We start from the raw sequence: 112,891 nt of genomic DNA, 5'->3' as shown, positions 1-112,891 counted from the left end.
TACCACCCATCATCTGCCTGAGGATCCTTCACCTTTCTCTCTCTGCTTGTTTTCTCCCTGATAAGGCAGAGGGCTGGCCTGGTGTCCCAGTGAGGACCCTTCTGGACCATTTTCCTTGTAGGAGGTCATGGCCACAAATTGCAGAGGGCTGCATCTGTCTGTCTCAGGAGCCTCCATGAAAGCAGGAGCTGTGGGCTTGTGTCCTGAGTGTACAGCAGGTGCATAGTGATGGTTTCTATGGATACTGGGCATCTTGAGGCATTCCTGCTCCTCTAAGGAAATACTCAACAGGACACATGAAGGTCATCCCTGGCAAGTCTCTCTCCACCAAGGCCTGTTGGCTGGCATTCTTTGTCCACATTATATAGTTAGGGGTAGGTCAGGTGGTTCTAGGCGGGCCCCAACAATGCTGGAAACCAACCAATGGGAACAATTTCCCTTCATCTATGAGTATTGCTGCATCTATTCTGACCTGTTCAACCCTTGAAACAATGTTGGGAAGGGAGGGGCTGTGTGTTTCAGAGATGGAGGTGGGGAGGGGATTGGGGCCAGAATCTGAGGAGGTAGTATCTCTCTCACAAGTGAGAGGTTTACAGCCATCAGAGAAACTGCACCCAGGGGCAGTCCTTCTGGAAACCTTCAGCAGAGCCTGTAGGAGAGGTGAAATGGCTTCCCCGGGGTGGCTCTGCAGCAGTTGCATGGAGGACCTGTCAACTGGACAGGGTGGTTTGCTCTGTGTCTTGGAACTAGCCATGTCGGGTTTTGAGGGGGTAAGTGGCTGGAAGTGACCACACACCGTAATGCTGTTTGTTCTGCTTTTATTTCAGACTCAAGTTACAATGTGGCTTTATCTAGACCACTTCTGGGCACTGATGTCAAAAGGTAAGACACAGGTCAAATCAGAGGCATGGAGAGGGATGGTAAGGCTGGTGAGGATCAGGCAAAATCAGACAGAGGGTGCCAGCTACAAACCTGGGCACCACAAAGAGTTTTTGACTCTGGAAACAGGACAATGGTCTCTTGTCATTGCAAGGTTTTTAAACGCCAAGAGACTCAGCATCAGGGCTGGGAAGTGCGGAGTCACGAGGGCTCCTGTGAAAATAGATAATACTGATCCAATGTGTTAAAAGTGTGAGATGGCACTGAGGCAAGTCTCTGCTTTCCAGTCGGTGTTTAAATCCAGCTGTGAGGGTGCCAACAGGTGTGATGGAAACCTGGCGTTGTTTTCACTTAAAACTGCCAGCAACTTAAGCACCTTTCAAATGTCTATTATAAGCCAGGCGGTGGTGGCATATGCCTTTAATCCCAGCACTTAGGAGGCAGATGGAGCTCTGTAAGTTTGAGGCCAGCCTGGTCTACAAAGTGAGTCCAGGACAGCCAAGGGTACACAGAGAAACCCTGTCTTGAAAAACCAAAAACCAAAAACCAAAACAAACAAACAAACAAACAAACAAAAAAACAAACAAACAAAAAAAAAACAAACAAAAAAACCCAAAAAACAAACCAAACCAAAATAAAATAAAATTTCTACTATGGCCTGGAAGTCTCTCAGCTCTCTGCATTGCCTCCTGCCATCCTAAGTAGAGGCTAAGCGTAATTACAGTCACGATCCAGGGAGGAAAGTGAAGTGTTCAGCAAGGCTTTCAAGTAGCCTGTGGGCACGGCTGGGCTCCTAGGATGGCTAGAGTCTGGAATCCTCCAGCCCAGAGGTCACCCTGCTTGGTTGGTCCTCACTCCCAATGGAAGCCGGTGCTGTTAGACTTGAGGGGCTGAAAGCTTCTTGGGGAGATGTTCTTTTGTTCATCTAACAGATACAGGGCTGGACTTGCTTAGCTCAAGGCCCTGGTGTGATGGGCTGAGAGCATCGATCCCACGGCCTCGGGTGGCTGAGTGAGACACAGACACTGCTTCCTTGTGAAACTGCACATGTCATGGGGGAAGTTTAAAAGTTACAACACATGTAAGAGACCCCAGGACACTCAGATATGGCCAGGCACTCAGTCTCCTCCTCACTCATGCTTGGAACTGAACTCCGGCCACTGAGCTATCCACAGCCTCTCTGTGGTCTTTCACCCGGAGGGATGGTGTGCACTGCCTAGCCTTTGATCGCCGTCAGCCTCAGTCTTGTAAGCCCTTCCTCTGCATTGTATTTGTTAAAATACTTAGGAGCATCTGAGAGAGTTGTTCGGAGGCTGAACCATCACCTAATGTTTTGAAATGAACATGCAATTAAAGCAGGAATCGTGGGACATTTCTGTAACCTCAGCACTGGGGAGGTAGAGGCAGGAGGGTCAGGAGATCATCTAAAGGTTACAACCTTGAGGCTAGCATGAACTAAGAACTGTAACCAAGACAAGTGAATCTCCTCCTGCGTGCCTCCAGGTGTCTGCCAGGGCAGGGAGATCACTCTTCCCATAGGACTGTGAAGGTTCCAGCCTTCCAGCAGACCGAGATAGAGTCAGGCTTTAAAGAGGCTCCCCGACCCTAAATCCTCAGGGTCTGACACCTCCTATAATAAACCTGTATCATTCTGGGTACCTTTAGTATGAACCCAATCTCTGTAGTTTTTTTCTACTTAAAAAACAAACAAACAAAATACACAGACACACAATCCCACCCCACAGACAAACAAAACCAAATATGTAAATAAAGCCGGGTGTGGTGGCACACACCTTTAATTCTAGCATCCCAGAGGCAGAAGCAGGTGGATCTGTGTGTCCCAGACCAGAGTGGGACGCAGTCTAGGGAAGCCTGTCTAATTCCTAAGCGAGTCCATCACACAACCTTTAAAACACACTGATAAACCCTGTATATCACCTCCCGAAGCGGCCTGCTGGGCTTTGGGTACTAAAATACTAAGGTGAAGACCAAAGTTTGGTAACTAGAGCGTTAGGAACTAAGCGCAATGAGTCAGTAATCAGAAAAGCCCATTTCACACCTGAAGAGGCTAAGGCTATGCCGGGAGAGCGTTCAGTGGTCAAAGATCCGTACTCAGCGGTCAGATGACCCCCCCTACACACTCCGTGGGCCTCTGAAAGCTCCCCCAGCTGGGGACAGGGGCGCCCCATCGATGCGCTCAGCCGCTCGGCTCCTCATGCCTGGCCCAGCCCTTTGCGCGCATCTTTCTCCTCCCTCTGCTTCCCACTTCCAAGATGGCCGCGGGCGAAGCTGACCAGGTAAGGGGCCCCTGCCGGGCGACAGTGGTGACAGTGTGGACACTCTGACTCTCTCAAGGCTTTCCTCACAGCTCCGCTAGGGCCTGGGAAGAAAAAGGCCCGGGACACAACTTCCGAAACCTAGGGCGGACGCTTGAACAGATCTGAGGAGCAGCGTCAAGTGAGCTGCAGGCTCCAAGCTTAACAGAGGCTCGGCGGGGGGTCGAGAGCCCTGGCGGAAGAGCGGTGGTGGACCGGCAGGGCGTGGTCAGGGAGCGTGAGGGCGTGGTTAGGGAGCGTGGGGCGTGGCAGTAGGTCCCTATCTCCGGGAGTGTGGCTAGTCCGGGTGGATAGCGGGTACGGGAAGAGTGGAGGGCGTGGCTAATGAGCCCTCAGGGGGGCGTGTCTGCGGAGCGCGGGGCGTGGCGATACGCCTGAGGCCCGTAGAGCGGGTGTTGGGTCGTAGAGGTTCAGCGGAAGAGTGGCGGACTTGTGGGGGCGTGGCTATGGAGCGCTGGGCGTGCTGGGGCGGGGCCTGGCGCAAGCCGCTTTTAGCTGCGGGCGACTGGCAGGCACCTGCTGCGGCCGGGCGTCTGCGGTGTCCGGGCCTCAGCACCCTGCGAGTTGCGGGCCCCCACGGGGCCTGGACGGCGGGCCACGGCCTCAGAGATGGCGTTGGAGCTGCGGTAGCTCGGGTACTGAAGGGCTCTACGGGGTCAGGCTGGGAGGTCGAGGAGGGCTGGCGCTTGCCGATGCCACCTGCTGCTGTGTCGGGCTAAGTGGGTCGGCCGCTGAGAGGGCCCGTAGGAGGGTTGGTGTCCTGCTGACGAGCCACTGCCCTGGGTGAGAGCTTGTCCTGGCTTGAGGCTTTTCCAGAACTTGATGAAAAGTTTTCTCCTCAGATGCAGTGCTGTGAGCCTTAGAGGAGTCTGCCCTGCGTGTCCCGAGCCAGCGTCCTCCTCAGACCCGTGTCCTGGTCAGGTCTCTGCCCTTAGTCCTTTTCAGACCCCTGTGGTATTCAGATCTCTGGCCTCCCCAAACCCGCCTCCTGTTGAGATCTCAGTGTTCCTCGGGCCTCCTCAGACCCTTCAGATTTGATCCTCAGACCCTTGGTGTGTCTTGAATTTCTATCCTCATAAGACCCCATTTCCAGAACTTAGTCAAGTTTTCTTAGACCCAAGGCTGCGACTGGCTCATCTGACTTGCACAGGAGTGTGGCCTGTTGAACCGAGTCAGCTCAGAGGGTCACAAGCACGAATCCTTGTCAGATCCCTGACCTGTTCAGACCTCTGTCCTCCTTAGTCCTCCCTCCTCAGTCCTTTGTGATGTGTTCATATCTTCTTCCTCCTCATACCCAGTTCTTCTCAGACTGCCAGAAGTCTTCCTTAACCCTTTTGGCCCACCGGGTCCTCTCCCATCTTGGGCTCCTTACTCTGCAACCTAGGCTGCAGAAGGTCTCGCGATTAGGGACCCTAGCCCCCACTCCCCTCAGACTCCTATTCCTGAGCCATGTCCTCCTCAGATCTTTTACTCTCTGGGTGTAGAATCCGTTTTATCTCTAGAGACCCTCAGTATTGGGCAGATTGGTAGGCTAGAGGAACAACCTGACCTCTGCCCCTAACTCCTACTTGGGATCTTGTCAGCCTTGCAGGGACTTGGCTGGCTTTCCAGAGTGGCTGATGCAGCTCCCCCAGTGAGGTTGGGTATGTCAGAGATACCTCCTGACCAGGCCTAGTGAAACCTGAAACTGCCTCTGTCTTAAAAGTGGCATACCTAGGTGGAACTGGAAGATTCTGTGTGCACTACTGCAGCTTGTCACTTCTGGAGGCCCTGGCTAGTGTTTGATTATTTCATGTTGGCTGGCCGAGGAAGGAGTCCTCGTGTTTGGGGACAGCAGTGTAACTCTCCCCAGCACCCCAGCACCTTGGCAGCTTTTTTGGAGGATGGGTTGCCTATGGCTGCTAGCAGCTCTGCTAAAGGGGCTGGGCTAGGCTTTGTATACGTCTTGGCATACTTCCGTGTCAGTGCCAAGCTTTCAAGTTTGGTACTGTTACTCCCTTCCTCCAGCTCTTTCACTGCTTGCTTTGTTGTATGGGTTTGATGCATTGAGATCTGAGCTCCATGATCCCGATGAGACCCAGCTGTAATGAGAACCTGGCACGCACCTGCTGCTTAGGGTTATTGGGTGTACTCTTCTGGAACATTAAGAGAAGGAGGCGTGACTATAGGAAAGGAGGTGAGGGGGGGGGGGTGGGATGCTGACTGAGGCTGGTGTCTCACAAGACAAGGCTCTGCTCATCCTAATGTCCTCCTTGGCCCCAGCAGGCCCTAGGGTGTGTTTGTTTAGCGCTTTACTTGGCATGAGTTGGGCTTGCTTTTTTTTTTTTTTTTACTCTGCCCTCAGCCCATCTCCTCACATTCAGCATCCTGCCTCCTGGGGGGCTCCTGTCTCTTTAGCATCTTCAGTTAGACTCCTGTTATGCCAGAGAGTGAGTTCCTTATCTCTCATGTCTACTTCCTCTACTATACCAGGACCAGTTCCCTCCTTGTGTAAGCCTCTCTAACATGGCTTCAGGCAGCTTTGTCTTAGAGTCTGACTCCCGATGGGTCGGGGATCCATAGCTTCACGTTCCCAGCCTCAGAGCTGAGCATCTTTGCCACATGATGTGGGGTCTTGAGACCTTGGAGAAGATTTGTCAGTAGGCATTTACATATAAAAGAGTTTAGGAATTGTGTATGTATTGTCTCCTGACATTTGCTTAAGGACTAGATGTAAAGAAAGTGTCTTGGGCCAGGAGTATTGAAACTTTTTAACTGTTGAGCTGGAAAGCTCTCAGGAGTAGGTAAGTTTGGGTAATTTCATTTTTTTCCTTGGGAAAATTGAGGCCCAAGTTCAGTCAGTGCCACACAGCATGTGTGAGGAGAGATGCTAACAGCAGGAAGAAGACTTGTGTACACAGAGTGGCTATGTCTGGGCTTTGTAATGCAAAGGTGTTAAAATAGTGGGCCTGAGTTGGCTGGCCATCTGCCAAGAAGAACACTAGCCTAGATCTAAGGCTTACCTCATTGCCAGGCATGGCTCTAAAGGCATCATGTGGTTTTCCTCCCCTGTCTTGCTAATTGCCTGATGAAGTAGAGGCTACTATTGACTTCATTGTGCAGTGAAACAGAGGCACATGAAGATAAACCAATCCAAGGTCACACAATTGGCTAGTGGAGGAGCTGGGATTTGAATATCCAGGTAGTCTATTGCAGAGTCTGTAGCTCCTCCCATTCTACTTTCTTCAAAACCAATCCTGTAAAATGACATTTAAAAAAAAATTGTGTGTGTGTCAGAGGACAACTGTTAGTCAGTTTTCTCCTTTTACTTGTGGGTCCTATGAATCAAACTCAGATCATTAGGCTTGGCAGCAAGCACCTTTACCAACTGATCCATGTTTATGTGATGTGCATGTGGTTGAGCATGCCCATGCTGCATGTGTGGAGGTTGGGGGACAACTTTTGGAGTCAGTTCTCTTTCTACTTTTATGAGGGTTCTAGGGATGGGATTTAGGTTGCCAGGTATGGGCCACAAGTGCCTCTACTCACTGAACCATCTTATTGGCTCTATTTTAAAAAGTTTTCTGGGCTGGAGAGATGGCTCAGCTTTTATGAGCACTTGCTGCTCTTCCAGAGTGCCCAAGTTCAGTTCTCCACACCTACATGGCAGCCCAACCGTGTAACTCCAGTTCCAGGATATCTGGTGCCCTCATCTGACCTCAGTGGGCACCAATTGCATACCTGGTGCACAGACAAACATGGAGGCAAAATACTCATATAGTTACAATAATTAAAAAAAATTCATCTTATTAAAATCTAACATAGAATAGTAAAAAATGTTAAGTGTTCAGTTTACTAGTTATCACAAAATTAAGGATTTGTATCTTTAAGTACTGTATTTTTCAGACCATAAGATGCACCTTCCCACCCCCCTCCACCCAGGTGTGGGGGGGATTAGGGTGTGCTTTGTGGTCCCATTGTTGTTTTTACTATTTTTCTTGTTTTACTGCTCTAAAAACTGGGTGTGTCTTATGGTCAGGTGCGTCTTATAGTCTGAAAAATACGATATTCCGGCAGGCTGTGTGTTGGGCTCTGATGTCATACCTGGCTTGAATCCATACCTTCCTTTGTGCAACTTTGAGCAAATTGCTTTGTTTCTCTACATCTCAGTGTCTACAGTATACTTAGCATACTTGTGACTAGGTCATGTGGCCCCTCACATGTACAGCACGTGGTGAGTGGTCTCTTCTGTTAAGAATTAAATAGAAGTGCTCTGTTTATTCTGTTAAGAATTAAAAAGAAGTATTCCCACTGCTCTGGTAGTAGAGGCAGGCAGATCTCTTGAGTTTGAAGCCAGCTTGTCTACTTAGCTCCAGGCCAGCTAGGGCTACATAGTAGAAACACCATTTCTCCCAAATAAACAAAGATTTAAAAATTTAAATTATCTTGCTTTTGTGAAATGGTCTGCATATCTCCCTGTTCACAAGTGTCTGCTTAGTCATTAAATGTAACTGAAACATTTGGAGGGGAAGGATTCTGTGTCCTTAATTTAAAGTGTCTCATTTAGGCCTTTTAATCATAACACCTATGGGTGGTGGAAGTTAAGTGTGTGTTCTTTAGAGCTTTGAGGGAGCCTTTGAAACCCTCAACAGTGTAATGCAATGAGCTTTGAAGCCTGGTGTGCTGAAATATGCATGGGTGAAATGGTTCACTCAGAATGTGGGACCTTCCGGTAAGTTGCCATTCCCCCTCCAGAGGAATGTATGAGTTTAGGAAATTGTTTCAGGACTGGTTACACCAAAACCAAAACCAAAACAACAACAACAACAACCGCATCTAAAAAGAAAGGACTTCTAAAATCAACTTCCATTCTGCGCAGTGGCAGTACAGAGGGTGATCATCGGGCTGCTCCCACTCTTGAGTCAGATCCAGGTTAGCCCAGCACGGCTGCTTTCTTAGCCCTGGCCCTTAGTAAATTGTTTTTCCTGGCCCTTAGTCTTGAGCAGAGGTTTGCTAGTGCTCCTCTAAGTAGATGGGTGTGAAGGTTGAGCACCTGGCAGGCGCTTTGTTCCTGGTAGGTGGCTGCTCCTGTGAACCAGTAATGCTGGCACCTGAGACACAGGACTATCCCGATCTCTTTGCCTTCCTGCCATTCAGGACTTAGAGACTGTCCTCCTGGTTAGTTCTTGTGGTGTGCTCTGCAGTGCAGGAGGGGGGTTTCACATAAGTGTAATGTATTTGTGGGTCTCCTTGGGGTTAGGCCTTATTGCTAGCCTCTCCTGAGCTAAAGTTTATCCTGGACCCCCAGTGTTCTGGGCTGAGATGCAGCCTGGTGGATCGACCTACTGCTTTTGTGCGGAAGCCGAAGGCCTCATCAGAACCCTCACTATGAAACATGGGGGACTGCAGGAGGCTTTCTCAAGAATGTTGTGGGTGCTGGATACTGAAGACTGGTGGGGCCTGTTCAGTTTAGAACAGAGCCTGGTCTGTATTACATGGTAGTTTATGGTGCTGCCCAGGTGGGAGGTGTTACAAGTGTGACCCTGCTCTCCTGATGCTGATTCTCATGCATGTGCACTCAGGCGTGGCTGAGTAGAAACAAGCTATGGGTGCTTTGCCCTTGGAGTGAGGACCTAGAAGTCAGGTAGAGCTGGGCTGAAGGGAGGCGTGGCAGCTAAGGTGAGTGTACTGCCCTGTCCTTTGATGGTCAGCTAGAACAGCAGTGTCCCCTTGCCCGTGGTGCCAGGAATCCCCCTTTCCCAGGGACATCCAGAGAGAAGCTGGGTCAGGAAGGGCTGGCTGGGCCCATATCCTTTTTGGGGTGGGGGAGGCAGTCCCCAGGAATGGTGCTGGGGGTTGTTTGTTCTTCTGCAGCCACCAGGGAGGGGATTTTTTCCCTTTCTAAGGACACAACTAAACATTTGCTCTGTGTTTCAAAAATGGTTTCTTTTGTGAAGATTCTGGCCATGCCCTAGGTCTTGGATTTGGGGGAGGAGGAAATCAAGTGATTGCATCTAGATTAGACTGTCGCACACAGCCCTGTCCATATCACTGGCAGAGCCTGGGTCTCTTTTCTTTGTCACTGGCCTTACACAAAGACCAGCCCTATGGGGTGGCATTTGGACTGTTCCAGACCCTCAGGCAGTTTCCTCTTTGCTTCCCACAGAACACATGAAACTCATGTGGTCTTGCTAGGAGGGTTAAAAACAGCCTTCCTCTTATGCCTGCTTCATATCTTGTGTGCTTTTCTCTAGCCCGCAAAGTGATGACTAATCACCGTTCACCCTGTGTTTCGTGCCTCCCATGGCATCACACTCCTTCCTCCTTAGATGGACTCAGCCAGTGCCTGAGTCTGCCGAGGTTATAGTGCCTGCTGCGGGCAGATTGTATTGCTCTGATGTTACTCATGTAGATGTCAGAAAATGAGTGTAAAGAGAGGGATGTTGTTTCCCTTTCCTGACTGTCATTGTAGGTGATGGATCCCACTGTCAGGTCTGCACGGAACCTGCTGTATTGAGTGGATTGCCCAGTTGCTGGGATCTGGTATGTGTACACGTTTCCAGGACTCGGTGGGATTTTCCTACTTGTATTGTCTCTGTTAGTGCTGCCCTTGTTCTTAGACTATAACCTAGATTTCAGTTGAATGTGCATGGATGGGACTGTCTGGGAAAGTTGCCCACTGGAGGACTTGGCTGTTAGTAATTAATTCAGCACATACTTTTAAAAATCCTTAATCCTTGGTAGGCATTTGGCCAGATGCTGAAATCCAGAAATGAGTAGAACTGTTCCTGCCCTGAAGTTTGGGATCTGGTAGGAAGAAACAGGAGAACAGTTGTAGAATCCCATCCTTTTAGGTGGGGTGTGGTAGAAGAACATAGAAAGTGCTGTAAAGCTTCCTGAAGGAGCTGGGAAGGGGTCACTGTGCGGAGGAAGGAGGCGGCTGGCTGGAGCTCCCCATGCTACAAATTGCTGGAGCCCAAAGCCCCTGATGACCTAGCTGGCCAGGAGCTCCTTGCTCCTTACAGTGGCTGCAGTTGAGCTGCCTGTTGAAAGGTGGGGAAGGTAGAGATGATGAGAGGGCCTTTGTGTCTGCTTAGTGTGGGGAATTCGGGCTCAGTCTGTGCTTAGAAAGCATGTGACTTGGAGGCAAGCCACCTACTTTAGGCCAGCTTCCAAAGTTCACCCTACAGCCTTGTCTCAAAAGCACGCGGCTGTTTGTGCAACCTCCCCCTTACTGGGGCACTGGCAGAAGGCGGAGGGCCTGGAGCGTGGCCTCTGGTTTTATGGCACTGGTAGCACTGTGTGGAAGTGCTTGAGGACCAGGTGGCCTTAGCCCTTTGCAGAAGAAGTTGGTTCTAGAGTATTGGTGTATTAGGATCACTACTGCTGAGACAAAAACACCATGACCAAAAAAACAAGTGGAGAAGGAAAGGGTTTATTTTGCTTGCGCTCTGTCTCTCTGTCTCTCTGTCTTTCTGTCTCTCTCTCTCTCTCAGACAGGGTTTCTCTGTATAGCTCTAGCTGTCCTGAAACTTGCTCTGTAGACCAGGCTGGCCTTGAACTCAGTTAAAGGTGTGTACCACCACTGCCCGGCTCAGTCTGCTTTCTTATAAACCCAGGACCACAAGCACTGGGATTGACCCACCCACAATGGGTTGGGCCCTCCCCTGTCAATCACTAATTAAGAAAATGCCTTACAGCTAGATCTTATGGAGGCATTTTTCTTAATTAAGAGTCCCTCCTGCCAGGTGTGGTGCACAGGCTTTTAATCCCAGCACTCAGGAGGCAGAGGTAGGCGAATCACTGTGAGTTCGAGGCCAGCTTGGTCAACAAAGTTTGTCTAGGACAGCCATGGCTACACAGAGAAACCCTGTCTCAAAAAGCAAAAAACAAAACAAAAACCAACAACAACAACAAAAAAAGAGTCCTACCTTTCAGATTTTTAGTTTGTATGTCAAGTTGACATAAGACTAGCCAGCACAACTATGTTGCAAGCCAGAGCACTCTTTCCCTTTTAGGCTTATTTCCTCAAAGACTGACACTCTTCCTGAGGCTTAATGAATCATCAGAGACCTCAGAGTTCTTTTGGCTTTTCCCTGGAAGAGGCCTCAGGGACAGAGAACACCATAGCTCTGGGCTCACAGCCTTACTTTCTTCCCCAATTCTTGATTAGGTTTGGAGGAAAGTCCTTGGCATTAATTCTATGAATGAGATGGTTTCTCACCCCACAGACAGCACTAGGCACCTTGTTTGCCTAGTGCATTCTAGGTGCAGAGTATCTTGCTAACAGTTGAATTGCGCCAGGTGTGGTGGCGCACGCCTTTAATCCCAGCACTCAAGAGGCAGAGGCAGGCAGATCGCTATGAGTTTGAGGCCAGCCTGGTCTACAAAGGGAGTCCAGGACAGCCAAGGCTACACAGAGAAACGCTGTCTCAAACAAAACAAAAACCAAACAAACCCCAAAACCAAACCAAAACGGCTGGAGAGATGGCTCAGTGGTTAAGAGCACTGTCTGTTCTTCCAGAGGTTCTGAGTTCAATTCCCAGCAACCACATGATGGCTCATGACCATCTGTAATGGAATTTGATGCCCTCTTCTGTTATACTTGCAAATAGAACACTCATATAAATAAATATTTAAAAAATCCCAAACAACAGCAACAACAGCACAGTTGAACTGCGTCTCCTGCACGCACTGTGGCCAGATGTGGCTTGAAACCAAGGAGCTGGGTGTGTGGAGCACCTGTGAGGTCAGGTGTTGGGCTTCACCACACCTCCTCCTCTCTTTGTCTTTAGACCAGCCTGTAGGATAGTATTTTTATGGTTCACTGCTGGGGAGGCAGGAAGTTGAGGCTCAGAAAGGTTAAGCACCTCTCCTGAGGTCACCCTAGCTGCTAAGTGGCAGAGCCAGAATTTCTGCTTCACCTGTAAAGATTTCTGACCAAGACCTTGTGCCAGTTTGCTCTGTCTGAAGCTGATGGTGTTTAGATATACAGTAACCTTTGCCTTTGTCAAAGATTAGCTCTTAGCTATGTGATAAACTGTTTCTTACTGTTATCCTTTAATTAAAAAGAGTAAAACCTTCACATTTGTGTGTATTTGAATCTACTTGTATCCTTTTGTGACTGTTGTTTCTTTTTTTTTTTTTTTTAAGTTTTATTTTTATGTATGAGTGCTCTGTCTTCATGCACATCAGAAGAGGGCATCAGATTCCATTACAGATGGTTGTGAGCCACCATGTGGTTGCTGGGACTTGAACTCAGGACCTCTAGAAGAGCAGACAGTGCTGTTAACCACTGAGCCATCTCTCCAGCCCAATGACTGTTGTTTCTTAACATAGCAATTGGTTAGATTTTTCCACAGAGTGAACAGAGGTGGTGTGTGGTATCTTTGATGGGTACATGGCTGCTGGACTCAGAGTAGACATCAGGGTGGTGAGCCATGAAAATTAAAATGTGTTCCACACCTGCTGAAGGGATGCCCAGATCCTTGAGATGAACTGAGTTTTTGTCTGTAAGGTGTTTTGTTTGTTTCTTGGTTTTTTTGAGACAGGGCTTCTTTGTGTAGCCTTGGCTGCCCTGGACTCACTTTGTAGACCAGGTTGGCCTTGAACTCACAGAGATCACCTGTCTCTGCTCCCAGAGTGCTGGGACACCACACCCAGCTGTTGTCTGTAAATTTAAAACTCTTTTCAGCCCTTATATAATTTTTTTCTGTAAAAAAAACCCTAAATTTACCTGTGTTTTTCTTGTGGTGTGGTACACTGTGGTTCTAACTTATAAGAAAAATAGGTTATCAGTCAATACAACTCTGGAGTTAAATGAACCTTACTTTCGTGAATATAGTTTTCTGTGGCTCAGTCTATTTCTGAATTCCGCCGTTCCATTCACTCCCTCCTGTTTCTATTTTTGCTCTTTGCTGCACTGTCTGACTGGCTCCTTCAGTTTCTGGGAGGGGGAGATTACTGCCCTTCCTCTTTTTTGCTTTTAATCAGTTTGTTTCTGCTGCACTGAAGGAGACTGGCTTCCTGAGAGCTGCAGGAGGCTTCTTGTAAAAGCTAGGCTAACCCCTAGCAGGTGAACTGCTATGCCTGCTGTGCCTGAGAGCCTTCAGCTACTTTTTGTTTGATGATAGCAGCTGTTCCTCCTGGGCCAGGTGCCCATTCGTCACTTTCTTTGGTACTTAATTTCCCCAGGGTTGTCTGTAGTGGAGCTGGGTTACAGTCCAGGGATGGCTGGAGTTCTGGTACTTACGTTCTACTCTGTGGTTAGGTTATGGTATACCATCTGATCTCTTTAGTTTTGACATTTCAAAATAAAGCAAGAAGTAACCTTTCACAGGTAAGGCTTGACAGTGTGCTGGTGACTGTGTTCCTCAGACTGGAATTTTCTCTTGGCTTGTGCCTGCCTCTTTGATCAGAGAATTCTGGGCATGGCCTTTGAGGTGTGTATGGCCAGTGCTTTAGAATCTTCTCTCAAGTTCTGGCCTTTGTTCTTCTATGATTAACATATCTCCACTGAACTTGCTTCCTGTCCTGGGTTTAGGGAGCCTGTTCCAAGCCATTTAAAACTAGGCATAGCCTTCCCTCTGACCCCAAATCCTACCTCTCTAGATAAGTCTGGTCTTGACTGTTCTGAGCGCTTGGCTTCTGTTGTGAAGGAAAAGCGTGCCTTGTCTTGGACTTGAGTGAGTATGGTAGTGCCTTGGGAAGGTGTGGCCACTTGGGGTATGCTTGGGCAGTGTGGAGTGCTTGTGAGTGTGTAATTTACTTTACTGTTTTTCTGTCTTAATGAAGGTAGCTTGGTTTTTATGCTGTTTCACAATGACTAGGATTGAACCCATGACTTTGCTCATTCTAGCCAAGTACCTGTACTGAGCAGTAGTCCCAGCCCCTAATTCGTGTTATCTCTGAACCACTGTTACAGAAGGCCTGAGATAAACAGCTTGTAAGAATGAAAGGCTTATTTCAGCTCATTATTTCAAAGATTTCTTTTTCTTTAAGACCGGGTTTCTCTGGGTAGCCTTGGCTGTCCTGGACTCTCTGTAGACCAGTCTGGCCTTGAGCTCATAGCAATCTGCCTTCCAAGTGCTGGGATTAAAGGCGTGTGCCATATTTCAAAGATTCCTTAAGTCCATGGTATTTCAGCCTTGTTGCTTTGGTCCCAGGGAAGCGAAGAATGTCTTGATAGGAGCAGGTGACAAAAGAATCCTGATTACCTCATTGCATCCAGCAAACAAGGTAATCTAACTTCATTCAACCCTTTAAAGGCTCCACCATCCTCTAGATGCACAGCAGTCTTGGGACCCAGCCTTCAACATGTGGGCATACAAGATCCAGAATGTAGGCTATTCCCACAAGAAACTTTTCTTTCCTCCTGGCACAGATCTTTTACCTCCAGGGCTGGCCTGGTTTTCGGAGATGTGACTAGGGTGAAGGAACTGATGATGAAACTCATTGCTTCCTGTAGATGATCTCTGTGGGTTATCGTCTGGCTAGCTCATGTCAGGAGAGGGCATTTAAGCTTTTGCTCTGGGCCTCAATTAGAACTTGAGTGTATAGGACATCTTATTTATTTATTTATTTTTTAATTATTTTGGCTTGGGTATCAGACAGGATGGTCTCAGATTCACAAACTTCTTGCCTCAGTCTCCCAGTGCTGGTTTCATAAGTGTGTGCCACCATGCCCAACTCGTAGGACTCTTTCAAAGGTGCCTGTTTAAGTGGGTAATCCAGCCTTTGGAGCTGTATGTCCAGAGATGCCTGAGGAGTGACATCTTTGGATTTATATATACATTTTAAATTCCCATGTCTGTGTTTCTCTAGTTTCCTCTTGGACCAAGATGACTGATGGAAACCTTTCCACCTCTATGAATGGTGTAGCATTGATGGGCATTCTAGATGGTCGGCCAGGAGACTCCCTTCAGGACCTGCAACACCTGAGTGTCAAGGCTCCCAGATCCCTGTCAGTGCCTGACTATGAACCCACACTAAAACTTGGTGCTTTGGAAGATCGACACAGCCTTCAGTCAGTGGACTCGGGCATTCCTACCCTGGAGATTGGCAACCCAGAGCCTGTTCCCTGCAGTGTGGTCCATGTGAAGAGAAAGCAGTCTGAGTCAGAGATCATCCCCGAGCGGGCCTTCCAGAGCGCATGCCCCCTGCCATCCTGTGCACCCACAGCCCCCACCTGCAGCGAGCAGGAGCAGGTTGTGCGGAAGTCTTCCACATTTCCCAGGACAGGCTATGACTCAGTGAAACTCTACAGCCCCACCTCCAAAGCCTTGAACCGAAGTGATGATGTCTCTGTCTGCAGTGTTTCTAGTCTTGGCACAGAGCTGTCGACGACGTTGTCAGTCAGCAATGAGGACATCTTGGACCTCATGGTCACGAGCAGTTCCAGCGCCATTGTGACCCTAGAGAATGATGATGACCCACAGTTCACTGATGTCACCCTGAGCTCCATCAAGGAAACCAGTGACTTACATCAGCTGGATTGTGTGGCTGAGACTGAGGAGGGGAGGAAATTGAAACTATTGCAACCATTCAGTCACTTCTTCACAAGGTAACAACGCCTTTGCTATTTGGAGCAGCCAGGGCAACAGATGGAGACCTGTTGTTTTGTGCCTCCTTGTCTGACTGTCTGTGTCCTACAGACATTCGTGCCTTTTCCCTGTGCCTTAGAGTACTGTGGAGTAGTGTGTGGCCAGGTTTGCTGCTGACTCAGCCGTTTGGCTTCCCACTCCCGTCTCCTGCTTCTCTGTTCTTGGCTCACTTGAATAGTCGTCATTGCTTCTTGGCCTGCTGCCTTTTGTGGGTGGGGTCACCCAGAGATGGTTATTACCTTTACTTTGTCATTCACTAATCACTTGGGTTTCTTGGGTCAGGCAAAAGGATGCTGTTGAGATTAGTACCAGCATTAGCAACTCTGTTTCTAACACTGCTCCCAGTGGCAGACACTGGGGTGGCATTTCCAAATGCTCCAGTAATGCTGCCAGTACCTGTGTGGTCCTTATCATGTGTTCTGGCCCTGGCCCTGCTGTTGAGGCATGTGCCATGGCTATTGGGGGATGGTCTAATGTATTTTGTTGCTAATTACTGCTTGTTGTCTCTGTGACCCACCTTTTGGTTAATTAAAAAGCCATCCCACATGGGCAGGGCAAAGGAGATAGGTGGGGCTAGGAGAGAGAGGGATTCTGGGAAGAAGAAAGACTGCCACGAGGAGAAAGGAGAGTGATCTGAGGAGAGGAGAGGAAGGCCGCCACGGGTTAGATGGAGGAGAAGCACATGGCTGGTGTGGGTGAAGAATTCCGGCCCATATAAAAAACATTAGCAAGCATTTGAGATTATGGATGAGAGGTAGCTTGATAAAAGTTATTGCAAACAGATGACATGAGATTGAGACAGGGATCCCATGCCTGCCCCACTATGGGAGGTAGTTTAGAAGATTGATATCTGCCTGCCCTAGGTTAACTAAAGCTATTTTAAAATATAACAAGTGTCTGTGTCTTGATTGATTACTAGCTGGGCCTACAGGTAATACAGATAATTAAAAAAAACAATACACAGCCGCCTTGCAGTCACACAGTTCTTGTTGTGTTGATCTTGCCATGTATACTCTTTCTTTGGTGTCTTGTCACCTAGGTCCCCAACAAGCCTACTGGGCTTCCTGTGTGTCCTCGAGCCCCGTTAGGAGAGTTGCTTCCATTTCTTCCTCTTGTTTGTGTTTTATGCTGTTGTTCAGCAAGAGTCTGTCGAAGGCTCTGTTCTAGGCAGGCCAAGTGGGAGTCATAGGGTGATAGACATGATTTTAGGTCACAACGGAAGGTGAGTTTATAATCCGGGGTTGGGATACCCCCACCAGTCAGTCACAGAAGCTGAGGTGCTCTGCAGAAGGGTGTGGAGCTATGAATTACATATTCAGGATCGTAATCTGCCCAGATTTGTTCTTTGGAGGCTTCTGGGCTATGAACTTGGCAGGTGGAAACACATGGCACTTGTTTTAGCAAGTCAGTGTTGGACTTTGCAGTACTTATGTGATGTGCTGCCTAGACTCAGCCAAAGACATCTGGGTCTGGGTACATGTGGCAGCTTATGGTTTCCCAGTTGCTTCGTCAGGCAAATGTGGAGTGTCCCCAGTCAGCCTAAGGGCAGCTCTGAGTGAGATGATCTTCACATGGCATGCAGTCTTCTGGGACAGCTTTTGTTCTTGATGCGCCAACTGGTGGGTACCCTGCACCTCCAGTGGGAATCTTGATCACAGAATTTGTTATTCAGTGATTACCTTCTGGAGACCTTGTGTGTCAGAGTCTTTCTGAGGCCTTCCATGCAGCTCCTATCTGTGTAGCTGGCTTGTCCCTGTTACTTGGACGAGTGTTTGCAGTTTTCCATGTTGCTGAGTACCAGAGTGCCTTATGTGTGACTCCTCAGATCAATCTCAGAGTGGAAGAGCCTGCCTAGGTGACAGGGATTCTTAGCAAACTTGGAAAGTCTTTATTTATTTGTTTGTTTATTTATTTATTTATTTTTGGTTTTTCAAGACAAGGTCTCTCTGTGTAGCCCTGGCTGTTCTGGACTCGCTTTGTAGACCAGGCTGGCCTCAAACTCACAGCGATCCACTTGTCTCTGCCTCCCGAGTGCTGGGATTACAGGCTGTGCCACTACACCTAGCTGGAAACTCTTTTTTAAAACAGAAGTGCCTGAGAAGTAGCATAGTGGGAACAGCTTGGTTTACAGGTCACATCCTAGCTATGCGACCTTCAACATCACTTCCCTTCACTGAGATTTCCAAATCCCTAGCAGAAAAGTACTGAGAAGGGTGCCGCAGCCACTGCTTCGTTCACCTCTGTTGTCCCCATCATCAGGGTGTTTGCTGTCTCAGCTCACTTCCCCCAGAATTGGAGTGAAAAGCCCCTGTTTGTGGTTGTGGAATTAGGGAGCTTATTATGTTGAAGATTTAGTGCAGATATCGACACATGAACCCAGGACCACCAGCCCAGGTGTAGTACCACAATGGGCTTGCCCTTCCCCATCAGTCTTTAGTTAAGAAAATGCTTACAGATGCATATTATGGAGAGGCATTTTCTTAGTTGAGGCTCTCTCCTCTCAGATGACTTTAGCTTATGTCAAGTTGACATAAACCCAGCGCAGATGACTTTACATATCATCTATTTGGGGTGATCATGGCTATTCCCTGCTCTATTGCTTCCTTTTTTTTTTTTTTTTTTTTTTTTTTTTTTTGGTTTTTCAAGACAGGGTTTCTCTGTGTAGCCTTGGCTGTCCTGGACTCACTTTGTATGTAGACCAGGCTGGCCTCGAACTCACAGAGATCTGCCTGCCTCTGCTTCCCAGAGTGCTGGGATTACAGGGGTGCACCACCGTGCCCAGCTCTGAACCTGACTTCTTGATGAGGTGCATACGTGAGACAGGAACAGTAGAGCAGTAATATGGCAGCTGGACCTGACTGTTTCCCCATGGAAGCTGTAGGCGTAGCTGCTGTCTGTTCTTCCTTTGCTTGCTATAACATACCTGTGTATCAGATTACCCTGAGCTGTAAACTGGTTCCTACCTCCTAGACATGATGGTTATCTTGGGAGAGTGGGCACTGCAGTTGGGAACACTGGGTCAAGGCTTAGGTGAGCTAGGTTTATTGTCAGCTCTCCTCCTTAATAACTGACTTTGTGCGTCTTTAATGGGGGAAACGGCTCAAGTAAGATCAAATGGCTAAGGCACCTAGCTTCCTGGGATTACTTAAGTAGTAGCTTTCTTTGCTTTGAACAGAATATATCTTGTTTCTTACTGCTCTGTGAGCTTTTTTTGGCCCCCACACCCCACGTTCTTCAGTTGAACCCACTGCCCAGTAACTTAGAGCAGGACTTCTGTACCAGGCTCTGTTAATGTTTGAGATGGATCCTTCTGTGGGCAGCTGTCCTGTGTGTTGTAACAGTCCTGACCTCTGCCCACTTATTACTGGCACCATCGCCCAACTATGAAGACCAGAAAGTTTCTAGACATTGCCACATGTTGTAGGATGGAGGTGGACGAAGCCTTTCAGATGCGCTGGGCTAACGGATTACAACTGTTGGTACTGACTAGCTTCCTCAAAAGTCCTTCAGAGTGTAATTCGAGCAGCACCCTCATCTTACATGGAAGAGAGCTGGGTTAAGGGATCCTATGGATCCAGCATAGGAGAACCCAGAGAGCAGTGGGAGAGGAATTCAGTACATGCTTGTGGTGTGGCTGTTTTCCTCCAGAAGTGGAGATGGTTTCCACGAAGCCAGGGTTTAATCTGCTAATCCAAATGGGCCAGGGAAGTAATAATTCGCTTTTCCTGCTTCCATCTTCTGTCATCTGGCCTTTTATTAAGCTCTCAGAGGGTCCTTTGTTAAAGAGGTGTTAAATGTCCATTTGAAGGCAAAGCAGACCTTGCTATAGGAAGGTATCGGGTAGAGACAGCCATTGGGGATGCACCTGCCTGTGCTTCCCTGCAGGTCTGGAATGATGGATTTTTCTAGTCTGCTTCCTGACCTGTCAGAGAGCCCTTTGGGGGCACAGTCTAAGTCTAGTTGGCCCTGCTTCTCATTGTAATTCAAATACAGAGTGGGAAGACCATGGGAGTTTGAGAACTGGGGCTTTGGAGCCCCACCAGCTCTGTTATTTTGTGTTGTGTGACCCTGAGGAAGTCATGTAACCTCTGTAGCCTCTAGTGTGTCCTTGGGTGACCTGAGATTAATTGCTCCTCTGATAAAGAGCTATTATGAGAGGGAGAGAGCCATAGCTCAGCATTCTAGCATTTGCCTAGTGTGTGTGAGGTCCTGGGTTCCATCCTTAGCCCTGAAAAAAAATAAATAAATAAAAACCACTCAAGTGAAGAGCTAATAATGCAATGGTTAAATGAGGAAATAGAAGTTAGCTCTCCAGACAGAGCATGCTTGATACACAGGCAGTTTCTGGCCTATGGAGTTTCAAATGATATTTCAGTGTTATTTATTTATTTATTTTTGTTTTGTTTTGTTTTTGTTTTTTGAGACAGGGTTTCTCTGTGTGGCCTTGGCTGTCCTGGACTTGCTTTGTAGACCAGACTGGCCTCGAACTCATAGAGATCCACCTGCCTCTACCTCCCAAGTGCTGGGATTAAAGGCGTGTGCCACCGTGCCCGGCTTTCAGTGTTATTTTTTAAAAAGTCTTGTGTGTAAAGATGCTTGCAACCAGCAGTTTAGAAGTGCGTCTTCGGCTAGATATTTTGATAGAATATGAATGTGTTTAACCACAGCTTTAGTTCCTGTGCAGAGCATGGCCTTTGGGATCTGACCCACTGGCTGGCGGACCTAGAGTAGGATGAGGAAATTCAGGGACAGGAGGCGGCTTATTACTGAGGAGGGAGTGGTGTGCACGGTGCTGTGCGACAGGGCTCTGGGCTGCCAGTTTATTCTCTGGGCTGCTTTCCTTCAGGTTGCTCTCCTGGACTTTATTAGTTGCAGAGCAGAGGTCTGCTTCTAGTCTCTTGGTGCTAGAGTTTTGGACATGAATTAGGACCATTCAGTTCTCCCATTGTGGGAGGTTTGAGGCAGAAATGAGGTGCAGGTGTTTTTTTTTCCCCCCTCTTTGCTTCTCTCTGGTACCTACTGATGTAGAGGTGGGAAGCTTTCCTATAGTGCTGACAGTGCCTGGTTTCAGCTTCCTGGATGTTGAGAGCAGTTGCAGGAGAGCTCTGTGTTCCCATCCAGATGTGGTGAGGTTGATTTCCTGCTGGGTTCTGGAGTTCAGCAATTCTGGTAGCAGCTCTCATTTGCATCTTAGGTACATGAGTTTCCTGTTGCTCAGTGACCTATTCCTAGGGGCCAGGGGATCATTCAGAATCAACTTCTTCATATGATCTCGAAATCATCTTATTCTTTGTGTTAAATCTATTTCTGATTTCTGCTTTAAATCACTAAAATGTTTTGTTTGTTTGTTTAAACAGGGTTTCTCTGTGTAGCCTTGGCTGTCCTGGACTAGCTTTGTAGACCAGGCTAGCCTGGAACTCAGAGATCTGTCTGCCTCTGCCTCCTGAGTTCTGGAATCACATGTGTGCCATGGTTCCTGGCTCCCTAGATTTTTTTTTTTTTTAAATCTTGCACTGGGAACTTACAGATTCAGGAACATGTTTGTAATTCTGCATATATGTGTAGAAACATGACAGAAGCTGATTAACTTGCCGGGGGATTCAGAGATGATTCAGGGCTTGGGCCTCTGACCTTTACATCCATGATCTGCAAGACTTACGTGTTGTTGGGTGAAATGGGTAGGGGTATACCTGGATATGGAATAGATGTGTGGCCTGCGTAGTAGTACTAATTCAGTTTTATGTTACTTGACGTACTTTCTAATGCTATGACCATGTTAGGATTAGCACCAGTGAAATGGGAGATGGTATTTATAATTATGACTTTCTTACAAAAATCTGTTTGCTAGTTGTCTTATGTCTTTGACGGAGCATTCTAGGTACACCAGAACACCTGCTGTGTCTTGGGGCTGCTGCTGGTGTGTGCACCTGCTTGTGCATTGCTGAGGTACCTAGGAAGGAGGGCAATAGTTTCCTGACCTAGCTGTGTGATGGTTGTGCTGGCCTGCGGTCTGCATTAAGGCAGATGCTCAGGCTTAGTCTTTGTGCGCTTGTTTGTGAAATAAGCTGAGGTGTACCTACTTACGGGCCCGTGAGAATGAAAGGAGCCGTCCCATATAATCAGCACGCTGAGCTCCAAGAGCCGGGCAGAAAGGAAGGGAGACGATTTCAAGATGGGCAGGCTGCTACAGAGGCCACTGCATGAAATCTCTCTGGTGTGGGATAAGGATGAGAAAAAAGACAGAGTAAGATAAGACAAAAACTAATAGATTGAAGTAGGACAACACAGAAGGGAAAAGTGCAAGAAAAGGCACATGGGCTAGAGAGATGGCTCAGAGGTTAAGAGCACTGGCTGCTCTTCCAAAGGTTCTGAGTTCAGTTCCCAGCAACTACATGGTGGCTCACAACTATCTATAATGAGATCTGGTGCCCTCTTTTGGTGTACAGGCAGGCAAAACACTGTAAATATATGATAAATAAATCTTAAAAAAAAAAAAGAAAGAAAAAAGAAAAGGCACAGATATATATGGAGAAACTACTTATTTACACACAGGAATCTCGTGGACACTCTAAGCTGGGAGCTGTAAGATTTTTGCAAAGGATCTGTAGGATAGAAAGAGAGGAAAAATGTATACAAATAAAATACAAGTAAAAATAAAAATTATAATTTTTTTTGAGGCAGGGTTTCTCTGTGTAGCCTTGGCCATCCTGGACTCACTTTGTAGACCAGGCTGGCCTTGAACTCACAGTGATCTGCCTGCCTCTGCCTCCCAAGTGCTGGGATTAAAGGCGTGCACCACCACCGCCTGGCTAAAATTATAATTTTTTAAAATGTCCTGAAAAATTATGAGATAAGGAACCTCCAATGATGTTGTTGAGTTCATTTTCTGTTGGCCATCTAGTGCTGGGTATGCAGTCTACCCTTAAGAGTAACTTGTTTCTCCAGTGAGAGTCCTTTTGAGAAAACTAAATTTTCATAGTGGTTGTGAAATGGAGAGAGGTTCTGGGTTTGGGATGGGGTCATGTGTCCACTACTTTCAGCTTTTACGACTCCATCTGGTCCAGACCCCCGTGCAGCCCCTGTGCATGTTGCCTCAGACCCTGTGAGTTCACATCTTCAATCCTGTTACTTTAGAGGGCATAGCTCATTTTTAAGTGCATGATCTTTCTCTGTATGGATTTGGTATAGTTTATCTGTTTGCTCACTGAAGGGCATCTTATCTTAGTTGCTTCTAAGTTTTGGCATATATGAACAGCTGCTGTTTGTAAAAATCCATGTGGGTTAGGTTTTCAGATCTTTTGGGTACATGCCAAGGAATGCAAATACTATACTGTATGATAAGCATGCTCAGTGTTGAAGAAATTGCCTGTTTTCCAAAGTGGCTTCACTATTTTATCTTCCCACCAGTAATGAATGATACTTCCTGTTGCTCTCACCAGTGTTTGCTGTTGTCACTTCTTGTATTCCTCTGGTTTTGTTGGTCAAGTAGGAAGCAGGGCCCTCAGCTGACTGTTCTGATATAAGTTGTTACAACAAAATACCATTGAGTGGATGGTGTGGAAACACCAATTCTGGAGGCTGGGAGGTTCAAGATAGAGGTGCCAGTGGATTTGGTGTCCACTGACACACTAAGCTTGTTTTGATAGACGGTGTATTAGTTACTCTTCTTATTGCTGTGGCAAAGAGCAAGTTAAGGAAGGAAGGAAGGGTTTTCTTTGCTTGACAGCCTGTAGGTACAGTCCATCATGGCAGGGAAGGGACAGGAAGGCAGCTGTTCACATTGTATCTGAAGTCAGGAAGCAGAGGCAGGTGAGCCTGTGGGATAGTGCTACTTGTGTTTAGAGTGGGTCTTCTTTCTTTATTAAGCCTTTCTGAAAATACCCACACAGATATTCTACGGGTATATTTCTGTGATGATCCTAAATCCCATCAGGTTGGCGGTCATTCCTTCTAATGGCTACTACTTTGGTGGGTAGGCCTTGATGAAAGAGATCTTCCCATGGTTTAAGAAGATTCCATTAGCTGGGTGTGGTGGCTCACGCCTTTAATCCCAGTACTCTTGGGCTGGCGGATTGCTGTGAGTTCGAGGCCAGCCTGGTCTACAAATTGAGTCCAGGATAGCCAAAGCCACACAGAGAAAACTTGTCTCGAAAAACCAAAAAAAAAAAAAAAAAAAAAAAAAAAAAAAGGATCCATTTATGAATAGCACCCATCTTTCAGGGAGAGGTTGGCTGAGACTGGAGGATGGACTTTGATTCTTGTGTCTGGGCTGGGGGAGAACTCTGATAGCCTTGAATGTAGGCCATGCAGATGCCCCTTCTTAAGGGCCCACTGGTATCTGAAGTACTCAGGAGGTATGTGGGCCACAAGGTTTAGGGTACTCTGCTCTTTGGTGGACATAGCCAAGCAGGTCCTAGTTACTATGACAAGAGCAGAAGTAAATGCTAAGAGGAAATGCCCAGGAAGAACATGGACCATCATCATGTGGGTATGAGGTGCTACTTCCTCTTCTTTAGTCCTTGTCCGCTCCTTGAACCCCACTCTTACTCCCAGCTGGTTGTCTATACAGCCTATAACAGCTACCCTTCCCTAGGACCAGCCTGCAAAGGACTTACTCAGTGACACTGTTTCTGTGTTTCTCTTGAGAGGCGATATCCCAGAGTCTTGTATGCAAATGCTTTAGCCCAGCCAGCATGTTCTTTCAGCTTTGAAGGTCTTTTGTGTGCCCCAAGTAGTTCATATCCTTAATAGACTAGCCCCTGGAGGAGTACATGCCATCAGAAGCTGCTCTGCTGCTGCTTTGGCTGCTCTGGCAGGCCCTGTGTTTAGTTCCTTGGGTATTCCCTGTAGCAACACTCAGAAGACTATCTGTGCTGGTTGGAACCCATCACAGACAGCATGGGGCCTGCAAGAGGGATGCCTTGGGAGTGACTTAGGATGGCTACACTCCTGACCTTCTGCGGTCTTACCTGGAGTGAGGACTGAAGGGACACAGTGAAGCCCTTCAGGTGGCTAATGGCAGACTCTTTTTTAGTAGCAGCAGCTACCTGGCCATGCCAGTCCTTCCTGTGATATATGGAGAAGTTGCTTTGTAAACATGGTTTTCCTGTGTTAAGTAGAGATTTGGCTCAACTCACTTCAGAGTCACTCATCACTAAGAGCTTTCCTGAGTCACATCTCAGCATACAGCCCCTGCCTTTCTGCAGGTCTAGAGACTCCTCCTGCAGTGGGTTCCCTCTACCTCTTACTGCTTTGCATACTTTAACAAGAAAACCTCTGGGATGAAAGAGCTCCCTCCATGGTGTTTTACACTCCTCAATTGTGTGTTATTGCTAGGGCATGGGCATTGAGCAGTGTTGACTGACTGGGTGCTGTCTTGGGTTCACCAGGAAAGCGCTTGCCAAGCAAAGGATCTGAATTTAGACACTGCACATTTCCACAGAGAATCATCACCCGAGGACCCAGCTCTATAGTGGCCAGGACCTGATGGCCACACTTAAGAACCCATTTTGCCTGTGTAGTCTGAGTGAATCTGCAGAATGGTGATACACTTGCTGCCAGACTGTAGGTGCCATGGAGAGAGAAAGCAGGGTGTCAGGAAAGGTGGTTGTGTTTAGACAGGGTGGTTGGGAGCTGGGGCTGGCTGAATAGGTGACATTCAAGTAAAGACTTGAGTGTGGGTAGGACAGAGTGTTCTCCAAGGACATCATTGCAGGGGCAGTGTTTCTTTTTTTCTTTTTTCTATTTGTTTTTTTGAGACAGGGTTTCTCTGTGTAGCCTTGACTGTCCTGAACTCACTTTGTAGACCAGGCTGGCCTTGAACACTCAGAGATCTACCTGCCTCTGCCTCCCAAGTGCTGGGATTAAAGGCATGTGCCACCACTGCCCAGCTGGGACAGAGTTTCTAAGGCAGGTGGGACTTGCCTTGTTTATTCCATGTCTGTTTTGCATCTGTTCAGGACTGAGTGCCCTAAGCAGCTCACCAGCTCCTGGTTCCAGGCCCTCATGGCAGTTTGTGCTTGCTTAGCAAGTTCAGTCCTTTTGGTTGTTTAGAGTCTGCTTTGCAGAGTCTGGATCTGTGCTGCTCAGTGTGTTAGCCATGAATTAAAGCCAGTTAAAATAACCTAAAATGGAAAGTTGAGATCCTCAGCCTTACTAGCCACATTCAGGCACTTAGTAGCCACGTGGGAGTCAGTGGCTGCTGTATTGAATGGCTCAGATGGGTACATTTCCATTGCAGTGGGAAGTTCTTTTGCCAGCCTAGTTTAGAGGACAGCTTGTGACTTTATTTTTAAATTTGTCCCTTTGATGTATAAAAGCAACACAGAGTGACTGTTTAACCAGCACATCATAATAGAGGGGATAAAATAATGAAGCTAAGAGAAGCCTGCAGAGAGCACCATGCACAGGGCTGGGAGCATGCTCTTGTTGCTGGTGACCACTGAGCCATCTCCTAACCCCTGTATTTATGATTAAAGCATCTCTTTGTTTAAAAATATGCAGCAGAGCTCTGGGCATCATTGTACTTTCATACCTACTGTGATTTTTCTTTATTTCCTTACAGACCATTTATGAGTTTTAAATGTTAAAAAAAAAAAAAAAGTAAAATAGACTAGTGCTACTGGGATCTGCCTCAGAGGTAGAACACATGCTTAGCATACGTGGGGGTCCTGGGTTCTATGCACAGCATTGTAAAAAACAACAACAACAACAAGAAAAACAGCCAGGTGCGGGGGGCACACACCTGTAATCCAATCCCAGCACTCAGGGAGGCAGAGGCAGGCAGATGAGTTCGAGGCCAGCCTGTTCTACAAAGCGAGTCCAGGACAGCCAAGGCTACATAGAGAAGCCCTGTTTCAAACAAACAGACAACCCCAAAACCAAACAACAACAAAAAATCAATAGTATCAGCAACAAATACCCATAGGCTATTTTTATGGTTTAGTGTCTTACATTTTAACTAAGAGAAAACTGTTCCTACATAATTAAAAGTTGTTCATATACTTACTAACACTGTCTGTGGGCTTCTTCTCTATGAATCACTTACTTGCCCAACAATAAGGAAATGGGCTTGCTTCCATTGTGTGTACTACAGCCTGCTTGGTCTGTATTTTATTTTATTTTATTTTTTAAAGATTTATTTATTATATATACAGTGCTCTGCCTGCATGTACACCTGCATGTGAGAAGAGGGTACCAGATCTCATTATAGATGGTTGTGAGCCACCATGTGGTTGCTGGGAATTGAACTCAGGACCTTTGGAAGAGCAGTCAGTAAGTGCTCTTAACCTCTGAGCCATCTTTCGAGCCCTTGGTCTGTATTTTAGATAATGAACTAGATGATTGTTTCCCAGAATTGCTACTTCATGAACATTGTCCCTGACCACTGGTCAGTTCTGGCTGTCCTCTCCATCCCTCATGTTCCCCACCGAGGTCACAGTGCTATATGCCAGAAGCCTTTTTTTTTTTTTTTTCTTTCCCTTTGGAGGAAGCTTCAGTGAACACGCAGACTCTGTTTTATGAATAATGGTCCTCCTAGCAATGGGCAGTGGCTGATATGGATTTGGAGAGGACTTCTCTCTTTAGCCTTCTTTCTCTTTTCCTTATAGATTCTGGCCCCAGTGCTCTGCTTCACACTTCCTGCCTATGCCCAAGGTGCTCCCTCCCTTCTACTCCACCTGTCTCTGCCCAGTTGCAGCACTCATAAGGGCCAGCACAGCAGATACTCTTTCCTGAAGCTTCTCCAGTCCAGAGGTAGCTCCTACCAGAACTCAGTACTCTTTCCTGTCTCCTACAGGTCACTAGAGACTGGAATTGTCACTCTTGTCATTCTGCCCTATCTCCTGCAGGTACCCTGTAGCCTATCTAGTACTGTCATTCTGCCCTGTCTCCTGCAGGCCCCCTGTAGTCTAGTATTGCTATGTGGCTTTGCCCTGGGTCTTAGTCATTCCTGAACTCAGCTCTTCCTTGCTGATGTTCCTCAGTCTCTGAACATTAATGGCATGTAGTGGCTTAGTTCTTTTCACCCATTCCATATAGACTCATGTTTTTTGAGCCAGTGTAAGCGATATTCTATGGCTTGATGTTTGCTATATGAGTGAAAACTAAGGGATATGCTGGCTTATGGGGAAAGTGGCCCAGATTTGCTGGGGTATAGGGGAACGGCACATTGGGTTTTAGAAGCCCATTGGGTTAAGAATTCATCTTGAATCAAGGATATAGAAGAATCTTTATTTTTACTTTTTGGGTTTTTTTGAGACAGGGTTTCTATGTGTATCCTTGGCTTTCCTGGACTCTTTTTGTAGACCAGGCTCACTTCAAACTCAGAGAGATCTGCCTTCCTCTGCCTCCTGAGTGCTGGGATTAAAGATGTGCACTACCACACGCCAGGCAGAAGAATCTTAAGATACTAGACAGCTCATGTGCTGCAGGGCAGGGCTTGCACTTTGACTTTGCTTTAGTGAGTAGAAATGAAGCACAGATTTAAAACAAAGTCTAAAGATAACATTTCCTAGCAGTTTCCATAAACAGTAAGTTATCTTAAGTACATACAGAGTAAAACATCAATTAAAGAAGTAGGAAGCATTTATTGGTTAAAGAGCAAAGTTCTTAGCACAATAGAAATGTCAGGGACACACTAACAAAATGATTAGCGAAAGATATAGCTCAGTGATTGAACATGTGTCTAGTATGTGGAGGCCCTAGATTCATCCTTAACACTGAAAACATAATAATTATGAAAACTCCTACTTGTTGGGAAAAAGCGCCCAATCCCTACTCTCAGAGGTTAGTCTTAACTAGTTTAGGGTGAGACACATGCATCAGAACTTGTAAACAGTCCTTGGGCAATTCTGGCATATAGTGTAAGCAAGGCCAGCTCTCAGGTATGGAGTGTGCTTGGGGAGCTCTTCCCTCTGCTGCATGTGACAGGCAGGTGGTTTCCACACTCTGAAGGTCATCCATTATGGTATAAATGGTCTGCCTCCTAGTGGCAAGCTGCCTGGAGAACAGGACCTAGACTTGTGGTCATCAGTGATCACTTCCAGTGTTTGGCATAGTGCCGAGGATATAAGTTGATTCAATATGCATTTGTTGAATGAAAAACAACTCATATCAATATGGTTCATGTTAAATGAGATGAGATGTTTGGCTTTATGTAATTAACCAGTTGCTATCTGGTTAATAAGCACATTGACAAATACAGTCCTGGGAACTGAATGGCGATATTATTCTATAAGTGAAGGCTCTTGGGGGCTCATTTCTGCCCAGAATCAGGCAGGCTGGGCAGCTGGGATTTGAGCCACACTCTGCTGGAGTCCATATTCCACAAGTACACCTCCTACCTTCAGTCAGACTTTCCTTCTTCCTAGTGCTGAAGGACATAGTTCTCTCATGGCTCTCCTGAGATTGTTGCAATTCCAAGATTACCGATGATTACTATGTGGACCGACTGTTCACTTTTGGCCTTTCTTTTCCCTCTTTTTCTTAGCATTCAGTTGGAGATTAGGAATAGATTGCATTTTCTTAGCAAAGTACATTTTATATTAATTTACACAGCCACATTCTTACTGCTTTCTTTTTTAGATTTAGTTTGATAATTTTTACTTAGATGTAGATGTGCATGTCTGCATGTGAATTTGTGCACATGAGTTTAGGTTCCTGTGGAGGCCACAGGCTAGAAGCATTTGATCCCCTGGAGCAGAGTTACAGAAGGTTATAAACTGTATTATGTGTGTTCTGAGAACTAAATGTGGGTCCTCTGGGAGAGCAGTAAGTGTTCTTAATGGTTGATCCATGTCTCTAGCCCCCTTTGCTCTGCTTTCTTTTTCTCTTCATAAAATCTAAGTTGATATTAGAGAATAGAGTCCCTGCTTAATTTTTCCTTCCTGTATTTACGTGGTAAGGAGTGTTCAGAAGACTTGGGAGGCTGTGCATAGGGAAAATACGGGCCTTGTGGACTCTGTGACTTTCTGTGGAGACTTACAGTGGAGTCATTTCAGGGTTAGATTAATGAGTTACCCAGCGGGTTTCATGCCAGGCCTTGGGATACGGAGACCAAGTAGGTAAGCCCTCACCATGTAGTGGGAGGTAGGCCTGTCAGAAAGTAGAATCCTGTGTCTGTAAGATGTCTCAGCAAGTTAAGGCACTTGTCACCTGCCAAGTCTAATGATCTGGACCCACATAGTGGTCTTTTGATCTTCCTATGCAATTGAAAACAAGCAAAAACCAAATTAAAAAAAAAAAAAAAAAAGAAAGAAAATAAGGTGGGAGTGAGATGCTTAGGAGATAAAGGTACCTGCTGCCAAGCCTGAGGACCTGAATTAGGTCCCCAGGACCCACTGATTTCCAGATTTTTCTCTGACCTTCATGTACATGCTGTGGCATATGTTCCCCATAATAAATAAAAAAATGTAATTAAAATTTAAAGATTATTCTAAGATATATTTTTCTATAGTTTTTAATATAATATATAGTTGTGGCTCTCTAGGTAGTGTTATGCTTTATATTTGATAATATTTTCTTTTGAATTTTTCTGTATTCATAAGACTATGGGCTATAATCTCCCTTTTAGCTTTGGTATCAAGAACTTAATATGATATGTGTTTTTTCTTTATTCTCAATTAGTTTCTATAACTTTCTCTGGGCCTAGTTGGGTGGCTTAGGTGATGGGTGGCTGCTACTAAATATGACAACCTGAGTCCAGTCCCTAGAAACCTCAGGGTAATGAGAGAACTGACTTCTATAAGTTGTTCTCTGATGTCCACAGCATGCTGTGGTACATACACCTCTATACACACAAAATAAACAAAAAATGTAATATAAAAGCTTTTTCTTTGGTAAAAGGTTGGGGCTATGGGTATGCTAAAATTCATTGACCTGTATGCCACCAATGTCTGCTTTAGTGTTCCTGAATTCCATAGTAAAAATACTTCAGTGTTGTGTAGAGACTTTTCAACATGTGTTCATACTTTACTTTCACCCATCCCTTTCTCCTTCACTACAGATTGAGCCCAGGACTTTGTGTAATCTAAGCAAGTGTTATGTCACCGAGTTGATTTTCTTGTAAATGATGCCAGTGAATAGGTTTTCTGAATGACCTAATAAATTCTTGGCATGAGCCCTGGAAAGGAGGAAGACTAAGAAACTTGTTCTTTAAGTGTGTATATTTCTTCTTTCCATGTTTGGAAGACCAGTGAGGCCATCTAAACCTGGAGTTGTCTTTGTGATTTTTTAAAAAATTATAGAGTTATTCTTTTAATTGTCCTGTATGATATAAACTCACTTCCCCTTTTCCTTTCTACAATGTATCAAGTGACATTGTTTTGCTTGGAGTTATCACCTCCTAGTCCCAGACAAGGTCACTGGCTATTGAGCAAATGTTCCTAGTATAGTTACAAACGTAGGCTTTCTCTGATAATTGCCTGTGGAGGGGTCATTTACAGAACTGATGGTTGGCATGTAGGTTGATGACAGCCCCTAAAAGAACCAACCTATAGTAACTGCTGGTGGGTTTAGAATTAATCTCTTGTTGAACTTGAAATTGTTACATCTATCTTTGTTTTTGAGACAGAGTCACTATGTATCTTGAACTCTCTGTATAGTTTAGGCTGATCTCATATGCTTGACCCTCCTGCCTCAGCTTCTGGAATGCTGAGTTTATGAATCATCATACCTAGGGGGTTTTGTTTTTTAAGACAGGGTCCCAATAGTCCAGGCTGTTAGACTTATATGTAGCCAAGGCTGACCTTGAGCTTCTTCAGCCAGGGAGACAAGATGTCAGATTTCCTGGGGCTGGAGTTGAGGAACCAAAGTCAAACCCTGTAGAAGAGCAGGAAGTGCTTTTAACCACTGAGTCATTTCTAGCTTCTGCTTTATTTTGTTTTGTGTTTTAAAGACAGGGTTTCTTTGTGTAGTCTTGGCTGTCCTGGAACTCACAGAGATCCACTCTTCCACAGAATGCTGGGATTAAAGGCATGCACCACTACAACCATGCTTCTGGTTTGTTTTTTAGAACAGTATCTGCAGATGTGAATGAGAGAGAATTCTCCCAGGGGTGGTTTTCAAATGGGTATTTGGACAGTGAGCCACATGACATAGTCCACTTACATACTTAACACTTACATACATGGCTTCTCCATGCACGCAGTGTCCAGCCAGTACAGCAGCTGGTCAGAGGTGTTGCTGGATGGTAGTTTGTACAGTGCTGTACTACTTCTAGGTGTGAAGTGACAGTGGCTTGTGATCAGAAGGTTGCCTGTCCTGTCTTACTTGACTGTGCTGGAGCTGTGTCCTGGCCTGGGGACCTATGCAGTAAGGCTTTGCTGCTCCGCTTTGCCTGCCTTCTCTGCCTCCACCCTCCTGTGACTTGTGAGGTGCCCCACCCCTGCCCTTCCAGCTGATCTGCTCCATCCTGCAAGCCTTCACCTTTCAGGACATGTAGAAGGAGGACACTGGTGTGGTCCTGACACTGTGGCTTGCCAGGTGTGTGGCACCAGGAGATTCAGAGCATCTTGGCTGCTTCCTGAGAACTATGTGGCCACAGTAGAAGCATGGCTGTTTCTCCTGTGCTCCTGTTTATGGATAGGTGAGTGGCTGTTATGCCTCTCTAGCTGTGTAACTGGGGACAACCAGAGCAGGGTCTTTCCCCCTGTGGTGGTGGATTTGGTGTGAGGTAACTTGATGTCCTTCATATGGTAGGGAGGTTTCCTTGGATGTCCCTGTTAAAAATGAACATGCTCCGTTGTGCTTAGGGAGTATGCTGGGGATGTAGCTCTTTGGGGGCAGTTTTAATGTACAGACATGCTTAGTGCTCTCCTCCTGTTCTTACTTTGTTACTGTATAGTTGTAGGATTGCTGAGGAAAATGTGTCTTTGTGTAGCAGCCTGTTGAATCGGGCTATCTTTGTTTCCTTGCTTTCTTAAAGCAAAGCTAGAGACAACCTTAGCTACACATACATGTCAGATTTTGAGGGTAGAAATACACTCTAATGGGCTGGAGAGGATCGGCCATGTTTTTCCTTCTTTTTGCCTCTCTGGTTCCTCCTTGGCCTCTTCATGTTTATTTGGTGGCTGGATGCTGGGAGGGGAATGTAAAATGTGTGAGAAGTGCCTTGTTCAGTTCCAGGCTGCAGGAAAGTGACGGTGACCAGTAGCGGGTAGCTGTGACAGGGAGGGCCAGCAGCTCTCCTGGATATGAGGGCTGCAGTTCACCTGTGGATTTTGATGTCATGAGCCAAAGGAGAGAAGGAAAAAGGAGTGATGGCTGAATCCAAATAGCAAGCTACATGCCCTTCAGACGTGCAGTACCCTGAGGTGGAGGCCTTTGTAAAGCCTCACTTCCTTGACACCTCAGCAGAGGTTTAGAAATCCCTCAGGAGTGTCTGGCTGGTTGAACCTGCTCCACCAGGGCAGGGACTGTCATCCACCCACACAGCCAACCTCCTCTTCCAGCAACTGATTCTAGTTCCATGGGGCTCAATGTCTCTTGGACTGTTTTAGATACTAACTTTCCCTATAGCAAGTGTATAGTAGCAATCCTTCTGTAAAAATAACTTGGTCAAGAATTTTATTTATTTATTTTTAAGACAGTCTTATGTAGCCCAGGCTGGCCCCAAATTTACCATGTAGCCAAGCATGACTTAGATTTCTGGTCCTTCTGTTTCTGCCTTCTGAGGGCTGGAATTAACAGGCATGCACCAGCGCACTGCTTTGTGCTGTGTTGAGATCAGAGCCTAGGGCTTTATATACGTCATACAGGGACTCTGCCCACTGAACTCTGTCCTCAGTGCCTTAAAAAAGCGTGCTGTATGTATTCAGGACCTGCTTGGGATGCTGGAGCTGAAGCAGCGACTAGCAGAGGCACTGTGCAACCTTGGGATATTTACATCCTGGTGAAGAAATACATCAGACAATAGGTTGACATTGTCCCTGTGTTCTCTGTGACTGCCTTCTGAGTTCAGGTGCCAGGTGCAGCCCTGCATAGTCTCTTGTCAGTGAGCATTTCATATAGCTTTTGAAGTCATCTTTTGTTTTCAGTACCTCCCAGAAGTTAATAGGGCAGGGGGCAAGTGTGACAGTACTTATAAGGCCAGAGGCTACTCAGCTCATGCTTAATAACAGGGCATGGACTTTGGCTTTAAGCGCTTATAGGAGTCTCCTCTGTGTTGACATGCTCCAGGTTTCACATGCCAGAGTGCTGGGACTGAATGTGGGCCAATGTTAATGATTCTTAGCCTCCAGAAGCTCTCATTTATCCCTAATTTTGGGTTCATAGTTTTTTTTCCCTTGAGACAGGGTTTCTCTGTGTAGTCTTTAGCTGTCCTGGACTCACTTTGTAGACCAGGCTGGCCTCGAACTCACAGTGATCCGCCAGCCTCTGCCTCCTGAGTGTGCTACCATGCCCGGCCATAATTTTTTCTTAAAGGATCTCCTGTAGAGAGTCCCTAAAATCTGGGTCAGCTCCTCCCTGAAAACAGATGATGGAAATGCTGGTATTGGCCGTGTGTGTGTGTGTGTGTGTGTGTGTGTGTGTGTGTGTGTGTGTGTGTGTGTGTGTGTGTTCGTGTGTTCGTGTTCCTCTTTCCTGTTCCTATGAATGGCTTCTGGCTGGGTAGATACTGCTTCCTGTGCTATGTCCCCCCAGCAGCTGAGCTCAGTGTCTGATACATATCTGGTTGAGATGTGTTGCTATCCAGATAGCTGCAGCAGATGGCCTCCACGGGGCCTGTACTTTAAGCTGGACCTGCAGTCACCCTGGCAGCTGCATTCCCAGCACAGCATTACCTGCTTTATATTGGTAGCTGGATCTGGGTAGGTTGTATCTCTTGAGCATCCTGACTTTAGGAGGTGTGTGTAGAGGTTAACAGATGGGCTTTACCTACCCCCCCCCCAAAACAAAAAACAAAACAAACAAAAAACTCATGCACATTGAGGGAGGGTGGAGAGTAAGAGAAATGAGAGGGGATTGATAGTTTAACAGGTGTCTTGACCTCTGTCTTGTCCCTATGGTCTGGGCTTTGAGCATAGTAGTTACTCACCAAGTGTGCCTGGGGCTGACTAGAACATGCTGGGTGCTGGACTTTGCAGTTAGCACCATGCTTCTTTACTTTAGTAGGGTAGCATGTGGAGTTGTGGACGATGGAAAAGAGGCTCAGAAGAAACGGCAGCCAAAGTTAGACTAGGGTACAGGTCCAGCTTTGCCTCTCAAGTGCCCTTGGCCTGCTTAGATCTGCTCCACTGAATGCTTTACTTTTGCTCCTTGCCGCCTCCCTCTAGGCTCGGTATGAAAGCTGGGGTCCTTCTCTCTGCTACTGCTGTTTTTAAATTGGGGTAGGAGCTCAGCCTCCTGGAAGTACAACATGAAAGGCTAAGTAAAGAGTTCCTGAGGTATATTAACCACATAGGGTGTGTGGATGCCATTTTTCATCAAGCCTCATCTCCACTTTGCTCACACTGCCCATGAAGCACAGCAAAGGTTTTATCCGAGCGCAATGATTTGAGTCAAAGCTTATATGTCAACAGCTGAGCAAACTTGTTTAGTTCCTCTTTCAAAAGGCTTTGGTTTGTGGTGCCAGTGGAGTGTCACTGAGTAATTTCATTTTGCCTTTTTCCCTTGCGTAAGGCCACTTCTGCTGAGAACCAAGGACTCGTTTATACTCACTGGGGTTTGTTGCAGGGTCTGCTGAAAACTCAAGTGCTCCATTGGGGCTTGATTGCTTGTGGGAGTTATGCAGTGTGTGTGGGTGATGCAGTGGGGGATTAATGACATGCGGGGAGTGATACAGTGGAGAGAGGTGTTGTGGGAGAGAAATGCAGTGGGGGGGGGCGGGAGAGATGCAGTGGGGGAAGGGATGTTGTGGAGGAGGGATGAGAAAAATGTTTTGTTTTCTAATGACAGAAATACCTGGCATTGTAGCAGCCATTTCTTGTTTATAAACCTCAAAACAGGTGATATATTTGCATGACTCACAATTCAAAAAATATCATGGAGTTTGTGGTGGGAAGTTGTTTATCCAGTCTGGTGACTTGTCCCAGAAGAGTGGCTGTTAGCAGGGTGTCCATGCCCATCCAGGCAGAGGCTGACACCTGACCATATGGCTTACTTGACACTATTAGGACTCTGGCTTTTGTCTGTGACAACAGATAATTCTCAGTCTCTAAGAAAATGTCCCTTGTCTTTATTAAAGCTATTTATAAATAGCTTTTATATGGTTTTCACTCTTTTTGACATTTGAAAAAATAACATTGTGTGTAGTCAACACTTTTCACTGCAGTGTCTTCCACGGTTCAAGTATTTAGTAGGAACAGTGGGTAATGGCCCCATTGTTGTACAGGGCAGCCCCAAACCCTTTAGCTGCAAATAAAGGAGTGTTTCTGTCTCAGATTTGGTGCTCTTCTTGACACGTGGCTCCTAGTCTCCTTGTCTTTTTGCAGGTGTCTGTGTTACATCTATTTCCTGCTATGCAGGTACCCCAAGTGGCCCTAAGAGTAAAGCCTTAGCTGGGTATGGTGGTACACACCTTTAATTACAGCACTCGGGAGACAGAGACAGGCAGATGGCTGTGAGCTGGAGGCCAGCCTGGTCTACAAAGCGAATCCAGGACAGCCAAGGCTACACAGAGAAACTCTGTCTGGAAGAAACAAAAAGACAAAGCCTTCTAGGAACTGGAGGAGGCTGTGCATGCTGGTCCTCCCTCTTCATGCTGGAACTCTAGTAGGCCTCAGGTAAATGTGTCAGCAACTGTCTTGCTCCCAATTCTAGTGATGCCCTGTGTCTCACACACCACGTTGTACTTAGGAGCCTTTTTCTGCTTTACAGAGACTGACACACTGCTATTTTGAGCATCACTTTGTCTTGGGTGTCTGTGTCTTTTCCTGAGCCATTAATGACGCACCGAGATGAAAATAAAGGACTTCCCAGCCACTGCCGGGCACAGCTACAGCTCAGCGTTGCCTGCCCATGGTTTTTAGCCCTCACTTCAAGCTCTTAGAACCCTACTTAGTCCCTTGTACTTGGTTGTGGCTTCACCATTGATACTTTCTCCACTGTCCTCCTAATCTCAGTGTCTGAGAGCCTGAGACAGTATCACTGGGATTCGGGATTTGCCTTGGTGCAGGCAGCTTCTGGGGCTGCTAGAAGTGCTCAGCTTACTGCTTCTGAGATGACTGTACCAATATTTATACTTTGTGGGGGGGGCTTTTCTATTTACCTACTCTAGATCCCAAATAAATGACACAGAGACTTAATAAATTTATTAATAAGATTTAAGCTCAATAACTGGGCAGATGTGTACTTATACTAACCCTCTGTGCTAGTCTTGCTATCTCCCAGCCATGCGCTCCAAGTTACATGCCATATTGGTTCTGTCTGGGTTGTTTCTGCTCCATCAGATCTATTCCTCATGGCAACATCCTCCCTTCCCCTCCCTCCCCTTTCCTCTCTTTCCCCCTCCTCCTCTTCGTCTTCCTTTTTTCCTCCTCCCCACCCCCTTTCTCTTTCTTCCTTCTCTCTTCCTCCTTCGTGGTCTCTACCTAAGACTGGAAGACTGAGGATGGAAGTCCCTCCTATCTATCTTGTCAGCCCAGAATTGGCTGTCCAGCTTCTTTATTAACCAATCAGAGAGAATTGGGGAGCAAAGTTTACACAATATTGGTCAGTATACATAAAAATGTCCTTGTCTGGACTGCAACCAGATCTCAGGGCCCAGAATTCAGCACAGAACACCGACCAACCCCCAATATATCACCTTCTTTGGGAACTTCCTGTTCTTACGAGCTAGCTCATTCTCGGCAAATATCTGTGTTGTGGGGGTGCTGAGCGCTGATGTGGTGGTGGTATGAGGAGTCCCTGCTCTCCAGTGCTGCTCAGTGGAGAACCATGGAAATAACTAATGTAATGGGTGGGGACAGCTCTCCTGCAGGCCAAGAATATGGCTGTGCTGAGCTCTGGCCTCCACCTCATTTAACACTCCTGTCACCTATTTGCAAACACTGATGGACCTGGGGAGCAGCCTCTGGAATAGGCATGAAGGTGGAGCCAGGTCACATGTCCCCCCAAAATAGGGTCAAGTCACTGGCAAGACTTTCGGACAGAGCTAGTGTGAGCCATTCCTGCCTTCAGGGTGTGGTGCTTGTAGATATATTTGGGGCCTTGGGTCCAGGACAGAACAGTGCCTGAAGCATCCCTGAAGAAAGGGCAAGGAGTTGTGCCTCTTCCTGAATCCTAGACAAGGTGGCTACCAGAAGGAGGCCTTCTTTCCCCTGGGACTTTTCTGTCACTGAGTACAGTTGAGGCCTGGGGACCAGGCCTTCCACACATGAAGCTTTCGGAGGACACTTTATATTAAGCTCAGACAGTGTTGTTAGCCATGCTTTTTCATCTCCCTGTCTTTGTCTCCTTGTAGACACACATGGTGGCCACTCCAATTGGCAGTAAACATGCTGAGCATATACTACTTGCTGGATAGACTCTGGGAGTATAGAGGTGATTTCTTTCCCCTCCTGCTAGGGACAAAAAGCCGAGGGGAGGGAATAGAGCCTGTGGTGAAGACACAGCGTGAAGTAGTGAGTGCTGTGGAAACAGTGCTAAGAGCCTTGGACAAGTATGAGGGTCTATTGCTGGGCGGAGACAGACATTCTAAACTCTCAAAAGAGGGAACTTGAATACAGCCTCTCCCAGTGCTCTGTCCCCTGGGCAGTGTGGGCAGATGGTGGCTCATGAGGTCACATAGCCTTGGAAAGGAGCTGCTGAATACTAGGCAAGAATGGTACCACGTGTATGGGTTCTAAAAGGTGTCCCGAAGGTGCTGCCAGACCCCTGGCAGGAGGATTGCACAAAGGTTGCAGGGGTCTGGCTTGTGCCTGCCTGTTCCTTAATGTGCTCACAATGCCTGGCTGAGCTAGCTTTGGTCATGTGATGCACACTGGTCTGAAGGGCACTCTTGTGTGTTCAGAGCACTTGTGTGCAGTAGTACCATTTTATATGTAGTACTGTGACTTAGAGTTCTCAAAGGGTTAACTATAAAAATCCAATATATTCAAGGTGCTTTCCCTGAGTCTGTCAAGTTTAGTTTGTTTGTAAGCTTAAGATGTTAGGCTGACACCAAGCAGCTTTGAATTTGGATGCTCTTTAGTTTGTCTGTACTTCCATTGTGCAGTGTCAGACAGTATGCTTTCAAGTGCTTCTTTTCATCATCTTCTGGTCCTGTTGTTGCAGTGAATAGCGCCATTTGTGCTCAGCCTCCCAAGACACAAATGCAAGAGCCAGGTGCCCATTCCTTTACGCATCCTTGGTTGCTCTGTAAGGTCTCAGAGTCTTTCCCTGGACATGAAGCACTGTCCTTCCTGCCACTGCCACTGCCATTGCATGGCCTTCCCTCCCCTGTGGCTTGTTTGACCATCTGTGCCAGCTCTCTTCCCCTGAGAGGGCAGTTCCTCTTCAGCCAGATGTAACCCTTCCAGTAACTCAGGTTCTCGGTATCCCATCTTCTTAGTATCTGTGGATGCCTAGGGCTTTGCTTAGTTTAAATTGCATAAGTCCTTCTTAGATGGTGAATGGGTTGAAGCTCTAGAGTGCCCAAAGTTTGTCTGTTTATACAAATATAACTAGGAATTGTGTTGGGCTGCGAAAGCATTTCTGAAATGGATTCCATTATTGTTTGCAAGTAAACCTGCCTTTTTATACTTTTAATCTGGCTTCGATTCGCTTATTTCTTCAGTGGAGATAACCCATCAATTACAAATAACCACAACAGAAACAGGGCAAGAAAACAGTGAAACCAATTCATTCTTATAGTCCTGACCTCCCTTCCCTCCCCCTTTCCCTTTCCTCTGTTTTGACAGGATCTTGCTCTAATGAAGCCAAGCTGGCCTCGGACTGACCACAAAGCTCATGCTTGCCTTGAACTTGTAGCAGTCCTCCTGCCTCAACATCCAGAATTCAGGGATTATAGGTGTGCAGTACCACATCTGGTCATTTGTTCTTTTTTGAAGTTGTTGTTGATATGTTTTTTAATTTTAATTTTATTAATTTACTCAGATTACAACTCAGTTGTTATCCCCTCACTTGTATCCTCCTGTTCCTCCCTCCCTCCCGCTTTCACCCTATTCCCCTCCCCTAGGTCTAAGACCGAGGGGGACCTCCTCCCCCACTATATGGTCATAGGCTATCAAGTCTCATCTTGGTAGGCTGCTTATTCTTTCTTTGAGTGCCATCAGGGCTCCCCACCAAGGAGAGGTGGTCAAATATGGGGCACCAGAGTTCATGTGAGAGTCAGTCCACCACATAACTGTGGAGAATGTCCTGTCCATTGGGTAGATCAGAGTAGGGGTTGTATGTTTGCTACTTGTATTGTTCTTGGTTAGTGCAATCGTTTGAGCAGACCCCCCTGGGCCCCGATCCACTCATCAAGATGCTCTTCTGGTAGGTTTCTAGGACCCTCTGGGTCCTTCTATTTCCCCATCTCCTATATTTTTCTTACCTAGATTCTCAGTATGATGGCCTCACATCTATCCCAATCTCCTAGTAAGTGAAGACTTTTGTGGGACATGCCTTTTGGGCTAGTGCCCAATTATAAGTGAGTATATACCATGTGAGTCTTTCTGCTTCTGGGTTAACTCACTCATTATGATCATTTCTAGTTCCATCCATTTGTCCAGAAATTTTGGGAATTCCTTGTTTTTAATAGCTGAGTAGTATTCCATAGTGTAAATGTACCACAGTTTCTTTATCCGTTCTTCACCTGAGGGACATTTAGGTTGTTTCCAGCTTCTGGCTATTATGAATAAGGCTGCTATGAACATGGTTGAACATATGTCCTTGTCGTGTGGTGGAGCATTTTCTGGGTATATTCCAAGGAGTGGAATAGCTGGGTCTTGAGGAAGCCCTATTCCCAATTTTCTGAGAAAGCGCCAGATAGATTTCCAAAGTGGTTGTACAAGTTTGCATTCCCACCAGCAATGAAAAAGTGTTCCTCTTTCTCCACATCCTCGCCAGCATGTGTTGTCACTTGAATTTTTTATCTTAGCCATTCTGATGGATGTAAGATGGAATCTCAGAGTTGTTTTGATTGGCATTTCTCTGATGCCTAAAGACGTTGAGCATTTCTTTGTTTCTCAGTCATTCGATATTCCTCTGTTGAGAATTCTCTGTTTAGTTCTGAACCCCATTTCTCAATTGGGTTATTTGGTTTGGTGGTATTTAATTTCTTGAGCTCTTTATATATTTTGGATAGTAGATCTTTGTTAGATGTAGGGCTGGTGAAGATATTTTCCCAGTCTGTAGTGTTTTGATATGTTTTTAAACTTACTGGAAAGTGTCAGGCACGTCTGCTTTGTGGGGCGTACTGGAAGCCATTTGTGTTAATGACTGCACCCAACTGCAGTACAGTATATCTGAGAACCAGGTGTATACAGCTGTAGGAGCTGTGGTTTTTGGAGCTTTTGTTTACATGTTGTCGGTAGAGAAGATCTTGTGACCATCTCTGGAATAATTTTTTTTTCTGATCATTGAGACTGAATAGGTCACCTTGTAGATAATTTAAGCTACAGGTTAGCTACTAAAGCAACTCTGGTCTGAAAGACTGGCTGTCCTTGAAATGTCAGTTTGTAATGAATTTGAGGATCACAAATGGGGTCTCTCTGTCACTCATAGGAACCGGAGACTCAGATTACTTTCCTGGTCCAGACTAGTCAACGCTAGTGAATGGCTGACCAGGAATTCAGCTCATGCTGGCTGACTTTTGCTGATTTACTTTATCACTGAACACATTTTCTTTTTTGTTTTTTTGAGACAGGGTTCCTGTGTATTACCTTGGCTACTTTGGACTTGTTCTTTAGACCAAGCTAGCCTCAAACTGACAGAGATCTGCCTGTCTCTGCCTCTCCGGAGTGCTGGAATTTAGTCATGTGCTACCACGCTTGTGGGGCCTTGACATTTTCTTGTTCTAAATTGTCAAATTTTTTCATATAATAGTTGATTATAGCAAGCTTGTGTCTAAGACCTGTGTCTGTGTAGTTCTGTGTGTGTGTGTGTGTGTGTGTGTGTGTGTGTGTGTGTGTGTGTGTGTGCGCACGCACGCAAACCAAGTCTGAGGGGTTAACATGTGCCAGCTGCACATCATCCCTCTTAATGCGAAGTTTGATTTGTTCCTGTCAGCCTGCCTTGGCCGTCCTAGTGCCTCTATAAATACCCAGAAATGGGCTAGCCCTTTTCTTTTCTTTCTATAGGAATTTGCTTGCTAGAAAACAAAATACAAGACTTGATAGACAGAGAGACTTGGGATGGAAGCTGTTTGGAAAAGCCCCACTTCGAGAGACTGCCCAGAAAGATTCAAAGAAAACACAAAAGGTAAGCAAGCCACTGATGGGTACAGGTGTGTGCTCATGAACCACATAGGTGATTCTCACTGAGGCTTGAAGTTGAAGCTCTTTGAGTTTGTTGGGTGCCTGGGTTCTTAAATTTAAATCTGCATACAGTGTGTGCTGGGATTGAACTCTCTTCACCTCTTTACAGCTTGTAACATGCACACAGGGAAGTTCAGCTGGCCTTTAGATGCTTAAACTTGATAAAGTTTAGTCAATCTTTCCAGTAACAGCTGCAGATATGTTTATAATCAAGCTTTAATGTGCTTGATCCTAATGCAGTCCTCTTGGAGCTTAAATACTTAAATGTTGCTCTGGAGAATGCAGGCTAGGCCATCATGCTCCCAAGCTCTGGGACAACCTTGCCGCTTGCTTACTTAGATGCTGTCTGCGCCAGGCCAGGCATGTACCAACATCCCACTGACTTCCTTGCTCCTCAAGTCTGCAGTGGGAGCACCTGCTTATCTTCTCAAGGAGAAGCCCATGCCACATGGTGACAGCTTTTAGGCAACCCTGACTATTAGCACTAGGAACTTCTCTGAGGCCCTGAGCCTGTTTAACTTGAAGGTCAGCTGTTGGCCAAGTGCTATGGCCCTGAACCTGTTGCCTTGAGGGTCTGCTGTTGGCCAAGTAGTTGTCCTCAGCAGCCTTCTTCCCACCTTAGATTTATGTTCGCTGATTTATATTCTTGAGACCCAGCCAGGTGCTAGTCCTCATGACTGAAACTGGGATTGAGAAAGGACATGGCCCAGGTCAGGAGGGCAAGGCCCACATGGCAGGGCATGGAAAGTAGACATAAGATGGTGCAGTTGGTATGGGGATTGTGTGCTGAGGGGTTACTAGTTTTAAACTGTAGCATTTGTGATTCTAGTTTATTTTAAACAGCGACCCATGATGTTCCCCGATATGAATTTGAGAGGGAGTTGGGAGGACACAGGAATCAATTGGAAGGGGAGAAGGTGGGGTTGAAAGGGTGTAAATACAGCATTCATATATGGAATTCTCAAAACCTAAAAAGCTGCCCCACTTTATAAGGAACATGTAGTCATTGTCTTCTTCAGCTTACTGAGGAGGCATGGAGGTGCCAAGGCTGAGTGACTTGTACAGTGTCTTAGTAGTTAGAGAGTGGCAGGGCTGCAATGCCATTCCAGGCAGTCAGGAACCAGGCCTGGGAAGGTGGTGCATAATGTGAGCTCTGAGAGCTGAGCCTCAGGGTCAGAGGGGAGGCTGTGACCTGAGTGGTGTGCTGGTGCTCCTCTCTGGCTGGAAGGCTTTCCTTAGCTGAGTGTGAGAAGCTCATTTGCAAGTCTGTGTTGAGAAGAGGGACCTGGTCTAGCTGAGGTCATGAGTGCCAAGGACAGGCACTGATGACTGTTGGATATAGGGTATGCAAGGCTGAGGTGGTTTTCCACACAGTGCATTTTCATGTCTTTGCAAATTAAATTTCTTAGAATGTTGTCTACCGTTTCCCTGGGAAACTCACTAAAGTTATCAGTGTTGGAAAAAAGATTTTTCTTTTCAGGGCAGGGTTTCTCTGTGTAGCCCTGACTGTCCTGGAACTCACTCGGTAGCCCAAACTGGCCTCTAACTCATAGACACGCCTAACTCTGCCTCCTGCGTGCTGGGATTAAAGGTGTGTGCCACCATGTTGGATCTTATATTTGTAAATTACATTTTGATTTTGAGTCATTGTAGAGGTTTATTTATGAGCGACAATTAAATATGAATTTGTATGGAAAACTTAGCTGCCATTTTCCTAGGAGATAAAATAAGGTTATTTCATCTACACTTCAGGAGGAGTGACAATTTTGTTAATAGGCATCCTTATAGCTCTTGAGGTGACTTGCTTCATTTCATGTATTATCTGCTTTAGAATCTTATTGGTGAGGTGGAATGTGGAGGCCAGCTGGCTGTGCAGGAACATGGTTATGTTGAGAAGATCTTTGCCTTTAGCCATCAATAATGAAGAAAGTAATTGTACCCCTACGCATGAGTCCCACAATCCTGCCTGTTTGTATATACTTTGTGTCTCTGGCCCTCTCATATCTCAGGTCTGACCCCAAATTGGCAAAGCCAGAGAGAGAAGGAGTCAGAGTCATGACTTCTGGGTACCACTGGCTTGAGCTGGCTTCTGTCACTAATGGTATAACTCTTGACTTTACAGAGGCCAGAGTTGGATCCTTGACTTTCTATACCTGTGATCTGAGACAGTAACAGTAACTTTGTTTAGAACTAAAACATAATCAAGTGCCCTGGATCCTTGGAATTTCATATTCTTCTTTTTGGAATTATTTTATTCCTTGGAGAAGCATCATCAAATGGTGCTTTAAGAACATAACATTGGGAGCTGGAGAGATGGCTCAGCAGTTAAGAGCACTGGCTGCTTTTCCAGAGGTGCTGAGTTCAAGTCCCAGCAACCACATGGCAGCTCACAACTGTCGAGAACTCCAGTTCTAGAGGATCCGACACCTTCGCACATGTATACATGTAGGCAAAACACTGATGCAAATAAAGAAAAAAAAAAAAAAAACATAACCTTAAGCTGGGCATGCCTTTACTCCCAGCACTCAGGAGACTTCTGATCTCAAGGACAGCCTAGTCTACAGAACAAGTCCAGGACAGCCAAGGCTACACAGAGATGCTCTGTCTCAAAAAAACAAAAACAACAACAAGAAAAACCAGAAAAAACAAACAAACAAAAAAACATTTGCTTGCCAAGCCTAATTCCCTGAGTGCAACATATGTGAAAGGAGAGGATTGACTCTTCCAAGTTGTGTTGTGACCTCTGCACACAGGTATTGTTGGTATATATCCCCACATACACACGTAAGTGTTAAAGAAAAAGAACACGAACTTCTGAGATAGACTGCCTGGGTTTGTGTTTCAGCTGGCACAGTTTAGCTGTGTTACTTTGGACAAGCTACTCAACCTTTCTGAGCTTCATTTTGTCATCTCTACAGTTTGGAGGAAATGTGCTTATCCTCCCAGGTGGTGAGGGTTAAGTGAGTGAGTCATACTGTACACTTGGTATTGAGCACAGTAAGTGTTGCAAAAGTGTTTGCTGTTATCATTGTTTCTTTCTTTTGGCAAGCTAACCCTGAGCCACAGGAAATGGAGCCCACTGTGAGAATGAGCTTGAGCCACTGAGCAGACCCCATTCATTTGCTTGCTCAGCAAGCATTGCTCCATGCTGCATCAGGCTGTGTCCCAGGCACCAGGGGCAGGAAAGTATGTGTGCTGATGTGGCTGCAGAGTTCGTGGTAGAGAAATGGGACAGGTTTGCACACCAGCTCTGCATTCCTTTCACTTGTGTGACCTCGGAGCAGTTGTCTGCTTTGGGTTTCCTAAGCTGTGGACTTGGCATAGAATACAATGTTGCTGTAACTTAAGAGATAGTGTATGCAGTTGGTCACGGGATGCTGTTGAGACTCCCTGCTAATAATCAGGCCCACGTTGTTGTAGCAGAAGTACACTGTGTGCTTTGCCCAAGGCACCTGACCTCAAAAAGACTCAAGTTTCTTTGGAGGTATGTGGCGAATGTTAAAATGTTACTTTTCAGGGCTGTTCTCACATTTCATAAAAACCTTGAAAATTGTCATGCTTTCCATCAGCTTACGTGATGACTTCAGAGACACTTTCTTAGGGGAATAAATAATAGCCCAGGGTAAGAGAATGAATCTAAAGCTACCTAACTACAGCAGGGAGACTCAGGGAACTAGAAGGCACTTGGGGATTGCAAAGAGACACGCAAGAGAGTGACTTCTTTAAGATTGTTATGATTTCTGGATTTCCTGCCGCTGACTGGGTACATGGGTCTCACCCTAAGTAACTTAAGTAGACCCGAATGGATAGCACATGCAAATCTCTGACTGGCCACTGGGTGGCGCACATGAAGGACAGAGTCAAAGGGCTGAAAACTGAGTTTGGAATTACAATGTAACAGAAAAGCTGGCTGGAACTTGATCTTTATGTCTGGAATCCAAATAGGTTACAAAAACATCAACATTTACACAAGGTTGGGTCTTGGAGCATAATGTTTGACAAGTATGTGAGCTGGGGAATTGGCTCAGTGGCTAAGCGCACTTGTTGCTCTTGATTTTCAGCACTCACATGGAGATTCACCACTTCCTTGGCACCAGGCATGTATGTGGTGCACAAACATACATGCAAGTAAAACACATAGACACAAAAAATAAAATATATATATATATCTTTTTTTTTTTTTTTTTTGAGACAGGGACTCTCTATGTAGCCTTGGCTGTCCTGAACTCACTTTGTAGATCAGGCTGGCCTCGAACTCACAGCGATCCACCTGCCTCTGCCTCTCTAGTGCTAGGATTAAAGGCATGCACCACCATGCTCAGCAAATCTTAAAACTATTAAAAAGAAAGAAAAGCCTAGATTATATAGTTCAGAATTATTGGGCTTAAGGACAAGACTGCTTTTCGATGGTCAATAGACACCGATCCTAAAATTAGCACATGCTGGGATGTGTACGACCTTAAAGGAGCCATCAGAGGAATGCTCCAGCGAGCAGGGCGGACACTCTTGATAGTGGAAGACAGAAAAATTAGTTGAGAAATAGAGAATATAAGAAATAAATGGACACTTATAACAGAAAAATACATCTGAATGCAGTCTAACAGTACAGATGAAAGTAAAGTCAATAAAGTAACATAATTTTGAACATAGCAGATTCCACTACAATGTTTTAAAATCCAGAAATATGGAGATGGTCCAGCAGGTCCAGGTCTCACAATCTGAGTGGAATTCCTAGATTCCATATTGTTTCAGGAAAGAACCAGCTTGTGAGAATTTTCTTCTGGCTTCCACACATGTTCTGTGGACATACATACCTGTATCACACACAGTCACATACACAATAAATAAAACAGAAATTAAAAAGTAGAAGCCAGAATCACTAAAGTTTGAATTTGTGTCACTGAAGTCTCAGGAGGAAGAATTTGTTACCAGAAAAATTATTAGGATCAGTAAAGGAGTATATCCCAAATTTGGCAAAAGACACAAACCTACAGACTGGTCAAGTCAGTGACCCCATAAACAGGATAAGTTCTAAGAAGTCCATGGCCTGAGAAGTTATAAACAAACTGCTGTAAGTAAAGGCAAAAAAGGCTACAAGCATCCAGAGAAAAACAGTGTATTACTTATTAGGGAATAATAATTTGAATGTCTGTCTATGAATTTCTCATCAGAACCACAGAAAAGGCTGGAGGTCTGATGGCTCAGCAGTCAGAACAGCTATTGTACTTGCAAAGGACCAGAGTTAAGTTCCCAGCGTCCAGGTTGGGCAGCTCAGCCACCTCCAACTCAAGCTCCAAGAGACCCAGTGCCACCTTTTGAGCACTCATAGACCCCTACTACAATATAATTAAAAATACAATAAAAATATTTTTAAAAACTCACTGAGGGAATCAATATTTTTAAATTCTTTTTTAAAAATTAAAAAAATATTTATTTATTATTATGTATATAGCAGTCTGCTTGCATGTACATCTGCAGGCCAGAAGAGGGCACCAGATCACATTATAGATGGTTTGTGAGCTACAATGTGCTTGCTGGGAATTGAACTCAGGACCTCTGGAAGAGCAGTCAGTGCTTTTAACCTCTGGCTATCTCTCCAGCCCTACTTTTAAATTCTTGAGAGAAAAGACCTGTCAACCCAGAATGTTGTATCAAGAACAAGGTGAAAGTAAAGTGTTCTTAGATGGAGACAAGAATGTTTCCTGCCAGGAGCCTTGTTGTAAGAGAGTTGGCCAAAGACTATACTTTCAGGGGTCATTTTATAGTTCAACAGAGAGTTGGTCACTGCAGAATCATTGTACTAGAAAGAACCTTGGAACACAGAAAGAAAGAGGAACATAAATGGTAAGCAGATGGGCAGGGTTAGTTGTATGTGGGCAATTCTCAGTGGGTTCTTTAAACATGTGTTTGGTTAGGCTGGGCGTGGTGGCGCACACCTTTAACCCCAGCACTTGGGAGACAGAGGCAGGTGTATCGCTGTGAGTTCAAGGCCAGTCTGGTCTACAAAGGGAGTACAGGACAGCCAAGGTTATATAACAGGGAGACCCTGTCTCAAAAAACAAAAAACAAAAAAACCAAAAAAACAAAAAATAAAAATCAAACCAAAACAAAACAAAAAAATGTTTGCTTGACTGCAAAAGTAGTGTTGTATGGGTCTTTAACTGTATGTAGAAGTAACATATAAGACAATCAGGTACCAGGACAAGGGTGATGGGTTCCCACTTGAAGTGATAAAATACTGATTCCAATTAGGTCATAGAAAAGTACATATTTATTATTTTTCAGCTCCTAGGCCAACCATTGAACTATGCAGAAAGATGACCAAAAGCATGATGGATAAATTAAAATGGAATTACAAAATTTGGAAAACTCAAAATGAAGGGAGAGAGGAGGAAACGAGGAAGAACAAAGAAAGAACATTAAAGATACCCCTTAAATTCAGACATACCAAATTATGTTACATACAGATAGCCTACACACACCAATGTTATCAAAGAGGTTTGAAAAAAGAGACTCAATTCTATTATCTACAAGAAACTCTTCAAATATAAAGCATGTAAGATAATGCTTAAGAGACAGGAAAAGATGGGGCTGAAGGTGGAGTTTTTTTTTATTTTTTATTTTTTATTTTTTAAAGATTTATTTAAGTATACAGTGTTTCACCTTCATGTATGCCTGTCTACCAGAAGAGGGTGCCAGACCTCACTGTAGATGGTTATGAGCCACCACGTGGTTGCTGGGAATTGAACTCAGGACCTTTGGAAGAGCGGGAAGTGCTCTTAACCACTGAGCCATCTCTCCAGCCCCAGGGGTGGAATTTAATGGTAGAGTTTGTGCTTGGTATGCATCAAGCCCTGAGTTCAGTTTTCAGCATCTTCCTTAAGGTAGGTAGTAATGTCATAAAAAGTAACAATTGGTCTTCAAAGACAGTAACCATAGTTAAAGAGGGCGATTGCCTAATGAAGACCATGTATCTCTGAATATTTCTGCACCTTTAAGACACATGAGAAGGAGCAGCTGCAGACAGAGCAAGCCAGGACGTTGAGAAGCTGAAAACTCCTGTCCAGCAGCCGAGTAACCTGTCCAGAACATTCCACCCTCCAGTAGTAGCCACCCAGGTGCCTGGAAAGCATGCGCCAGGCAGATCATGTGTGGATCATAAAAGAAACTTTAAAGATTAGAAAGGATTGAAATTAAGTAAAATGTTACTAATTATAGTGTAATAAATATTAAGAACATCTCCCTAAATGTGGATATTAATAAGTAGCAAACTTCTGAGGAAGCCACAGGAAAATTAGAAAATATTTTGACACAACAAAAATACAACATACCAAAACTTGGAAGATGCAGTTTGGATAGGAAATAGATATCATTAAAACGAAAGAAAGAAGGTCTCACATCAGTAATCCAAGTTTCTATCTTAAGACTATAAAAAAAGAAAGCAGAAGGAAACAAATAATACAGAAACACAGAAATGAAATTAGTACTGTAAAGGGTAGTGAGTGGGACCAGGGTCAGTTCTTTGATCTGTGCCCTAATCCACTTTACCTGAACTACCAAAGAGAAATAGGTTTCAATAAAAGGAATGAACTAACGGGGTTGCATGTGGACCCTGCAGAACTAAGAAGGAAAATGGAATTTGAACAACTCTCTATAGGAGTTTGTCATCTTAGAGGAAATAGTCTATTTCTTTGGAAATTAGAAATTACTAAACTCATCTAAGGTAAAAGATAAACTGTGATTCATCCTGTAGTTTTGTTTTATTTTAAGGCAAGAAAATTAGCTAAATACTCTGGTGCTTTGAGTGTGCAGTGTTCCCCACAGGCTCACATGTTTGAGGACTTGGACTCCAGCTGCTGGAGCTGTTGGGAAGGTTGTGGAACCTGCAGGAAGTGGAGCCTCAGTAGAGAATGGGGATCACTGGGTGGGCCTTGAGGTGCTGGGGTTCCGATCTTGCTCACTTTGTGCTTCCTGTGTGCTGGTGCAGTGTGATTAGCTGATCTGCTCTTGTCCCATGCTTTCCTCACCATGGTGGACTCGATCCCTCTGCAACTGTGAGCCAGAATAAAGCCTTTCTCCGTAAGTTGCCTTCATCAGGATGTTTGACTACAGCAAGGAGAAAAGTAAGACAGACACTGCAGAAAAGTTAACCCCAGGCTCACATGCTTCCACTGAAGAAATCTACTGCCTGTCTAAAGACACTGCCAAGTTTTGAAGGAAGAAGATATTTCCCAACTTAATCCTTGATGCTAGTGCTACTGACACTGAGCCCTAGCCTAGTGTCCGTGATCTTCAGCATGCTGTTAGCAAATTGAACCCAAGACATTTTGAAAAGCCAATACACAGGACTAAGTGACGTTTATCCTAGGAAGCAAGGCTGGCATAATGTATGAAAACAGTCACTGCCATCAACCGCACTAGTAACCTAAAGAAAACCACAGGGTCCTATTGAGTCAGAAAAAGGATTTGACAACATTCAGTTTTTCATTTCTGATAAAAACTCAACAAATAGAAACAGAAAAGTTTTCAGGTGGCAGAGGATGCTACAAAGACAGCTATAGCAGCTGAGAAGGACTGTGTTCCTGGTGGAGTATTTTTTAACAGTGTGAGACCTAAGTAGTTGTCTTTTAGTGTCATGTGAGAGATTTGTTCCAGAACCTTCTATGTATCTTGAAACTTTCAGACACTAAAGTCACTCTTATAAAATGGTAACCTAACATTGTCATGTACTTAAATTATGTTATGTACTTAAATTACTTCCTAATACAGTGTAACTGCTGTGTGAGTATTATGTTGTTTAGGGAGTTACAATAGTCTGTCCACACAACTTTGGTATTTTGTTTTTGTTGTTGTTGTTGTTTGTTTTTTGAGAACTGCTTTTGATCTGCAGTTGGTTGAATCTGCGTGTAGACTCTGCAGACCGACGACTGTTCTTAAAATTAGCTTCCCAGTTCCCTCATAGGTATGTACTATAAGGAAGTTAAAGTCCATGTTGATGCAAACTCTTGATACAGGCTCAGTGCAGACCTTCTCATGGCGGCTGATCACATTTGGGATGAAGATATATTCTTTGCTGTGTACTTGGAAGGACCACCTCTGTCCAGTGTACCCCATCACACATTTTCCCCTCCCCCATTCTGGGTCATGACATCTGCAATTTCTTCCAAAGTATAAATGTTTTAAAACTAAGTAAGGTGAATACTATAACATTTCCACTTTATTATGATCTGGGTGGGTCATGTGCATGTGCACATTAAGCTATTCCTTGATTATTTGTCTGCCGTACTCCTTTGCTTTTGCCCTTCCTTCAGTATGGTTTTTCAAAGGATGATCACAGCTCAGATGCTGTCTTCTCAGGTTTCTCTTAACTACCTAGTCTGAAGGGATTTCTTTAGGCTTCTGGGGGCTATTTCCTGTACAACATTTTTCTTCATGGAAATCCTCATTCATTTGTTGGTGGCTTTATTGTGTGTCTCTCAGGCAGCAGTAGTGTGTGTTGAGGAGAGCAGGGGTCAGACTGCATCTGCTTGTTGATGGCTTGGGATTATGCTCAGCTTTACTTTTACTTTTTGACAACATATATATTTCTCTATAGCTTTGCATAATGTTGCATGATTTCATTTTTACTTAGTGGTCTTTGGAGTTGCTGTTTCATGATTACTGACCAACACCCTAGACTGAACACTGCACTTGTTCTTAAAATCATCATGTTATTCTTGTGATGGTCAGTGGCCTGTTTCTGATGTGCTAGGAAGTGGCTTGCCTCCCTGACTTCAAAGGGCAGAGATCCACAAACTAAAGACACTAACAGAGAGGCACGAAGCCTGGGAGTGAGCTCTGGTTAACTCTCGAAACTTCAGGAGAAAAACTTGTTATATGGATTAAGACATGTAATATTCAATGCCAGTGTTTGATGGAGAAAAATCTTGAGATTGGTCCTTTACCTTGCACACATTAGTAAAAGTCACCCTGCTTGCCATCTCATGGTATAATATGTAGTCAAAACTTTGTAAATGGTATTCATTTCCAAAATACAATACAGAAATTGCACATGCTAACACATTTTAGTGCATGCTTATGGCCATCTTGACCAGATTTAACAGAAGTGACTCTGTGGACTCAATTCTGGCCCCAGTTGGCTAACTTGTAAAATGTTGGGGCAAGAGGAGGCACTAGGCATTGAGAGTCCAGATGATGGTAACAACCAGAGAGGCTAAGAACTTGCTCTTGTCCTTGAGAACTGAGCTTAACTGGAGGGTTAATCCAAAAGCATTGTTTCCAGAAAGGTGCTATTAACTGCCTCCCCTTGAAACTTCATTAGTGTTTGTTGGTGGGGGTGTCCCACTTCAGTTTTCTGTCATATCTCCAAGCACTGGTATGAACTGTTGGCTTGTCTGTGAGTGACTTAAGGCAAAGACCTTGTTCCTCGTCACTGTTAGAGTCAAGCACTTATCATACTTGCTGGACAGTAGGCAGGTAGGCAAGCCGGCAGGACGGATGGCTTCTGGTGATGGTATACTGATTGCACAGGTGCTGCGCGCCCTTCCTCCAGGTGCTTCACTGGGCCCTTACCAGCTCAGTGAGAGAAAGTGAGTCAGATGTAATGGCAAGTTGTACAAGCCACTAAACCAGGATACAGGACCTTGCTGAGTTAAGGTATTAGGGAGTATTTCTGTGAGGATGTGCAGTGAAGTTGAGACCTGAAAGACAGCTCTCCAGCCTCCTTATGACTATCTTCCTCTTTACTCCTAGGAGCTGGATGTTGTAGTATTTAGGAGAAGTCATGACATCTGCAATTTCTTTCAAAGTGTAAATGTTTTAAAACTAAGTAAGATGAATATTGTAACATTTTCACTTTATTATGATCTGGGTCGAGCATGTGTATGTATGTGCTCATTAAATCATTTATTGATTACTTCCACAGATTTGAAAAATGTCCCTCTTTTTTTGAAGAACTAAGATTGATCCGTGCCTCCCACAATGGGCATACATGTTACCCATGAACCAATGCACCGTGAAATCCACTCACTATAAATACTTAGTGACTCCTAAGGTACAGTTTACCCATCTGCCATTGCGTCTAATTTTGGAAGATTTCCATTCCAAGGTTTGCATCTAGTCGCCATTCCTTCCTCAGACACATACTAATTGTGTTCTCTCTAGAGTTGCCTTTTGAAGATATTTTGTATATATAGCCCCACCCTGGTTTGTCTTCTGGCAGCTTTGCTTACCACAGTGCTTCTGAGGCACCTTCACAAGCAGCACAGGTCAGTAGTTTCCTCTTGCTGCTGGTTCAGAGCTATGCATACATTCCTCAGCTGGTGCGCTCTGGATTGTTTTAGCATTTGATTGGTACACTGGTGCTGTGAAGTTTTGCATGCAGGGCATTTTGTAGATGGTTTCTCTTGGAGAGCTTCTTGGGTATGTGGCTGGTGTGTGCTGTACTGTTAAGAAACTGGGAAACTTGGCTTCCAAAGTGGCCCTACTGCATGGGTGCCACCGTGTGCCACGACAGTGCCTCTTTCTCTGGTGTACCTCCAGGGCCCCATCTTTTGTGAGGTTTCTGTTGGTGAACGAATAATTAGTACTGAGTTTTCAGAAAACCAGTGGTAGGTGAGGTACCTTGTAATTCCAAGCCCAGGACACGTGTGTGTGTGTGTGTGTGTGTGTGTGTGTGTGTGTGTGTGTGTGTGTGTGTGTCTAGCAAGGACAGAGAACTCTGTGGTGCTCTTACCGAGTTTGTTCCAGTGTACTACTCACTAGAAAATATTTTGACCCTTATGCAGATTTATGCAAAGCTTTATAAGGTGTAGTAATGTACAGTGGAATCCTCTGATTGGAAGTCACTAGTCGGTTTTAATGAATGCATGTTGAGAGAGGTAACAATTCTGTCACACTGGAAAGTGCCAGATGTCTCTCCAGGTAGCTTTCCAGGAGCAAGCTCTATCGTGAACCGTGTCAGTATGTGCTTTATGCTTATAACCAGCCAACTTCTGAGAAGGTACCAGTGTTAGTTATGTTTACGGAGTAGTTTCTTTTAGTGACACATATTTCTGACGTTTTTCCCCTATAACCTTACAAAGTAGATATTCGCCCTTTCTCTTCATTCAGCCTGCTTTCTTTTGCTAACTCCCCTCCCTGTAGTTAGTACCTGAGGTTCCCATCTGGAGCTAGCCACAGCAAAATTGGCAGGGAGGCCACGGAGCCTTGACTCAGCCAGCCCCGCCCTGTCTCCTGTGGAGGCGGTCCTTGCCTGCTAGACCAGCCCAGCTCAGGAACACAGAGCAGGGATCCGGGAATCGCTCTGTGAGCGATTTAGTGTCCTGCCGTTCCTGCGCCTGCCTGCCCCACCCGCCCCGAGTGGAGCTGCGTGTAGATCCGTGGTCCAGAGGCAGGAGGGAGGCCGGCCTCCACTCACTGGGCATGGAGCCGCCGGCCACGCGCCTCTGAGGCCTGGCGTTCATGGTGAGTCTTATGCGGATCTGCGGTCCCGGCTTGGCTTCCACTGGTGCCTCGGCCTGCCCTTCCTGGCCTGCTTGGTCGGGTGCGCGGCTATGTGCCGGTGTGTGCATCTAATCCTGAGTGCAGGTGTGCGCACATCACAGGCGTCTATTTTACCCACTAGCTGCCTAATCTTTGCTATTTCAGAGCTTGCTAGGGAGACCAGTGAGACACCTCCTCCCATGGCCTTCTTTGTGTCTGCTGGATTTTCTTTCAGGGTCCAGCGTTGGTACAGAGAGCTCGCCCTTCCAGCTCCCGTTCTTACTTCTGGAGCCACTGCTCCTTTTCCACAGTCAGGGCAGTTTAGGCCGGGGCCACCTAGAGATGGAATGGTCTTGGTTGAGGGGAGTGGAGGGGACTCTGGACAAGACCACAGCTGGCTTTGTCAGAACCCAGAGCAGTTTTGCTACATTTTAGTTCCCGGTGCCCATGTTAACTTTTGTGTTCTTGCTGTTTGTAAGTAATTTGACCACTAGAGAAGGGTCTCCTGAGAGCTGCCGCTCCAGCTGCCGCCATTCCTGGAAACTTAAGAGAATGCTTTTCTGGGAGGATACTGTGCTGGGCTTGAGAACAGAGCCCAGGGAGGAAGGAGCCTTCCTGGATGTTCAGGGTCTTTGCCTACCTACTCTGTGGCCAAGGCACTGTCACCATTACTGTCTTCTGGAAGGCTGAGCACCTGTAAAACCTGAATGGGTCACACTCCCTCTTCAGATGACAAAACGGCTCCATGTCCTAGATAGAAGTCTTTCCCCAAACACTTGCTGTTGCAGACATGGAGGAGCACAGCCAGCCTGCCATGCCACACTTGCTGTTGCAGACATGGAGGAGTGCAGCCAGCCTGACATGCCGCACTTGAGTCTCTTTGTCTTTTCACAACCACATCAAGCATGCTTTGTAGAGAATTGTTGCAGGAAATTATCTTACGGTAATGCAGTGACAACCATGTACCTGACGTTGCTGGCATCTCCTTTAGGTACATGTGTCATGCCTACTTGTTCTCAGATAGTCTTCATCCTTAACAGACAGACAGACAGGCATGGAAGGGAAGACCGTGCTAGGGAGGCAGTGCTGGTACGGAAGGCCCATCCTGCAGCGCCTCCCTGCATACTGCCTTGTTGGCAGACCCACTCCATGCTGCCTCTTAGGTAAGTTTATGCTAGCCCGAGTCCCCCTGGGATAGCCTATTCCTGACATAGGTTCTGAACTCTGCACTTAAATTAGCAGACAGATCCTGCTGCTGTAGATGGCTGAGTCAGGTGAGGGCACAGGCCCGACTGATGGCCCTTTCTTCTTGGTGGACTAATCCAGGAAGCTAGTGGGGATCTGATCAGGTTATCGCAGGCACTCTTGGCTGTCTTTTTTGTTGATTTTAGCATGATTCCTGTTCTAGGGGTGGTATTGATGGGCCATCTCTCTTCCTCCAGGGAGACATTCTTCCATTGCTTCAGATCTGACCACCTCTCCCCTTTAATACAGATTCATCTGTTGCCATGTGTGCGTGTGTGTGTGTGTGTGTGTGTGTGTGTGTGTGTGTGTGTGCGCGCGCGCACATGTACATGGGTGTGTTCTCTCTTTTTAAAACACATTTTGTTGTCTGCTGATTTTCTTCTGGTTCTAGCCCTAAGTAGTCTGCAGATGAGGTCTAACCCACATTCACACTCCACTCTTCTCCTTGGAATTGTTCCACCAGCTGTGGGTAGCTGTGTGTTGAGACCATCATGGCTAAGCAGAACAATTTTGACTCAGTGTCAACCCTGTGTAAAATGCTCTTGCTAACCCACTGACCCGGATCTATGTCTGAAATAGACCATCACATGAAGCAGAGGCTTGGGCTAGCATAATCTAAGGGACAATATGAGGTGGGTTTGCCAAGAACACTGGTAGTGTCCAGGAAGGGCCATCCTCACCAGCAGAGGGGGTCCCATTGGCGACTGCTTGCCTTGTCAGAAGGTCTCTCTCACTTATGGGCTCTGGTTTAGACTTTATCTATCTTTGTTTAAATGGTACAAGTAGTAAGATTTTGTCTCTTGTTCCTTCTAGCCTTTTACTTGTTGTTGAGTACCCCTCTGCATTTCTCATGGACTGCTCTGTGCGGCAGCTTTTGTCTGTACCTACTTTCCCTGCAAGTCTGGAGGTGAGGGTCTCTTTACTAAAGAGTAGATCCTCGCGATCTCTTCACAAGTCACCTTCTTTTTTGGTGTGCTCATCTTCCTTCTTTCCCTGCTAAATTTGCTTTGCTCATAGTCCTTGCCTGGAGCTAAACCCTTGCTTAGGCTTCTTGATACTTTTTCTCTGAATTTACTCATTCATCAGACCACACCCTACAGCTTCTGCCATGGTTAGCAGCTGCATTGGCCCCGTCTCATCCTCCTCAGTGGGATTTAATACCAACTGCTCACTCAGGTCAGGGATTTCATCCAGGTACTTTTAAGTCAGTGGCTTGCAAAAGTTTTTAGTCTTTCTTAACCAGCTAAGCTCATTTGCAGAACTTTGAAGACTACTGTTCTAAATCCCTCTCTGCTGTGATGATCAGGATAGGTGAGGCCACAGTTGATTGTATGGGCAATTTGTTTTCCTCATTGGTCTGCAGGACTTTTGATAAGCACAGTGGTACAGAGAAGTGTTACTTGACTTAAGGCAAAAGGACTACCTAGATTGGTCCCATGTAGATGCCAAGTTAGGTAGATAGAGACTTCTCAGATTTGCTGGCATACAGAAAGTGCATCAAGAGAGCAGGCAGCCATCGCAGTATAGTACCCTGTTTAATGCTCACAGTGGCTGTAGCAGTTGCTTCTATTTATAATGAGGGAGTAGAGGTGTGAGACAGTCCAGACTTGCCTAAGGTGAAAGACAGGACATAGATCCTGGTCTTTTGAGGCTTTGCTCCTGCTGCATTGTGCATTGGCCCTTGTGCTGATGAGTCAGTAGCAAGTGCTCTTCTCAGGCCTCAGAGTGAGTATTGTCCTCTTGTATCTGGAGCTGGTTTGTCTGGTTGCAAACAGAGCCTACTGTGGATTATCTCTAGGCAGCTGTAGAAGAACTAGGTTTGGGCCAGGACTTGTGACCATTCCAGTGCCATTTCGTTTGTATTTACAAGTATCATTTGGGTTCTGAAAAGGATTTACCTGAGATTTCAGGTTTGGGCAGGCCAGGCTCTCTCATTTAAATCATGCATCACTGTGCGATGAACCATGCTATTTGACCCCGTTTGGCACTAACTGACTCAGGATTATAGGTTTCTGTCAGGGTTGAAAGCTTTGTTGAGGCTTGAACACGATGAGATTGCTTCCTCTGAGTCCTGCTTGTGAGCAGCTCACGTGAGCTGAACCCGCTGTTCAGAGTCTGATCAGCTTCCCCATTCTCTGCAGAACTAATCTGTGATATCAGTGGGCCCCCAAGTATCCATTAGGATTGGGGTGGTGGCGGTGGCATCTTTTACCTTCAAGGATTGGTATGCAGGTTAAATCAGCTCTGCTTGGGAGGCCCCTGGAAAGCCCTTGGTACAGTAGCCTGGTCAGCTGTCACTGCCCACCGTTGTTACTGGAGTTAGTAAGAAGTGCTTGTTGACAAGATCTGATGTTTTGGCCTTGAATCAAGGCATTCCCTTCCTTTTGCTTCTGTGTCCCATATCTTTGGCTTGCAAACTTTGCTGGACTCTTTGGTGATTAGAACTGCAGTATTTTCCCCTGCACTTCAGGTCTGAGGGGGAAATGTAATAGTGCATGCAACCCTATCTTTGTGCTGCAGGGACTGTGCTGATGCATGCCTGTCTCCCTAATGCTGGCAGCAGCCTGCTCTGATAGTGTCCATGTCCATCTGGTAGCTATGAGAACCAGGCTCGAGAATTCTAAGTACGTACTTTGCCTGAATCCAAACTGCTGGTTAGTGGATCTGTGTTTTGTTCAAGTTCCCCCTGGTTTCAGAAGCCTCCCTAACCGATGGAGGACCTCCTTAGGGTGGCAGTGCAGAGGGAACTGCAGCCCCAGCCTTGCACTTTGAACTTCCATCCTCCTGTCTGTAAGGTAGGGTGACACTTGCCGTACTGATTGATAGAGAGGTCTGGTCAGACAGTGTCTAGAGCCACAGCAAATGGAAAGGAGCGTCCAGACTCTGGGGCATCTGACTTGTTCTCTGAGTTTGCTAACCTTAGCATAAATTGCACTAGACCATGCTCAGCAGATAGGCAGTGCCCAATAGTGTGAGTGTTACTCATTCTTGCCGGAATGCCACATGCATTAGAATCACTGTCAGCACAAAACTCTGGGTAGATTTCCTAGAGCTGAAGATGTTGACACTTAACTTGCCCACTTGGAGCATCCTGCTGCTACGCTAGCACTGGATTGTCACCACGAAGCTTTGGACAGGGTCCGTGAGCCAGCATATGTCCTCAGCTCTATATAGCTCTATATAGCTCTATATAGCAGGATAACTGGAAGGGATTTCTCTCTTCAGTGGGACCAGTTCAGGGTAGAGGGGTAGGATCCTAACCCTGTACACCCAGTGTATAGGAGCTGTTGCACTTTTTTAGAATGCTAGCTGGTTTTTCTGGGTGAGAGAATAATTGCTTGTGAAATAATTTTTCCAGCAAGTTTCAATAAATCTTCACAGGATGGTGTGACTCTTGTCATCCAGCGTAGCATGAATCTCTGGAAGCTCCACACTTTCTTCCTAACCAGATCATCTCCCTTAGGGAAGGGAATCAGAAAATAACATGTTTTGATTTTGTAGTGAGCCCAAATCATCCATTATTCCAGAAACTGACTCTCTTAAACCCTTCTACTGGGTAGTTAGAATGTGGGTCACCAGGTGTGACTAAGCCTTTGTGGCTGTAGTCTGTAGATCAAATTAGTGACTCAGTGTATATGGAGGTCACCTTTAGATTTCCAGGGCTCAGTAGAATTATTGACAGGACAATGTGCACTGATGCCATAGCAGTGGCCACTACGACATCCATTCATCTCTTACCCAGAAGTACAGAAGACCTGTCACTATGTGGGAATCCTGGTTAAGACGCTGCAGACCCCTGTAACTCTGTAACCACCTGTAGGGGAAGTGTGCAGACTCGTCCTAGGGCACCACCACAGCAGGGGCTCTTGGACCCCTTCAGCCCGAGGCTCTCCTTCTGAGCAGCAGGGAAGACTTGCGTGCCCTCACCCTTACAGTGAACTCAGCTGCAAGCAGCTCCTTTTTGATGATAAGAAACTAGCTGGGCCCAGGGTCACCTTGATGTCTTTGTGCTAGGAATATGAAGACAAGGCTGGAAGACGGAGCCGACCGCCCTCTCCAAAGCAGAATGTGAGAAAGAACCTGGATTTTGAGCCACTGTCCACCACCGCACTCATCCTCGAGGACAGACCCGCGTGAGTCTGAGGAATAGCTTCTGTGCTTTTTTTGTGCTATCTGCTGTCGGGGTGAAGGTAGCTTGGCCACTCATTGTCCAGAGGCAGGAGACGGGAGAAGAGTGGCTGGGGCCGTGTCAGCCTTCACTTAATGTGGCATCTCATGGTGACTTGGGAAGCTGTCCTGTGTCATAGAAATTTAACAAGGCTTTTCCTTTTAGGCAGTATTGCTTATAGTTTATTATGCCAGTTTATGTTGTATGGCTGCTGTAAATGCAAGGCTAGTTTGGGAGTGCAAGGAACCCCACAAGCATGCTTCAGAGTGCTGCTTTGGGGTACTTTTTTTTTTTTTTTTTTAAAGCAGGACACCTCCTAGAGTGGCCTGTGGAGTTTCTTGAGTGCTTTGAGTCAGGATTTCTCTCTCTCTGGGACTTGGTATCCCCATAGTGTGATGAGGAGATTATGCTTGGAGATCTTCCTGGAGGAGGAAGTTATACCTAATGTAATTACTGAATTTACATAGAGCACGGTGTGGGGAGAAGGTTTGCTGCTTGAGGAAGAACAAGAGCAGCTATAGGTTGTCCGGCACTGGGCTAGTCAATGCCAGGCCCCTGCCCGTCCCTGGTATTTACAACTGTCAAGTCAGTAGGTAAAGAAAGACACTTGCTGCCAGACCTCATTCCTGGCACCTGAATGGTAGAAAGAGACAACTGACTTCTGTAAGTTATTCTCTGACACAAGCACCCGCACATACATACACAGGTACACACAGAAGAGAAGAAAGGTGGGGAGAACAAGAGAAGGAAGAGAAAATGTAATTAAAAAAACAATTAAGTCTAATTGAACTCTAATGAGGAGTGTTATCCTGCAGGGAAATCCTGAAGAGGATGCTGGAACTTTGGGGTGAGGAGACCAGCTCTTTTAGTGTGCTGAGAGGTAGACTGGCTTGCCACCTCTGGCCAGCGGCAGTGGTTGTGATTGCACAGGGAATGTAGGTGGTCATAGTACAGGCCAGGTACCACCACATCTCATTAAGTCAGCTGCCAGAGTCCACTGGTATTTCTTATTAGATGCATATAGCTTCCGTGTGAATTTGTATAAAACACAGCAAAGGAACTACATACAGAACCATGAAAGTTATTATTCTCATTGCTGTGGCAAATACCCCGGGGGAGGGGGGAGGAGCTCAAGGAAGCAAAGGCCCATCTTGGCTCAACAGTTTGCGAGTGTAGTCCATCATAGTGGTGAAGGCATGGTGGCAGGTCTGTGGGGTGCTGCTCACATTGCGTTATCAGGCAGGAAGAAGCAGAGCTCCCAGCCTTTGGAATGGTGTCACCCACATTCCTTCTTTAAACCATCTGGAAGTGCCCTCACAGACATACCCAGAGGAACGTTTCTTAAGAGCCTGTAGCAGACACTGTGATTAACCATCACTGGAGCTGATCTGACTAAGCACTTAAACCACCATGGAATACGTACTGTGAGGTCACCCTGATGCAGGGATCAGCTGCTGACACTACTGCTTTGCGGTCAAATCAGTTTCTTTGGAGAATAGAGCAAGTTCTTTTCTGTGTCTTTGTAACCCAGTATTTCACAGTGAGTATGTTGCTTTGCAAGAAATGTCTTTATGGAAGATAGCTCAGTGGGGGAGCCCTTTAGTAATGTGTGTAAGGCTCCAGGCCCAGTCCCCACCTGGGCAAAGTAGCACGTGTCTGTAGCCTCAGCACTTGGGAGGCTAAGATAGTAGAATCTCCTGGGCTATGTAAGTCTCAACAAAACAAATGTAGTTTTAGTTTATGAAAGAACTGTAATTTTTTGTTTTCAAGACAGCGTTTCTCTGTGTTAGCCTTGGCTGTCCTGGACTCGTTTTGTAGACCAGGCTGGCCTTGAACTCAGAGATACACCTTCTTTTGCCTCCAGAGTGCTGGGATTAAAGGCATGTGCCACCATGCCCAGCCTAAGAACTGTAGTTTTAAAAAATGTTTTTTTTTAAACTTCGGGTTTTACAATTTTTATGTAATAATGCTTCAGGTGATTTTTTTTCCCTCAGACTTTTATCTAGTTGTAACAGTGCAAACTGTTTATTTTCTATCAAGAAATCTCCCAGCAAAACCAGCTGAAGAAGCCCAAAAACATAGGCAGCAATATGAAGAGATGGTGGTGCAGGCCAAGAAACGAGGTACTGTGAAACTGAATCAAGCTCTGTTTTCTTTTTATCTTTTGAAATTCTTTAACTTTAACCTTGACGAAAGCTTTCTTACCTGGAAATGTGTGATTTTTCCATTAAGCAGACAAAAAAGGCTGCTTCTCACCATTCCTGGAAGCATAATAATTATATGTGAGAGTGAGGTGTTAACACACCTGTTAATCCAGCACTGGGGAAGTTGAGGCAGGAGACTTCAAAGTCAGTCTTTACTATCTAACAAGACCCTGTCACAAAGAACACATAGACTTGCATGAGAAAAGAGACTGTAGGATAAGTGTGTGCTAAGCTGGGCGTGGTAGTACACACCTGTAATCCCAACACTCAGGAGACAGAGGCAGGTGGATCTCTGTGAGTTCTAGGCCAGCCTGGTCTACAAAGCAAGTCCAGGACAGCCAAGGCTACACAGAGAGACCCTGTCTCAAAAAACCAAAAAAAAAAAAAAAAAAAAAAAAAAAGAAAGAAAAAAAGAAAAAAAAAAAAAAAAGGAAAAAAAAAAGTATGTGCTAGAAAGAATTACAGCCATTACTAACATGCAGCTCTTTCCCCTCCTTGGGCTCTTCTCTTTACAAGAGTTGAGTGGATTGATAAGTTCTTTACAGCACTGAAAAAGCTAGAGAGTGCTGTGACTCTAGAGTGCTTTAACATACATACAAGAAGTAATGGAATATCATTCACCCTTTAAGAAGGAAATTCTGACACATTACAAAATGGTTGAACCTGATTGGTCCAAAGTGAAACAAGCCAAGAACCAAATGATAAATACCATGATTCCATTTCTTTGGGGTGCCAAGAGGTAGTGTGCTGAGATTGTTTTCAGCAGAAGGGTGTCTACCTGGGAGTTAGACAGGTAGTTAGTGGTTAATGAAGACAAGGTCAGTCAAGGATAAGATGAGAAGTGATGGAGGTGCATCGCAGTATGAATAAATGCTACGAAGCTACACAGTTAAAGTGGCTAAAATAGTAAATTCTGTGTTATATATCTTCATAATTAAAAACTATTACTGTCCCCAAGTATACATGAGGGAGTGGGTTCCAGAGCCTCTTGCTACTCCAGAATGTAAAGACGCGCAAGGCTTGTTTGTAAGATGGCATTATACTATGTGCATATAAACTGTGTATATCTTCCTGTACGTCACGTCACCTGTAGATTACCCACAATAGTTTTACACTATGTAGGTATTCATCCCAGGATTGTTCCAGAAATAATGACAAGAAAACAGTCTGTACATGTTTGGTACAGGTATGGTTTGGTTGGCTGAGTCTAAGGCTGGAGAACCCATGGATGTAGAAGTTACCGTGGAGTAAACTAAGGAAATTGTGTGCTTGGTCTTCCTCAGAACTGGTGTCATAAGTCAAGGGTAAAGCATAAGGGGCTGGAGCCATGGCTCAGTGCTTGAGGCCACTTGTTGCTCTTGCAGAGGACCCAAGCTTGGCTCCCAGCTCACACCTGGTAATTTATAACCATCTGTCATTCCAGTTTCAGGGCTGTGATACCTTCTTTACACCTCTGAGGGTATCAGGCATGTACATGATATATATGCATGCAGGCAAAACACCCATACACCTAAAGTTAAAAAAAACAAATAAAAAGGAAAGAAAGAAAGATTAGAAAGCACTGCACAAGCTGTTAGGAGTGACTTTAGGGTTCACATTAGGAAAGAGTGGCTGGGGATGGAATGGGCTTTTAGCGTGATGTGATACATTCTGTTGACTTGATTGCATGGTTTCATAGGCTTGTGTGCTTTATATTAATTGAATTATATTTGTGACTGTACGTTTCTAAAATAGCAAGTTATACTTAAAGTATTTACTGAAGGATGGATAGTGTTAATGGATGCTGAAGAATGGATAGAAGGTTCTATAGTCCAAGAGGAGTAGGGTATTGTAGCATATGCCTGTAATCACAGCACCCTGGAGTAAGAGGAAAATACTGAGTTTGAGGCCAACCTGGGCTATACAGCAAGACCCTGAGTTCACAAAATAAACCCATGGGCTATAATGTGAGTTTCAAGAGCAGACATTTGCTGTTTGTCTCCTTCTTTCTTTCACTTTTGTGTGCGCAGATATGACCACCCTGTCTGTGTGTATATCACAAGCATGCACACAGGCCAGAGGAGGGCATCGGCTGTCCTATCACTGTCTCTTAGTCTTTGAAGCAAGATCTCTTGCTGAACTTGAAGCTCATGCTTTTTGCTAGACTGGCAGCCAGCGAGCCCCAGCAGTTCTCCTGTCCCTACTCTCCTCAGTGCTGGGGTTGCAGGCATGCACTTACATTCAGCTGAGATCTGAACCACGGGCCGGACTTTTGCAGCAGTTAACTACTGAGTCACATCTTCAACTCCTTCTTCACTCACACACCTTGGAAATGGTGAGTACTGGCTGCTCAGTGTTGTCTTCTTTATTTTAATTATGGTTTATAGAGCTTAAAGAAGCCCAGCGGCGGAAGAAGCAGCTGGAGGAAAGGTGCAAGGTTGAAGAAAGCATTGGAAACGCCGTCCTCACCTGGAACAATGAGATCTTGCCTAACTGGGAAACCATGTAAGCATTGCCTCACTGGTGCTGCTGAGTGTAACCACTCCTTTCTTGGGTCTGTGGGCAGCAGCTGTCATTATAAAGCCTCTGATAAAGTTATTTTTTTGCCTTGGTCTAGCCCTGTTGTTCCTTGCTGACATGGTGACAGCTTCTTTCAGCTTCTCTTTTGAGAACCTGAGCCATGTTTGTAAATCTTATGCCTGTGTCACTCCATACTTAAAATTTTGGTAACCTCTTGTGGGTCTCCATATGAAATTTGAACTGTGTACCTCAATGGATAGATATCTGTGTGAGATGGGTGCCCTTTCTCTATAGACTGTTTTAGGACTATACCAGTAGGAACCGCTAATCTATAACCTCTGGACCTTTGCCTGCCCTTTTTCTGTCTACAGTGTCCTGAACCTCTTCTTCCTTCTAAATCCTGTTTTTCTCTGGCTCAGTATTAAAAGGGAAGCATTTCCTGGCTCCACCTTGTAGAAGACTCCCTTGAGTTTCCTGGCACTGTCTGCTTGAGAGCATCTGTCTTTCTCTGAGGGTGGAAACCATAGTCTCTGATGTCAACCTGTAGTGTCAGTACAGAGCGGCACCCCACAGTGCCTGGCAGCTGTGGCATCCTCACTTCTGAGGATCTGCTGTACCTACTGTTTTTTTGTTTGTTTGGTTTTTTTCTTTGTGGCCAGTATGGGCAGGGTCATTGTGACCAACAGTCTTGAATGACTGTGTTGTTCCCCTTCCCACTATACTTCTGTAGAGGAGAGCTGCCTGCGTGTCTCCCCAATGCCCAGCATGCCTCTTCTATTCCCTGCGCCCCTTATCTCTGCACAGCTCTATGCAGTCCTGTAGGAGGCCACTCTATTTCCCCTGTCTATGTTTTCTTCTCAGAAAGTCCTTTCAATCCTTCATGTGTATAAACTTCTACTGCTCTCTCAGAACCTGGTTCTGGAGGTTTCTTGGTTTCTTTTATCTATGGTGTTCCCTGCTGTGCCTTTAGTACCACTCACAGCAGTGGAAGTGTTGTCTGGATTTCAGCAGAGCCCAGAGGGTGAACTACATGAGGGACAGGGTAGGTGGGGTGAGGCTTACATGCAGATGAGCCTTTTTCTATTGAGAGCAAACTCAGAAACTGATGCTTCCATTCTGTTCAGGTGGTGCTCTAAGAAGGTTCGAGACTTGTGGTGGCAGGGAATCCCTCCGAGTGTGAGAGGCAAAGTCTGGAGCTTGGCCATTGGCAACGAGTTGAACATCACCCACGGTGAGTGGCTTGGGTGCTCCTAGGCAGTGAGGCTCACAATTGGGTTCTGGAATTTCCTTTGGTCCCTTTTGCCACATTAGGGAGTATGGTAACCGCTGCCATGAAGCTGTGGTGGAAAGGCCAGGTAAATCTGTCTTCTCTGAGAGGACATCTGGGTAGTGGGTCCCCTGCTGGCTGCTCCAGTTCCCTGGAGGTCAGAGCAGGTTTCCTAAAAGGATAGCAGACACATAGGGGTTGCTCTCCCAGTCTCAGAGTCAGACAGGAGAGTAAAGGCGGTTGAGGTACTTAGAGTACCCTTCGTGGGTTCTCTTTTATTATTGTTCTTTTCAGCTCTAGAGAGGCTGGGGCTGCTATCCGTGGATAGCTGGCATGTGGAGCTGGCATGTGAGGGAAGAAGTGAGAGCCCTCCTCACAGTTTTTAAGCAGTGTGTCATGCTTCTCTAAGTACCTAGCTCCATGGTACAGTGCTTGACTAGCATGTGTGAAGCTCTGGGGTCAATCTCTAGTATTAGAACTTTAAGGAAAAGTAAGTGGGCATGGTGGTGCACACCTGTTATCACAGCTCTTGAGACGCTGAAGCAAAGGGTGTTGAGAGATCAAGGACAGCCTGGGCTACTGTCTCAAAAACAAAACAAATCTCCAAATCTCTCAAGTGCTCAGCTTTTGTGTACTCTGCTACTCCAGCCTAGATTTACTCATGTGTCTCCAGTGCCCAGCAGGGCTCTGGGTGTTAGAGTTCTGGGAGCCCTGTTTCCTTCTGTTGAAGTAAGCTGCTCTGGCAGGCAGGCCTTCCTCCTTCCTCTTACGGTCCCGTGCCTGCCTGTGGGTTACAGTCAGGCTGCTTTTACTCTGGTAAGGACTCTGAGGTTTAAGGCAGATTGTTGTGCCTGGCCCCTTTATTTAGATTGCTGTGCTCATCTTGACAGTGTAGTTTCTCCTATGGTGGTAGCTTTGTTCCAAGCAGTGTCACCACTTTGAATTGCAGAACTGTCAGTCAGGTGGTGACTGGCTTCAAGGAGGATGGCAGGGCAAGGAACCTTCTCCAAATTCTTTTTCTGACTAACCTGTTCCTGCCAGAATTTCACTGTAAGGTCTTTATGTGAGAAGATGTGTAATGTGTGACCGGAAGTAGATGTTAGCCTCTCAGAAGAGGAGGTGAGAAGTTGCTAAGCATGCAAAGCTCTGTGTGCTTCAGAGTCTGCTAATCTCTACCAACAGTCCTGTGGCTAATTGGATACAACATGTAGTGCTTGTGTATTTAATTTTTGGCTCTCATGGATGCCTGTGTTTAATTTACTTAAATTAAAACCCATGATGGACTAGATGATGACAGATGGGGCTAAGCAGCTACACATCTTGCCCATCTACGTGTACCTCAGTCCTGGCTCACTCTGTATAGCTTACGTCTGTGAATGCTGCGTCCCGTCAGGTGGCCTCACTGCACTGCTGTCTGCTCTGTCATTTGTGCCCATTCTAAACTTCTGCATGTGGCAGGCATCCACAAAGTATTTGTTGAGTGAATGAATGCACCTTTCTGACATCACCTTACTGTTTCTCCCAGCCTGTCTGAGACAGTGATCTTGGTCTGTTGGGTGCCAAGCACCAGCTGTTGTTCGCTACCTCATGTCTTACCTAATGTGATGGTCTCAGGCAGGCAGGACTTGGGAGCCTCTTCTCCACCCCCCCCCTTGAAAAAGGTTAGGCACTGTGGCCCTTCTCTGTGGCCCTTCTCTGTGGCCAGTGTGTGGGGGGTGGGGGGGGGAGGGTCAAGGTTCTCAGTCCATTTCTGGCTGGTTCTTACTTGGGAAGACCCAGTGTACAACAGCACTGCCAAACTTCATCCTTGAGCAGTCTTGGTGCTCGTATCTGTATGTCAGCACTGGGGGTGGTGGGTGGGCCTTGACAACAACAAAATCCAGAGGAATGGGAGAGGGAAAAGGGAGAAGAAGGTGGGAGGGCAGGACAGGGAGGAGAGGAGGGAGGTGCCTGTGTTAGGGATGTAAAGTAAATAAATTAAAATTAAAAAAAAGAAGAAGAATAAAGCTGGGACTTCCCAAATCAGAACACATGCTTCCAAATCTGCCAGTCTACCTGGAAGCTGAGTGGGTAGAGGTCCCAAAGCATGCTCTAGATCCCAGACCTGGACATGTCTGTGGTTCTCCTTTGGATTACAACAGTATAAGGGTGTGTGGCATAACTGGTCCCCTTTGCCATAGCACACCAGCATAGGTTGGTGTTAGAGCTGTCACAAGGCCAGAATGGGGATCATTAGTCAAGACTTAACTTGTTGGATTATTACAATGTCACTAGGATGACATTTAGTAAAACACACGAAGACAGCTGTATTTGGCTTTGCCTTGCAGAATAAACGATGAGAAATGTAAAGTAGCAAACACTCATAGTGATTGGTCAGAAGTCCTCAGAGATAGGAACTGGGAATCATGCAAGCCAGAAGTACAGGGAGTGGGGGTGATGAAAGAGCTGGGGTGCTGAGAGACAAACCTAGTGCACAGGACATGGGTGGGTGGACCTGGGAGGTCTGTGTGTGGTGTTGAGTCTGAGCATGGCTTGTGGTCTGTCAGCCTGCAGTAGTTATTTGGACGCTGAAGTTATCTCACTATTAGCAAGCTGCCTGAGGAGCAGGGCTTCTGAAAACACAGGTTCTGAATATGGAAGAGATTCAGAGACTATTGTGACAGTTCTCTGACAGCAAGAATCCTTGTTCTTTGAGAGCTCTGCCTGTTCAGAGCACCAATTTCTCTCCTACCTCCACCCCCTGCTGCGCCCCAAGAACAAAATGAGGAATCCTGTGCCATATGGGTAGCAAGCTCTGCATCTTAACTCCAGAAATCTTAGTTCTGAAAATTTTTAATTCTGAATATTGAAATCCTGGAAGCAGTTGAAAAGGCTACATGAGAAGGGTAGGAACCCAAATTCTCTGGAAGGATTGGTCATGCGAAGCAGCAGGGTCTAAAATGCCTGTTTTGGTTTTTTTAAGCATTTGTCAGCAGTGGTGTTTCTCCAAGCTAATGGCATTCAGTAGTTTTAAAGGAAGTCAGCTGCATTTGCCTGGAGAGGTCAGCAGTTACTTACTGGTTGATAGTGTGCTTCTAGAAGCTGGCAGCAGTGTTACAGGCTGATCACTGGCACTGCAGCTTCTGTGGTCTGTTGAGTGCAGGTGGGATAGGTGCAGGAAGTACATACAGGAGGCCCGGCAGCAAGTGCCACATGGAACAGCCACGACTGCATATGGTGAATCTTAGAAGAGTTTGAGAAGGAGCACGGGCGTGTCTCCAAGGAGAGCCACAGCCTAAAGGAGAGAGCAGCATGATGTGCTGTGTCAGCTCCTGTGGGATACTTCCAACCCTGTAAAATGCTTTCCTGTGTAAAATGTCCTTTACTCTGTTTGTTTTTAGGTACCCCCAAATTGTCAGTATATTTTGCAGTTTGTTGTGCTGTGCTGTGTATGTGTGTTAAGATTTTATTATTTTTTGTTTTATGGGTATGAGTGTTTTGCTTGCATATATATCTTTGCACCACATGTATGCAGTACCTGCAGAGGCCAGAAGAGGGTGTTAGATCTACTAGAACTGGAGTTACAGGTGATTGTGAGCCACAGTGTGGGTGCTGAGAATTGGACCCAGGTCCTCTAGGAGGTCAGTCAGTGCTCTTAACTGCTTAGCCATCTCTCTAGCCCCTGTGGTCTATGCATTATCTTAATGCCATTTTCAGTATTCAAAGTAGAAATTGTATATAAGCTTGAGATTGCTATAATTCATTTTACATATTTCTTGCAGATTTAACTGTGTGAAAGTGTATTACTACAGTGTTGATTGTGTATGAGATTGTGTGTGCATTAAGATAGGAATCTCCTCAGTCCAGGAGATATCCTTTTGGACATCTGCATTTGTGAACATTCTTTGGAAGTCTGGGCTCTTTGGGTGACTGTGTATTCAGTGGTAACCTGTCTCAGTTTTGATCAAAGATTTAGGTCTCCTGGACCATTGTGTTACATGGCCACAGTTAGGAAGCCTGATGCATGGTTATGGACCATAATGATAGCTATTCATACGCCTTGCTTTTCAGCATATTTCTGTGTATTTAGGCCATCTGTGACTTAAGCATATAATGTCCTTCATCCACTATGATGCTACAGTAGCATTGATGCCTTTTTTTTTTCTTCACAAAGCAGCACAGGTGGTATTCTGTTGTTTTTATATTTCTCAAATCTCCCTCTTAAGATGTAAGTAAATGTCTTTTTTTTTTTTTTTTAAAGAATTGCGTTTTCAGGATTTTAGACATTAAGGATTTCAACATTTAGGATTAAAGCTTTTTTGTTGTTGTTGTTGAGATTATGATTCAAACTTGTTAGAAACCAGATGGATTCTGTCTACCCATCCCTTAGTCCATAGATGAGCCACTGACTGTTCTTTTCCGTTTAGTCTGGATAACAGAGGGAAGCAAGAGCCTGTGACCGTCCGAGAGGCAGTGGGTCAGTTACAAAAACTCAGAGCCAGATATGAATAGGTAGCTGTGTAGCAGAGGAGGAAGGCACGAAGCAGCGTGACTGTGTGTGGGCTTCCTTTGTAAGTGGTTGTCTCTAGGCAGGTGCTTTTAGGTTAAGCTGGGGCAATTATTGGAAGAGTGCCTTCCTCTGTTTGGGGAAGGATATGGCTGTGTGTTCTCTGGTGTTGTGAGGGAACATGTAAGACTTACCAGAGGCTTTTCTTTCAGAGCTCTTTGACATCTGTCTTGCTCGGGCCAAGGAGCGGGTGGCGGTCCCTCAGCACTGGCGGCTCAGAAGTGGAGAACGAAGGTACAGCTCTTCCCTCACTAAGTGGTCACTCTGTAGTACTCCTCACCGGAGAGTACTCACTCCAGTGTGCCTTTATGGGCAAAGGGACTGCTTTAAAAAAAAAAAAAGTAAAGGAAATAACTTTTAGAAGAAATAGAAACCCACGCTTCCTAAAAGGGTTTGTGTTTCCTACTCCCAACCAATTGCTTCTAATGTAAGCTGGCTGGTGGCCTGTTTCATCAAGTGTTGTTGGCTTCTACAGGCACCAGCAGTGTGCATCTGTGAGATTAGAAGAAAGATCCACTTTTTCACCCAAGGACAATGCCTCTGGTGGCTAGGCAGTGTGACTTTTCATGCTATCGTATGTGGTATTGGAATTTAAAAACACATAAAAATTATATATGAGTATTTGAACATAAGCTTTTCCTACTTTTATTTTTTAAATTGATGAAATTTTATGTGCTTACCATGTATAGTATGTTTTGAAGCAGTTATAACATTATGGTAAAAATTTAAGTAAATGCCTTCAAATATGTTTTTAAAATTTGAGAATTATATTTCCAGGATTTTATACTTTAGAGATTTCAATATTTAGGATTTAAAGTATAAATCTAGGTAGTTTGTATTAGGTAATACACTTTATCTCACACAGACTGCGCTCTCTCTATCTTAGCACTAGGGATGGAACTCAGGGTTTACACATGCTAGGCCATCTTTTTGTTACTGGTCTATGTCCCTAGTCCCTTTTTTTTTTGTTTTTTTTTTTTTGTTTTTGGTTTTTAGAGACAGGGTTTCTCTGTGTAGCCTTGGCTGTCCTGGACTCACTTTGTAGACCAAGCTGGCCTTGAACTCACAGCGATCCACCTGCCTCTGCCTCCCAAGTTCTGGGATTAAAGGCGTGCGCCACCACTGCCCGGCTTTATGTCCCTAGTCTTTAGAGTTTTCTTTTTCCTTTTCTTTTCTTTTAATGGGGAAAACACTTTGCCTCTGTTCTCTTGGCCTATTTCAAGGCTAAAGTGTATAATTAGCTGTAGTCACTTTGTGGTGGGCTCACCTTATGTTGGGATCATCTTATCTGAAATTTTGTATCTTTTGATTAGTATCACCCTGATTCCTTCCTGCCCCATCCTCCCCTGCCTCTGGTAAGCCCATTCTGATTTCTGCTACTCTGAGTTCAACACTTTTAGATTGAGTGCACAAATGATAGAGCACAGTCCTTGTCTTTCGGTGGCTGGTTTATTCGTTTGGCACAATTGTGCCTCAGCGCATCTGTTGTCCATGTCTGCTACATTCTCTTCATCTGTTTACCTACAGACAACCAAGCAGGTTGGTGAGCTTCTTGAGTACCGTGTGTAGTGCTGTAGTGAATCGGACATCCAGTGATCTTCTCAGATACCACTCTCAGTTCCTTTAGCTGCATACCCAGAAGTGGGATTGCTGGGTCATAAGTAGTTTTACTTTCAAGTTTTTGAGGTAACACATAACAACTTCTTCACCAGAGATTCTTTAGGTGGAACGATCATCTTCATCATGATTTCGCATGCCTGGGCTCATTGTGTGTATTTCTCAACTTGTACTTTTAGACTCTAGAAAATAATCTGATGATGTTCTGGCTTGTGCTGTGAGGCATTTTGTTGCCTGGAGTGAGAGATTATGCACTTGTCGTGCTGTCTTCATGAAGGTGGACGATGTGTAGGCAAGGTGCAATTGATCTGTACTGAAGAAAAGCTTCTCTCTGCCTCACATTATACAGCGTCAGATCCTCGTAATGACCCATGTCTGTGCTGAAGAGTGCAATGACTTTTGCTTTTTTGACAGATGCTGGGTTTTCAGCAGCAGACAGAGAGGCCAGTCTGGAGCTTATTAAACTGGACATTTCTAGAACGTTTCCTAATCTCTGCATTTTCCAGCAAGTAAGTGATGGGGGTTTGTCACTAGCGTGTACTGTTTAAGTTTTCTGAATGCTGAGCTGCATGCTTTTTAGTCGTATTTAAAAGGTTAGTTAGAGTTTTGGGGGGAAATAAGTTGGGTGTCACTGGCAGTGCATTTAGATGCTTAAAATGTGTGTAACTGATTTTTACTGATCATACTTCTGCCTTAAAGGTGATTTCTTTCTGTAAAGTGTGCATGCCAGAGCCTTGGTAGTCAGTGCAGAAGAGCTCATGGATTGTTGTGTTGCCAGAGTGTGTCTTGGTGCTCTTCTGTTTTTAGGACTATAGGTAGCTGTGTCCCCTTGATAGGAGCCTCCATGTGAGTTCAGGGACCTGTTGAAAGGACTGTAGCCTTGGTGTAGCCAGGATGAATGGCAGAGCAGAGGTGGTAGGATTTCTGAGACGATGAGCCAGGAAGTATGGGGATGGGCTCTTGTCTTTGGATGTTAGAGGAGCAAGAAAGCCCTTCCCTCAGTCACATGGGCACTGTGGAGGATGGGTGTCAGTAGATCTTAGAGGCCAGAAGCTTAGAGGCCTCTCTCAAGGCCTTGTGTTCTTTGAGCCAGGAGACGTACACCCAGATTGAGTCCTCTCTCCTATAAACTAGCAGTATCAGCAGCTCTCCTTCAAAATATGTCTACATCTTTGCCTTCTCTGTGCTCACTGCTTTATTTGAGAGCCTAGGCATTGTAGGTCACCACAGCAGCTTCCCTCACCTCTCCTGGCTGCCTTGCCTCCTTCCACTCATCTTGCCTGCTGATCATATTGGAATCTCCAGTTGTTGATCATGGTTCCCAGTTTGTTATCATGCCTTTCACACAATGGCTTCCTGGGAAAGGGTGGTGTAACAAATTGGAAGGAGTTGGCTAAGTGGCTGCAGAATGAACAGATCCAGAGCGTTGAGTTTGGGTGGCCTCGGGAGGAATGTGGTTGGGCTAGACAGTCTGACAGCACAGGAGAGGCACTGTCTTCTTCTGGAGGGTGGAGAATCAGAGGTTACCTCTAGGGGGAGGGGGGCAGTCTTGTCTGTGCATGCACTAGGTTTAATTAATGTAGTCTGGCAGAGAGCACGTGCCAGCTGGAAGCACAGCTGGGGCAGAAGTGTTCCTGTGCAAGAATGAATGTGGATGGCACAGTGGTCCCTATAGCTTCTCTAGAGCAGTTCTCGGGTCTGGTGTGTGCAGAACTAGCAAGGAGTGCTCCTCAGCTAGAGCAGAGTATGTTAAGGGTAGAGTTCTAAGACTCTGGTTTGTGGCTGAAAATCAGGCAGAGAGCATGACTGGCCTAGGCATCAGGGACTAGCCAGCTTCAAGGGCAGCGTAGTGTGAGTAGTGTGGGTACTTGGGTAGGGGATGGCCAAGAGGAGTGTTTGCGTTCCAGTGACAGGGTTATTGCTGTCTCACTGATTCCACAAAGCAGAGACCCAATGTCTAGTTGTGGGGGAGCTTAAGACATTGGGTACTTTGACCTGTCAGTGAGCGTAGTCTTCCATGTCTGCCTTGCTCTCCACCTTCTCACTGTTCCTTCTGGCCTCTGTGCCTCTGGATTGGGGCAGTGGTGTCGCTGAGGTATCCTGGATAGACTAGGGGTAAGATGAGGACCCTGGTGGGCCTTTATTCTCTCTTGGTTTCCTGTATTAATTCAGCTGCATTGAGTCTTCAGGACTCTTGTAGTCAAGGTAAGGGAAACAGTCTCTATATAGCTGTCCAGAAGTTTGGTCTGGTATCTCGCCCACAACTCCTGGAAGTACTTCCCCGGCATGGTGGCAGGTGTGGGCTCAGCTGGGCAGCCATCTTCAGAATATTCCTTTCTCTTTCTGAAGGATTGCATTTCACCTCCCAGCTCACTTCTATAGGCTTCAGTCCATACCATACCTTGTAGCCCACTTCCTGGTCATCTCCTTGGAGGCCTTCTTGAACATTTGGGCAGTCCCAGCTCAGTGGGGACTCCTGTGACTCCAGCTCTGAAATGGGCCTAGGCAGTGCTGCTCTATGAAGGGGATTGACCAAATCTCTCAGAGTCGGGTTTGACACCAGTCAGTTGCCTTCTTGGTGGTTTGGCCTCAAGTAAAACATCTGTTGCCCCGTAATCTGTTCCATCTGTGACTAGAGATGATCTCTGCAGCCTTACAGGGTTGTTCACAGTACTTGACTCACAAAGGGAAGCCGTCAGTGCTCTGCTATTATCTTTGAGTATATTTGAACCTAAGTGACAGTGAGATCCACCAGAGGCAGCCCAGAAGTGGGACATGGCGTCTTTACAGGGAGCTTGTGGTTCCTGGTCTCTCGCCTGCCAGAGAGAAGCTTTGTATCCTTTCTTATTAACAGAAGTAAAAGCAGAGATTTGAGACAAGGAAGCAAGTAGGACTCAAAGCAGGGCAGGGCAGGCTCCCCAGCATGTTCCTCAAGGCCCTGCTGTGCTGTGGGCCACACCTCAGTGTCATGGAGTCCTAAGAGCCTGGGAAGGCTCTGCAGAGGCAGATGCCCAGCTCTGCATTACTCAGTCTGAGGGGATTTCTCCTGAAACATGGCCCCTGCATTCTGCTTCAGAAATGTTGAAATGGGCAGTCTCGTGGTGTTTACCTAGGAGCAGAGATTGAGCTCAAAAGAGGGGAGCTCTGCAGTACTTCTGGGTGGGTTGTTCTCTCAGGCTTCCTTTAAGTGAGACCTTCTCAGTCAGTGGGCCCCAAGGTTTTTAGTGTTAGGAATAGATAACAGTAAATGCAAAGGCTGGGGAGAGAACCTGAGAGTCCAGCACAAGCGAAGGGCACTCAGGAAAAGGAGTTGGCACCAACAATAGGGATGGAATGACAAGGTGGAAAATCCTTTAAGGAAAGATCAGTATTGTGTTTCTCAGTCTCAGATCGCATAGAACCTCTTTGTAGTCACTGTACTTCTCAGGTCAGCTTGCAGATCTTCCATCATTGTCCCCAGCTCTGTATGTTGCATCTTCCCCCCAACCCCCACTGTATTTTCTTTCTTTCTCCCCCCCCCCCATACAGTTTTTGTTTTTTTTTTTAAACTAGGGGAGATTATAATGCTCTATGCTGGGAGTTGTAATTCCTGCACTAGAGAGGCTGAGGCAGGGCTTTGGCTATTGTGATCATTTGGTTCCTGTCATTCCTTTGTAAGCCACCCAGAAAGAATATGCCATATTTATTCCTGTGTTAACTGAGGGTATGTGGCGGATGTAGGTAGTAGGAACTTCATAGAGGTCCAGCTAGTCCCTTTAGAGTGTGTCTCTGGCACTAACAATAGAGTGCAGCAGTTCTAGGCTTATCTCCTTGTTCAATTAAGGGGGAAAGCTAATATTTTTGGAAACAATTACAAAAGCAAATGGAAATCTTAACAAGTGGGAGGGTTGGGAGAGTGCTTGAAATGAAATGTAGTTTATTAGGAGCTAAGACTTAGAGATGTTTTCCAAACCTGCTCTGCTGTTCAGAAAGAAGCAGAGGAAACAGAGTGACAGGCAAGAGGGAGGCAGGAAAGGCCAAACTTGTTGTGGGCACAAGGCTGAGTCTTAATAGCCTTGTCACTTGTTCCAAGGAGTCCTGGCCACCTGGCTTACCTACCGAGCTTGGAATGGAACATGACTCTATAACAGAAGCCAAAGGAAGGCCATTTCACGAAGGTCCTCCTCACAGCTGACCCTCAGCCTTTCCAGGGCAGCTTCATAGCCAGAATTGCAGACTTCTTCATTAATGGCAAGTTATTAGCTCATTCATTAATTCCATAAAACTTCTAGAGCTGCCAGCATAGTGCTGGGCGACGTCCTTCCTGTGTGACCAGCAAGGTAACTGTGGCAAAAGTAGCTGCAATGGTATTAGACGCTTTTGTAAGACTAACAGTACTTATTATGCATGTGTTGATTTTTGATATGTCAATCCTTTCAGGGTGGTCCATATCATGACATGTTACACAGTATTTTGGGCGCTTATACTTGTTACCGGCCAGATGTGGGTTATGTAAGTGATGCTTTCCAGCTTTTTATGATGTTATAGTCTATAAAGAAAGTCAAAACACTGCCTTTATTTTTTATATTGAATGCCATTGTGGCTTTTTTAGGAATGTGAAAAATCTTGAGATAAGTAAGTTGATTTAGTTTCCTTGGACAAATTGGTCTAACATGGCTGCTTTGTAGCACTCATCACATTTTAATTAGATGTGATGTTGACTTTTTGCATGTGATTTACTGCTGAAATTAAATAGAAAAGGCTTTACCGTTAACCATTTTTGAAAATGTACTGCCACTGTTGTTGTGGCTTAACAGGTATATGTATGTGTGTGCATGGTCTTACTTAATCCTGCTAAGTTCATATGTGTGACCACAGCACCACATGACAGCATGGCACATACCGGAGGCCAATATTTATGCCAAAGGCCTAAGGTGGGGTTGACTTAGGTTCTCCATTAGAAAGGAGTAGGGCATGGAGGGGAGAGCAGGTGGCTGATGGGCAGAGCTGTGGCTCTTGGGGGGGGAGGGGTCTGGTCTGACAGGGTTTATGTAGGTGGTGAATGGGTGGCTGTGTGGGCCTCCTTAGAGGGAAGGTGTTTTGGTTTCTCTTAATAAGTAAGGCTGCTCTGACCTTTGTGGCCACGTTAGTTAACATAACCTTTCTCTCCTTCTTTAGGTTCAGGGCATGTCCTTTATAGCTGCAGTGTTGATCTTGAACCTAGATACTGCAGATGCCTTTATTGCTTTTTCTAATCTTTTGAATAAACCCTGTCAAATGGCATTTTTCCGCGTGGACCATGGCCTTGTGAGTATGCTCTGTGTATTTCCCAGTACCATGTCTTTATGCAGCAAGAATCTTTCAAGGCAGGAAATGCATATTCCCTTTATAGTGGGCTGTTTATAATGAGGAACACTTGAACTTAAGTGTGGAAGCATATGAGCCATCGTCCCTTGTGTGAACGATTAGTGCATTCTCCTGGAGGGACAGTCCGTCTGAAACAGTGTACTTTTGAAATGAGGGTGGGAGGTGATTTCTGTGCAAGCATATGCTCTTTGGGTGAGGGAGATATAACAGCAGTGTCTGCAGCTCTGTTGAGTAGAGTACCTGGGGGCTGATGTATGCTGCTGCTCACCGTCACAGCAGGCCTCTGCTCTGTGCACCATGTACACAGGAGAAAGGAGGTGTCCTCCAGGCCGTGCTCCCTTGCTTCAACAGGGCAGTGTTTAGTGTGCTGTGTAGAGCACACACTTCACAGCTGAGTTCCCTGCATAGTCCAGACGTGGGAACAGACTAAGGAGGGAAATGGCTTGTTCAAGACATATCTGGTACATGGGAGAGCTGAGGTTTGAATCTCTTCTGGGTCTTACTAGAAGAAAACTTACTAACCCATCAGCTTTTAAGTTGTCATTGCTTTGATTTCCTGGTTATTACCACTCATCTGTCAAGACCTCAAATATCTGATGACATATGTCAGCTGGGCACTTCTTCCTTAAATGTCTTCAGGGTCCCAAAGGTCTTTGTTCTGAAGCTGCTGCTCACTCTGGCTGTTAGGAGAGTGTCAGCTATGGTCTTTCAGGAAGATTATTTGGTATTCCATTTCTGTAGCAAAGAGTGGCTTTCATACAAAGTTCTTGTAGGAATTAGTTCTGAGAAAGTCATAATTGTGAATAAAGCATTATACATAGATTGTTATTAAATAATTATTTATAATTGTAAATATTAGAAGGGTTTAAAAAGAGGAAATGGGATGGTAAATGAGATCTTCCAAGACCCCCCAGTGCAACAGTGACATACTGCTGTGTAAGGGATATGAAGTAGATCTAGTACAGCAGCCATTCCCTGTAATAGTAGGGAATTTACCTCAAAATGAGGCACTTCATAAGTTAGTAGTTTGTTATTGTTTTGTTAAGTATTTTGAGGCCAAATCTTACTCCTCGAACTCCTGATCCCCTGCCATAGTCTCCCAGCTGCTGGGATACAGAGTGCATCACAGGCCTGGCGTGTTAATGCTTTTGTGCTGCCTACATTCTCTTCATGGATCAGTTATGGGGATTTCTTTCTAATGCAGATAAGAACGTTCCTCTCCAAGAAAGAGAGGAAATCTTTAGGAGAGACTCTCACCCTTGAACAGCTTATTGCTGCTAACATGCTGACTTTATGTTGCCTATGCATTTAATCCTAGAAAGTAGTCCTGGATATCAATTTAATTCTTTTATTTGTCTGTTTTGGAGCAAGGTCCTAATAACCCAGGTAGCCTTGAAAGCATAAGCTATTGTCTCAGTCTCCTGACTGCTAGGGTTATAGGTGTGTGCCACTATGCCAAGCTTTAATTTTCCCAGTTTTTATATAGTAAGATGGTACCCATTTCTGCTAATTTTGAAGGCCCCAGCTTTGTCCCCTGAATATGGAATTGAGGAATGGTAGAAGCAGCATTATAGTGTTGAGTGGGACCTTTGCTTTGGGCAGCACTGGTGACCTTTAGGCCAGATGACTGTTGTGCAGGTTCCTTTTCATTGGAGGTCTCTACACGCTAATGTCACCCCTTCCTACAAGTGTTTCTAGACGTTGTCTCATGTCCCTGTGGTTTACAATGTAGTCCCTTCATGAAAATGAGTAAAAGACGTCAGGGTTGTGTTCTGCTTCTGTCCCTGGTCGACAGTCAGTAGAGCAGATGCACCACCCCCAGGCATGGTGGCTTCCAGCAGGAGCTCTTCTTCCTTCATAGTGATTGCTTCATGCTGTCTCTCCCCTGACCCAGCTTTCTTTCTTTTCTTACAAAGCTTGTAAGAACCTGGCCTGTTACTGCTTCCTTCTTGTGATGTCTTCATCTGTTGTGGTCAAGGCCTACATGTTTAAGCTGGAGCTGTGTTGACCTTCCCTCAGAGCCTGGACAGCAGGCAGCCTTGCTTTCCCAGGCATCTCACACCATGCACCTGCAACCTTCATAGCATTACAGGCCATGGTTCAAGTCCCAGCTCTACCATGTACCGGTACTTTGCCCCTGTGTGGCAAGTTAAACACATCCTCTGGTTTCAGTTTCTTCCCCTGTAAGTTGAAGAAATGATAGGATGTGAACAGAGTTGCCCCGGGAAGCTTAGAGACAGTCTTATACTTATCTGCATGATACCTGGATAATAATTATTATATTCTAAGTGTGCAAAGCTCTTGACTTGTGGATTGGAAAGTCATGCTGACGCCTAGTTTACTAGTGTATTTAACATTGTCTCCTAGATGTTGACTTACTTTGCTGCATTTGAGGTATTCTTTGAAGAAAACTTGCCGAAATTGTTTGCTCATTTCAAGAAAAACAACTTAACTGCAGACATCTACCTAATCGATTGGTAAGACTCAGCTTTCCTGGTTTTCAGAGCGCTTCTCATCCTTTGTCCATTTTCCTGTTGTCACTGTTAACTTCTTGGGGGACTCAGCTGAGTTTCCTTGTCCTGCTTCTCAGATGCCTCTCAGTCCCCTCTGTTTTGAAGGCCTATTGTTTATTCTCCAGGCTCTTTGTCGTAGTCTGTGACTTGCCTGGCCTTAGACTCCTCTAGTAGACAGTGTCTTAGACCTATCTGTTGATAAAGTGCTATTGCCAGTTCATTAAATGAGATGTCTCTGGGCAGCAGGTCTGTGCTGGACTTTTTACTAGTTCACTGATGTACTGTGGGGCCTTGAGTAAGCATGGCAGGGAGAAGCAGCATTTGGGCCTCAGAGCTTTGGATACTGCACTGCCCAGCAGCAGGTACTGAGATAGAAGGGAAAGAGGAGGTGGTGGACCCCAGCCTATGGTGATGGGGGTATAGCCTATGGGGCCCTCAGAATAAGCCAGAACACAGCAGCTGGGCTGGTGGTGTTGGGGGCCATTGTAAAAGGACAAGGACAAGGGTGGGGTGTTTGGGAAGTCAGAACAGCTGGGGAAGGTCGAGCTGTGGGCCATTAGAGATAGTTGACAGCTTGTGCTTGTTGGAAAAGTCAACCTGAAGCAGCAGGGGCTCCTGGGTGAGAGCTTAGGGAAGGAAAGCAGGGGTTGGTGAAGATGAGGGAGAGGAATCAGTGGCAGGTCCTAGGACTGTGTTGTGGACTTGCCAGGGGATTATGGTGTTAGTGATGGTGCTGAAAGAGGGATGGATGGTGTCAGCAGTTGATGTGTAAAACACAGAGGGGCCAGACTTGACCTTGAGCATGAGAATTTGGAGGGGCTCACTAGAGATCTAAGAAGAAGTTTCCTGAGACCTGTAAGTAGGAGCCTTCAGAACTGGAGCAGTAAGTAGATCAATTATATCTTCATATAGAAGTAGTTGTGGTCATGAGGAGAGGGTGGCAGACACCCTCAAGTGTGTCAGGTTGAGGGCCAGGTGAGGAGCCTGGAGACCTGAGTGCTGTAGGAAATAGTTGCCATGTGGTAGAATGGTATGCATCAAGAACCCTGTGTCCCGGCCAGATGTGGCATCCTGCATTGTGGTCTGCAAGGACCAGGGAGCCTCTTTAATTGTGCTCCTGCAGAGACGTGATCATTGGCTACTCAGGGTATTTCAGGATAACTACTCTGTCTTGGAAAAGGGGCTCTTTTTTGGGGGAGAGATGCCACTTGGCCAAGAGGCCCTTCTAGACTGCAACACTAACTTGGAGTGGTAAAGTAAGCACTCAGCCAGTCTGGACAAACAACTGGCTGGTTTGGGTTTCCCCTGACTTTCTTCAGGAGGCAAGAAAACTAAGAAGATAAATCTAAGTCCCATCCAAGCCCAGGCCAAACTGCTTGGTAGAGCAGACCTGTCTGCATCTTTGGGAATAGGCATCGTCAGATATCTGTTGTGTTGCTTCTCTCTTAGCCTGGTAAATGTTCTGGGTGCTGCTGACTGACTGCATGTGTGAGGGTTGGTGGCTGGACTTGTAGCAGGAGCCCCTGGAGCTGACGTTGCTGTAGAATGTAAGCACCAGGCTTGGCTTGGCCACCACCGGGGATGCTCAGCTCTTTGTATACCTGTCCTATATAGGAATGTCTGGGATATCCTTTTAAAGGTACCTTTGTTTAACAGATTATTTTTCCTCCTCTTCTACAAATATTGTGAGTGCACAGGTGGCTCCTACGATGCTAATTTCTGTATCTATATTTGACTGTCAACCCTGAACCCTTGGAGTTCCCTGATTTGGAGCTCAGAACAAAAGGTCATTGGGAGGCAGACATCTATCTGGTCTTATTGAGGCTTTCCACAGAAATCTTAGATTCTAGGCTGGGGGTTCAAGTCTTTTTTTAACATTGGTTTATAAAACACTATGTTATGTGTTAACCCAGTAGAATGTTAACGTGTGTGTACTGGGACAGAGGCTCCATGAAGCAGAACCATTATGACAATGTGGAGAGTGTTCTAGAAGGTTCTGTTCTGTGGATGATGGTCTACTCTTACTGACTGAGAGCCTGAAAGCCATGGCCCAGAGGACAGCTTTGTTTGTTCCTGTCCCAGCCTGGAGGGCTGTGAGTCCAGGGTGTCCACAAGGAAGGAATGCTCTGCTGGGCTTTGCTTCTGAGACTTTCTTGCCATGGTGTGTTTGATGGCTGAGACGTGAGTGCTGTGCTCCCCTGACAGTCTGCAGTGTGCCTTGTTCCTGACAGGATGCTGTTGCTTTCTGAAATAAAGGCCAATTAGGATACCAACTGTGTGTCCAATCCTGGCACACAAGAATGCTCTGGAAGTGCTGTGTTACAGTTGAACCAAGTCCAAGGAGTGCCTTCTCCTGATGATCCTTGCTCTGTTTACTAATGATCTGCAGTAAGCCTGGCTGGCTCTTGATAGGTTCTGATGGTCAGGGGAGGTTCTAGTCACTAGAGGTGGCCATGCGAAAAACACACATTGCTTTATCCCTGAATCTTTCTCACCCATTGTCACCCTCTGGTGTGTGTGCTGCTTAATGTGACTCCAGAACCTCACTCCTATTGTGTTCTGCCACCTCCTTAAACCACATCCACATTCAGAATTACTGGGCCTACCTTCATGTCACTGTGCCCTGCACAGTGCACACAGTATGTGAGAAGTATCTGGCTCCAGGGGTTAAGAGACTGTGTAAGCTACCTCCTCTCCTGTGTGGCTCATGGCTGCTCTGCTCTCCACCCTCTTCCAGCACCACCCATACTCTCAAGGCATCTTACTTTTTGCAGTTTCTCTCAGAACCTCATGGGTTACTTCTATATTCTCAAGGCCTGGCCCCATCCTTGGCTCAAGTCCTGGGCAGGACAAGGACATTTTTGTTTCCAAGGGTCCCTTCGGGTGCCAGTGGCTTAAAGTCACTTGTCCACTTGTTCTGCTGCACAGGTTCCGCCCCTTCTAGTCCTACAAGACACAGCTTCATGAAGGAAGCTGGCAAGGGCCCTTGCTTAGCTTAAGGTAGACTGCCTCTCTGCTGTAGATGTGAAGATCAGAGCAAGGGCCTATCAACTGTCTTTGCTTCCTGTGGAATTGTGGGCTCTTCCCCCCTCCTCCACCCCCCAAGACAGGATTTCTCTGTGTAGCTTTGGCTGTCCTGGAACTCTGTAGACCAAGCCGGCCTAGAAATTATAAGATCCTCCTGCCTCTGGTTCCCAAATGCTGGGATTAAAGGTATGCACCACTACCACCCTGTGGAGTTTTGAGTGTTCTGACTTTCAAGTGTCCAGATGGGATGGTGGAGCTGGTGAGAGGTAGTTTAACTTTCTAAACGGTTTCTTTCTCATATCCAGTGGCAGAGTTATTTGGGGATGTGAGTGGGTTTTGTAACAATAATCTTAAGCTAATCAAAAAACCTAGGAAATTACTCCATATATGATTACTCCTTGAGATAAGAGCTATCACTCTGGGTCTTCTCCTTACGGGGCACGTTCAAGGAAGTGACTGTCAGTGATTTTGGTTTTCCATTGCATTCTGTACAAAGTTTATCCATGTGTCTCAGCTTCTGGGCTGTGGATCTGCCCCAGGACACCTTGAGGGTAAATGGCACATTGTAGTCAGGGTTCTCTAGAGAGAGAGAGTGTGAACCCTCCAGCACCCTCTGGAAATGTGTTGGCTTAACTGGGACTTCGAGTATGGTAGAAAGGAGTGGAAACTGAGGCAGTCCTGATATACAACCTGTTTGATACAGGGCTTACCATCACATTACCTCTTAGGTGCTGGACCAGAGAGGATGCTGCTGACTCAGGTAGGGCTGCAGACAGCAGAATGCTTTTCTGAGTACTCTTAAGACCAGGAGTGGACTCAGTACATGAATTTGAACTGAATTTAGGTGGCCTCCTTGGCTTTGACTGCATGTAGTTCTACACTGTAAGTTGCCTGCCTCAGCCCAGGAGTTCTTAACTAGCACCCCTGTTCTACCTGTTCCTAACTTTCTTAGAAACACAAGGAACCTGGGTATCAGTTGAGGGTGCTCCTGAGCCAGTGTCAGGTGAAAGGCTCATTTCTAGGAATCAGGTTGAGGAAGTTGGACACAGCTAAAAGTTGGTGCCAAGGCATGAAGGTCTAAGTCTTCAGCTATAGGTTCAATAGACATGGCTGTTAGGTGACAGTTCCCTACCCTAAGCTGTGATCTGATTTCCTACTATGCCCTTTCTTGTCAGTATCATTATTTGCAAAGTAGAGGTGAGACTGTCTCCTCTTGGGGTTGTAGTAAGGAGGTATGCCTTATGGAAGAGCAAGGGTGCCCCTGGGTCACTCTGCAGCTTCACATGTGCCCCACTGTCTCTGTAAGAATCCTTGTGGGCTTGTCCTGAAGCACCCGCTATTGTGGAAAGGGCCTGCACTCCCTCCACACATCTCCCTGGAGCTTCAGTTCTTTTCATATCTAACCTCATACAAACTCAGATAAACATGACTATACAGAAATATCTGTGGAAGTTGTGACATCTCAACAGGAAGGATTATCCCTTCTGTGCACATGTGTTATGAAGAAATAGATGCTCACAGCTCTGGGGTTGTTATCTTGAAAACCCATGGCACTGGTACAGCAGCACAGAAATGCATTGCTATGCAATAGTTGGACTCAGCCCTGAAAGAGTCTTGCTTGTGCAGTTCAGCATTTGTAGTGGCCTGGTGGAGGGAGCACAGAAACATTTCTTTTTGGAGTCTGTCTTCTCACTATGGTAAGAGCACCAGAAGGTTCTGGGAAAACCAAGGGACTTCACTGTATGCCTTACTTCTGTACATAGTCGCTGGCTGGGAGCAGGATGGAGCCTTAAGTCATAGAGAGGATGTGTGTTTGGGCCCAAAGATCAGGGGAGGGCTATGTGCATACATCAGCCCTCCTTTTCCATCCAGTTCTGCAGGACCAGGGCCAACTGGGCATCAACCCCTGTGTCTGAGCCAAATGGCTTAGCATCCCATGGAGGTGCTGTCCAGCTCCTTTTCAGTGACTTGAGTCTGAATGTGGCTTGAAATCTAGCTAAGCATTTGCAAATTCCTGGCAAAAAAGGAGGGAGAAGAGAGGGGAGGCACCACCTCCAGGCACCTGAGCTGGGAGAAGAGAGTATAAAGGGACTGCTGAGAACTGAAGGTCTGAGCGTTAGAGGCACGTGCAGCCAAGAGCAGACGACAGGAGAAGGGAGCTGTGCTTTGATGGCAATAGGCGGCCTCTGACCTAAACACAGGGGCTTTTGGAAACATGTTACTAAGATGTCTGCCGGAGTCCACAGGCTGAAGATGTGAAGGTTTGCAAGGCACAGAGAAATCACTCAGTATTAATAATCTCAGAGCCCCTCCTTGCCAGTACTTTACTGTCTCGGAGAACTATGGCTGCTCTGCATGACAGATAGGGAAGGGATGCGTGAGGTACAATGTGAACATTGACGGGAAACACTCAGTTATGAGCATTTGAAGACACATGGAGGAGCAGGCCTTCCACAAGCCAGGGGACAGGCCTCAGAAGAAGCTGGGCAACCCTGCTCACACCTTAATCTTAGGAAGACACCAACTTGTGTGGAAATAGATGTCCATATTTAAAAACAAACAAGACAAAACAAAATGCCCCCAAACAAAAAGACAAACAAGCAGGCCGACTCACCTGTCCTTTTCTGACCCTGAGGGAAGTCACCAGGGTTGAGACTTGGATAAGGAGGTATGAGACAAGAAAGATTTTATTTATTTAAAAGACAAATATAAAGGTAAAATAATATTCTAAGCTATAATCATTGCACTGTCTTACAGAACAAATGGTAAAGCTAACAGTGACGTCAGGAAGACTTTTCTATGTGCAGTGCAGACTGGGAGCAGATTGATGGCTTCACTTTCTGATCCTGGTGGTCTTTTCTTGACTTGGTGCTTTCGACACAGACTATTCGCACAACTGTGTGACTGGCACAGCACTTTCCTTTGAGCTGCCAGTCAATAGGCGTATCACTTGAATGTCCAACTTTCAGCACATAACACGTCTCAAACTTAGAGTATAACGTAACAGTTTCATTCTTGGGCTGGTTCAGCTGGTGACCTTCTGTCTTGGGTTTCGCCTTTGCTTCCCCACAGCTGCCCAGGTCATACCTGATTTGGGCCAGCTCTCCTGCTCTCTCTTTGCTCTGTGCCCAAAATCATGGCAACAGCTGTCTGGGTCATTTGTCCAGTCTGCATCCTCTCCAGGAGCTGTCAGCATGCTGCTCCTCCAGTCTCTTCCAGTTCACTCAGGATAAAGTCCGAAGCCTGTAGAACAGCCTAGCAGGCCCTGCTCATTCTGGGCCCGTGCTCTTCCCCAGACAGCCATTCTCTAGTGCCTAGTTTGCCTCATCCACTGGCATGATTCATCAGCGTGCTGCCCTCATAGGCAGTTGTCATGAACTCTGCCTCAGGTGTGGGAGCATCCCTGGAGCTTCTCTCCTGGCCACCTGCTTCCTCTTCAGGTGGATGGAGATGCCTCTCCTCAGCAGTGTGTTCTTTCCTTATGACCTAATGTAGAATAGCATGCATAGTCCAAAACCTCTGACAATCCATCCCTTCCTATCCTTAAACCCTTATGTGTTTGTCCCTTCTGCTCCTGAGTTGTCTATCTGTTCAGTGTTTTCTATCTTCATCGCCGACGAGCAGCAACTAGCATACAGCAGGCTTCAAGAAGGTGTGTATGACCTAGGACTTTGACACTTGACATAGGACAATGGCAAGTTTGAGGCCATTTTAGTCTACTTTTTTCTTTTTAAAGATGTGCCCAGGGTTCTGGAGAGATGGCTTAGTGGTTAAGAGCACATACTACTCTTCCAGAGGACCCAAGTTTGTTTCCTAGCACCCACATCACATGGTTCACAGCCACTTGTAACTTTAGCTCCAAGGAGACCCAGCGCCTCTGGCTTCCACCTATACTCATGTGCACATACCCACACACATAATTTAAAATATTAGAAACAAATCTTGGGGGAGGAGAGTGATGCCTGATGAGCTATTTAGAGTCAGAAGGCATGGGTTCACAGCCATTCTCAGGAAGACATGGCCTTGCTGTTTCCAGTGCTGACTCATACCTGCTTAAAGGAGTTGATGACATCCACATGTAAATATAAATGTTTTATGCTATATGAGAAAAGAAAGAATCACGTTTACCTTGTGGATTTTATGGGAAAATATGTTGCTCGTTTTAGCCCCATCAATTTTTAAGGAGGCAGGAGACATGGTTCACACCTGTGGTCTGGTCCTTGTGTGTGGGAGGTATGGGTTAGTTTCTGCATTCTCATGTTTAGTTGTTTTTATACTCAGGATGACGTAGACTTGCGGTCTTCCTGCCTGAGCCTCCTGAGGCTTAGGATTACACATATATACCACCATACCCAGGTTTCTCACTTTATAACTAACAGAGCACCTGCACCCACCTAGTGACATAGGCACAGTCTAGGTTAGAAGTGCTTGATCCTGGGACACAGTTGTACGCTAGCACAGTTATTAGGTAGTTTGGATTGTGATTATCATTTGTGTATGAGTGCATACACTGTGTGGGCCAAGGTCAGCTCTAGGGGCCATTCCTCAGATTCCTTTTTTTTGTTTGTTTGTTTTTGTTTTTGTTTTTTGAGACAGAGTTTCTCTATGTAGCCTTGGCTATCCTGGACTCACTTTGTAGACCAGGCTGGACTCGAACTCACAGCGATCCGCCTGCCTCTGCTTCCCGAGTGCTGAGATTAAAGGCGTGCGCCGCCACCACCCAGCCTCAACTTGCTTTTATTTGTTTTTTTGTTTTGGTTTTTCGAGACAGGGTTTCTCTGTGTAGCCTTGACTGTCCTGGACTCACTTTGTAGACCAGGCTGGCCTTGAACTCACAGCGATCCACCTGCCTCTGCCTCCTGAGTGCTGGGATTAAAGGCATGCGCCCCCACGCCCAGCCTCAACTTGCTTTTAAAGACAGGGTTTTTCACTGGCCTGGAGTTCATCAGCTAGACTGGTCAGGTTAGTCAGCAAGCCCTAGGGATCTGCTTGTCTTTGCCACTTGAGATTTCAGGTGCGTGCTGGTGCACCTGGGTGCTGCCATCAAACTCAGGTCCTCACTTCTCCACTGAGAGCACCTTTCATTTGATGGTTTCTATTATTAAAGTATAAGGTCAGTTTTATTGAGAAAGCCAGGCATAGTGGCATACAGCTGTTATCCCATCACACAGAGGTTGTAACAGGAGAATCACGAATTTCAAACCAACCTAGTCTACTGTGTAACTAGATTCTGTCTAAAAAACCAAACAATGACAACAGGAAAATTGACACCTTGCTGCTCTGCTGCCCCCTACTAGACGGACTACTCTCTTCTCCTGCTCCCTGTTCTCATTCCCTGGTCCAAGCTCTACTGAGGTATATACCTCAGTATGCAGCACCTGTTTCAGCAAGCACATGCTAGGTGATTGGTAGACATCTGCTACAAGTAGGGTTTATCCAGTATCCATGATACAGAGGCTGTGTGGTGTTTGGTAACACATGGATGCTGCCAGTGCTGTTTTGTGTAAAATGTAAATTCGCATTCAAAGTGAATGCAGACCAGTGTCCTCCACACTGTGTAAAAGGCATGGTGTTGCACATGCTTTATGATCCCAAACCTGAGAGCTCCCTCTCTCCCCAGGATCTTCACCTTGTATAGTAAGTCCCTGCCCTTGGACCTGGCCTGCCGCATCTGGGATGTGTTCTGTCGAGACGGGGAAGAATTTCTCTTTCGCACAGCTCTGGGCATCCTGAAGCTATTCGAGGATATCCTGACCAGGATGGACTTCATCCACAGTGCCCAGTTTCTGACCAGGCTGCCTGAGGACCTGCCAGCAGATGAAGTGTTCGCAGCCATCTCCACAGTCCAGATGCAGAGCCGGAACAAGAAATGGGCACAGGTAAGCAAGTATGTGGCACAGCTGGGATACTGAAGCAATTTGCTACTATTCAGTGATTCGTTTTAAAAGAGGGCTGTGTTTGGACATGGTGCTCAGGGTGGAGGTATGTGGCCTGGCTCAGGTCTGGGTTTCTGACAGCTGGAGGGGTGTGTGTAGGAGGACTGCACGCATTCTGTAGTATCAGCACTTCTAGGCACACCTGTAGGTCATGCGGGAGGGACAGTGCATATGTCACAGTGAGCACGTGTAGGCCAGCAGACAACTCATGGGAATTGGTTCTCTCCTTCCAGTGTGTGAGTCCCAGGATTGAACTCAGGTTTTATTGTTGTTTGGTTGGTTGGTTGGTTTTGTGTTTAGAGACAGGGTTTCTCTGTGTTGCCCTGGCTTTCCTGGAACTCACAGAGATCCTCCTGCCTCTGCCGCCCTGAGTGGTGAGATGAAAGGTATGTCCAGCCCAAGGCATAGACATTTCTTGAATGCTTTAAAGTTGACTTTTGGTGAGGTTTGCACATACCTGAAAACACGGGCTTGCATGCTTTATGTGGATGAATTGCCTATGAATTATAGTTTAGCAAAGCAATTAAAGAGGTGTGCTCAGTTCATGTAGGAGCAGGACTGACTATGCTGCCATCAGCGATCCAGGGCCAGAAGAGAGCCTCTCTTTGATTGATAAAGAACAGTGTGAATAGAAACATGGGGTCATGGCCCTAAAGTTATTAAGAAGTTCAAGATGGTGGAAACAGACCTGAAGCTAAGGAGAGTCCCTTTGAAAGCTGTGTGGAGCCTATGTAAGGGTTTTTAGCATCTTCCCAGCCTATTGCCTATAGTGGCTTTTTGAATCCGTGGAAAGGCAGGCCTTTCCTCAGAGGCAGCACTGCCCTTCCCTGACTTCCTGTTCACACAGGAAGCTGCTGCTCTTCTGTGTTGTTTCTGGAGCTAGAAGGGCACATGCCTCACTCCTCACCCTGCTGCTGCACATGAACAGCATGCAGAAGGAAGGATTCAGTCCAGGCTTTGCTTCTTGTGTTCTAGGCACTAGGTTAAAACTAGATCATGGACTATTCACGTGGAACATTTTCTTACTAATGAACACATGCAGCTCAGTTCTCACAGGGACATGCACATTCTTTTCAACTGTCTTTGAGTTTATGGTAGAGCAAGTTTTCAAAACAAAAGAATGTTTGGGCTTGATTGGCAATCCTGTTCTTTTTTTTTTTTTTTTGGTGTTGACTCTGTTTCTTAGCAATTAAACTTTATTATACAACCCAACTAGCTTATACAAGAAGGAAAAAGGTTAAAGGGACAAAAGAGTGAACCTTCTGGTAGCCTTTCCACGGGACAGGTCCTTAGGTGTCTCTCTGGCCTGCGTGCTGGTCCAGCTGGTCCGCTGCCCCCGCACGCTCTCTCTGCAGCCCACTTTGTTATTCTCTCTTCCAATCCTGTTCTTTTGAAGGTTAAGGGTATTTTGTCTGCTATTGCTCCTTTAATGCAATTTACTTGAAACCCTCTTAATAAGTCCTGATAACTTGTGCTACAAGTTAAGTCTGTGCCTGTGCTATTGAGATTCCCATGGTTTTGAAGATGGAAAGCCTTTAGGTGTATTTGACAGGGGCCACTGGCTTTTCTGACTGTAGATGAGATGTTGGGTTGAAGGTGATGGCATCCCTGCCTCCTAGAGTGCTGTGCTTGGCGTGCAGTAGGTGTTCAGCACAGAGCCTTTGGCTGTGGGATGCTGTTTAAAGGTGTCAACCAAGAGCTGGGAGAGCAGAGGAAAGAGCAGTCACCTCAAGACTGTAACATCTCTGGCCAACTTCTTGGTGAAAGGGACTGACTATATATGCAACATAGAGCACAGGGTCTTGTTAGTGCCCTGCAGGGAAGCCTGGGCCTCAGTGCTGTGTTCAGGGGCTAGCAGGCAGGCTTGTGGGGGTGCGAGTTGTTGCATGGCTGCTGTTTTTCTACTGTTCCTATGAGATTCTCAGGTCAGTGTGGCCTATGAACCTGACAATAGCTGTCTTCTCTGATTCTAGGTGCTGTCTGCGCTGCAGAAAGACAGCCGGGAAATGGAGAAAGGAAGCCCATCCCTCAGACACTGAGGCTCATGGGTAACTCCCACTTGTCACTGAAGCCGAGCTCCACATGGCACCTGTGTGCTTTCAGACTGAAGCCTGGGAAGATCAGGGGCTCTTTTCATGTTGGATTTTGATGCTGGAGTTGGCCTTACCACAAAACAGCTCTTAAAGAATTACATCCAGGCTTAGCCTTAAGCAGCTCAGTCGACCCATGCACTGGCATTGGTCATGGCTAGCCACTTCATTTTCCATGTGGGCTCAAGAAAGGGCAGGCTGTCTCCTTGATCCTTGATTCCAGCAGCAGTTAATTAAATTGTGATGCTATTATGCCAACTACTGGAAGGTACATTACAATCTTTCTTAGCCAAGATGCACGAGAAATGTTATTAGGAAACCTCAGAGATGTTATTGGCTCATATGTTGGATAAGAAAGGGATTCCTTATTTAGTTACCAAGAGATGAAGGGTGTGTTTTAAACCTCCCTACCAAGGACGGTGTAAGGAAGCTGGGCCTTTGTAAAGTAGTTGCTGGTGAGTGTTCATAGACTCCGGAAAATCCACCTGACATTTGACCCTGTTGCCTTGACAATTGATAGTAAGGAGGCTGAGAGTTCACATTAGGATCCCACTCTCCAAAGTAGCACTCATTGCATCTTGGTAGCCACGGTGGTTGGAGCAGGGGAGCCTCTCACTGAGAAGGGTTAGAGACAGGTTCTGCAAAGAAAGGGGTAGGAAGAGCCTGCAAAGTTGGCCCTTCTCTTACCTGTTTGTGGGAAAGCTGGGCGTGGCAGCCTCGGAAACACTACTGGGTAGGAGATGGTTTCCTTGCTTTAGCTGAATGTCCCTTTTTGCCTTTGTCACCTGAGTATCTGGATCCCTTCTAAAAGCCAGTGATTCTCTCCTGTCCCCACCTGGCTTTAGAAAATAAGTGTCATACACGGGTGTGAGCACCAAAGAGTAAGGCAGTCTTCTAGATTCTCAGTATCATGAGCTTTTCCCTGGTCCATCTGATTTATCTCAGCTCATTGGTGAGGTTGATGTTCTAGATTTTCCTTGACTTAAGAACTTTGTATAAGAAATTTGATTATCCAAATTCACAGAAATGAACGGTTTTTGCATAGAATAGTATCTGTGGAAACTGGTTACCTCCTGATAATCCACTGGCATGTTGGTTCCTGAGGGTACCCAGGGTTGAGAACTTATTTCCCAGCATATGCCTGTGTGGTCTATTGTCCATAGCCCTCTGCAGCCATACCTACCACTCCCAGAAATCACCCTTCCCATTGTCCTAGTTTCTGACAGCCACTTGGGAGCCCTTGACTGACTAGTCCGTGTGGCAGGGAGATGTGGACCAGCCTCATGGCGCTGTGTTTGCAGGGGTTCCCTTCATCTGCTGTGCCTGTTGGTAATAGTCCAGTGCATCAGCAGGCTATCATATTCATGCTGTTCACCCCATGGCACCATTTTTCTTTTTTTCTGGAGTCTCATTTGTAGTGTTGTGGCTTCTCCTGGGATGCTATAGAGCACCCTCCATGTAGCTCTCTGCCTTAGTGTGAAAGGCTGATGTCTGACCTCTTGGAGGAGGATGTCTTCACCCGTCATCCAGTAGCCTCCAGACCCAGCCATTCTTGACATCAGATACTGAATGTAGCCCAGGCCCAGCTGGCTGTGAGAAGCAGACTCCCCAGCCCTGTCTGCTGTCCTTCTCTGCGTATGTACTTAGTTTTCTTCCGTAACATGGGCATCTGTTCTCTCAAGATGTACATATTTTCTTACTGTACATAAAGACATTCCTTACTTCATACATAAAATGTTGTACAAGGGGACTTGGGCATCTTGTTGTGAATGCCATTGTGGAATTATCTGTGTGTTCACAACCCAGCTCTTAACTTTGACATAAATCTGTGGACATGCATGAAGTTCTTAAACAAGACTCCATGCCAGCCAAGCACTGACTGCAACTCTAGTCCAAGCAAGGTTTTTCATACCCTGTTTGGGGCTCCTGTGAGCCTGATGGGCCCTCCTTAGAGGCTATACAGTTCCAAGTCCCTCCACTTTGAGGGCTTCTCTCATACTCCTGTTTTGGCACACTGGAAACTGACCCTGCAGAGGTCTGCACCTCCCACCTCGCCTGCCATTGACTTTCAGTCCCAAACCAGAGGGTGCTGGGCAGCTGGCACTCCAGAGGGAGCTTGCAGGAGAGGCTTTCTGTCACCTTGGGAGCAGTGTTCACTTCAAAGGTAACTGCTCAATTTGCGACTATTTTTAAACAGTTTGCCAATAGGAAACTCCTGATAACACTTGCTACATATCATGTTTTAATTGCTTGTACAGTTAACCTTTACTTTTGTTTAGTAAAGTGTATCAAACTAGGACTTTTTGAATTGTAAATATGTGGTTTTATTAAAATAAAGTCATGTAAAATTGTTACTTATGTTCACTGGGTACTTTGGTTTAAAGCTGACATCCTTGCTTTGAAGTGTAGCAGAAAGTATTTTAAAATGTACTCAGGGATTGTGAGACACAAAGCAGGGTAGTTACTGTCTTCAGGGGACTCCACAGTTCAGCATGTCCTCTCCAAGTTGTGGAGATCCCAGCTGTGCTGCACTTCCTGAAGCCTGCTGCCTTGACCTCCCACCGTAAGTCTGTGTTCCCATGAGAACAAGCAACCACATTTATTTATTCCACACCAGCTGCTGAGCCAAGACTCTTCACACTCTGAAGCTTTTAAAGCTGGGGACAGAAGGGGTGAGCTCTTTCCTGTGAGCCACTTAGGAAAGTAGCTATGTGTGTAGTACGGTCCAGAGGCTACTTAGAGCCAAGGCAGGACAGATGCTTGTATATGTCACTCTCCTTTCAGACCCCCCACTGCCATCACCTCCAAGCCTCCTAAGGCTGCTGGGAGATTGCCTAATGTGGTATAGCCTCCAGCAGGGACAGACACAAGGCCCACCTTCGCTGCTAAACCAATTGTGTCATTCTCCAAGCCACTCATCTTTTCAGGTGGTGAGGTGAGGTGATAGAATGTGGGGTTACTGAGGGCTGGGCTGGCTGCTTTAGCCACACCAGGCTCTGGGTCAAGTGTTCTACATGGATTATTAATCTCCACAGCAGCCCCATTTGATGAAAATGATACCAAATGCTTGTTTATGCTGCTACAGCAGATTCATCGCAGAGCTGACATCCATAGCACTCCTGAGGGAAATGCTGGCTCCAGAATGCTTTCTGGAGATGCCGTGCTTGCTTTGGGCCTTCTGGAGCCCAAGCACAGGGCTGGGTGTGGTCTAGATTCCTCATGCCTTCCAGTATTTCCTGTGTGCGTTGCTGGATGCCTTCAGTGTGCAGCCAGCTGTTCAGAAACCCTGTCATAAGCCTGTCTGAAGAGCGGGAGCTGCTGCGCTTAGTGGTCAGCAGCAGGAGTAAAGTGACATTACTGAACCTTGAACAGAGCTTTCAAATGGACGAGCCTGAGGGCCTGCCCAGCAGAGGGCAGCCTTACAGTCTAAAACCAGCTCTTAGATGGGACCTCATCAAGACCTAGAAGTGCTTGGACTTGAACGGAAATGAGTAGATACTCTTTGTGGGGGACTAAATATGCTATGAAATATTTGGTGTTATTCAGGCCTGCTACCCAAGGGACATGGCCATGACATAGAATGTCTGTATATCTCTTCTGTCAGAAGTGCCCTCAACCCCCGCCTCCCCCCCCCCCCCCCAGCTAGCTCATTGTAAAATAATGTGCTGCTCCCTGGTTGCCTTAAATCAGCTAACAGTGCTCTTCCACCCTAGAATTCCTGTGCCTTGCAGGGAGTTTTGTGTGGCCCGAGGGAACTACCTTCTCTCCAAATAGCTTCTTGTCCCTTTTCTAGAGTCCCAGTAGACACTACTCCTAACCAGACACACACCTAGGTTGCAGGTAGTTTGGCAGAGCAAGAGCAGAGTGCTGGAACTGGATCTCATGGTCAGTGGCCATTGGCATTTACAAGCTCTGTGGTCTTGGAGAATTCACTGAAATTCTCTAAACCTTTTTCTCCCCTTGTAACTCAAGGTTTAGAGACCTAGCTCCTTTCCTCTGGCTTATGAAGAATTAGTAAGAGACTGAACTGCCCCCTAAATCCATGAACATTCTCCAGGCAGCTTATATTAGTGCCCTTAGTCTATTACCTTTTAGTATCTTGTGTATGTGAGAGGATGGGGAGGGGGAAAGACAGTCTTACTTTGTAACTCATGATAATGGAATTACAAGCCCAACTTAAACTGGTATATGGCTGTACATTTTCCAGTTCAGTGCTGGGAAGCCAACTCAAGGCCTTGTTCGTGCTACACTAAGACTCTATCCCTGGCCTGTATTCCCAAGACTTTTAGTATTTTCTGCTTGTGAATTTATGAATTAAAAAGTGTTCCTAGGGCTGGAGAGATGGCTCAGCGGTTAAGAGCACTGTCTGCTCTTCCAGAGGTCCTGAGTTCAATTCCCAGCAACCACATGGTGGCTCACAACCATCTATACCCTCTAAAGCCTTCTTCTGGTAGACAGGTGTACATGCAGACAGAGCACTCATATACATAAAATAAATAAAATCTTAAAAAAAAAAAAAAAAGTGTTCCTAGCCAGCATTTGGGAGGAAGAGGCAGGTGGATTGTTGTGAGTTCGAGGCTGGCCTGGTCTACAAAGTGAGTCTAGGACAGCGAAGGCTACACAGAGAAACTCTGTCTTGAAAAAAAAAATCAAACAACAAACACACACACACAAAAATGTTCCTTTGTGTAAGATAAGGGTACAGAAAAGCACAAAGGGAAAATTCCTCTTTTTACCACTCAAAAAAAGGTCTTTCTTCCTCCTTCCCTCCCTCCCACCCTTTATTTTTCTTTCACTTTTAAATGCTTCTCCATTTCATGGGGCTTAGACAGGTGTCCATCCTTTAGGCAGTTCACAGTTGGGCATTTGTGTCTTCTAAATATACTTGTCATTTTATTAATCTAGGATGGTGGTGCACACCTGTGGTGCACACCTTTAATCCCAGCACCTAGGAGGCAGAGATAGAGGCAGGCAGGCAGGCCTCTGAGTCAGGGTTCATTCAGCCTGGTCTACAGAGCTAGTTTCAAAACAGCCAGGACTACACAGGCAGACCCTGTCTTGAAAAAAAAAAAAAAAAAAAAAAAAACAGAAACAAAAATTGAAAAACTAGGGAGTGCAATTTTATTAAAATATGCACATATTTTGTCATTAAGTTAAAATAAGGATATTTTGAGAGGGAGACAGCTGATTTGCTCTGAGCTGCTTTCCTTTCATGAAATCTATGTCACTTGCACTCTGGAACCTTCTGAGGTTAAATACATGAGCAGTGCTGAGCTGGAAGACATTAACTCTGATGCTTTATGGACAGGTAGCTCATACCAGTGGCAAAACCCTAAATTATATCTGCAGATGAACTTATACACAACCTATTTCTACTTAACATAATTTAAGAATCTTAATTGTGGCAAGTCACCAAAATAAAGTTTCCTTTTCCAATACGTTGGGCTGTCCCTGAGTAGGAGGCTGTAGACCCTCCTTTAGTATTGAAGGGGACATTTCTCACTCATACTGACTTAAAATATCAGGCAGAATGTATGTAGTGCCTACATTTTTTTCCAGGCCCTGAACTACTTGGATCAGATCTCATGATCAAGCACTCATTAGAACCACATGGGGTGGTAACCAAATGAAGTGTCTTGTAATTAACTGCAATGCCCCCAGCATGATGGGCTGTGGACGAGGGGCCCACTGGGGACTTACTATGTAATCGTTACTTAAGACTCACTAAGCTTGGTGCCCTGCATGACCCACTGCTCACTGTGTTCAAGGTTCACAAGTGAGCATTCAGTTGGGTAGCTAGTGGGTAGAAATGAGCTGAAGGAATCAAAACACTGAAGGACACCATCACAATGAAAATGTCTCTCAACTTATCACTTATGGTACCACTGCCAGTCTCCCTTGGGAGCCTCCTAACTGCAGCACTTTGTGGGTCCCATCTCTTAGTTGGAGCAACAAAGACATTTCCAGGCGCAGTAATTTACTGCTTTACACCAAGGACAGGGTAGAGGGAAAACCAAAACTGTAGTTGGAAGAAGTCAGCTTTTTGAACTATCAGTAATGCATTTTTATGGTGCCATATAAAGTGTTTTGAAGCCATGGAAGTCAGAAAAGGGGTTTTAACTTTCATTTACTTCAAAGCCAATATACTTCAGCAAACAAAATTGTGTCATCTAAAGAAAGCAGAGTTGGGCTGGTGAGATGGCGCAGTGGTTAAAAGCACTGTTTGCTCTTCCAGAAGTCCTGAGTTCAATTCCATCAACCACATGGTGGCTCACAACCACCATGTGATATGGTGCCCTCATCTGGCCTGTGGGTATATATGCAGGCAGAGCGCTGTATACAGAATAATAATCTAAAAATCTTTAAAAAAAAAAAAAAGTAGGGTTATGAGTGCCAACAGCCAGATTGCTGGTGCAGGTTATGGCTGAGAGGGTAAGAGTGCTTGTTTGGAAGCATGGTGATTTGAATTCAAATCCCTAGCACCCACATTAAAAAGCCAGGCTTGAGCCGGGCATGGTGGCATATGCCTTTAATCTCAGCACTCAGGAGGCAGAGGCAGGTGGATCACTGTGAGTTCAAGGCCAGCCTGGTCTGCAAAGCGAGTCCAAGAATACAGAGAAACCCTGTCTCAAAAAACAAACAAAAAGAAAACAAAAAAGAAAAGAAAAAAGCCAGACTTGGCCTTGCATGCCTGTAACCCCAGTGTTGAGGAACAGAGACAGGCAGATCCCAGGATCATCATGCTAGCTGGCCAGTCTAGCCCACACTGCAATCTCCCAGTTGAGTAAGAGACCCTGTCTCAAAAAATCAAGGCGGGGAGCAAGAGATGCCTGATCTGTTCTTCAGGCCTCCACATGCCCAACATACAGAGAGATGGGAATTTGAGCTGAGACAGTGATTCAAGACTATACAGTTTAATTAACACAAAGATGACTGAGTGATCAGACCAATGCATACAGATTTTCTGTACCTTACCCACTGGTTGAACCTTTAAGCCATCCTTATATGTGGGCAAGGAACAATTCTAACAGCCCTTTAAACAATAGAGCTGCTTGGCTATAAAGATTATCAGAAGTCAATTTAATCACCCCACTCTCTCTCTCTGGATATATTTTACTTAACCTCATGCGGAACTACTGCTATTTGGATGTGTTCAGCAGGAATTTGGACGCTGAAAACCAACAAAAATCAAGTCCCACAGAATGACAGAAGGCAGGAGAGAGTGAAGGACAATTTCTGGAATTGCAGATGGTTTTGCCGACTGCCCTGCCAGAACTGTCAAGAGGGGAGAAATGCTTTGGCCTCCCTGATCTTCTGCTTCACCCCTTTGCAGGACAGGATGAGCCCGGCGTGATGGCGCTTCAGGGATTCCAGGCGTCTATTGAGCAGTTCTGTCTTTTCCACCTTTTCTTCCAAGTCTTGGAGGAGTGATTCCTTACCCAGAAGCCCACATTTCTGATTCAGCTTGATGTTGTCAATTCGCAGGCTGTCCCGGGCTTGTTTCGTTTTTGTCAATAGGTCTCTTCCCAGGGCCACCTGGCTCTCGATTTCCAAAAGTTGTGCTTTTTTGCATGCGTTCTCCTTGTCCATGAAAGACAGCTTTTCCTTCACATGGGTTATAATCTGCACGTTGCTGGTCACCTTAGTGCGCAGTTTTAAAAGTTCCACGTTTCGTTCCTCAACTTTCTCATTGAAGGTCTGGTTCTCAATTTTGAGCTGTTCAAAGTCGATGAGGAGCAGCCCCTCAGCCAAGTCCTCCTGGGCCTTCATTCTGGTTTCAAAGTGTACCAGGCTCTGCTTCAGCTGCACGTTCTCCAGACGTACTGCGCTCATCTCCTTCTCCTTTTTATCCTCCAGAGCCTGAATCTGTTCCACCTCTCTCAGAGCGGCCTGGCGCCCACCGCGCATGCGGCAGCTGCCCATGAGCTGCATCACCACCTGCTTCTTGAGGGCCTGGAAGCGCCGCCACTCTTTGTCCACCTTGGCCTGCTTCTCCAGGCACTGATGCTTCAGCTCACGCACCTCCTGTCGGTACCACTCCAGGTCGTCTGCCTCTAGTTTCTTCAGTTCCTCCAGCATGGCCAGGTAGCGCAAGTATGCTTGCTCTTTTTCCGGAGACTCTGGTTCTGCGCTCTGGTCGACAGGTTCTGCTGCTGCTTCCAGGCCCTTCTTGCGTAGAGTCTCGTAGATCTTCTGCTGGAGGTACATATTGTAGCGCTGATACCGGTCCCTCTCTACCAGCAGGGAGCGGTACTGGTCCACGAGCTCACCCCGCAGCTGCTGCTCTTGCAGCTTTTGCACATCCGCCGACCACTCAAAGTTTTCGAAGTCCTCTTCCTTCTCTTCCTCCTCCTCCTCTTCCTCTTCCTCCTCCCCACGGTGAAGCTCTTCTTTGCTTTTCTTGCGTCGTTCCCGACCTATCACCTCGATCACCTTGCTGCCTCTCTTCTGCACTGACTCCTTTGCTTTCTCAGCCCGTGGAGCTGGAGCAGCCGCCTCCTCTACGATCGTGGTCAGCGGCTGAGGAGGCCGGAACCGTGACTCCTTGCTCTTCTCCCTCTTCATCTTGTCCTTGTGCTTCTCCGACCTGTCGGGTTCCTCGTCCTCGTCCTCGTCTTCATCCTCATCTTCGTCATCGTCTTCGTCTTCGTCCTCCTCCGGCTCCTTGGGCTCCGGCTCCTTGGGCACCGGCTCCTTGGGCTCCGGCTCCTTGGGCGCCGGTTCCTTGGGCTCCGGCTCCTTGGGCGCCGGCTCCTTGGGCTCTGGCTCCTTGGGCTCCGGCTCGGTCTCGGGCTGTGTCTTCGGCAGACTCTCTGGCTCTCGGGACACGGCCTCACTCGTGGCTTCTGCTGCTTCGCCCGCTGACTCAGCGGCCTCCGGACCTTCCACGACCACGACATGCGTGTCATCGCTCCCCTCCGAAGCCTCTGCTTTTGGGCCATCCGCCACCGGCTGGGTCTCTGGCTCTGGCACTGGCTCTGGCTCCGGCTCCGGCTCCCGCTCCGGCTCCGCAAGGTCGGCCGGGGTCTGAGGTTCCAAGCTGACCTTGGTCTCGGACGGCTGCTTGGTCAGGCCTTCCTCGGCTCCGCCTTCGCCCTCGGTGTCCCTGTCCTCGCTGTGGCTGTCCATACTCTACCTGCTGTCCAGGGTCTGAGGACCGCCGCTGCCGGCTGTTAGGTTTCCCGGGGCAACCAGGGCGCTCGCGGTGGGCCCTGCGATTGGTCGCCCGTCTTCCATTTCTCTCCGCCTCCCGGCAATACTAGGCCAATGAAGGGCCGCGAACAGGTGAAGGGAGGCGCTAATTGGACACTGGCTCGAGAAAGGCGTGGCGCACACGACTGACTTCCGGTCCGCGCCCCGCCAGCTGTCAGGCTTGGGGCGGGGCCTTGCGGCTGCTGGAGCCCATGAGGCAGCGGGAGGCGGCGGTGCGCAGGCGCAGAGCGGTGGCGCGGCTGTCCGCAAGGGGGCGCGCGCGGGGCGCCTGCGCGATGCGTCGGGGAGACGGCGGCGGCGGCGGCGGCGGCTGCGGCGGCCGGGCCGGGCCGGAGGGCGCCTGCGTGCTGAGGCGGGACGCGGCCCGCCTGGCCGGCTCCGGCGGCGCCTGGGCGGGGGCGGCCGTGGCAGCGGCCGGCAGCGGCGCGGGCGCGGCGGGCGTGGCGGGCCCGGCGGGCGGCGGGGCGCTGACGGCCGGGGGCGCGGTGGCTGCGGGCCGGGCGGCGAACGAGCGGGGGAAGATGGCGGAGCTGGGTAAGAAGTACTGCGTGTACTGCTTGGCCGAGGTGAGCCCGCTGCGCTTCCGCTGCACCGAGTGCCAAGACATTGAGCTGTGCCCCGAGTGCTTCTCGGCCGGCGCGGAGATCGGCCACCACAGGCGCTACCACGGCTACCAGCTGGTAGACGGCGGACGATTCACACTCTGGGGTCCTGAGGCGGAGGGCGGCTGGACCAGCCGCGAGGAGCAGCTGCTGCTGGACGCCATCGAGCAGTTCGGTTTCGGCAACTGGGTGAGCGGCGGGCGGCTCGAGGGAGGGCATGGCTGGCTGGCTCGGTGCATGCTGCGGAGGGCCGCAGGTGGCCGGGCGGGACTGCTCGGAGAGTGTTGGGCGCCCGCGGGTACACAGCTGGTAGAGCTGGGCCTTGACCCGTGGCCCGGACACGGAGCAGTCTGCCCTTCACACCCGTCCTCAAGAGGTGTGCATTGAACGCGGGTGCAGGGCAGGCCCTTTTCCTTGCCAGGCTTCTCCTTGAGTGAGATGGCAGCAAGCTAGATCCCACGATCCCTGCTGAGTTCTCTCTGGTAAGGCTTGGGTTCTTCTGGGCACAGTAGTGGGGAAGGCCAGAAGCCTGGCCTGTCCATCTCTCATGCACTTAGTCAACATTCAGGGCTTCGTGTGTTTTATGTGGGTGTCAGTATGTGACCTGTGGTAGGTAGGGTTCTCTGCCAGCGTCTTGCTTAATTCGTGGTCTCCATAGCACCCAGGACATGGTGTGAAAGGTGGTCAGTAATGATTGAACAAAGGCGTCTTCGTGAGGGGGCAATCATCCTGAGGTCGGCTTTCTAGCTGTCAGGTTTCTGTAATAGGTGGCTTGCTGATGACAAGAGCCTTCGCGTGTGCCAGCCAGATAGTGTGCTGGGCTCCTGGATGCTCTCTAAGGAGCTCTCCTTCTACTCCTCACCCATGTTAGGGAAGAGCTCTGGCTGCACTGTCACTCTTTCCACCCTTTCCCCGCCTATGTAACACCTTCAAGCTTTTAGAGATGGAGGGAGCTAAGCATGACCCTGCCCTGTTCAGACTCTCTCCCAGTATGTTAGGGTCCTGCTTCTCTGAGCTTCCCCCGCTCTAGCCTCCTGCCCTCCTGTTCCAGGTCAGCATGCAGTGGGTGACCTTCTGGACCCATCTCCCCCGCTTAGGGAAAGATCCTCCTCTACAATGCTTTCCTGGTGGCCAGCAACGTGACTCCTGCTCTACAGAAACAGTGTGTTATCTTGTCTATAAGTGGTGTTCCTGGGTGTGTGTTGAGCGTCTGCTTTGTACAGGTCAGGCAGTGTGAAGGACCCTGAAGAAGAGCCTCAGAGCTGAAAGTGTGGCATCCATTTGCTCTGGGCCTGGAGCTTGTCGTGTGCCTAATGCTCCTCTCTTACCTGATTGCCCATGGTGACTCACTTGTCCTCAGCTACACACAGAGCCAGCCTCAAGCCTTCATCCACACATCCAGTTGGTCAGTGGTCATCGAGTTAAAAAGTGTGCAGAATGTCGCTGCTAGTTCTGGCCTGAACCATGCTGGCACTTACCTCCTGTTGTAATCAAGTCCCACGGTTTACCTGCTTCCTCCTTTTGTGCTCTGTAGCCCTTCTCACACACCAGCATAGAGGGCTTTTGAAACACAAGCTGCGTCTCTTTGGCCCTCAGCGGTTTCCCATTCTGCTTAGATTACACTCCAATGCCTGCCAGGCCTGTCTGTGGTTCCCTGTGAGCTCACGCATACTCCCTTGATCGGTTTTCCTTTCTTCTGCCTGCCCTGCTCTCACCCGCAGTCAAGACTACTGACTGATCTTTGTCCTCACACCACACTGCTCCAGAGAGCCTGCCTGCCTTCCTTCCTTCCCCCAGTGCTTCTCTGCAGAGTAGCCACCGGAGAGAGCGAAAGCCTTAGTTCTGGGGACCCCAGCATGGAGCTTGCTTTATCTCTTGAAATCTTGGGAACCCTACAGAAAGAGGAGGCAGAAAGAGTGTAGGCCAGAGGGGAAGGAGGACACCAGGAGAACCTTCAAGCAAAGCTCATATGAACTCACAGAGACGGAAGCAGCAAGCACAGGGCTGACACAGGTCTGCACCGGGTCCTCTGCCATACATATTTCAGTTCTCAGTTTAGTAATTTTATGGGCCTCCCAAGTGTATGAATGAATGGGTCTCCAATTCTTGTGCCTTCTCTTTTGCTTCTGTTGGTTTGCCTTTTTTCCAACTTCAACGTGATAGGTTTCGTTCTATCTTGTTATATTTTATTTTGTTAAAAAGAAAAGAAGTCTTGGACTGTAGAGTCTGCACCTCAGCCAGTGTTTGTGCCACATTCATGAAGCACAGGCAGAGGCACTTAGCACCCAGGAGCCACAGCGTGTAAAATGTAGATGAATAAACAGGCTGGACTGGGATGACCTCATCTGAAGCAGCGCTTTCAGGCTTGAAGGCCAGAGGAGCTGGAGTTAAGCTGCAGGTTCCCATGAGGCCCAGGCCCAGGTTTGGAAGAAGGAAAGCCAAAGGAAAGATCCTTGGGGCTTGGCTGCCCTGTGTAGTGCATGGACTGCTCCGTGCCTACGCAGCAGGAGTCTTAGGGCCACGCTGAGATATGCAACCACTGCTCCTCACAGGAACAGGAGGCTCTGTGACCACTCTCTCTACCTGTGTGCTCTTAAGCTAGTTGGTTTACTCCTCTGAGCCTTATTTTTCTTCACCAGAGACACCACAGCTTAGATGCGGGGTTCTTTTCTGACCTTGACACTCAAGTATGTCTGTTTGGACCTGTATAGAGCATGTGCCAGCTCTATACTGTACCCTTATGTACATGTCACGTGACTTACGTAAGCAGCACTGTGTGTGGGGGGGGGGACTTATGTTCTTAGTTTGCATTTGAAAGATGGCAACTATGAGAATATAAGCTACTTGCCAAGAATTGCATAGCTTTGCCCATGACAGCTAGGTATGATTATAGCCTGGGCCTCTACTATAGCACTAAGAGCATTAAGTAATGTGATTGGAGACCAGAAGCTTCCTGGTGCAGTTGTAGGTGTAGTACTACCAGAAGGCTTTGCTCAGGGCCTAGCTGGGAGCTGTACCACAGAGAAGTCACAGAAAGAATAATACCATAGTAGGGGGGTTGACAGAGGGAAGAGGTGGCCCTCAGCCACACACACAGGCCAGGCCTGCTAGGGTGCTAACAGCCTCCATATGGCTGTGGTGGGTTCTGCTGGCTGAATGAGGTGTGACCTCTGGGACACAGGAACACAAACATGCAGACATTTAGAGCTTCGGGATGATTCGTGCTTTAGTAGACAAGCCATCAATTTTGTCACTTGGCTCTAAAGATATCAGACTGTCACAGAAGAGGCAGTTTGAGAGGACCAGCTCCTCAGGGGGCATCCATCAGGGGGAAGTAGGGCTCACGCCAGCTCTTGTGGTTTTGGATGTAGTAAGAGGAACCAACAGAGAAGGTTCTTGTCCCTAGGGCAGGTGGAGCAGCCTGGGTAGCACGCCTTCCCTCTGTAGATGACAGCTGACACCCATAAGCTGAACCATGTGCCAGGCACTGGACAGGGTTGTGATGAGGGTGTTAAGGCTGATGTCCATTCCCCGGTGCCAGGCCTCAAGGCAGGTGTGTTGTACTGTTCCCTCACACTTCCGATTGCCCCACACTCTGAGGCAGATCTTCCCCACTTACTTACTGTGAGAAGCAGCTATGCTGAAGGACGAGGCCAGCTAGAATCTGGGCCCAGGTCTTTATGGTCCATGCCTCATAGGACCATTGACAGCATAGCACAGGCCCGCTAGTGCCAGATACCAGCTCAGACACTGACTTGTAGGAATTCCCAGGCTGTAGGACTATCCCCCTTTTCACCAGAGCAGAAGGCTTTCAGGGTTAGTAGGAGCCAAGCCTATGCATCTGACAGGATTGCTAGACACGATAAGGACAGACCAGAGTAGGAAAGATCCTAGGTAGAGAAACAGTTAAAAGGTCCTGTTGAACACTGGCTCCCAAATGTTAGCTGAATCAGAACAACCTCTTCTGTGCACTAAACCAGAAGAGGCTGGGAGCAGTACCCAAGAAAATGAAGTCTCAAGGTTGTCCAATACCCTAGAAGAATAGCGTGAGTCGTCCACCTGAAGGGCCAGTTGTGCTCTGTGACACAGGAAGAAAAGTCATGACTAAATGTCCCTTCACATAATGGGCTGAGCTAGCCTGCCTGCAGAGTCTCAAGACTCTGATCTGAGGGTGCATGGAGCCATGATGGGGTAGCAGGTGCAGCAGTGACTTAGCTGTGAGCTCACATTGGCCTGCAGAGGCTGACAGCAGCTTTGTCCAGCTCTCATCCTCTGGGGATAAGGAGAATGAGGTAGAACTGCCTAGGAGCACTTTGTAGGATACTTTGTGGTCAGTGCTTTACCTGCCCTTCCCCTGGGTGGCTTCAGAATTCTTTCAGGTGGATTATGTTTCCTGTTTCCTCCTGGCCCTGTAGGTGCTGCCTGCTTCCTAGCTGCCCCTTACCACACCTCCCCAGGAAAGGGGCTGCCTTTAGCTTCTGCCCCTTTAGGGCTTCCTTTTTTGAAGGAGAAAAGAAAAGAAAAGGAAGGGGGGGGGGCTGGGAAGGAACCAGGGCTCCTTCTAAACACAGGGCACATGTTCCTACCCCAAAGACCAGCCCCAAGCCTTTTAGGAAAGAAAGCCCAGCCCCCTGTCATGGCCTGCAGCCTGATTTATGCCTCACAGTCAGTTGCTGAGAGAATAAAGACAACAATGGAGTTAAGTGTCAGCTGGGTTGTGGCTGGGGTTGTCTGCTGAAGAGGAAAGACAGGAAGGAAATTGTGAGGCCCGCCCCAGTCAAGGTTGCCTGCCTCAGTCAAGGTGCTGGAGGCATCAGAAGCCGTGTGTATACTGTGCCTTCCACCAGTCAGAGTCAGGACATGCCATTCTGTGGAGCTCTTTGAGAGTTGGTTGAAGCAGGAAGAAGCAGTGGCCAGTAGTCTGGCCTTGATGTCTGCTCATAGTACCAGAAATTGTATGAGTCAAAGACTCCTCAGCATGTACTGCACTGACCATCAGGAGAGGCCTGGGCAGATAAGCACACAGTGACAGGCAGTGCTTCTAGCTAGACTGCTGATTTTGAGCTATACAGTGTTGACTGGCCATGCGCCTTATGGTAGCTCACCCAAGGTTTATTGACCTGGAACTGTGGGTAGTGAAAGAGCACTGCTCTCCTGGGTGCAGCTGTGAGGTCTCAGGGGGATGACAAAGGTAGGAGCACTTACCTGTTAGTGTTAACTGGACTCCAACAAATCCCTAAGAGGAGGGATTATGAGCAGGGAAGCAGCAAGAGTGGGGAACAGAAGAGGTGGCCCCAGAAGGGAGGCTTTGGAAGACCGTGGGCATAGAACACGTATGTACATACATGCACAGCTTTGAGTGAGTAGCAGGAGTGGTGTTGCAGATCACAGACTGCTGGCCCTGGCTGCTGTGCTTGGTGCTTCCCAATGTATCTGGCCTCCTACCACTGTGTGCAGGAGGATACCAGATCCTTGGGCTAAGTGGTCAGCTAATCCAGCTGAATCGGTGACCTCTAGGTTCCATAGGTGACCGAAGGAAGTGGAGAGGGATTAAAGAATAGACCTGATGTCACCCTCTGGCCTCTGCACCACATGTACATATGCACATGTGTGTGCAAATCTTTACAAGTGAGAGGCCTACAGTATCTCAGGCCAGTGGGAATGGTCCCTGATCTATGTTTCAGGTGAGGCGTATGTCACAGAAAATGCCCAGACAGAGGGCTGCTTAACTGAGGTGGGCCTCTTTACCGCCAGCAACACCTAGCTTACGATCAGCACAGCCATCAGGTCCAACTGGCCTTCAAGGGCATGGAGACTGAATTAGGCATAACCATTTGGGGCCCAAAGCAACTTGACCCTCTCTAAGCTGTGTATAGCCTGTAGCTGAAAGAGGTATGACTGGTTCTGGGACTGGTGTTGAGAATAGCAGCCGGGAAATGAGTGTGCATTTTGAGCAACTACTTTCTGAAGTGGCTTTAGTGGTTGACTTTAAGGAAGAGGCCTCTTGGCAAAAGGAAAAGATTGAGGGAGCCATTCAGTTTCCTCTCGTGCAGGAATGGAGAATGCTTTCAGCAGTGGTGGCACTGCAGTTAGCCTCTGCATACCCACCATTCACAGCCACCGAAGAGAGGAGCCAGCTAAGGTTCCAGAACCTAAGGCTGGGACAATGCTAAAGGTCTCCTGGCTCTTCTTGTCCTACAGCTGCAGAAAGAAACAGCCCTCTTTGTAGTCATGTTGCATGGACTTGATTTACCCTGTGGGCAAGCTGGCAAGTGTGATTTCTAGTCTGAGTGAGAAGTGTGCCCCCCGACACCAGATTGTCTTCAAATGGTCTTCAGGATTTGCAATGGGTAAAATGGCCAATAGCACTTGCTTGGGCTTCTCTAAGGAGGCAGAGAACAAAGACTGACTTAAGAGTTCTCATCCCAGCTCCGTCACCAGCTTCCACATAGCCTTGCACAGGTCTGTGCCTCTGGATCTTCCCTCTCAGGTACATCTGTGTATGTTTCTTCAGATCTAAGTGAGATGCATATCTGAACATCTTTTGGGGGCATAATGGGTGTGTGTGTGTGACAAGTAAGAGCGTTGGTAGGAAGTAGCCCAAGTAAAGCTTTGTGAGATGGTGAGAGGAGCTTGAGTGAAGTGGTTTGATGGTCTGGCTTTTGTTGTTATAGGAAGACATGGCTGCGCATGTTGGTGCTTCGCGGACTCCTCAGGAAGTGATGGAGCACTACGTTAGTATGTACATCCATGGCAACTTAGGCAAAGCCTGCATCCCTGACACCATCCCTAACCGAGTAACAGATCATACCTGCCCCAGTGGGGGTCCTCTCTCGCCCAGCCTCACCACGCCTCTGCCCCCACTGGACATCTCCGTGGCTGAGCAGCAGCAGCTGGGCTACATGCCACTGAGGGATGACTATGAGATCGAGTATGACCAGGATGCTGAGACGCTCATCAGTGGGCTTTCCGTGAACTATGATGATGACGATGTAGAGATTGAGCTTAAGCGTGCCCACGTAGACATGTATGTGCGGAAGCTGAAGGAGAGGCAGCGCCGAAAGAACATTGCCCGAGACTATAACCTGGTGCCAGCCTTCCTGGGCAAGGACAAGAAGGAGAAGGAGAAGACACTGAAGCGAAAGATCACCAAGGAGGAGAAGGAGCTGCGGCTGAAACTGCGGCCACTTTACCAGTTCATGTCCTGCAAGGAATTTGATGATTTGTTTGAAAACATGCACAAAGAGAAGATGCTTCGCGCCAAGATCAGAGAGCTGCAGCGGTACCGGCGCAATGGCATTACAAAGATGGAGGAGTCGGCAGAGTACGAGGCTGCCAGACACAAACGGGAGAGGAGGAAGGAGAACAAAAACCTGGCCAGCTCCAAAAGGGGGAAGGAGGATGGCAAAGACGGCGAGTTTGCAGCCATCGAGAACCTTCCTGGGTTTGAGCTGCTGTCAGATCGGGAGAAGGTTCTCTGTAGCTCCTTGAACTTGAGTCCTGCACGCTATGTGACTGTGAAGACTATTATAATTAAAGATCACCTCCAGAAGCGACAAGGAATCCCCTCTAAAAGTCGCCTTCCCAGTTATCTGGACAAGGTCCTAAAGAAAAGGATTTTAAATTTCCTCACAGAAAGTGGGTGGATATCCAGGGACGCTTCCTGAGGCCAGATGACGCTAAAGCAGTTTGTGAGCCAAATGACATGGGGTCTCCCCCAGCATTGTTGCTCTTTTAAACAAATTGAATTCTTTTTTCAAGGCTAAATTTTTTTCCATGATCCTCTGGAAGAAGCAATAGTAGCAATCTTAAATTGACTCATGGGGGAGATAAACGTGTGTCTTTTTAACTTAGTCCTAAGGTAATCCTTTCAGAAGACAGCTTGCCTTTGTGTTCCTCTGAAGACTGTCCCCACCTTGGACGAGTCCCCTAGTTTTCATGAGCCTTTCCCTGTTTGGGTTCAGAAGCTGTTATGCTGTGGGAGCCAGGAGCTGCCATCAGCTTCTCCCTGGTGACACAAGCTTTACTCAGGTGGGCTGTTGTTGGTACCCCTTCACTGAGCCCACTGCTGTCCCCCAGCTGACACCCCAAGCACAGTGCTGGCACACCGCACTTTACCAGGAGGCAGGCTGTGCACAGAACCCTCTGCTGTGGAGGCCAGAGACCACCGCCAGGCCCGTTCCCCACTGAGCCACTTAAGATGAGCCCCCCCCCCCCATTTGCACACAGTGATCACCTGAGCTTCCACTTACCTGACAACAGCCATCCCAGGCCCTCAACAGTGCTTGCTTCATCTTAGCCCGGCCCAGCCTGGGCTGCCTGGGCAGGCTTACTTGGCACATTCTTGTCCCCTGTGATTGGGAAAGCAGTTAATGGAAGGGCCACAGGGTCAGGTGGGGGCTGCCTTTCGCTGCTGTGAACCCTTATAGGACACCTGACTTGGAACCAAGACCCGTTTAAGTTCAAGGCAGAGTATGCAGTGCTGAGTTGAGGCAGTAGCTGCTCAGGCCTTCCACCACCACCCATTGCAGAGTCCCTCTCACTAAATGTAGGGCAAGCTAGCTAGCCTGGCTCAGTGAGCTGATTAGGGTATGGCAGTGGCCCTGGGGAGTGCAGAGCATCCTGCCTGTGCCTTGGAGCCTGTGCTCTGCTTTTGTTTGTGATCTTGAAACAAACTCAGAAATGGCTCCTTCCCAGCCCTACTAAAAAGCTTGCTTCTGGGGCCTCCTTAAAGGATTCGTATGGTACCTTCCTTCTAAACTTGAGGAAGGCGTTTGTCTTCCTGCTGCTCAGGGTTCTCACGCCCAGACCCTGCTTTAGAGTCCTGGAGTGACCACAGCCTCTGCCCCTTGTCCCTGAGGTACAAGAGCCTGTTTACCTCATAGAGTGTTTGGGCTCGGAAGTGAAAGTGAAGTTATTTTGAAGAAAAACAACTCATTTCCAAGGACGACTTGATGACGTGCCTTTCCATTTTACATCCTCTGTCCCCTAGGGTAAGTTTTTCAGCATTAAATAAAAACATTTCAAATATACTATATATGGCTTTAGTTGTAAAGTGCATTGTGGGCTAGCAGGGAAGTGCCCTGTGAGCCAGGCGTAGGTTTCTCTTGATACCATTAGATGCTGAGCAATGGTGTCAAAGGACCAGCTCCACATTGCCCCGCTGCAGGTGACTAGTGGACAGTAGCTGGTGTCACAGAACAGCAGTGGGGTGGTGTTCAGTGCCTAGTTAAGCCGGTGGTTCTCAAAGTGGGGTTCCTGGGCACTTGTCAGAAATAGAGTCATACCCCAATGTAACTAATTCTCTTGAGGCAGAGATTTGGGGTTTCATTAACAGGGACTAGCAGGGTGTTTTTCAAACCCTCCAGGTGGCTGGGATGCAAGCTCAAGTTTGAGAACCACTGGCCTTGTCTTGGTGAGGTTTGAAGCTTCAGTGTGTCTTCTACAAAGTGACAGCCTGACCTACATTAGCTTGAGAAGCAGAGGATCCTGTCAACGTGTGGCCAAGGGCTGTCGGACAAAACGCCGTGCTTAAGCAGGTGTATAGTGTGTGTACATCTTTTGATGATATGAAATTTATTTGGGCGTGACTGTTTTAAAACACCATAATGAATGTATAATTAATTTATGTTCAAGTATTAATATTGTTACAAGGGAAAAGTAATATTAGGATTGTTTGCTCTCCTGTCTGCCCCCAGCTGTTTTGTCACATTACTCTGTTAGCTCAGACTTTGACATGTTTGTATTTAATTCTCACGATAAATTAGCTACCACAACCCAATGGAACCAAGTCTTTTCAAATTTAAACAAACTGTCTTTGAGTCCGAGAAGTTAGATAACTCTTCAACTGTTTGAAATAATGCTCTCTGGGAGGCCAACATTCCAAGAATGTATTAAGAACTGAAATCCTACCATTTTTATTATTCTTTTACATTAAATTGTTGAGAACAGAGTCGTGTATGTTTGCTTCTTGATCCTCCAGCTTCACGGCAGGCACTTTGCTGTCAAGCCGGCTTCTGACCCGAGGTGGAAAGCTGCTGTCAGCGAAGCAAAAGGCCCTACGCATCCTCAGTGACCCTGATCTTGAAAAGGTCAAAGATGATTTCCATGGAGCAGGACCCATTTCCAGCTGCCTCTAAAGTTCTGGTTACCCACACTTACACAGCTTAGCTACTACCTTGCAGCTTCGACACTGGACGTTCATGTGGCTGAGCAAGACTTGAATTTCTAGGGGAAATGTGCACATATCTCCTGTTAGTGCTGACTGCTGCATCTGCAACCAGCACATTAGGCTATAGTCACTCCTGACTGGCTCTAGGGCTCTCCCTTCCAGGATACCAAAACCAGGGTATGCAAATGGGCCTAAATAAAACGGCAGGCACTGTCTACACATCATCTATGTATTCTCCATAATGCTGTACACAGACAGTGCACCTGGAGACTTAAGAAAAGTCCTGTTCATGTTCGCTGTCAACTATCCTTAGACTTCATTGTGTTTGAGTGCAGGTGGAGGTAGGAGGACTACTTTTTGGAATCTTCTCCCTCCATGGGGTTCTAGAGCCTGAACTCAGGTTGTCAGGCTTGGTTGGCAGCAGGCATTTTTTTTTTTAAAAACAATTTTATTTTTATGTAACAGTGTTCTACCTGCATATAACTCCTGCAGGCCAGAAGAGGGTACCAGATCTCATTATGGATGGTTGTGAGCCATCATGTGGTTGCTGGGAATTGAACTCAGGACCTTTGGAAGAGCAGCCAGTGCTACTCTGAGCCATCTCTCCAGCCCAGGCAATAGGCACTTTTACCGGCTGAGTAATCTTGCTGGCCTCTGACAGTTTTTCTTCTGTCTTGACATGGAACCTGTGAACAAGACTGACTAGACCTTGCTGAGCTTTGTGCTGCTCAGCAGCTTTAGCTGAAAAGGGCTGATTGTATCCATAGGAGTCTGATGGTGCATGCAGTTATGAAGCATAAAGGCTCACTGCCTCTGCTGCAACAGGCTTTCTTTTTGTCTAAATAGTTCAAGGCAGCTTAAAGGAGGAAAACTTAGTGATGATGGAACCTTGAATTTTGGGATGATTACTGGTATCTTTCTAATTTAATAACAAAACTGACTATCCCACCTCGGTTTACCTGATCTGTGCTGGCTCCTCCACAGTGCAATCCCTGACTCACCCTTGCACAGCTTCCTTTAGATCACCATTTCCTCACCTTTTCCCTGAGCTCTCTATAGAAACGGGAAATGGGTCTTTGGCTGGTGGGAGCCTGAAGTCAGCTTCCTCCATGTTATGGCTTTGGCTCCTTGGCTTTCTCCTATGGTCTGCAGTGTAACTATATGTAAGGCCAAGGTGTACAGCCCAGGTCTGTGTAGCTTCTGTGCTGTATGCCTGCTGCTCCAGGCTTGAAGAGCTGTGAGCTGAGGAAGCCAGGCTTTCTTCTCAGGTGCTCACCAGATCTCCAGTAGATGATAAAATTCAATACCATAAAATAGAAGATAAAAGATGAGCCTTTTAATCCCCTTAACCACAGCCTACATAGCAGGCACGTCTGAAGCACACCAGTCAGGAAGCCTTACACTCAGAACGGTCTGTCAACTTAGTTACAGGGAAAAGGCTAAGCACGCTCAAGTTCATGCCTCATTTTCCAGTTCAGAGACTACCCTTCACAGCAGCTAGATCCCACGTGTGAAGGTCTTAGCTTTGCTGGAAACAAATGTTCCCACTCCAGCCCTTCCATTCTAGGGACCACCACCACGCTGAGTGACACCAGTGCCTTGGCACGCAGGGGTAGACTGCAGCACAGGGGTAGCCAAAGACCTTTTATTTGTGTAAAGCATTCATCAATCACCAGGTGGAACAGATATAATGTTAGTCACACTACTCCTGAGGCCCTACTTGGCCCTCTTCTGAAGTAGGTGGCGCTAAACTCAGTGACCAGGCT

The 112,891-nt window shown here is 46.7% G+C and overlaps 4 protein-coding genes across 4 annotated transcripts in view; 2 read left to right on the top strand and 2 right to left on the bottom strand.

The window, feature by feature from the left end:
* The first annotated feature begins 3,748 nt into the window (after positions 1 to 3,748).
* Tbc1d14 (TBC1 domain family member 14) lies at positions 3,749 to 91,628 on the top strand. Its single transcript, XM_051165127.1, is given in 15 exon segments — positions 3,749 to 3,850; positions 15,018 to 15,756; positions 42,022 to 42,142; positions 59,941 to 60,059; positions 62,135 to 62,217; positions 64,665 to 64,782; positions 65,922 to 66,028; positions 70,763 to 70,800; positions 70,802 to 70,844; positions 72,642 to 72,736; positions 76,647 to 76,718; positions 77,385 to 77,513; positions 79,941 to 80,050; positions 88,734 to 88,992; positions 91,023 to 91,628. Coding segments are annotated over 14 exon segments (2,082 nt in total). The 5' UTR covers positions 3,749 to 3,850; positions 15,018 to 15,034; the 3' UTR covers positions 91,089 to 91,628.
* Positions 91,629 to 98,343: 6,715 nt separating this feature from the next.
* Positions 98,344 to 100,509, bottom strand: Ccdc96 (coiled-coil domain containing 96). Its single transcript, XM_051165134.1, has 2 exons — positions 99,888 to 100,509; positions 98,344 to 99,809 (listed from the first exon to the last, which is right to left on the bottom strand). Exons 1-2 carry the CDS (start codon positions 100,266 to 100,268, stop codon positions 98,418 to 98,420), a joined length of 1,773 nt encoding a protein of 590 aa, XP_051021091.1. The 5' UTR covers positions 100,269 to 100,509; the 3' UTR covers positions 98,344 to 98,417.
* Positions 100,510 to 100,817: 308 nt separating this feature from the next.
* Tada2b (transcriptional adaptor 2B) lies at positions 100,818 to 110,926 on the top strand. Its single transcript, XM_051164733.1, has 2 exons — positions 100,818 to 101,143; positions 107,629 to 110,926. Exons 1-2 carry the CDS (start codon positions 100,874 to 100,876, stop codon positions 108,619 to 108,621), a joined length of 1,263 nt encoding a protein of 420 aa, XP_051020690.1. The 5' UTR covers positions 100,818 to 100,873; the 3' UTR covers positions 108,622 to 110,926.
* Positions 110,927 to 112,768: 1,842 nt separating this feature from the next.
* Grpel1 (GrpE like 1, mitochondrial) overlaps positions 112,769 to 112,891 on the bottom strand; it is a 6,015-nt gene continuing 5,892 nt past the window's right edge. Inside the window, exon 4 of the mRNA XM_051164861.1 lies at positions 112,769 to 112,891. This exon is cut by the window's right edge and continues 516 nt beyond it. The gene's annotated coding sequence lies outside the window, so the exon portion shown is untranslated.

This window comes from Acomys russatus, chromosome 22, assembly GCF_903995435.1.
Source record: "Acomys russatus chromosome 22, mAcoRus1.1, whole genome shotgun sequence".
In the NCBI taxonomy this organism is placed as follows: Eukaryota; Metazoa; Chordata; class Mammalia; order Rodentia; family Muridae; genus Acomys; species Acomys russatus.
This window is presented reverse-complemented; position numbering and strand designations above follow the sequence as displayed.

Bases quoted from the DNA above. Each gene is read 5' to 3' on its own strand.
- Ccdc96 (XM_051165134.1), bottom strand. From the start codon at position 100,268: ATGGACAGCCACAGCGAGGACAGGGACACCGAGGGCGAAGGCGGAGCC. The intron at 99,810-99,887 runs GCGCCCAAGGAG...AAGGAGCCGGAG, and splicing joins AGCCAGAGCCCAAGGAGCCG to CCCAAGGAGCCGGAGGAGGA.
- Tada2b (XM_051164733.1), top strand. From the start codon at position 100,874: ATGGCGGAGCTGGGTAAGAAGTACTGCGTGTACTGCTTGGCCGAGGTG. The intron at 101,144-107,628 runs GTGAGCGGCGGG...TTGTTGTTATAG, and splicing joins AGTTCGGTTTCGGCAACTGG to GAAGACATGGCTGCGCATGT.